At 45.7% G+C, this 122,895-nt stretch overlaps 1 protein-coding gene across 1 annotated transcript; it reads left to right on the forward strand.

Moving 5' to 3' along the window:
• Positions 1–7,890: 7,890 nt before the first annotated feature.
• On the forward strand, positions 7,891–90,727 carry LOC311231830 (uncharacterized protein; the record flags this gene model as incomplete). The annotated part of the gene is made up of 3 exons (XM_084318452.1): positions 7,891–8,149; positions 38,649–38,762; positions 89,108–90,727. The coding sequence occupies 3 exons, from the start codon at positions 7,891–7,893 to the stop codon at positions 90,016–90,018; spliced, it is 1,284 nt and encodes a 427-aa protein (XP_084174578.1). The 3' UTR covers positions 90,019–90,727.
• Between the last annotated feature and the right edge of the window lie 32,168 nt (positions 90,728–122,895).

The raw sequence follows: 122,895 nt of genomic DNA on the forward strand, positions 1-122,895 counted from the left end.
GGTCTGATGAACAGGCATTCTTCATATCATTTATGTAAATGAGAAAGAAGAGAGGCCCCAGGACACTCCCTTGAGGCACCCCGCAGGTGATCGCCTTGGCTGAGGAGTAGGTCCCGTTTACATCTACCATCTGAGACCTGCCTGATAGATATGAGGTGACCCAGTTCAACGCTGACCCACTAAACCCAATCGCCTTCAATTTAAATAAAAGGACACTATGGTCAACCGTATCAAAGGCCTTTTGTAGGTCCAACATGATCATTCCACAGAATTTCTTTGCATCAATCTCCTTTCTGATGCAGTCAGTCAAATACACCAGACAAGTCTCAGTGGAATGAGATTGTCTAAAGCCTGACTGATGCTCAAATAGGATATTGTTACTCACTAAATATGTATTGATCTGTTCATGAATGATTTTTTCCATGACTTTTGATAGTATACTTAAAATGCTAATTGGTCTATAGTTACCCTTGTCTGACTTATTACCTTTCTTATAGAGTGGAATTACTCTAGCACTCTTTAGATCTGCTGGTACCTTCCCATGCTCTATGGAGAGATTGATTAGGTGGGTAATAGCAGGTGTGATGCTCTCTGCTGCGTCGTTAAGAAACCTAGCAGGCATCTGATCTAATCCTGTCACTTTACTGGAATTAAGTTGATTTAGCCTCTTGAGGACTGCGCTCTCTGTCACTTTACTAAAAGAAAAGGAGTCCTCTTGCAGCTCTAGTTGTGAGTAATACTCATTAACCTGTGCTTCTCCGAAACGCCCTGAATGCTGTGGGAGATCTTTTACCAGATTACTTGCCACTGATGTAAAGTACGTGTTCAGCCCCTCCGCCACCTCTTTTTTGTCTGAGGTCAATTTACCCTTGTGGTTCAAACTAAGGCTGCTAGGTTTGGTTTTTAGTCTTTTGCTGTAGCCTAGATCCTTTAATGATTTCCACAATTTACTGGGGTTGTTCCTGTGTTCGACTATCTTTTCAGAAAAGTGGGCTTCACTTCTTAGTTTCTTAAACTCTTGGTAGTCTGAATTATCCCTTGATTTCTTAAATTTTGAAAAACTTAGATTTCTTAAATGTATCAGTTTTAAAATATCATTAGTAACCCAGGGCTTTGATCCTTACCACTTTGCTTGGTGCTAGTTTCTCCACTACATTTAGAAAAATAGATTTAAAACATATCCAGGCTTTATCAATATTATTACATTTCAGTACAGTTGCCCAATCTACATTATTAAAACACTCGATGAGAGCAGCTTTGCTGTAGTTTTTCAGAGACCTAATTTTCACTGTATTGTGACACTTAAATATATTTCTCTGTATCTTCCTAGTCACAAAGATCATGGAATACAGGTATAAAGACACTATTGTAATAAAGAAATAGGCTGCTCTAGGGACGTGTTGGCACAGGGTGAATGAAAGTGATGGTGAGCAGAGAAGAGTCACGGTCAGATGACTGGTCAGGGTTGAAGACAGGAGAGAGTTCCACTTTAAACTTGGTGGGTTTTATTCATCAGGAAATGGTGGGGAAATGTGTGTGTGTGTGTGTGTGTGTGTGTGTGTGTGTGCGCTGCAACAGACAGAAAGATCAATTAATGGATACAACTCATAATCTCAGTCTCAAATGCAAATAATAGTTATATAATAATAGGCTAATTAGATACTTTAAATATCTCTTACCAAGTAAAATAAGTATATCTCTTACCAAATAAAATAAGTATAAGTCTTTATTTGTCATCAGATGAACACAAACACACACATGCGATGGGCGACTCACAGGAACACACATGCACTGAGTCGCTGATGAAATGTTCTCTGCACCTCCCATCTCATCGTCCTTCCCCCCAAGGGCAGCCGGGAGCAGAAGGGGGCTGCAGCGAGCGCCGCGCCCGGGGACCAACCCAAGTGCTCCTGTCCGTCTTCGTCAGGGACACGACAGCGTTAGCGATCTGTTGTGCATGTTTTTCCATTGGGTTTATCTTATTGGGCAAGCCTTGCGAGCAGGGGTGCAGTCGTAATATCAGAAGTGCCTGTACGCTGTTTAAATGACGCCACATGCACGAGCGTGCACATACATGTTCCCATCGCGTGCGCATACATGTTCCCTTGCGTGCGCACAGAACAGATGATTATTATGCATAAATAGTAGGAAACATGTTTGTATAGGAAATTACTAATTTTTGTTTAGTTTTTGTAAATATTGCCTTGAAATAGAGAAACTGAAAAAGGTAGCAGGATGTAGCCTTCAATATATAAAGAAATTATATTGTCAACAGATATGGTTGAAAAACAAACAATGTTTTAAATGTAATTGTAGATACAATATTGTAGTTACAATTTCTTTAATTGAATTAACTTAAACTAGAAAAGTAAATACAAACTAAATTAACAATGTAACTTACAGTTTACAGAAGGACAGTTTCCTTCTGAAGCACAACTTAAGAAATGTCTCATCCTTCCAGTCGGGACCATTTGTCACATAGTGAGAGCTCCACAGCTCAAGCAACCCCCACCAATTGGTACTGTGAGGATTGGTTCATTCCCCGCCACACGCTTCTTGGGGTGCTGTGATGATTGGTCCGTTGCCTAACGCACACTTCTAGGTCAAGTGTCAATTACCATCACGCGTGCACCTGATGTGTGTTCTAATCAGCGCTCCAGGGGCTTCATATACTCTGACTTTCTGTCATTCGATGTCGGGTCGTTTTGAATACTTCTGTTTCTGCCTGTTGTTCCCCGTTGCTGTGCCTCGTCTACTCTCCCTCCAGGACATCTGTGGATTGCCGCTGGTGAAGACCTTGTCCCCCGTTTTGAGCTGCGCCTCGTTTACCCGCTTTACTCTTGCGCTTTGGTGAGTTTGAACCAAACCCTTTTTTGGACGATTCTGTTTTGTGTTTTGAGGAACACTGAAGAGTTCTATTTTTGCTTAAACTTGACTCAGCTAAGTTGTGTGTTAAAGGAGACACTGAAGATTATCATTTGCTTGCACTGGACTCAGCTGGGGTGTGTGTTTAGAAGAGACACAGAAGTTTATCGTTTTTGTTTTGCACTGACCCTCAGCTAAATTGTGTGTTGTGGTGAACACTGAAGATATTGTTTTGTTTGTTCTGGACTCAGCAAGGGAGGAGGAGACCGCACTGCCTCTGTGTGATGTGGACTGTTATTTACCTCTCTCTCTCTCTCTATTTCCCACCTCAAGTTGAAGCTGGGAGTATCTGCAGAGCCGCTTCAGCGTCAATACCGTTTCCCCACCTCGAACACCAAGAGGATCTGCAGAGCCGCAGATAACTCTGCTGAAGGCAGTCTCCCTTTGTTTCAAGATTGTTACTTGCTCCTTTTTGACTCTGAAAATAAATACACCCTAGTATTTGGCTAACTCTGAACTACCTGTCTGTGCCGTGCGTTTGAGGTCGGTTTCAAACCCTAACAGGTACAGGGCTTGTATTTTGGTTTTGCTCTTCTCGTTGTAAAGATTATCATTACAATCGCAGCCGCCTGGAGAGGCACTATTACAAGTGTACGAGGGTTGTGTGCAAAGAGCACAGCCTCTCAATTTGCACAACGTGCACAAAATAATAATAATTGTAATGATAATCTTTACAATAATAATAATAATAATATTGCATTTCACTGTAGACCGCAGCAGCGATATAAATAAATGGCGAATGTAGCTGTGCATTCACTGTACATGTATTGCAGGACAATGTGTGTACTGCCTAATATCTGTGTTGGTACAATTATATATAAAACGATATAAATATTTGAGCGACTAGCTGCACTAGCGAGGCAACCCCCCCCCCCCCTCACAGTGAGCTGTGTTCCACAAGGAAGCATACTAGGACCGCTACTATTCCTAATTTATGCAAATGACATGTCATCAGCTTGTGACTGCCACTTGTTCCTGTTTGCGGACGACTCAGCCCTGCTGGTCTCTGACAAGAACAAGTTACAGGTTGAAAAAGCCCTCAGCTCGGAACTAGGCAAAATCTGCATATGGCTCGCCAACAACAAACTATCATTACACATGGGCAAAACAGAGTCCATTCTCTTCGGTTCAAATAACAAACTCAGCAAGACCGACGGCTTCTCAGTTACAGTGGGTGACAATATTGTCACAAGGAAAGATGAAATTACCTACCTGGGTTCCATCCTAGAGGCTAATCTTTCCTGTGACAAAATGGCATCCAATGTAATAAAAAAAGTCAACCAACTAACTCGATTCTTGTACCGGATCTCCTCTCTGGTAAACAAGAATACCCTGAAGACTCTGGCAGGAGCACTCATTCAAGGGTACTACGACTATGCTTGCACCTCATGGTACCAAAGCACCTCAAAGGCACTAAAAAACAAATTACAAACATCTCAAAACAAACTAGTCAGACTACTGCTTGACCTGACTCCTAGAACCCACCTCACCCCTGCCCACTTTGACAACCTAGGATGGCTTAGAGTAGACGACAGAGTACAGCAACTTGCAATGGGCCTGGTCTACAAGATACACTACACGACCAAGGTACCCATGTACATGTCAACATACTTCCCAAAGGTCAGTGAATACCACGATCACAACACCAGAGGGAGCTCCACAAATCATGTTAAACCCAGATTCGGCTCAAACAAGGGACTAAACACGTTTCGCAATTATGCCACATCAATGTGGAACGCCCTACCCAAAGCTGTAAAGGAATGTGAATCACTACCCACTTTCAAAAACACTCTCAAAAAACACCTACGGGAGACTGCAATTCTAAACTGGCCCCTGTAAATGTCCTAACACAACCCCCCCCCCCAATGTACAGTAAATGACCAAGTATGGTCTTGTCAATATTCCAATGTACAGTTTTGCTTGTTCAGTTGTACAGTGTCCCCCACCCACTCCTCCTTTTCAATCCGGCTTCAGAACTCAACACAGCACAGAGACCGCCCTCATCAAAATCACCAATGACCTCCTCCTTGCAGCTGACTCTGGCCACATTAGCATCCTCATCCTCCTGGACCTTTCTGCAGCATTCGACACAGTCTCCCACTCCATCCTCCTCAACCGTCTATCCAACAACCTCGGAATCACTGGCTCAGCACTCTCCTGGTTTCAATCTTACCTCACCACCCGGACACAGTTTATCACCATCGGCGACTCCAGTTCCACCCCGGCCCCAGTCAACCAAGGTGTCCCCCAAGGCTCCGTACTTGGCCCAATCCTATTCACCATTACATGCTCCCCCTCGGTCAGATCATCCGCCGCCATGGCCTCAGCTTCCACTCCTATGCCGACGACACTCAACTCTTCCTCTCCACCAAACCAGCCACCCATCTCCCCCCACACTCCCTTATCAACTGCCTTCACGAAATAAAAACCTGGATGTCATCTAATCTCCTCAAACTCAACAACAATAAAACCGAGCTCCCATGTCCCATGTCAATTCCCTCACCAAATCCACCTTCTTTCACCTCAGAAACATTTCCAGACTCCGACCATCACTTTCCGACACCACAGCTGAGACCCTCATCCACGCCTTCGTCACCTCCCGCCTGGACTACTGCAACGGGGTCCTGTCCGGGGTCCCAAGCAAAACCCTGGACAGGCTCCAGTATGTTCAAAATTCAGCTGCCAGGGTTCTAACCCGCACCAAACCCTGGCAGCACATCACCCCCATCCTCATCCACTGGCTCCCCATCACATCCCGCATCACCTACAAAACCCTCCTGCTCACCTACAAATCCCTTCACGCTCTGGCACCTCAGTACCTCACTGACCTCCTCCACCCCTATACTCAGTCACGGTCCCTGCGATCCACGGACACTGGTCAGCTCTCCATCCCCCGAACCAGACTACGGACTTTCGGGGACAGAGCTTTCAGTGTGGCAGCTCCCACCCTCTGAAACTCCCTCCCTGCAGAACTCTGCACCGCCCCAACTCTGGACTAATTTAAAAAAACTGCTCAAAACCCACCTCTTCAACTTGGCCTTTAACCCCTAACTTTCTCACTTTATATGTATATGTTGTGTCTGTACACTATGTTTGTTAATTTGTTATCCCCCCCCCCCCTATGTAAAGCGACCTTGGGTCCTCTGAAAGGCGCTATATAAAACGATGTTATTGTTATTATTATTATTATTATTATTATTATTATTATTATTATTATTATTATTATTATTATTATTATTATTATTATTATTATTATTATTATTATTATTATTGAGCTGTACTGTACTGTACCCATTCTGCAATCTGTTAATAAAAATTGCAATCAATCAATCAATCAAACTCTGAGGAAAGGAGCCCCTTCAAGCTAGTGGGCTAGTCGCTCAAATATATATTTACATTTACATTTACATTTAGTCATTTAGCTGACGCTTTTATCCAAAGCGACTTACAAGTTCTGTACGACAAGCCATCAGGAAGAGCACAACTCTATCAGCTGAGTAACAATGTTCATCAAAGTGTTGAGTGCTACAGTGTATAATTATATATAATTGTACCAACACAGATATTAGGCAGTACACACATTGTCCTGCAATACATGTACAGTGTACAGCTACATTCGCCATATATTTCTATCGCTGCTGCGGTCTACAGTGAAATGCAATATTATTATTATTATTATTATTGTAAAGATTATCATTACAATTATTATTATTTTGTGCACGTTGTGCAAATTGAGAGGCTGTGCTCTTTGCACACAACCCTCGTACACTTGTAACAGTGCCTCTCCAGGCGGCTGCAGCGATAGAAATATATGGCGAATGTAGCTGTGCATTCACTGTACATGTATTGCAGGACAATGTGTGTACTGCCTAATATCTGTGTTGGTACAATTATATATAAAACGATATATATGTAGCAGGGTGGATTATCCCTGCTTCGTGGGAACGGGTGTGCACAGCCACTGGGTAGCGGGATGCAGTAGAGCTCCGTCTGACTGCACCCTCGTCTTTGGGCCTGGAGCGTCAAACTGGAGGCCGGCAGTGGGAGTGGATGGGGCCCGGGATTTACCAACCTGGTTTGGTACTCTGGTCTTCCTCGCCTCTCCGGGGCGGTCAGCAGTACTCGCTCTCACTTCCCCCAATACCTCCGTTAGCCCTCCCACACCTAGTGACTGATAGATGAATAAATAGATTCGTTCCTCCCGCAAGCATTACCCTCCCTCGATGACCACTAGAGACCTTAATGACTGGAAGGGGAAAGGGTTAAATAATAATAATATTACCCGCATCAAAAAGGGTTAGGGTTAGGCTCAGTAAAAGACACACACACCGTGCTCCCATTCAGTTTGTTATTATTACACAATTGTTATTGTTACACAATAATTACAGTCTGGTATTTATGTGATTACGCCCTAGGCACCAAGTGCTCTCGCTGTAAACAGACTAAGTGCTGCCCACGTCTGGGCTAGACACAGTACTAATTGTAACGTTCGGGAGACTATCATCCTTAGGATTGTCTCCCACTGTCTACCTGGGTCACTCCTGTTGTTATTGTTCACCTTGTATGTCACCACTGATTGCTGTCATCACTAATTGTCTGTCACACCTGGGTGCTGTCATTGGCTGTCAGACTGCTGCTCCTCATTGACAGCGTGGAATGTTGAGAATGTGACGTATTTAACATTTGCTCTATTCCTTGTTCTTTGCTAGAGCTTCACCTAATACTACGGACGTACCTACCGCTGGACAAGCACAGACAGATATTCTTCTCCCTGTTATTGTTAATGCTTTCCCCTGTTAATAAACAGTACAACTGTTTTGATATAGTAATACATTCTCCGTCTCGTTCTTCTACCTCGACAACTTGGAAGTCACTTACCCGTTCGTAACAGAAGCTCTAGCCATCATGACTTCCAACGAGGAGATACGGGACGAGATGGTGAGCCTACGGGACCAGCTCAGGATCATGATGGAGCGGCAGATGGCAGTCGGTGTCGAGCTGGGTCGACTGGGAGATGTTTCCCTGGCTTCTCAGGAGACGGCGGAGACAGCGTTGGCGGCGGTGAACCAGACCCGCTCTACGACATCAACGAGGATATCCACAGCCGGAGGAGCATCATCGATCGGCGGGGAAGGCGAGCGGGGGTATCCGGTGGATCGGGAGGACTACCGAGAGCCACGTCTGCCGGCGCCGGAGCGCTATGGAGGGGCTCCTACCGGCTGCCGTGAGTTTATCGCCCAGTGCTCTCTCATTTTTCAACTACAGCCGCGTACTTTCCCCAGTGATGTGGCTCGGGTAGCATATATTATAACTCTCCTCACGGGTCGTGCTCTCTCTTGGGCCACAGCGGAGTGGGAGAGTGGGTCTGTGGTCTGCCGCGACGCGGATGCCTTCGCCCTGGAGTTGCGCCGTGTATTCGATACCTCCAGGGTGATTTCCATTTACGAGGCCGGCAGTCGACTTATGTCCTGCCGGCAGGGCATTCGCGCCGTAGCAGACTACGCCATAGATTTCCGTATTGTGGCTCGGGAGGCGGACTGGCCTGAGGTTCCCTGCTGTGTCAATTTTTTGCATGGTCTCTCCACTCGCATGCAGGACGAGCTGGCTACGCGGGAGCTACCCGAACGCCTGGATCTATTGATTAACATGGCCATTCGGTTAGATAATCGTCACCGGGAGAGGGGACGCGAGAGGGAGGCTTCGTCACAGGTACTCTTCCGTCCCTCTCCTAGTGTCGATCGGCCAGCATACCAGCCAATGAGAGAGCACCGGGGCGATGACGAGCCCATGCAGCTGGGAGCGTTGAACCTCTCTGAAGCGGAGAAACAGAGGCGGGTCAACGAGAAGCGCTGTTTTCATTGTGGCCGCACGGGGCATCGCTTCGCCGCCTGTCGGGGCTCGGGAAACGCAGGAGCCCGCTAGGCCTGGGGAAGGTGCTAGCAGGTGGGCATGTCTCTCCGGTCATAAACGTTCACGACTCACGTACTTTTTTTGATGTCACTGTCAGGTGGGGGGATTCTTCTACAACGGCCAAGGCTTTAGTGGATTCGGGGGCTGCGGGCAACTTGATTCATGTGGGGGTGGCTCTAGAATGGGGGGTTCCTTTAGAGACACTAGAGGTGCCCATCCCTGTCCGTTCGCTGGACGGCCGACCGCTTGGTTGTGGATTTGTTACCCAACGCACCGGGAAACTGTGGGTTCAGGTGGCGGGTAGCGAGGGGGAATATTTGAATTTTTTTGTTGTTATGTCTCCTCATTCTGACATTGTTTTAGGCCACCCCTGGCTTGTGCTGCATAATCCTTGTATTAATTGGGCTACGGGTGAACTCTCCATGGGAAGCGGCGTCAGCGCTGACGCTGGCGTGAGTTCATCCGTCCCTCCCCCCCTCCCTCTTTTGTCTCTCTCCAGGTTGACGGTGGACGTTGCAGATTCTTTATTATCCCCCAACCCCGATTTGGCAGGTGTTCCTGCGGTCTATTGTGACCTGGCGGACATTTTTAGTAAAACGCGTGCTAAAGCACTACCGCCTCATAGACCTTACGACTGCACCATTGATCTTCTACCCGGCGCTTCTCCGCCCCGGGGACGGATGTTCTCTCTCTCCCGCCCTGAGACAGTGTCCATGAACACTTACATTCGAGAGGCATTGTCCGCGGGGCATATCCGACCGTCCACATCCCCTGCAGGCGCTGGCTTCTTTTTTGTGGCTAAAAAAGATGGTGATCAGCGGCCGTGCATAGATTATAGGGGGTTGAATGACGTTTCCATCAAGAACCGTTATCCTTTACCGCTCATGGACACCGCCTTTGAGTGCTTACAGGGGGCACAGGTCTTTTCTAAACTTGACTTACGTAATGCATACAACTTGGTCAGGATTAGAGAAGGGGACGAGTGGAAAACTGCATTTAATACTCCTAATGGGCATTATGAGTATTTAGTCATGCCTTTTGGTTTAGCTAATGCTCCAGCAGTTTTCCAAGCCCTGGTCAACGACGTGCTGCGGGATCTAATTGGGGTGTCAGTGTTTGTATATTTGGATGACATCCTTATTTTTTCTCGCGATATGGTGCAACACCAACTGCACGTTCGTGAGGTGCTTCAACGTCTCCTTAAGCATCAACTGTTTGTTAAGGCTGAGAAGTGTGTGTTTCACACTGACACCGTTTCCTTCCTGGGCTTTGTGTTGACGAAGGGCGATCTTCGCATGGATCCAGCCAAGGTGAGTGCAGTCTTGGATTGGCCACGGCCTTCGTCGCTCAAGGAGTTACAACGGTTTTTGGGCTTTGCAAATTTTTACAGGCGCTTTATTCGCAATTTTAGCGCCTTAGTCAATCCATTAACCGCTCTCACTAAGTCCTCTCTCCCTGGCTTTGAATGGTCGCCTAGGGCAGAGTCGGCCTTCTGCGACCTCAAACGTCGATTTACCTCCGCCCCTGTACTGATCCGTCACGACACAGAGGCTCCGTTCATTGTGGAGGTGGATGCCTCTGACACCGCGGTGGGGGGGGTAATCTCGCAGAGATGTTTAAAGGATGGTAAGGTGCATCCTTGTGCCTTCTTTTCACGCCGGCTGTCTCCGGCCGAGCGTAACTACGACGTGGGTAATCGGGAGTTATTGGCAATCAAATTGGCATTGGAGGAATGGAGACATTGGTTAGAGGGGGCGGCACATCCTTTCATTGTTTGGACTGACCATAAGAACTTGGCTTACATCCAAGGGGCTAAACGCCTTAACGCTCGCCAGGCCAGGTGGGCGTTATTCTTCACTCGATTTCGGTTTACCATCTCCTATCGACCCGGTTCCAAGAACGTCAAGCCTGACGCCCTGTCACGTCAGTTTGATCTTCCGGGTCGAGAGGAGAAGCCCCACCCTATTATTCCACAGGCCTTGATTTTGGCACCCGTGTCATGGGGCATAGATAGGGTGGTGAGGTCGGCTCAGGCACGGGAGCCCGATCCCGGTGGGGGTCCTCCGGGTCGGATGTATGTGCCCAAGGCGGCACGCTCACGCCTGCTGCAGTGGGCGCATACATCCTCTCTCACCGGCCACCCTGGGGCCACCAGAACCCTGGAGTTTATCCGTAGGAGGTTTTGGTGGCCGACAGAGGGGGGGGATACACGCTCCTTTGTGGCGGCCTGTCCGGTGTGCGCGCGCAGTAAGACCTCTCGCCGTGCGCCGGCGGGTCTCCTCCGACCGCTTCCTATTCCCAAGCGTCCCTGGTCGCACATATCCCTGGATTTTATTTCCGGTCTTCCCTTATCGGATGGGTTCACTGCCATCCTGGTGGTGATGGACCGGTTCTCCAAGGCGGCCCACTTCATTCCCCTCCCCAAGCTCCCCTCGGCCCGGGAGACGGCTGACCTTGTGGTGCAGCACGTCTTTCGGGTTCATGGGCTTCCAGTGGATATTGTGTCCGACCGGGGTCCTCAGTTTGCCTCCAGGTTCTGGAAGGCGTTCGCCGCCGGTCTGGGCGCCTCCGTCAGCCTGTCGTCTGGGTTCCATCCGCAGACGAACGGGCAGACGGAGCGTGTCAACCAGGACCTGGAGGGCGTTCTGAGGTGCTACGTTGCTGGGTGTCCGGCGACGTGGAGTAGGAGGTTGGCCTGGGCTGAGTATGCGCATAATACCCTCCTCTCCTCCTCTACTGGTATGTCTCCCTTTCAGTGTCAATATGGTTTTCAACCTCCTCTGTTTCCCGAACAGGAGCAGGAGGTGGAGGTGCCGTCGGCCCAGGCACATGTGGCTCGCTGTCGCAGGACGTGGAGCAGAGTGCGGACGGCGCTGCAGAAGGCCTCGGTTAAGGCTCAGCGGCAAGCTAACCGCAAGCGTCGTCCGGCTCCGGTTTTCCGTCCGGGACAGCGGGTTTGGCTTTCCACTCGTGATCTCCCTCTCCGGGTGGAGTCCAGGAAGCTGGCTCCTCGCTTTATAGGGCCCTTTAAAGTGGTACGTCGGGTGAATCCTATGGCTTACAGGCTACGCCTTCCGGCCTCTATGAGGGTCCATCCGACGTTTCATGTGTCCCTGTTGAAGCCATTCCTCTCATCGCCCTTGTCCCCGCCACTCCCTGCGGTTCCTCCGCCCCGCATTATTGACGGTCAGCCTGTCTATACGGTGCGGAGAATCCTGAGTTGTAGGCGGAGGGGTAGGGGGTTTCAGTTCTTGGTGGATTGGGAGGGGTACGGGGTAGAAGAGCGTTCTTGGGTGCCTCAACGGGACATATTAGATCCCAGCCTGATCGATGATTTCCGGCGGCTGCATCCCGAGGCCCCTAGGTGAACGTCAGGTGCCGTTCGTCGGGGGGGGATACTGTAACGTTCGGGAGACTATCATCCTTAGGATTGTCTCCCACTGTCTACCTGGGTCACTCCTGTTGTTATTGTTCACCTTGTATGTCACCACTGATTGCTGTCATCACTAATTGTCTGTCACACCTGGGTGCTGTCATTGGCTGTCAGACTGCTGCTCCTCATTGACAGCGTGGAATGTTGAGAATGTGACGTATTTAACATTTGCTCTATTCCTTGTTCTTTGCTAGAGCTTCACCTAATACTACGGACGTACCTACCGCTGGACAAGCACAGACAGATATTCTTCTCCCTGTTATTGTTAATGCTTTCCCCTGTTAATAAACAGTACAACTGTTTTGATATAGTAATACATTCTCCGTCTCGTTCTTCTACCTCGACAACTTGGAAGTCACTTACCCGTTCGTAACAACTAATACCTTCCCTAAGGGTTTACATATACTGTTCTAGTACTCCCAAATATGGGGGGAGAAGGGAGGACAAGGGGAAGGAATAAAAGGGTTCACTGAATGGGAATTTAATATGGATAAACATGCACGTTATTACACTTAAATAAAACGAAAAGGTGGGCCCACTTTACCAAACAAAAGTCCTAGCTAAAGCCGGCTTCTAATGTTTGGGGTTGCCCCTCCACGCTGCTGTTAGCGTTCGGTTCAAACAACAATTCTCTTCGCCCTTTAGGCCGCGACACATTGTGCAATATACTATAGGATATTGGCACTCAAAGCGCCACTGTACTCAACCAAGATGGCGGCCTCAATCTCACCACCACTCGTCCGTGGGTAGTAAGATAGCCGACGCGCGCAGTGGTGCAGTCGTAATATGGGAACTGGTTACACGCCACGTGCATGCGCGCTCCCGCGCACGCGCATACATGTTCCCTCAGTTGCGCACAGAACAGATGATTATTATGCATAACAATGGAGATCAAGCAGCCCCCCACCTTCTCGTAGGTTCCTATTATTATGCAAAGTCTAGGTGAGAAGTGTAGCTTTCTACAACGGCCGGGTACTTATCATTGCGCGCACTTCTGCCCTGAGTGACTACTAATAACACGCCGTGTAACCGCGTGTGTGCACGACTGCACCCCTGGACGCGCGCTCTCGTCACAAGAGCAGCAAGATGGGGTAGGCAGGGAGGCAGTAGCAGGTTGGAGAAGCGTGCTGTGTTGTGGCGACCTCTGCTGGAGAGGGGAGACGTCCTCTGCTCCGTCGGAACGAAGCCTGTTGCTGGACTGTTGACTGCCGGTACTGAGTTGGCGCGCGTGCTAATCTGAAGGCTACCTTAACTGAAGCTACTCTGTGGGTCTGAGACGGCCCTCCTGCTAACGAACATGCAGCCAGCGCACGGTGCCTCTAACCACCAATTCTCTTCAGGCGACGCTGCCGTGGGCACCTCGCTGGAGGGGATACTGTTAGCATTAGACACTTCAATATACCGCTTACTTCTAGTATAACCCGCTGTATCACTAGGGTTGTTCCGTTCGGATGTTCAACACGCTACTAACGCTTATATTTCTATCATAACACGAAATATACTTGAGTCCAATTACATTCACCCGTGTGCTCCACGACGGGGCTCCTCAACGATACGTCCTCTCAGGTTCACGTTCAACGCCGAAGAGACTGTTTCTCTCCACTTCCGTTCAGGTGACTTGCTTCTCCTCGACGCCTCCCTCCTGCGCTCCGCCTGCCACCGCCGCCCCCTGCTGGCACCGCCAACTAGTCCCACAGGAAGAACTGGGTGAATTGAATATGATTCAGTTAGTGTTTATAATCCATATTCCAGCCGGTGAGAGAAGGAGAAACTCGCGTCATTGTTCAGGAGAATATCAAGGGAAACTGGTTAACATGTCTTTGTGCACAAAGGGGAGATAAAAGGTTAAGTCAGCACTTCTGAATAATAGTTGAATATTCAGGATGCTACATATATTTTAGCGACTAGCCCACTAGCGTGAATACAAGGAAATGGGCGAGGACTTGGGCTGTGGAACTGAAAGGTAGGCCCCAGATAGCAAAAGGTGTTAATTCAATGTTGATTTATGGTCAAAATGCTTGATTTTTGGTTAAGGTCGACGATTGATGGTGAATCACCCATTAACCGCTGAAGCAATTGACTAATGTTGAAAACATGTCATTGAATCAATATTGTTTTGTGGTTGCATTTTAATGATTGAAATGCCAATATCTAATAAATGTTGAATCAACGTATGCTGTTCAACGTATGCTGTTTGTCGTCATTACGTTGGACCGATCCGAATTCCCCCCCCCAATTTAAACAGATATGGTACGTCCCAGCATGCAGCTGATCACTCTCTCAATGTGAACTGCATGGCAACAGAACAGCACGTCTGGATCCCCCGGATTTGATTCTACTGAGTGCTTTACAGTAAGTTTTGGCTATATTACTTTTATCTTAACTGTGTTCTGTGAAAAATAACGTTATTGTGAGTGTGACCAGTGGATCTTGACGGCGTTGTGCATGTGCTTATGCTGCAGTTTGGTAGGTAAATATATATATACGTCAACTAAGATAAATATTCATGAATATTCGTTAGCGTGTGCTTAATATAACTCTGGAGAGTGTGCAAGTGGAATCGTACGGTTGTTTAAGTTATTTCGATGTAAATATATTCTAGCGCCAAACGAACAGAAATTGCGTGGTCCAATTGCGTGCGTTGGTACTGAATGACGTTGTGCGACTCAGCCAATCAAAAGCATGCTTATTGGGTGAACAGGAAGTAGTCAAGGAAGCACGCGCTAGCTGGCCTAGTAAACACGTGGATCCGTAAATGCAACGTTGCCTACCAGACAACGGGACCGCGTGTTTCTTTTTGTATTGCTCCTGGCTGTTCAAACTAATTTTACAGTTCTGCTAGCTACATGCAGTATTTAGCGAGCTGGGTTAGCCGGCTAGTTGGCTTTGAATCCCGGCTGCGGCTAGGTAGCCAGCTAGCTAAATGCACCGCGACGGTGATGTCACCAAACAAAATGGCGGCGCCCATGTTGATAAAGCGCTTCACATAACAAATCGTTTTTTCTTAGAAACTGCTTATTTTTATAACGTGATTTTTTTCTGTGGCTTATCTAAATACTAATTTGATGCTATGACTATGTTTATATCGCTATATGCTTCATCTCCCCTTTAAGCTTAGGCACTCTTTCTAAGTTGGTTAAGGTTAGAGTTTGTCTTAGAGCATGGCGATAGAACGCCAGGTAGTTTGCAGGCTGTTTGGCGTGCCACTGGTCCTGCTAATGTTGAATGATTGAATGAAAACTTTATTTAACAGATTGCAGAAGGGGTACAATACAATATGGCTCAATACACACAATTGTTAAGGGGATGCAGACCAGAGAAAGACGTTTTTGTCTCGTTTACATCAGGGTCCCCCATTTTCAATTCATAGTGACATTTATGACATACACATGATGACATTTATGGCATAGGGAGGGACATGCATGACATACAGATAGTATATAGTTAGACGTTTGGTTATATGCATGGTATTTTCTAATGAACAATATAACAATAATATAATAATGAACTCTCTTGATATTGATCAAAATGTAGAATTATGCAAGCGTTTCACCCTGCACATTGCAATGCAGCACATTAATCAGGACCCCCCCTTTTTTCTTTCTTTTTCCAGAATCACGTACCAGTTTCAAGAAGCCGCATGTTGCAGCAATTGAAGCAAAGACTTAATTGTTCTAGCCAAGTAAATACCACAATTTATGTACCATTACATTGACTATATAGTTAGACGTTTGGTTATATGCATGGTATTTTCTAATGAACAATATAACAATAATATAATAATGGACTCTCTTGATATTGATCAAAATGTTATGGTTTGTAACCGACCCCAATCGCACAACACAAGACAGGTATGATGGTTTGCCAAGAAACAGATATTTATTGAACAACAGGGAAAAACAGGGAAAAGGGCACTGTCCCTTTAAGGGAGAATCACAAATACAGGAATATAATATGAGGGGAAGGAATGGTGCCTTTAAGAGGCGGGCAGGAAAAGGGAACACTATGGGAAGGTAAGGGAACGCCTAAGGGAAGGTTAAGGGAACGCCTTGGGACAGAGGAACTAGAGACTAGGTAAACAAGGGACAAGGAGAACTAGGGATAGAGGACTAGGGACTAGGAGAACTAGGGATAGAGGACTAGGGACTGAGGAGAACTAGGGATAGAGGACTAGGGACTAGGAGAACTAGGGATGGAGGACTAGGGACTAGGAGAACTAGGGACAGAGGACTAGGGACTAGGAGAACTAGGGATAGAGGACTAGGGACTAGGAGAACAAGGGATAGAGGACTAGGGACTAGGAGAACTAGGGATAGAGGACTAGGGACTGAGGCCCGCGGAGGCGGGCTGGGGTACAGGGAGGAACTGGGGACTGGTGGGAAAACATCTGGGCCGCTCTGCAGGACAGAGGAGAGAGTTAATGCACAAAAGGGAAAAAACAGAGCAGGTGCAGAACAGTCCAAATAACAAAGTGAACAAAGTAATAATATCTTCGTGTGACAAACACACAGGGGGAGATGTAAAGTCCAAAAATACTATTCAAGTGAGAACCAAAAACAGAGGCATTACGCTGGGAGATGAAATGTCCAAACTAACTAACAGAGGCAATACGCTGGGAGATGAAATGTCCAAACTAACTAACAGAGGCAATACGCTGGGAGAGTGACATCACAATCAAAACTCACCCAGGCGTATGCGTAAAGGTACAGGAACAGCAGCGGGAACGGGGGCAAGAGGCATTACGCTGAGTGAGTGACATCACAATCAAAACTCACTCAGGCGTATGCGTAAAGGTACAGGGACAGCAGCGGGAACGGGGGCAAGGGCACTACGCTGAGTGAGTGACATCACAATCAAAACTCACCCAGGCGTATGCGTAAAGGTACGGGGACAGCAGCGGGAACGGGGGCAAGGGCACTACGCTGGGTGAGTGACATCACAATCAAAACTCACCCAGGCGCATGCGTAATGGTACAGGGACAGCAACGGGAACGAAGGCATCGCCACCGGGGCGGCTGGCTGTCCGAGCCGAGGGAGAGAGTGCTGGAACAGTGGCGGTGACGAGGGCATCGTCCACCGGGTAGCCGCTGTCGGAGCCGAGGAACAGAGTGCTGGAACAGTGGCGGTGACGAGGGCATCGTCCACCGGGTAGCCGCTGTCGGAGCCGAGGAACAGAGTGCGCGCCACACCTTGGTGTGCGCGTCGGAACAGGGAGCTGGACCAGTGGCGGTGGCGAGGATGTCGTCCACCGGGTAGCCACTGTCGGAGCCGAGGAACAGAGTGCGCGCCACACCTTGGTGTGCGCGTCGGAACAGGGAGCTGGAACAGTGGCGGTGGCGAGGATGTCGTCCACCGGGTAGCCACTGTCGGAGCCGAGGAACAGAGTGCGCGCCACACCTTGGTGTGCGCGTCGGAACAGGGAGCTGGAACAGTGGCGGTGGCGAGGATGTCGTCCACCGGGTAGCCACTGTCGGAGCCGAGGAACAGAGTGGCGCGCCACACCTTGGTGTGCGCGTCGGAACAGAGAGACGCATCGGGGTGCGTCTGCCAGGAGGAGTGTGCCAAGCACGAAGGTCTGGAAGATGCGCGTCAGAGCGCTGGTACGGAGGAGCGTGCCAAGCTCGAAGGTCTGGAAGATGCGCGTCTGTGCGCCGGTACGGAGGAGCGTGCCAAGCTCGAAGGTCTGGAAGATGCGCGTCAGTGCGCTGGTACGGAGGAGCGTGCCAAGCTCGAAGGTCTGGAAGATACGCGTTGCGCGCTGGTCTGGAGAGCGTGCCAAGCTCGAGCGTCCTTGGAAGATGCGCGTTGCGCGCTGAGGACTGGAGAGCGTCTGCGCTGGTCTGGATGTGCGTCAGGACGACAGCTGCGCGGGGGGTCTGAAGTGGATGACTGGGATGCCTCCCGTGGAAGTCTAGGGAGCGCAGACCAGTCCCACTCTCAGGCAACGGCGAACAGCAGGCGAAGGCTGGAGCAAACATCTCGACGCCGGAGAATGGAACAGCATAGGCAGACAGAGGATCTCCCGAAAGAGTCTAGATGTTTAGAGAATATGACTCGGCAAGTATACAACACGACCCCACGCCAAAACGAGGGGAAGCGCCCTGGTATTTAAAGCCCACAGGGGGACTAATTAGCCTGCCACCACAGGTGCGAGAGATAATAGAATATCAAACAGGTGTGGCCACTAAGGGTAAGGAACGAGAGGGTGGGGGCTAGAGAGAGTGAGTAGGGAATTCCTAACAGTAGGCTTAAAGAAGACAGAGAATAGGGAATTCCTAACAGTAGGCTTAAAGAAGACAGAGAAAAGGTAGTGAGCAGCGGGCAAAACCTCACAGTATCCCCCCCTCCAACGGGAGCCACCCGGCGACCCAAAACAAATACAGACAGGGTGGCAGGGGGCAAAACAAGAGGTACTGGCCAAGCCAGCAGGGGAAGCCACCACAAGAGTGGGGCTAGCAAAAGAAACAGGGTCGCCGAGGGGTAACTAGGGTAGCAGAGGGGCAACTGGGGGAACTGGTCTAGAGGAACTGGGTCTAGAGAACTAGTCTAGCGAACTGGGCAAGAGAACTGGTCTAGAGAACTGGTCTAGAGGAACTGGTCTAGAGGAACTGAGGGGCAAGCAGGGTAGCTAAGGGGTAAACATGGTAGCACCGGGAAAGGGCTAGCAGAGGGAAGGTTAGCTGCCAGGGCACCGATAGCTACAGGGCCTATGCTAGCTGTACTGCTACATCAACATAGAGGCTGCGCAAGCTGCCGGAGCCAGGCTAGCAGAGGGAAAGGGTAGCTGCCAGGGCACTGATAGCTACAGGGCCTATGCTAGCTGTACTGCTACATCAACATAGAGGCTGCGCTAGCTGCCGGAGCTAGGCTGGCAGACAGGGCTGGACCAGCATGAGAGAACAAGCTAGCTGGAAGGACAGTCCTAGCTGTGTGAGATAAACTGCACAAAAAAGTGGAGGCCATGCAGAGGGACCGGGTTAGCTGCTTGGGCCTGGCTAGCTACAGGGCCTATGCCAGCTGCAAGGGCTGCATAAACATAGAGGCTGTGCTAGCAGCCGGGGCAAAGCTAGCAGACAGGGGCTCTGCTGAGGGACTGGGTTAGCCGCCAGGGCATGGCTAGCTACAGGGCCTATGCCAGCAGCAAGGGCTGCATAAACATAGAGGCTGTGCTAGCAGCCGGGGCTAAGCTAGCAGACAGGGGCTCTGCTGAGGGACTGGGTTAGCTGCCAGGGCATGGCTAGCTACAGGGGGGTCAAACAGGGCAAAACGGGAAGCAAACAGGGGAGCTAACCGGGGAGACTAACAAGCTAAACAGGGGAGTAACAGGCTAACAAGGGAGCTAAACAGGACTAACAAGGAAGCTAACAGGGCTAACAGGGGAGCTAGAGGGAACAAGAAAAAAAAAGGCAAACTCAACATACACCGTCTGTGCTGGCTGGGGTCGTCGATTTGGTGGGGTCGTACTGTTATGGTTTGTAACCGACCCCAATCGCACAACACAAGACAGGTATGATGGTTTGCCAAGAAACAGATATTTATTGAACAACAGGGAAAAACAGGGAAAAGGGCACTGTCCCTTTAAGGGAGAATCACAAATACAGGAATATAATATGAGGGGAAGGAATGGTGCCTTTAAGAGGCGGGCAGGAAAAGGGAACACTATGGGAAGGTAAGGGAACGCCTAAGGGAAGGTTAAGGGAACGCCTTGGGACAGAGGAACTAGAGACTAGGTAAACAAGGGACAAGGAGAACTAGGGATAGAGGACTAGGGACTAGGAGAACTAGGGATAGAGGACTAGGGACTGAGGAGAACTAGGGATAGAGGACTAGGGACTAGGAGAACTAGGGATGGAGGACTAGGGACTAGGAGAACTAGGGACAGAGGACTAGGGACTAGGAGAACTAGGGATAGAGGACTAGGGACTAGGAGAACAAGGGATAGAGGACTAGGGACTAGGAGAACTAGGGATAGAGGACTAGGGACTGAGGCCCGCGGAGGCGGGCTGGGGTACAGGGAGGAACTGGGGACTGGTGGGAAAACATCTGGGCCGCTCTGCAGGACAGAGGAGAGAGTTAATGCACAAAAGGGAAAAAACAGAGCAGGTGCAGAACAGTCCAAATAACAAAGTGAACAAAGTAATAATATCTTCGTGTGACAAACACACAGGGGGAGATGTAAAGTCCAAAAATACTATTCAAGTGAGAACCAAAAACAGAGGCATTACGCTGGGAGATGAAATGTCCAAACTAACTAACAGAGGCAATACGCTGGGAGATGAAATGTCCAAACTAACTAACAGAGGCAATACGCTGGGAGAGTGACATCACAATCAAAACTCACCCAGGCGTATGCGTAAAGGTACAGGAACAGCAGCGGGAACGGGGGCAAGAGGCATTACGCTGAGTGAGTGACATCACAATCAAAACTCACTCAGGCGTATGCGTAAAGGTACAGGGACAGCAGCGGGAACGGGGGCAAGGGCACTACGCTGAGTGAGTGACATCACAATCAAAACTCACCCAGGCGTATGCGTAAAGGTACGGGGACAGCAGCGGGAACGGGGGCAAGGGCACTACGCTGGGTGAGTGACATCACAATCAAAACTCACCCAGGCGCATGCGTAATGGTACAGGGACAGCAACGGGAACGAAGGCATCGCCACCGGGGCGGCTGGCTGTCCGAGCCGAGGGAGAGAGTGCTGGAACAGTGGCGGTGACGAGGGCATCGTCCACCGGGTAGCCGCTGTCGGAGCCGAGGAACAGAGTGCTGGAACAGTGGCGGTGACGAGGGCATCGTCCACCGGGTAGCCGCTGTCGGAGCCGAGGAACAGAGTGCGCGCCACACCTTGGTGTGCGCGTCGGAACAGGGAGCTGGACCAGTGGCGGTGGCGAGGATGTCGTCCACCGGGTAGCCACTGTCGGAGCCGAGGAACAGAGTGCGCGCCACACCTTGGTGTGCGCGTCGGAACAGGGAGCTGGAACAGTGGCGGTGGCGAGGATGTCGTCCACCGGGTAGCCACTGTCGGAGCCGAGGAACAGAGTGCGCGCCACACCTTGGTGTGCGCGTCGGAACAGGGAGCTGGAACAGTGGCGGTGGCGAGGATGTCGTCCACCGGGTAGCCACTGTCGGAGCCGAGGAACAGAGTGGCGCGCCACACCTTGGTGTGCGCGTCGGAACAGAGAGACGCATCGGGGTGCGTCTGCCAGGAGGAGTGTGCCAAGCACGAAGGTCTGGAAGATGCGCGTCAGAGCGCTGGTACGGAGGAGCGTGCCAAGCTCGAAGGTCTGGAAGATGCGCGTCTGTGCGCCGGTACGGAGGAGCGTGCCAAGCTCGAAGGTCTGGAAGATGCGCGTCAGTGCGCTGGTACGGAGGAGCGTGCCAAGCTCGAAGGTCTGGAAGATACGCGTTGCGCGCTGGTCTGGAGAGCGTGCCAAGCTCGAGCGTCCTTGGAAGATGCGCGTTGCGCGCTGAGGACTGGAGAGCGTCTGCGCTGGTCTGGATGTGCGTCAGGACGACAGCTGCGCGGGGGGTCTGAAGTGGATGACTGGGATGCCTCCCGTGGAAGTCTAGGGAGCGCAGACCAGTCCCACTCTCAGGCAACGGCGAACAGCAGGCGAAGGCTGGAGCAAACATCTCGACGCCGGAGAATGGAACAGCATAGGCAGACAGAGGATCTCCCGAAAGAGTCTAGATGTTTAGAGAATATGACTCGGCAAGTATACAACACGACCCCACGCCAAAACGAGGGGAAGCGCCCTGGTATTTAAAGCCCACAGGGGGACTAATTAGCCTGCCACCACAGGTGCGAGAGATAATAGAATATCAAACAGGTGTGGCCACTAAGGGTAAGGAACGAGAGGGTGGGGGCTAGAGAGAGTGAGTAGGGAATTCCTAACAGTAGGCTTAAAGAAGACAGAGAATAGGGAATTCCTAACAGTAGGCTTAAAGAAGACAGAGAAAAGGTAGTGAGCAGCGGGCAAAACCTCACACAAAATGTAGAATTATGCAAGCGTTTCACCCTGCACATTGCAATGCAGCACATTAATCAGGACCCTCCCCCCTTTTTTCTTTCTTTTTCCAGAATCACGTACCACTTTCAAGAAGCCGCACGTTGCAGCAATTGAAGCAAAGACCTGTTCTAGCCAAGTAAATAGCAAACTTACTCATCACTATGTCATCTTATTCTCGGGCTAAAAGACGTAGAGTCAACAAATTAGTGAGAGAGACAGAGCAGGCTATCCTCACTGATTATAAGTTAATTGTTGCTGCTAATTCAAGGACAAACCATCACTCTTTAGAGAACACAGATCCTGTCACAAATTAAGCATCTTCTACGCAAGCCACATCAGCCTCTACAACAGGTAGTGAAAATGTTGTCTGAAATTCCACATGTTGGATCCCCATGTCCCACAGATGATCCAATTTTGCGTAATATTCACACTGATGGGCCTGTCCCCACACAGTTTACTTCTTCACAACAGTACAGGAAGGTCTCCACTCATCGGTTTACTTTGTCCACAAAGAAAGGAGACAATTGTATTGAGGTTGGAGATGGATTTGCATTAGTAGAGAATATTCTTAAATCAGAGGAAGAGGTATATATAATTTACAGAAAGTACAGACACAAACAGCCATACTACATGTATCCCTGTGAATCATCATACATTGGTACATACAAGGTCAGTGGCTTGCAAGAAGATATAGGGATAGGTAAACTTCGCTATATCAAGCGCAAATGTCTTCTCTCTCCAGACGGAGATGGTGCCATTGCAATACCACTACTTCATTTAACAGCATAACCATACTGCCCTACAAAGCTAAAGTGCAGTAACTATATTGACACACTGACTCTAACGTCGGATTTCGGGGCATAACTTACCTCATTAATAAATACACAATTAGTACAATATTACATGTACACAGATAACATGTTTGGCTGGCCAATTGAAACGCTTAAAGGAAAACTCCAACATTTTGTGAAATTAGCTTATTTAACATCTTCCCTGGAGTTGGAAAAAGGGAGATGCATACCTTTTTCGTCTCTCTGCATGCTTTGGGCTTAGGGAACGCCTGGACCGTTAGCCTAGCTTAACTTCATCACTGGAAGTGGGGCAGACATCTAGCCTAGTTCACTACAGTCAGGAAATATACTCCAAATACAACTCCCAAACGTTCCTGTAAACATGTTGTGACCTGTGTGTTTACCCCGTCTCCCAGTCACACAAGTCACACGAGTCTCCCAGTCACATGAGTCTCGTGTGACTGGGAGACTTGTGTGACTTGGAGACTTGTGTGACTTGTGTGACTTGGAGACTTGTGTGACTTGTGTGACTTGTGTGACTTGGACTTGTGTGACTTGTGTGACTTGTGTGACTTGGAGACTTGTGTGAATTGGAGACTTGTGTGACTTGTGTGACTTGGAGACTTGTGTGACTTGTGTGACTTGTGTGACTTGGACTTGTGTGACTTGTGTGACTTGTGTGACTTGTGTGACTTGGAGACTTGTGTGACTCGTGTGACTTGGAGACTTGGACTTGTGTGACTTGTGTGACTTGGAGACTTGTGTGACTTGGAGACTTGTGTGACTCATGTGACTTGGAGACTTGTGTGACTGGGAGACTTGTGTGACTTGGAGACTTGTGTGACTCGTGTGACTTGGAGACTTGGACTTGTGTGACTTGTGTGACTTGGAGACTTGTGTGACTTGGAGACTTGTGTGACTCATGTGACTTGGAGACTTGTGTGACTGGGAGACTTGTGTGACTTGGAGACTTGTGTGAATCGTGTGACTCGTGTGACTTGGACTTGTGTGACTTGTGTGACTTGGAGACTTGTGTGACTCGTGTGACTTGGAGACTTCGACTTGTGTGACTTGTGTGACTTGGAGACTTGTGTGACTTGGAGACTTGTGTGACTCATGTGACTTGGAGACTTGTGTGACTGGGAGACTTGTGTGACTTGGAGACTTGTGTGACTCGTGTGACTTGGAGACTTGGGCTTGTGTGACTTGGAGACTTGTGTGACTCGTGTGACTTGGAGACTTGGGCTTGTGTGACTTGTGTGACTTGTGTGACTTGGAGACTTGTGTGACTTGTGTGACTGGGAGACTTGTGTGACTTGTGTGACTGGGAGACTTGTGTGACTTGTATGACTGGGAGACGTGGTAAATACACAGGTCACAACATGTTTACGGGAACGTTTGGGAGTTGTATTTTGATTGTATTTGGAGTATATTTCCTGACTGTAGTGAACTAGGTTAGATGTCTGCCCCACTTCCAGTGATGAAGTTAAGCTAGGCTAACTGTCCAGGCGTTCCCTAAGCCCAATGCATGCAGAGAGACGAAAAAGGTATGTATCTTCTTATAACTCCAGGGAAGATGTCAAATAAGCTAATTTCACAAAATGTTGGAGTTTTCCTTTAAATGCTTAAAAAATGCAATGTGTGCGGACTAATTAGGAGGCGGCTGTTACAAAGGGTCAGATTAAACCGAATATATATATTTATTACTTGAGATATATTGTATAGTATTTGTATATCGTCTGATATCCCTTGTATATTCTTTGTACATATACACGGAATATCCCTTTACCTAGTACAGGCCAGACCATAATATTCGTTCTCCTATTGGACAGCGACCCCCCTAGGCGCCACGGCCATACCCCCAATGTCTAGTTCAAAGTCACCGCTAAGACGTATAAATACGTTGCAGGTGGATACAGCAGTTAGTTACCCCAATAAGTTGAAGCCTTCACCACGATACAACGTGCTGTGAAGTGGGCCCGTTTTGCCCCAAAATAGAGCCTTGAGACCGCTTGCAAATTGATAGCTGAAGTGTCAGAGTTTAACGCTGTATCGTCGAGTTCGACCTATTCTATTCTATTATTAAGTATTAGTCTATTATGTATAGTGTATCGTGCGGCTACCGTTCTACAGTGACCAGCATTACCAACGTTTCATCGTACCGAGCTAGTGTGCTTATCCAGGCTGGGCAGCCTAACCTTGTGCCGCCATCCGAGGAGCCCTAGACGAGAACCGTGTGGATATGTACACTGGATAACCTACACCGACGACTACAGACAGAAATAAGGCTGGTACTATAGATTATTCACCTTACGTATAAATACGTTGCAGGTGGATACAGCAGTTAGTTACCCCAATAAGTTGAAGCCTTCACCACGATACAACGTGCTGTGAAGTGGGCCCGTTTTGCCCCAAAATAGAGCCTTGAGACCGCGTGCAAATTGATAGCTGAAGTGTCAGAGTTTAACGCTGTATCGTCGAGTTCGACCTATTCTATTATTAAGTATTAGTCTATTATGTATAGTGTATCGTGCGGCTACCGTTCTACAGTGACCAGCATTACCAACGTTTCATCGTACCGAGCTAGTGTGCTTATCCAGGCTGGGCGGCCTAACCTTGTGCCGCCATCCGAGGAGCCCTAGACAAGAACCGTGTGGATATGTACACTGGATAACCTACACCGATGACTACAGAGCCCTTTTCGGCTGGATTATATTGCTTTGGTCCTGTGGCTGGTTTAGGACGGTATGGGAATGGCTTGTAAGGAGAGATCATTATTAGTACCGTAAATTCTCATTTCAGCCCTTTGAAGATGAATGGTGAGGTGGTGCTGTGGTCAGTTGTACAGTTCCCAAATGGTGGGACAGCAGTAGTTCTAGAGAGCTGGTTTAATGCTAAAGACCAGACTGTGTTATGACCCCCTAAACACATAAAGCTCACAAAAGCCCTTCGAGATGGACTGCAACCAGATGATAAATGGATCACCTATAAGGATGTACGTGAGCTTACTACGTGTGGTGAGTATTTCGTGCAACACATACACAAAAAGTGAGGACGCAAATTGTGACGATGCACATATGATAAGAGGTACATATATTTTTTTGTTAAACACTGGACTGCAGATATGTTAATTGTCATTTTCTCTGTGCTCTTTCCAGAGACCCATGATGAGGCCAAAAAACGAGAGACCAAGTACACCTCAACTATGTGTCCAACCTCTGAAATTGAATCTGAGGACGAAGGAGATCTCCGCCAGAAAAGAAGATCCAGGTACAGTGTTCACTTTGTTAAAGGGACAACTCTCCCTAGAGTGTTGTAAATAATGGCACTGCTGTTGTAGTTGCAAGTAGTGCTAAAAGGATAACACACAGTGGCCTGAGGGCCTATGTATTCAGACTTTAGCCTTGACTAATAAACGTAGTATCATAACTACATTTATTACATGTGTGTATATATATACTTTTTTTTAGGCCAAATCAGCAGTATGTGCACTCGGACTCTGATGACTCGAGTGGCGACGCCAAAAGAAAACGTTTTGCCAAAGCACCTGATGTGGGTTTCCCAGGTATTGATGCAATGCATTTATTTTATATAGGCACTTTGGAAATGATCACTGCTACAGTTAATAATAATAATAATAATAATAATAATAATAATAATAATAATAATAATAATAATAATAATAATAATAATAATAATAATAATAATAATAATAATAATAATAATAATAATAATAATAATAATAATAATAATAATAATAATAATAATAATAATAATAATAATAATAATAATAATAATAATAATAATAATAATAATAATAATAATAATAATAAACAGTTAAACAAATTAGTCTGACCATGTACCGACAAATTGAGCATTTTAATTTGATTGGACTTCTGCATTTCTTGCAGTTATTCTATAGTTGGCCCAAAATATATACATTGTGAATAACATGCCAACTAAAATATGTTGTAGGACAGACTCCAAAATCGAGCCGGTCTCGTAAGGCGCTAAGATCCGGCAACCCTCCAGTTGTTGGCCAAGAGCCTACAATGAATGGTATGTTGCTATGAATGTTAAAATGCCAACTAGATGACTGTTTAAACATGATTTGTAGCATCTTCAATTCTCACCCTGGCTTACCTTTTTTAGATTCTTTGGATGGTGGCATGATCTACAGCTATTTAGATTTGTTGCAGACTCCTGATCCAAATAACAGTAAGTGAACCCATATCTGTGTTCTTGTGAGGAGCTTGCTGGCAGGTCGCTGGCATCATGGTGCATGCCAGCCCACTACAAAAATTCAAAGCCTTCACAACTTGCAAGCAATGTCACAATAAAAATGTGTAGTTGTACATAATGCTTTTATATTGAGCACAATTTCCACCATGTTTGAGTCGCAACTTATTTTACATTTCCCCTTTGTAGATCTGGTTACTAGCAACTACCGGCAATCGCTAACTCAACATAATGGTGAGTTATCAAGCAATCTCATAACATAATATTCTGGCATGTTTAAAATATCTGTATTGTCTCGCATTGTCTTTGATATTTTTATTAAAGTAGTATTTGGCAGTGCACGTGAAATCAGCTGAATGGAAATCAAACATTTTCTCACATGGGGGATTACAATAGCGTCATTTGCTAATAACTTTGTGTATTTCCTACTGTGTTTCAGCCGAGATGCCAGGATTTGATATTGTACAGTACCACCAGCAGCAGCAGGCCTCACATGTCCAGCAGCTGCAAGATCGACAAAGTGCAAGTAGTGGTATGATACTGTACTCTTTCAGTAACAGTGTTTTGAGAGACGGGGATACAACTCCTTACACCCCTTCCTGACATAGAGCGACGCGAGCGAGCGAGAAAAAGTGATTAAAATGTATTCGTTTCAATCAGACTATCCTGACCTGCCACGAGCGACAGTGAACTGAGCAGCGATGTCGTTCACCCCTCAAATATTCGCTCGCTGTGTCTCTAGTTGAGCGATTACGCGGCCGAGTCCCGCCCCTAAACACTTTTTATTGGTCGAGAATCCAGGTAACACACACTCGGACACGCGCTGCGTCATATCAGGACAGTGTCGTGTGCGATTTCGTCTCCAGTTCGCTCGCTTGCTGCCTGTCAGGAACCGGTGTTAGTGATTATGACATGTATGTTAATTTGACTGACAAGTCAGATTTTGTATTTTTAAATATAATGATTTGTTTCTACAGGGATGTCGGGATGCAGCTCGGGGCAATACTACAGTCCCCCTGGTCTCTCACAACATGCACAAAATGGTATGCCATTTTAGAGGGAACTACCACCAGTTTGATCCAATGCAGTCAAACTATAGTGAAATATATAACTATGATTTTGTTTCCACAGCGATGTCAGGATACAGCTCAGGGCAATCTGGTGTTTCACAGCGTAGACAGATGGCCGGCGATGACGGGCAGCTTATGAAAGGCAAGTCTATTGGACATGGTGTAATTCCTTGTGTGATTTGCTGCTTATTTTTATTTCTCACTTAATGATTTTAACTCTTCTTCTGAAGACCTTACCATCCAGAAGATGAATTCAATGCTTGCTGAATTACTTGTCGTGGTGAAGGATCTGTCCAGAGATGTGCAGTTCATCAAGACCGAGTTGGCTGAGGGCAACATATCTGGTGTGACCAGGGGACACGGGGTGGCCACCACAACCACTATGCTCCCCTTCCAGCTGCCAATCGCCAGTGAACAAGACTTCAATGAGGCAGAATCATTACTGATGGAGCAATCAGTCCGTCAAAAGATGGTAATTTATTGAACTGCATTCATTTATCAAATGTAGATTGTTTCAGTGTGGTCTTGTTCCGGGGAAAAATGTGTTTAGCACTTTCTAGTTCAAAACGTGTTAGAGCTTGTATATCTGCTATTTATGAAACGTTTTGAAATTGTTCAAATATACCGTTTACATATGGACAGGAGGGTTAATGTGGTTAAACCTAATGACTGGCATGGGCTGGAATATCAGTGCATGCATAAAGTGTGTGTATAAACAAGTTGGTTGCTCTGTGTTCATAAAATAAATGTTATGCTGTTTCTAACGCAGGGCCTTCATTTTCTTCTCTCTGATTTAGATTTCTCGCCTGGCTTTGGTAGGAGGCACCAATTCAGAGAACCTGATCAGACTGATGTTGAAAACTGCTATGACCAACGCCCTGGCCAGTGGGTTCAACTGGGCTGGAAAGAAAGACAAGCGTTGTTCAGAAAGCAAGAAGCCATTCAAGCACACCACACTACAAGCCTGCATGTTTGGTGAGCTTCCTCCCCTGCAAACTACTTCATAGGTTAAGTTTAGGTAGTGAGGTGGTGATGCTGGTGATGCTGGTGATTCAGAATATAATTATGCTGTTGCAAAATCTTAAAAAAAAAGTGTTATGTTGGAATAAAGTGATGAAAGTGCAACCTATAAGAAATGGACAACGTAATTGGTGAGCTTTAGAGGTGCATGGATACACATTGTATTGCCTAGATGGTGTCAGGCTATAGGCGATTGCTTAATTCTCTTTCCTGTCCAGTCTAACTGGATGCTGACTGTAGCTTGTTACTGTAGACCTACAGAGTGAGTAATTGAGTGATTAAAAAAAATCGCACTCGTGTGAAGTGAGGGGTGCTCTTATCATCGTACATCATCTCACCTCTCTTCCTCACTTTTTTATTTTTGTGTCTATCAGCTGCTGCTCGACAGTTTAACCCCAAGCTGACCGACCAGGACTACAGCGAAACTGTCAAGAAGTGGCTTCGTTATGCGCCAGACCGGGAGGGAGGAACCGAACTTAAGTCAAGCGAACCAGAGTCAAACTTAAGGGTACCCCAGCACAGCACACACTGTTTCCCTGGTTCATACAGTACAAGGAATTACCCTCATGGACACTGTTCTTCCATGGACGGGATCTACTTGAATGACTTGCTGCTTCAGCCTGTTCTTGGAACCGAAGTGACCCAAACTTAATTGTCAAGCGAACCAGAGTCAAACTTGGGGTACCCCAGCACACTGTTTCCCTGGTTCATACAGTACAAGGAATTACCCTCATGGACACTGTTCTTCCATGGACGGCATCTACTTGAATGACTTGCTGCTTCAGCCTGTTCTTGCAGTGTTTATTTTTTTTATTTTTTATTTTAACCTTTATTTACCCAGGGTAGGTTCGCTGAGCACGGATGCTCTTTTTCAGCTACGCCCTGCTTCACATTCACAGAGTTCCATTCACACCTGGGAGCTGCCCAGGCCTAACAAAATTAATAGTTGGTTTCAGGTTGCCGACCGACCCTGCCGATTTAGGTGCGACCCAATATATTTTATGAATTTTTAGAAAAAATTATAAAAAAAAATAAAAATCATTTTTTTTTTTTTTTTTTTAATAAAGTTTCATAGAAATCTTAGTCAAACATTTGGTATTATGGATATTAAACATGCTGGCAGAGTACATGCATCCATGTTGTTGTGAACATTTTAATTAAATAAAGAAATTCCCTATCCATAGTCGCCGTGGGAAAGAATAAAATAAGAAAATAAAATAAAATAAATTCCCTACCTACCCATGGCCAAACTGACAACCAACCTGAAACCAACTATTAATTTTGTTAGGCCCCAGTACAACCAAGTTTCAAGTTTCAAGTTTCTTTAATAGTTGTCATACAGAAGTACAGAATACTTTTGTACAAAATGCTTCTTACTGTTGCGCTCCAGAGACTGTGCATGACAAGATAAGTATGAAATAAAGACATAGTAAAAATTAGAAGTAAAAAAAGAGGTCACAGTGTTCAGTTTAGACATATGTACAATGTTCGTAGACGTAGTTACCATACAATATACAATACTGTGCAGTGTACTAATATACAATACTATATAGTGCAAGGCATAAATGGACGAGGTGCAGTTTAGGTACAATTCACAGTAGGTGTACGAGTTGTAGTGCAAATCCTTTATCAATAAATATAAAGTGTAAGTGTGTTTGTGTGATCTAAAGTGTGGAGAGTGGGTGCTGCAGTGTGTTGTTTGTTTGAGTGAGTGTGTGCGTGTGGGTGTGTGTGCTGTGTGCATTTGATGGTTGTTGCATAGTGATTATTGTTCGTTTAGCGATTATTGTTCGTTTAGCAGCCTGATGGCCTGGGGATAGAAGCTCCTTCTGAGTCTTTCTGTGCTCGCCATAAGACTCCGGTATCGCTTGCCTGACGGCAGCAGTTCAAAGAGGCAGTTGTTCGGGTGGCTCGAGTCCTTAATAATTCTCTTAGCCTTCCCCTTGCACCGCTTGTTGTAAATGTTCTGGAGGGTGGGAAGCCCCCCTCTAATTGTGCGTTCGGCTGAACGTGTCACTCTTTGTAGTCTGCTACGGTCTTGTGCAGTGCTATTCCCAAACCAGGAGGTGATGTTGCCGGTCAGGATGCTCTCTATTGTACATGAGTAGAAGTTCCTAAGGATCTTCTGACTGACTTGGAACTTCCTTAGGCGCCTGAGGAAGTAGAGGCGTTGTCGTGCCTTCTTCACAACACTGTCAATGTGTGTGGTCCATGTCAAGTCCTCGGATATGTGGGCTCCGAGGTACTTGAAACTGTTCACTCTCTCAACTGGTGCCCCGTCGATGCTGAGGGGGCTGTAGTCCTTGACCCCCGACCTCCTGAAGTCCACAATCATCTCTTTTGTTTTGCTGACGTTCAGGGAGAGGCAGTTCTCCTGACACCACTGTGACAGGTTCTCTACCTCTTCCAGGTAGGCCCTTTCGTCGTTGGCAGAGATCAGGCCCACCACTACTGTGTCATCAGCAAATTTGATGATGGTGTTGTTGTTCCGCTGTGCTACGCAGTCATGTGTGTACAGGGAGTAGAGGAGGGGGCTCAGAACACAGCCCTGGGGGGCCCCTATGTTGAGCGTGATGGATGAGGAGGTGCAGTTGCCGGCTCTTACCACCTGGGGTCTGCCCGTCAGGAAGTCCAGGACCCACTGGCACAGGTCATAGTTCAAGCCCAGGTCCCTGAGCTTGGCTATGAGTTTGGAGGGGACTATGGTATTGAATGCTGAGCTGTAGTCGATGAACAGCATTCTCACATAGTTCCCCTGCCTCTTGTCCAGATGTGATGCTGCTGTGTGCAGCACATGGGCTATGGCGTCCTCCGTGGACCTGTTGGGGCGATATGCAAATTGCAGAGGGTCCAGGTTGATGGGGAGGGAGGAACAGATGTAGCCCTTCACTAGCTTCTCAAAGCACTTCATGGCTATGGAGGTGAGGGCTACAGGGCGGTAGTCGTTGAGGCAAGCGGGCGTAGATTTTTTGGGTACAGGGATGATGGTGGACTTCTTCAGTGTCTGACACTGTTGGCCACTGAGCAACTCCACTGGAGCAGTTGGGGGTTTAGTGCCTTGCTCAAGGGCACTTCAGTGGTTGGTGTTAAGGGTATGGGAGAGAGTTATATGGGAGAGAGTTATAGAAACATTAGGGGTGTAACGGTACACAAAATCCACGGTTCGGTACGTACCTCGGTTTTGAAGACACGGTTCGGTATTATTTTCGGTACAGTGGGGGGGGGGGGGGGGGGGGGGGGGGAATCCAAAAAAATTGCTTTTCATTTATCTATTTATTTAACTGTATTAAACAATATAAAACGAATTGGCCATAATTGACTGAGCAAACTAATGCTTACTGCTGTAACCTACTAATAACACTTAAGTAAATCTGAAGATTATTATATAGCAGATGCCTTGGAGGATAAGTCGTGGACAACTGTAGATCATCTAAGCTCCACTGTGTTTAAATTCAAATCCTCTGCCATTGTTATTTAACCCTTGTGTCTGAAAACTAAAGTATTATACTCTTATTAGGGGACTAAATTGAAAAACTCCATAAAAAGATTATGTTGAAATAATTTCCCACTTTCTTTTCCATAAATATTTTATTCAACTTCAGCCCTGATCATAACCATTTTTTATATTATTTTTGTAATGAAATACTCCCACTTTTCTGAAAAGAGTTGTTAAATATGACAAAAAAAAGAATATGTGGTGGTTATGATCTGGCTGAAGTGGAATAAACAATTTATGAAGAGTAAAAAAAAAATACAAGATAATTAAAAGATTATGCCACATATTATGTTGGCTACAAACATAATCACTGCAAAGTTATCAAACAAATACGAATCTGATCAGACACAAGGGTTAAGTTGTTGTTCCCTTTCTAATTTCCTCAAAAACATCTAGTCTAGTTAATGTGATCAATATTATTTGACAATTGATGCTTTTTGTTGGACATTTCAGTCAGTGAGCTCATACTTTGAGCTCATAAATTTATAGTTAAAATGATTGAGACAACGCAATCTTGTCTTCGTTGTGCATGAATGCGTGTGTGCTCACCACACACAATATGTGTGTCACTATTCTGGCAGTGGCTATATATGTATTGTTAATGAAAGCCTGTTATAAGGTCCGTTATTTTTTTTTGTGTAAAAGATATGGTCACTGGAAGTATGATATGAGACCCTAGAAAAAAAAAATCATATTAAAGCCATGTTGTCATTTTTGTTCACACATTTTTGGAAATATGGTCATATAAGAATTTTATTATTATTTATTTAACAATAGTGTGTTTAACAGCAGGAAAAAAACATGTAATGTTATGATGTATACATATCAGCAGCAATATTTTAATGTAAAATGTACATTAATCAGTATTGATTCCTTAACTTTACAAGTTACAAGTAGATGTACAAGTTACAAATGTACAAGTAGAGTACCATTTAGATTATGGTTGAATAAACATTGATGTCTAACATTGATTCAATATAAAATCAACTAAAATGTGCATGTAGATTACCATTTAGATTATGGTTGAATAAACATTGATGTCTAACATTGATTCAATATAAAATCAACTAAAATGTGCATGTAGATTACCATTTAGATGATGGTTGAATCAACATTGATATAGTATCAGTTATGGTTGACACCTAACGTTGATTCAAGTAAGTCATAGACAACAATCTGTATAATTTCGATGTCAGGCTTCAACATAGATTCAATATTTCTGCCGAACCCTATTTCAACGTTGATTCACTCATTTTTTGCTATCTGGGGCGCAACGCGATTGGGCGCTGAGAGGCCAATCAGGCCGCGCAAACCGAACGCGGAAGGACAACTGCCTTGGGTAAAGTATTCACGCGCCTGGGAGATACCCCACCTGGGTAACTGGTAACCTGGTCCCCAAGCGGGATTCTAACCCACAACCTTCTAGCTCTGAGGCGACAGTGTTAACCACTATACCACCGTTTGTTTTATGTATGATATTGTGAGGAAGGGGCAGGACTAGATAAGTATTTGCTTCCTTCTGCTCCTTTTCGAACTCATTTGTTTATCAGTCACACAGAGCAGAAGAATTTTGCCAAAACAAACCAATAGTATCCAGCTGCAGAACGGCAGACCAGCCACACTCTCAGACCCAAATAATTTTTTTTGTTTATTTTTTATTTTTTTTTTATCTATTTTATTGTGTTTTTTATATGGTTGATAAATAAACTCAACTCGATTCTCTGCATGGGGCTCATACAGAACCAAGCATTTCACTGTAATGTACAAATGTACTTTATACGTGACAAATAAAAGCAAACTTGAAACTTGAACTTGAAACTACTGGGTAATAGTGCTAATCAGTAAGTCATACTGGCCAGCTGTGTAACTAGCGAGAGTAGGTAAGGGATATGTACATGTATATATATATATCTACTGTGGCGTTGGGGCAACACAACACAGACACTGTATTTAAGGGGCAAACACCATGTTTATTGTCCATAGGGGAGAGAGAAGAATTGAGGGCAAATTAGACAAATTATAAATATAATGAAGGGGAATATCTACTGCTTTCTACAACTAGCCTACACTGTAATCATAACTATTATTAATTCAGAAATAATGTTAGAGAAAGAAGTAGCCCTGGCACTGTTAATTAGATAGTTAAATTCAGATATCAACTCTTTGAGATAGAGAAGATGGACTTGGAGGTTGGAAGATTTCCATTGCCTCTCTGTTTTGCGACACAGATGTCGTAATTCCACCAAATGGAGCAGTTTACGGCTTGAACGGAGCGAGTGACGTCATCATCTAAGATGGCCGCGCGTCGCTGTTAAAACCAGCAGCTAACGTTTCTACAGCCAGACTGTTTACCTTGGGGAGCTTTTAACTCGCTTCTCTGCTACAAAACCCTGATCAAAGGACCAGTTAAACACAACACAAGTGTTATCGGTCACCGTCAACTCCTCCGTGCAAACATGACTGACGTTGAACCCGATTGTGAACCAGATCAAGTGTGTTGTTGTCTTTGTTGTGAGTCGGAGCAGAGACATTAAACGAGTCTCTTGCTAACGTCTCTGTGGCAGAACTGTACTGGATCAAAACGTAAGTACAGTTATATTCACATTGTTTTCCTCTTATCGCTCCTTCCTTGCAGCAGCAGCAGAAAGGAACCGTTGACACAGAACAACATAGTTCTCTAGGATGGCTGACAGTAGACGACAGAGTACAGCTACTTGCAGCAGCCTGGGCCCTGTTCCTCGTTAGCCGGATAATGTTCAGCAGCTGAAACGAGGATTATTCTGCCTCTATATCTAAAAGGTCTGTTCCTATCTGAACTGATCTAAACACCTTCTTTAACGCCATACATAAACCATAAGCTATATTAAACATTGATTGATTGAAAATTGTATTAACAGATTGCAGAATGGGTACAATACACACAATTGGTTGGGTAGGCGGGTTGGGGGGGGGGGGGGGTTGTACATTGGATGGGGTTGGGTTAGGATATTTACATGGGCCAGTTTCGAATTGCAGTCTCCCGTAGGTGCTCTTTGAGAGTGGTTTTGAAAGTGGGTAGTGATTCACATTCCTTTACAGCTGTGGGTAGGGCGTTGCACATTGATGTGGCATAATTGCAAATTGTGTTTAGTCCCTTGTTTGAGCCGAATCTGGGTTTGACATGATTTGTGGAGCTCCCTCTGGTGTCGTGGTATTCACTGACCTTTGGGAAGTAATTTGACATGTACATGGGTACCTCAGTGCTGTAGTAGTGTATCTTGTAGACCAGGCCCATTGCAAGTTGCTGTACTCTGTTGTCTACTCTAAGCCATCCTAGGTTGTCAAAGTGGGCAGGGGTGAGGTGGGTTCTAGGAGTAAGGTCAAGCAGTAGTCTGACCAGTTTGTTTTGGGATGTTTGTAATTTTGTTTTTAGCGCCTTTGAGGTGCTTTGGTACCATGAGGTGCAAGCATAGTCATAGTACCCTTGAATGAGTGCTCCTGCCAGAGTCTTCAGGGTATTCTTGTTTACCAGAGAGGAGATCCGGTACAAGAATCGAGTTCGTTGGTTGACTTTTTTTATTACATTGGATGCCATTTTGTCACAGGAAAGATGAACCTCTAGGATGGAACCCAGGTATGTAATTTCATCTTTCCTTGTGACAATATTGTCACCCACTGTAACTGAGAAGCCGTCGGTCTTGCTGAGTTTGTTATTTTAACCGAAGAGAATGGACTCTGTTTTCCCCAGGTGGTGTAATGATAGTTTGTTATCAGCGAGCCAGATTCTGCAGAGTTCTGAGCTGAGGGTTTTTTCAACCTGTAACTTGTTCTTGTCAGAGACCAGCAGGGCTGAGTCGTCCGCGAACAGGAACAAGTTGCAGTCACAAGCTGACGACATGTCATTTGCATGAATTAGGAACAGTAACGGTCCTAGTATGCTTCCTTGTGGATTAATAAAGTTTTCAATCAATTCAATCAAAACCCTATGCTACCTGGCCACGCCCCCCACTAAATGTATTGACAGAAGGTTATGACAGAGGAGATGCCGGATCCGATCAAATAGGTGCCGGTCTCAATCTGGAAGGTCCTGGCACAAATTAAGTCCTGCATTCATGTAATCAGCTTTGAATAAAAGCTTGTCAACTAATTGGCCTACAGTTCTCATTCTTTTCCCCTCCATACTGTGATGTGATTGGTGGAGAGAAGCCTCTATATATGTCCTGGCTGACCAGTCAGTTCCAGACTTGGATCTACAGTATGGGCTCTCTGTGACCATCTGCATTTATCCTTGTAGCAAAACTCCAGTTCCAGTAGAAGACGTCCAAGATCACACCTACTAGAATGAAGGAGGAATCAGACCAGCAGGACCTCTGTAAGTCAGAACAAGACTTCCTACTGAAGAGACTTTAGTTTACTCTCCAGACCCAGACGTAAATAAAGACTAGTATGTTGAGTTGTGTTTCCCTCTGTCCCAGATCCACCCAGAGACCTACTGATTATTAAAGAAGAAGATCAGGACGCGCTAGAGCCACCCAAGGAGACTTCCTTTGAGATGAAGGAGGAGCCCACATACCACCAGGATATCAGTATGTTGTTTCTTTCTCTTATCTTGATTTAGTCTTCTCCTTCCTCTGCTCCAGCATGTTTGTATGTCTCGGTCTTTGTCTCCATTGCTTTCTCTCCTCTCATTCTTTAATTTGATCAAACTCTTGTTCACATTCAGCCTAACTCTTTGGAGCACTTTATTCTGGTATCTCTTTTATAAATGGAACACCTTTGTCCTGGTTCCCTGCTGGGTTGAATAGCAACCAGGAGAACTAAGCTGATAGAAGGGATCCCAACTGTGATGTATTATTCCTTAGCTAAAGGAGTCAGTGGTCTTGTTAACTTAAATAAATGTAATGGAGGAAAAGGAAGTATGTTTGATTTTAAATAAAGTTCAGTATATAAATATAATAATTTGTAAAATAATACTGTAAATACTGGAGTATTTCCTTAGTTGCTTGCTGTCTCCCTCTGCCCCAGATCTACCTCCAACTTCCTATCAATCATGAAAGAAGAGGCTCAGGACTAAATTACATCCTGTTTTAGATTTTGTATAAAGATTAATACAAAAAAAACAGTGTGACAAATCTGTAATTACAGAAGAAATCAGAAAGTGGCCAAATACTTTTCCATGCTACTGTAAGTACTTAGTTGCTGTCTCCCTCTGCTCCAGATCCACCCAGTGACCTACTGATGATTAAGAAAGAAGAGGCTCAGGACACACTAGACCCAACCATGGATATTTCCACTGGGCTGAAGGAGGAGCCCACAGACCATCAGGATATCAGTATGTTACTTGTCTTTTTATTGTCTTTATTTTCTCTTGTTGTCCATCCTCTGTTGCAACATAGTTGTATGTCTCTGTGTCCACAGCTTTCGCTCCTCTTTCTTTCCATGAAGTCTCAGTCTATTTGTCTTACCATAACAAAGTGTGGTATTTTCACATACATTGTTGAAGAGTCTGATGGATGGAAAGTAAACTAAATGGCCATGTGTTTCATTACTCTCTATGACTGTCTTGCACTAGCTGGTAGCCCCTCCTGTATATGGCTGGTCCCTGGTCAAATACAGTTCAGAATGAATCCATAGGGAAATCTTTAGGTCCAGAGATTGAAGAGACCTACTGATTATTAAAAAAGAAGATATGTAATTACAGAAGAAATCAGAAAGTGGGCAAATACTTTTCCATGCTACTGTAAGTACTTAGTTGCTGTCTCCCTCTGCTCCAGATCCACTCAGCGACCTACTGATGATTAAGAAAGAAGAGGCTCAGGACACACTAGACCCAACCATGGATATTTCCACTGGGCTGAAGGAGGAGCCCACAGACCATCAGGATATCAGTATGTTACTTTTCTTTTTATTGTCGTCTTTCTTTCTTTCTCTTTCTTAGACATCTTTTATTTTTTTAAACTTTGGCCATTCCGCTGGCTCTTTTTTGCGTTTATCGCATTTACTCTGGTCAAGGATGACCGACAGAAACAGGCTGAATGGGGTACAGATGGGGGGAAGACACTCTGGGAAAGGCACGGCTGCAGTCCGGGATTCGAACTCGCTAAACCCCAGATCCGCGACGAGCACGGTTGTCCCCGGCGCCGAAATAGCGCTCGAGGTACGCGGTGAGCTACTGGAGCTCCCCTCTTAGACATCTTTTTAAGTCTCTAGATGTGAGGTTAAGAATTTACCTATACGAATTCTTAAAAATGAATATGATCATTTTTATTCTGTCGCCTATTGATTAAGGCTGTAGAGGGTAGACGTCTGCAGGGGCCTGCCATGTCTGCCCCAGCCCAGCCCAAGCCTGTAGCATTCAGGCCCGGCCCTACCCTAGCCCGAAAAGTTAAGCAATTATTCGGCCCTAGCCCGACTTAAGCCTGAGGCCAATATTACGATGTGATGACGGACATCACACACACACACACAGACTACCTACGCTACACACACAAATGCTACATTACGACAAAAAATGCACAATGCAATAACGACATAGCTCTGTGGCTAACAACGGCAACAATTACATGCCCACAGACATGACACTAAAGCGTACCGAAAATACTCTAACCAAAAGGCCAATTAATTTGAGTAAATCAGGATGGACTCACCACTTCACTGTTAGATGAACTTCGGCAACAAAAACTTCTTGCGTTGAATAACTTTAACACTCACAAATCTTCGCCAACCGGCTAAATCCAAGAACAATCATGCAAAACCTTTTACAGTTTATTCCACTCTGCTGTACATTCGCGGGCGCTCTGAAGGAAAATAATGGCATCCACCGTTGATGGCTTCAGCTGTTCTCCTCTCCTCCAGCGTTCTCCCTGCGCTGCTGAAATATCGCTCGCTCCAGCTGCTGCTTGCGGGTTTACTCAACACATAGCACGCAAGTCTAGCTAGCAAAGGAAGCTTCTCCATCTCCGACACGCACGCTCTCAGCGGTCTAGCTTGTTGCTTTGATGGAAACACGACGCGAGGGCCTGATTGTGTGTGCGCGCACGACTTGTGTGTAAAATGAAGCGAGACAAATAAAAGGAGCCCGAGCCCTACCCGAACCCCATCTATGCATAAATAAATCTGCCCTGGCCCTAATCTGTCCATGGTGTCGGGCCCCTTCGGGCTTGCAGACCTCTACTGTAGGGTCCTTGTCTATACAACACAGGTAGGGATGTCCCGATCCGATCACGTGATCGGGATCGGGGCCGATCGCGTGATTTTCCGAAGATCGGGATCTGCAAAAAAAATAAATCTGTATCTTTTTTATTTTCTTTTACTTTATTTTTTTTATTCAACAAACATGACTATGTTCACGTCTTAAACTCATACTGAGGCCTTAGTTTTGGTTTTAAATTGCATATCATCATTAATTAATTTATTGTCACACAGAGCAGAAGAATTTTGCCAAAACAAACCAATAGTATCCAGCTGCAGAACGGCAGACCAGCCACACTCTCAGACCCAAATAATTTTTTTTTTTAAATAAATTTCTCACATTACATTCACCCTGAATGTTGACGTTATCCAGGTGAAAAGTTAACTTCATTCAAGCGAGGCATTGCAATCCTTGACATAAATCATTTGATGTATAATTAAATCAAAGGAAATGTGTTTGGGTCTGAGAGAATGGGGCTGCTCGATTATGACAAAATTCATAATCATGATAATTCTTATTGATATTGAAATCATGATTATTAAACACGATTACTTATTGATTTGAGAACATCACAAGGCTTGACACTTACTTTGCATCTGACTGCTTGGAAAGACTGCTGAGGGTATAGACCCCATCGGGGGCTGGCATGCGTTAACACCCCATTATAGGAGGGGATGTAGATGGTACTGAGGCCAGCATGCTGGTCAGAGAGAAGAGCTGTGGGCAAAAGGCTAGAGTTAAATGATCTAGGGCAAATTAAAGGAAGGAATGGGAGACAGTTAACAGGGATTTGAAAATGATGTTAGATGGACTTAAAGGAGCAGTGGTAAATAAATTGGAGAAGGTGGGAGACATTATTTATGAATATGGTGCTGAAAGATTTGGAATCATTGAGAGAAAGAGGGTGGAGAGATGGCAGTCAGTTAGGTCCAGATGGCAGAAATAAATGGAGAAATTGGTGAAGGAGAGGTGATGGCTAAGAAAGCAGTGGAGAGCGGCATTAGTAGATGAGAAAGAGGAGACGGCTAAGAAAGCAGTGGAGAGAGGCTTCAGTAGATGAGAAAGAGGAGATGGCTAAGAAAGCAGTGGAGAGAGGCTTCAGTAGATGAGAAAGAGGGAATTCATGTTTCAAAGGAAGAGCTAAGAAATCGGTTAGCAGTACTTGTCTCCAGGGAGCGAAATTAACTTTTTGACTCACCGGCCAGTGGCGGGTAGATGGGAAGAGTCTACCCGCCAAGCATATTTCTTACCTGCCAAAATTTTTTTGATTACAAAAAAATATATATATTTTATATAAAAAATGTTTTTTTAAATAAAATATATATTATATAATCATACTTGTAGTTGTATTATCTGCGAGACATCGCCACCACGCAATAAGTCAAAATGCTTGCTATCTGCAAACAGCTCCACTGTCTGTGTGTATACTTGAGTAGCCTCCAGCTCCAGCAAGGATTCTCCGGCCCTGCAGCTAGACCCTATATTCAGCTAGACCCTACATTCAGCATGCAAGGATTCTCCGGCGATGCAGCTGGACCTTATTTAACGTTACGGTTCTTTTGTCAAATCACATTCAACATGCCCTCAGCTAGAATACGCATTCAATCAATGTTATAAGACATTGATATCAGGAGCTATCTGTAGCTACTGCTAGCCCGGTAGATAACGTTAAGACAATTTAGTTTACTGGGACAGATGAATCTAACGAGAGCTAGCTAACGAGGGAACGGAGGTATTATGCACTCGAGTAGACTATTGCTGGAGCATTTGTTGATATCAGCAGCTATCAGTAGCTAGCCAGCTAGATACCGTTAGACAATGCCTCGTCATGTATTAAACTAAAAGTGAATAGTTGACTGGGTCATTGTTTAAACAGTAACGTTAGCTCATGGAGGTCCGATATAGACTAGAGCAGACGGAAGTAAACAAGCCAAATGATAGCTTCCGATTGGTCATTTGCTTTTTTTTCTCATGAAACCAGTCACGTCACTCTACTGTGATTGGACCGTTGACTTGAGTGCGATGTGGGACTTGTAGTTTTTTAACGATCTTGCGGCGGAGAAAAAAAAGACGAGCGGCTATAATCTGTACTCGCACAAGAGTATCGTTATGAACTACACGTCTACACGCCACACGGCGGGCAGCCCTCTAAGTGTCATGCGCCAAAGGTAAAAACAGACCGCCCCTGGCGGGCGGCGGGCTTTAGTTTCGGTCCCTGCTTGTCTCTCTCTGGAGAAGACGATAAGCTAATTTCACAAAATGTTGGTGTGTTCCTTTTAAAGGTATGTTCAGCCAAGGAAAGGGAGAGCAAGCTGTAGTAAGTGGAGTCTCCTACCAGGTTTATACAAGCTGTAGTAAGTGGAGTCCCCTACCAGGTTTATACAAGCTGTAGTAAGTGGAGTCTCCTACCAGGTTTATACAAGCTGTAGTAAGTGGAGTCTCCTACCAGGTTTATACAAGCTGTAGTAAGTGGAGTCTCCTACCAGGTTTATACAAGCTGTAGTAAGTGGAGTCTCCTACCAGGTTTATACAAGCTGTAGTAAGTGGAGTCCCCTACCAGGTTTATACAAGCTGTAGTAAGTGGAGTCTCCTATAGGCTTGGGCGGTATAATTTTTTTCATACCGTCATACCTTGCTGACATAATACCCCGGTATACGGTATATGACTTTCATTTTCATCAGCGGGGGGGGGTAAACAAATCACAGTACGATAGCCACGTTAGTTAGCCCAGCACCAGGCAGCCAGGTCCCGACGTTGGCTCTCAGTACGATAGCCACGTTAGTTAGCTCAGCACCAGGCAGCCAGGTCCCGACGTTAGCTCTCAGTACGATAGCCACGTTAGTTAGCCCAGCACCAGGCAGCCAGGTCCCGACGTTAGCTCTCAGTACGATAGCCACGTTAGTTAGCTCAGCACCAGGCAGCCAGGTCCCGACGTTAGCTCTCAGTACGATAGCCACGTTAGTTAGCCCAGCACCAGGCAGCCAGGTCCCGACGTTGGCTCTCAGTACGATAGCCACGTTAGTTAGCCCAGCACCAGGCAGCCAGGTTAGTGCACTGCAACCTTGCCCAGGCCTGACGGGGCCTGGCCCGGCGGGTTCGGGCTGGGTAGGGCTTTTTTTTTAATAAATAATTCGGGCTCGGCCGGGCCCGGGCACCGCCGTTTTTTATTTTTTTTATTTTTTTATTGAGTCTTCTTTTTCTTTTCTTTTTTTTCTTCATATAACTAGGGTTATAGGATAACCTTCGTTTTAAGATTCATTTTCTCTTTTGCGCCAGAGAAACATTTGGATGTAATTACCGCAGCGCGCAGGGAGAACTCAGGAGACAAGTTCAACTCGATTGGTTGTGTTGGAATATAGCCAGTTGGCGAACGTTTTAATTTGTTCTTGGGATGTATAGCTGGTTGGCGAAGTTTTGTTAACGGTGTTCAACGCGTTGCTGACGTCGTGGTGAGTGATGTTTATTATTTGCTGGGTCGCTAGTCGCTACCTGTTTTGTTGTGCTTTTCATTATGTTGCGCTCTGCTCGAAATCTGATTTCTGTTTTCTGTTTGTAGGCTATTGTGTGTCGTGTGTGTGTGTGTGTGTGTGTGTGTGTGTGTCAAAGAAGATTCTATAGCCTTCAATACGTTTTACGAGGCTGATGTGTGAGTCAGTCTATAAGCGAGCACTGGGAGAGACGGCATTCTAATAAGAGAGAAACAGGCTATGTAAATGCTTCTTAGTTTCGTTTATTTATTACGTTCATATAAAACCGTGTTTCGAATATTTAAAACAAATACAAAAAAAATTATATTTTAATAATAATAATAATATTTTTTTTCAGGTTTTCACGCGGGCTAGGGCTTAAAATATTATTTACAGTCGGGCTTATTTTCAGGCAGGGCCTGAAGTTCACGGGCTCGGGCAGGGCTCTGGCTTTATTTTAAGGCCCTTGCAGACCACTAAGCCAGGTCCCGACGTTAGCTCTCAGTACGATAGCCACGTTAGTTAGCCCAGCACCAGGCAGCCAGGTCCCGACGTTAGCTCCCAGAACGATAGCCACGTAACCCTCTGCTGGCGCGTGCTGTGCACTACAATCAACTCTGTGTCAGGGTAATAGCAGTATGTGACGTCACGGTATTGAGAATCATACCGGCGGGATTTCGAAATATCCTGGTATACCGTCATACTTAGTCTCCTACCAGGTTTATACAAGCTGTAGTAAGTGGAGTCCCCTACCAGGTTTATACAAGCTGTAGTAAGTGGAGTAGTCTCCTACCAGGTTTATACAAGCTGTAGTAAGTGGAGTCTCCTATCAGGTTTATACAAGCTGTAGTAAGTGGAGTCTCCTACCAGGTTTATACAAGCTGTAGTAAGTGGAGTCTCCTACCAGGTTTATACAAGCTGTAGTAAGTGGAGTCTCCTACCAGGTTTATACAAGCTGTAGTAAGTGGAGTCTCCTACCAGGTTTATACAAGCTGTAGTAAGTGGAGTCTCCTACCAGGTTTATACAAGCTGTAGTAAGTGGAGTCTCCTACCAGGTTTATACAAGCTGTAGTAAGTGGAGTCCCTACCAGGTTTATACAAGCTGTAGTAAGTGGAGTCCCCTACCAGGTTTATACAAGCTGTAGTAAGTGGAGTCTTCTACCAGGTTTATACAAGCTGTAGTAAGTGGAGTCTCCTACCAGGTTTATACAAGCTGTAGTAAGTGGAGTCTCCTACCAGGTTTATACAAGCTGTAGTAAGTGGAGTCCCCTACCAGGTTTATACAAGCTGTAGTAAGCTGAGTCTCCTACCAGGTTTATACAAGCTGTAGTAAGTGGAGTCTCCTACCAGGTTTATACAAGCTGTAGTAAGTGGAGTCTCCTACCAGGTTTATACAATCTCGTCTCGTTCCCGAGCACACTTGAGGGAGCAACACCCCGATGTTGGTAAAGCTGACACTGCCACAGACGCGCTATACACTGTAAAAACTGAGCGTCATCCGGTAATTCTTTTATGATTATCAGCTAATTTTATTTATTCAACCAAAACTGTGTAAAATGCAATTCATAAATGGTTCAAATTCATTGAATTCAGCTCAATTCGATTTCAAATGGCACATAGTCTTTTTTATTATGTATAGGTTACTAATAATTATTTAATAAATATGAACCCCAATCCCAGTTTTTACAGTGTAGCATGGCGCTTCAACCCTTCTTTGCTCTCCGAGAAAGCATTTCGGGATCAAATGAGATGGAATAGAATAGAAATACTTTATTCATCCCGAGGGAAATTTGGCACTACAAATCGCTCACAGTAACCAGTAAACATTTAGGTGGACAAAAACAATGAGATCTCTACTCATTTAGTTCATGGAAACGAAACTTTGGAAGCGCTCTGGGTATTCATATTTTTTATATCCAAAGCAGGGCTTGACATTAACTTTTTGAGCCACTTGTCCAGTGGCTCAGATATTTTACTTGTCCGAAAGTTAAACTTACTTGTCCGAAATGTACTTGTGAAAATAAAGGCCTATTTAAAAAAAAAAAGAAAAAAAAAAGAAAAAACGACGACAAGAGATTTGGACAATTATTATGATTTAATAACTTAAACACCACAAAGAACAATTGTGTGTATTGAGCCGTACTGTATTGTGCATTCTGCAATCTGTTAATACAATTTTCATTCAATCAATCACCTACCCAGTTGGACAAGTTAAATTGTATTATGCTTGTCCGACCATTTTTTTTACTTGTCCCGGACAATAGAACAAGCCTTAATGTCAAGCCCTGCAAAGCTTTTTTAGACTACGGCAGAGTTACACGTGCATAACGTTAAGTGGCTGGAGCAGTCATCATAACTCGGCAGTGGAAATAGGGGTTTGTAACGTTAGCGTTATAAGTATAACAACTCCAAAATTACACAATGAATCAACACAGTACTATAACTATAACGGCGCTGTTAAGGTGGTATTGAGAGGGCACATTATATCTTATGAAGCCTCTGAAAAGACAGAGAGTAAGTGCTTGGCTGAAATTGAAACACAGCTTCCCTCGTTGGAGCAGGTTACAGACTCACAATCCCAAACGGACCTAAATAATATTTTTAAATTAAAGTATGAATACAACTCTATTCTGGGCAAGCAGGTTAGCACGCTGATTCGCTCCCCAAACCACCTTTTCAAGTGGTCCCGGTAGGGCTGACCCCTATTAGTCGACTAATCGGTCGAAAGGAGCCGTAGTCGACTGGCCAACATCTTAGTCGAATATATAAAAAAAATATTTATATATATATTTTATCATTCTTTCCAAAAGAAAAGAGGCCTAGAAGCATGGCTAACGCTAATGGCACGCATACCAGAGGCTAACTGCCTACGAAAACAGGCACAGAGGCACTGAAAGAGGATTTCACCCATCTAATGAACACACTAGACTAGACAAATATCAAGATGTATCCATCAGTGGACCAATTGCATGCTTTTGCAGAGGACAAGAAGCCTTCAGTCGACCCCTTCAGACATTAGGCACCCCCCACAGCCCAAATGGAATGATAAAAAAAAAAATATATATATATATATATATATTTTTTTTTTAAATACTATACTTTTTTTTTTTTTTTTTTTACAAATAGTCGACTAACGGCACATTTTGGCCAATCATAGTCGACCATCCAAATCCTTAGTCTGGGACAGCCCTAGGTCCCGGTTATCCGTCCCCGGGGACGGAACGCAGCGTTCTCATTACACTACTTTTGGGGCAATCGTGCTCGGAAACGGCCCCGGATGCCTAGTGAGAAAGCACCCTCAGACTCCTTTACCAAGAGCTTGGTGTGCTCAATTGCTTTGGATAGTTTTAAATGATGAATAACAATGACGGCGAATTGCTTTGGAATGCTGAAATGTATGTATCCCAAATTAACGTTCAGATTAAGTTCGGATTAAGTTCTGCGGGCAGTCAGCGTCTGTCGGCATCGCTCCGTTATAAGAACCAGGTTAACTGTGTCCTGGCTGTAGTAGAACCAGGTTAACTGTGTCCTGGCTGTTGTAGAACCAGGTTAACTGTGTCCTGGCTGTAGTAGAACCAGGTTAACTGTGTCCTGGCTGTTAGTAGAAACACTATGCTTATGGCAGATCAATCAGCATGGATTGTCTGTAAACTTTAATACATGGCAGTTTGGTTTGTTAGAACAGACTGTAATCTTATGCTTATGGCAGATCAATCAGCATGGATTGTCTGTAAACTTTAATACATGGCAGTTTGGTTTGTTAGAACAGACTGTAATCTTCACTTGCTTATGGCAGATCAATCAGCATGGATTGTCTGTAAACTTTCACTTGCTTATGGCAGATCAATCAGCATGGATTGTCTGTAAACTTTATGCATTGTTGTCAATTGCCATATCTTGCTATGCTCTGTATTTTTTATGTCCGTTCTATTTTATAATTTTTATTTTATTTTATTTTATTTTTATTTTACTATTTTTAAACTGAATCATTTTAAACTATTTTTACTATTTGTGTTACTGAAAACTGTAAGCGGAGAGCCTATTGGGATGCTAGATCCTAATGTGAAACACTGTGATTCTACCTGTCTATCTTTTTATGCTCGCTTATGCCTGTATTTTTTACTGTTGTGAAGCACTTTGAACTGCAACCTCTGTATGAAAAGTGCTATACAAATAAAGTTATTATTATTATTGTCCCTCAACCAATACATAGGTTGAATGCCATATTTTGTCATATTTATTACAGTATTATTATAATGATTTAATTCAGAAGATGTCTGTAGAATCAACGTTATTATACTGTACACATGAGGCGTTAAGAACACACGCGACTACAACTACAAGCCTCAGTCAATAAGCATCATGAGTATTCGCGCTGCGTAATCATCAGCGGGATGCCATGCACGTAGCACGGTCAAAAGCCTACAAGGTTTTGATACCCCCATGATCCCCCTCTGGAATGTTGAATTTAAATGCAAATGCAAGCAATTGCGTGATGCAACCATCACTCAAAAGCGTGATGCCGACAGACAGTAAATGTAAATGTAAATGTAAACCGACAGTAAATGTGCGGTGACGTGGGGCGGGCCGTCGGAATTTTAAGAGGTTAAAAAATGTATGTAAGATGAATAGATCTGGAGGCCAGGCCTACATATATATAAAAAATTATTATAATAATAAAATAAAAATAATTCAACCTGCTTTATTGTAATATACAACGTGAGATTCGATCTGCTTTGCGCTGCGTACTAGAGGGGCTCGCAGCTCAATAACCATTTGTAGGCAGTTATAGTGTTATGAGTTTTAATAAAATCATGGAACATAATTGTTTGTCCATGTACTGTTATTCAGCAGTAGGCTATTATGAGCAAATTAAATTAGGTAGGTTTTTTTTATCCACTTTTTCTCCTTCTTTTTCTGTTTTTCTCTCATCCCAATTTAGTCGTGCCAATTCCCCCCTCCTCTGTCTTGATCATTGCTCGCATCTGCCCCCCACTGGTCGGTCGTAGGGAGGGTTGAAGAATCTATCGCATGTCCCCTCCGATACATGCAGAGTCATCCAGCCACTTCTTTTCACCTGCCAGCGCGGACTCTCATTGGCGAGGTGTAATGTGTGGGAGGCTCACACTACCCTCGACATCTCCTGTCCTTGCTGTGCAGGCGCCCTGACCAACTTGTAGGAGTCGCTGTTTACAACGGCCAGATTACCACCCATTGACTCCCCTCCCGCAAGGGATGGGTACCTTTCACATTTGAACCGATACCGGTACCTGTGAATCGATACCGGTACCCAACGGTACCTTTTTTCGGTACTTTAGTCTCAAGAAATTTAATTTACCTACCTCAGTCGTAAAAAAAAGAATCCAAACTTCAAATAACTACAATTACAATACCCATCCCTACCTCCCGCTGACTCTGCCAATTGAGTCAGTATGACGGCCGGCCCAAGCCAGAGGCAACGCTGACAGCCGGATTCGATACCGGTGTCTCACGCGTTGGTGACGAGCGCTTAGACAGCTGCGCCACCCAGCCGCCCTGTAGATTCGACATTTTGATTAATTATATCAAGCGGGGAACTGAGAAATTCGGTACTACTGATGAATGAAGTTATTTCAGAACTATTGAGTAACAGACAAATTAATGAATGACACAAAATGCTATGGATATGCCATATTGTGTGTGTGTGTCCGCCCAGAGGGGCGCTCCTCTGTTAACCTTTTAACGCCCGGAGCCCTATTTTCTGAAAATCCGCCTAAAATACATACATAAGTACATACATACCGGTAAGTAAATGGAAGATTGCTCCACTTCTACAAGGTCCATTTGCATGTTCTTGGTATCTAGGGACATCTATGGACCTGAGTGAATGTATTCCCAGTGTCAGAAATATTGTGTCTATTACTAGGCTTGCTTAACTCATTCCCCGCCAACAACGAGTTTACTCTTTATTGCGAGCCGACGCTTGAACGCCAACAAGTATACTCGTTGTTTGATCATTTTTCCTTTTTTTTCGATATTTGTATTCATTATTCATCCAGGGACCTTGGTGTTACCATAGGGAATGAGTCTGAGTTCGCCATAGTGCAATACCGCCCGCATCCAGCTAGACGGCGGTATCGAGCACCCTTTGAAACCTTGTATCTTGGCCTGTGTAATGGCCAAATGTCTCCGGTTTCACTTTTCCTTGTCGGGCGAATGGAGCGGTTCTCCCGGTTCCATTGAAGTGCGTCAAATATCCCCGATCCATATGTTGTGGTGGGTTATGCCGTGGACCAAATGGACATCGGATGTACCAGATGGCGATCAAACAATTGGAATATTATTTTTGGAATACTCCCAATCACAGGTAAGGACTATCTGACGTCAATTTTAGCTTGATCCTGCAATGCTTTTATACCGATCGGGCTGATAAGCGTTTTTAGTGTTCAATACGAATGCCGTTACTGACAATCAAATAATCAGAAACGACCCCCCCCCCCTTTCATGCATTCATGATGGAACATAATACCTATGATATAGATTTTATTTGCGAATAATAGCGTGTACAGGCAAGAAACGGCATCGCTTAGTGTAACTGAGGGGTACAATTCCCTGACTGTATTACTAGATATGATACTTACTACCACTACCTTTGTACTTAATATTCGGCCACCCAGTACACGGCATAAATATATTATCATAAACACTCTCACGTAGTTGAAACGGATCCAACACAAATGTACGAAGTCGAAACAGGTCTTTATTTCTACACAGCGATGGTGTGTAGAACAAGCACTTAATCACTTAATTACATTTATGAATTGAAATAGTATGCACTTTTATGGCAAAGAGTATTCGTCGGTATATCAATAGAGAATGTCCAATCTCTGAAGGCGCAGGTGGTAAATATACGACCTGGAATAGTTAAGGAATAACAGCAATGATACTTTAATGATTATATACTAGATACACTAGAGGGGGTTAATCCGGTCGCTTGTAAGCCGACAGGAGTAGGAGGGGGGGGGGGGTAGAATCCGGCTGCCTCGTCCGGCCAAGGGTATCCCAGGTGAACCCGCTGTAGTGCCGTTCAATGCGCCGGCGATCCTTGGACCACAGATGAAAGCAGGTGGACTCTTTGTGGGCCGGCTCTCTCCGGTCCACGGGGGAGAGACGTGAAGCGACCTCGTCTTGCAGAGCGTCTCCTCACCTTGCGTCCTCTCCAGGGGGGGGGGTTCCAACACACGGCAGTGTCGGGGGTCTTTATCCATGGAATAATCAAAGTATACAAAGCATAATCCGTGCCTGGGAAGGCGGGCTGTCGTCGGTAGAATAATCCGGTATACAGGTCCACTCGCTCGTCGGCTCTGGGGCTCCTCGGGTGCAGCTTCACATGGGGTCAACCACCCTGGGTAAGCAGCCAGTTCTCTGCCCGAAACGATGGGGTACTGACTAGGGTAGTATTCTCACCGCACGAAGCACTATATATTAACAGACTATTATTAGCTTAATAGACTACGTCCAACTCGACGATATAGTGCCAAATATGACTATTCAAATATTAATATACACGATGTCTCAATACCGATGGTAGGCGAACTTGGCCTTACTCCCACACGTGACGTCGCGGGGAGGCTTTACGTCTGTGACTCTATTGGAGGGTAAGAAACTGGACTGAAAAGAAAGTCCTACTTTAGTAGCGCAGTATATATACGCACTATGAACAAATAGTCCCATTAGTGGTGCGGTAGCCAGATTCCTACGCGGAACTAGGACTTGTTCGTACATGTGGAGCGGTACGTTTGAACTGGGTCTGAGGGGTATGGCAGCCTGGCACCAAGGTCTCGACCAATAGTAGAATGGAGACTATTATGGGATGTTCAGTAGGCTAGAATGGATATTCAATGCATATTGTACAAGGAATATACAAGGGATATCAGGGAATATTAGAGAATATACAAATACAATTAAATATATATATATAAATAAATATATATATTCGGTTTAATCTGGCCCTTCACAACAGCCACCCCCTGAATAGGTCCCAGACCTAATCAGTTAAACAGAGACAGATTAATCGCGTTGTCTATTTACACATAAGGGTTTGCTGTAGGGGTCAGTCAACTTCACAAAGTCATAGGGTTGTAGGGTCATGGTCATCATCGATTGTGTCTGGGAGTCGAGGCAGTTCTATGAGCCTTGCCACGGGACGGGTGTAAGTGCGACCCTGGACGAGCACTTCAGCTGCTCGGACCTTGCCGTCGGCACCGGTGATCACTTTGCTTACGCGGCCGGCCGGCCACATAGCTCTGGGCAGTGATTGATCAATAATCATGACGACTGTTCCTTCTGTCAAATTGTCTCTCTCCTTTACCCACTTCTGGCGGGTCTGTAGAGACGGTAGGTAGTGCAGTAGGAAACTGTTCCAAAACTTGTCGGCTAATACTTGGCTGTACCTCCACATTCGTCGGCCGTTCGCTTCTTCAGGCCGGTACATTGTCTGGGGTAATGCAGGATCTAGCCGCCCCATCAGGAGTGTGTTGGGGGTAACTGGGTCGATATCCGCCACATCACTGGAGACATATCCGAGGGGCTTCGAGTTAAGTACTCCCTCAATCTCCGTGAGGACTGTCATTAGGACTTCTTCCGCCACAGTCTGGGCCCCAAGTACTGCGTACAGGGCTGTCTTTATGGAGCGCACTTCCCGTTCCCAAGTACCACCGAAGTGGGATGCGTTTGGGGGGTTGAATTGGAAATCAACCTGTGCTGGAGCGAGGTGGGTCTTAAGTTCTGGGCCCATAGCTTGGAAGCGCTCTCTCAGCTCTCTTTCGCCGCCTTTGAAGTTTGTCCCATGATCGGACAATAGGGTAGACGGTCTTCCTTTCCGTGATGTGAATCTTCGGAAGGCCATAAGGAATGAGTCTGTGCTCATGGTCGGGAGAAGCTCGATGTGTATCGCTCTGGTGGTCATGCATTTGAATACAATACCCCACCGCTTCTCGGTTCCTCTTCCTTTCTTTATGTGCAGCGGGCCAAAGCAGTCCATACCCGTTGAGTGGAATGGCTTGTCACCGATTCGGAGGCGACATGGAGGAAGGTCAGCCATCCTTGGTATGCTGGGCTGCGCGCGCCACTTGCGGCAGTCTAGACATGTTCGCTGGAAGCGTCGTACCGCCTCTCTTCCTTGTAGGATCCAGTAACGACGTCTGATTTCCGCGAAGACTCTTTCTGCTCCTGCGTGATGTACATCCTCATCGTATTTCTTTATAATCAGCTCTGTGACCTTGTGTCGGCTGTTCAATACGATCGGGTATTTAATGTCATCCGGTAGATTGGGGGCTCTGCGTAGGCGACCACCCACTCTGATGAGGGTATGAGCGTCGCTCTCGGGGGCCAGGTGAATTAATCTGCTGTCGGATGGGACGGGCTTTCCTCCCTGTAGACAGGCCAATTCATCGGGGAACGAGTCTCTCTGGGCTCGCTGCAGTAGAAGCAATTCTGCTTCCTCGTAGTTAGCTGCTGACATATCAGCGGGGGACTTGCACTCCGGGTGGTACCGCAGGAATGTTCTTTGTTGTGCACTCTCTATGGACGTGCAATCGTCTATGTTAGGGTCGGTGGAGGCTACGGTGCTCAATCCACAGAACACAGACTTCTTATTTTCCACCTCCTCTGGACTTGCTTCCCTCGGGATAGGCATGGGCCACTGTCCTTCCGGGAGTCTTAGGAATGCGGGGCCGTCACTGTAGACATTGCGACGGGTGAGGTCATCCAGGGGCATCCCCCGGGTGATGACGTCAGCTGGGTTCTGTTTTGTATCAACGTAGCGCCACTCTGTTTCTCCGGTTAACTCTTCGGTTAAGTCTTGAATCTCGGTGACTCTGACTCCCACGAAGACTTTGTACTTGCATGAGTCCGATTTGATCCAGGCGAGTACCGTCGTGGAATCTGACCACAGGATTGTTCTAGAGACCGGTATGGTGAGCTCACGTTGGATGAGCGTGGCTAGGTGCGCTCCGGCTAGGGCTGCGCAGAGCTCTAGACGTGGGATAGATTGTTGCTTGCGTGGGGCTATTCTCGAGCGGGCGAGGACAAATGCTGTGTAGATCTCTCCCCCCTGGTCTTGGGCCCGCAAGTAGGCTACTGATCCGTATGCGACCTCTGAGGCGTCACTGAAGACGTGTAAGTCCATTTTACATGTCTCTGGCCTCACCGTGGGTGGGAAGTAGCTTCGGCGCATATTAACGCCTGGGAGTGAGTGGAGCTCCATCTCCCACTCTCTCCAGGTGGATGCAAGGTGTGCGGGAATGGGGTCGTCCCAGCCCTGGTCCTTGTCCCACAATGCTCGTACAATCATTTTTGCCCTGGTGGTGTACGGTAGAATACATCCTAGCGGGTCATATTGTCGGGCGAGTGTTGTGTACACACTCCGTCTGGTGGTCGGCGCCGCCGCCGGCCTTCCCTGCTCCGTAGTCAGGGGCTTGTGTCTGTAGTGAAGCGAATCTGTTTTGAATCGCCACACCAATCCCAGGGTCATCTCCTGGGCTTCTCCCGGGATTGTAGCCATCCAGGTCTCGCTGCTGGCTGCCTTGTCCTCGGAGGAGAGGCTGCGCAGTACTTGCGGATCGCTGCTGGCCCACTGCCTGAGATCAAAGCCGCCTTTGATCAATGAGGCGCGGAGTTTAATCAGGAGAGCCTCGGCTTCTTCCTGGGTTGAAAGGCTTTGTAGACAGTTGTCTACGTAGAAGCTGTTCTTTACACTGTGTCGGACCTCTTCGTCCGCTGCTGGGTCCTCTGCTACATGTTTCTGTAGTGCAAATGTCGCACAGCAGGGGCTGCACGTCGTTCCGAAGGGGAGGACTTCCCATTGGTAGATGGCTGGGTGCTCATCTCCTGGCTTCTCTCTCCATAGGAACCGTAACAGGGGCTTGTCCGCCTCTACTAATCTCACCTGCAGGAACATTCCTTTAATGTCCCCGCTGATGGCCACCTTTTCCTGGCGGAAGCGGAGTAGAACGCCGAGTAGGGAGGGGCCGAGTGTGGGACCGGGCAGTAACTCTTTATTTAGATTTTGGGATCCGATCTGGTAGCTGCAGTTAAATACTATGCGGTCTTTACCGTTGTGATGGACCTTGTGGTGGGGCACGTACCACGATTCAGTGGTCTGGTCAGCCTCTTTAATGTCCATCTTTGTGACGTGTCCCGCTGTGATGAGCTTCTCAATTTCAGCGCGGTATACACTCTCTTGGGCGGGGTTCTTGGCTAAGCGCCGCTCCGTGTTCAGCAGGTACCGTTCTGTGGCGTCTGTCTTGGCGTGGAAAGTAGGCATTCCTTCTCGCCGCAGGAGTGGCGTGGCGTATCTCAACACGCCGTTGACCGGGACTCTCTTGGTCACTGTCTCGAGGAGGTGAATGGCGTAAATGTCATCTTTAGAGCGAATGTCTTTCTTTCCGTTCTTAAAGGGCATTTGTTCCAAGGTCCATAGCCGCTCTACGTGTTGCAGGAGTGCGGTTTCTCCCTCTGTGACTCGGGAGTGGAGACATCTAGTGGCTGTACTTCGGTTGAGAGATTTGGCGAGCGGGCCTTGGAGAGTCCATCCCAAACGGGTCTCGACTGCTGCAGGACAGCCTCGGGGTCCGGTATGAACCCGGTCTATCGGGACAATGAGGTCTGCATGGTCGGAGCCTATCAACAGGGTCGGCATAGCATTGTCTATGAGCGGGATCGGTAACTTGCGCAGATGTGCATATTTCTCCATCAGCTTGGCGACGGGGTATGTGTACCGCGACAGTCCTATTTCTTGGCTGGTGAAAGCGTCTGCAATCTGGTACCGTCGCTCAGGCTGGCCGCTTGCTGCGATAGAGAATGAGACATTCTCGCCCTTTATCGTCTTCAAATCTCGTCTTATTGTCCGAATTGTCATTTGGGTTTCGCTTCCCCGCAGCCCTAGCTGGGCCGCAGCGGAGGCGAGCAGCAGGGTCTTCTCTGACCCGTCATCGAGGACGGCGTAAGTGTCCAGGACTTTATTCTGGTAGCTTAGTGTCACACGCACTACTTTTAGGAGTACTCGGGGCTCCACTGCTGCTGGCGGGATCGATGTACATGACGCTCGCTTTGCGGCTGGATGGTGCAGGTGAAGGGCGCCGTCTGTTACTGTCGTGAAGTATGTCCAGATGGGCTCCATCGCACTTGGTGCACCTTTTCTTTAAGCGGCATTCGGCTGCCATGTGTGAGCGCGCACAGCGAAAACAGCGCTTGTTGGACTTTATCCATTGACCTGCTTCCTCCGCGTTCAGCTTGGGGAAGGAGTCACATTGCGCTAGCCAGTGTTCTTTCTCACAGTAGGGGCACACTATCTTCCACTTCTCCGTTCTGGAGGGGGTACTGTGGCTCCTGCTGCTCGGTACTGACTCCGATTGGTGCATCACAGTCACCGATCTTCTTCCATCATTTAGTCGTCTGGTTCCTTCTCTGGAGCCAGGGGTGCTCCGTCCGAATGTATCTAGCCGTAGGCTGCTGACTTCTCTCGCCAGGAAGTCTGCTAGATCGAGGAGGTTCGGTTCGGGGCCATTCGGGTCTCTGTGTTCCCTCTGCCGCCTAAAGCGCTCCTGACGAGCGGGCGGCAGCTTCTCCAGGATCCTTTCCACATTTGAGTTGGCGTAAAGTTCATGCCTCCCCTTCTCTCTTTGCGCTCCCAACATCCCTACCAGGGACTGCACTCTGATGGACAGGTCGTCCAGTGCTCGATTGTCTATTGCTGGGGGTAAGCGGTCGATGTGTCGGATCTCCTGGATCACGTAATCCCATATGCGCCCATACCTCTGGTCCAATGCTACCAGCGCTGCTGTGTATGGGGTGGTGGAAGTCGCGTAGGCGAGCGCTATATTATGTGCGCGGGGTACCTTTAAGTGCTTCAGTAGGATGGCGTATTTGTGGCGTTCATCCAATACATCCACCAACATGGTCTCCAGACACATGCAGAGTTCTGTATACTGGGCCCGGTTCTCTTGGGTGAAGTCGGGTACCATAGGCGTGCCAATGTATGACGCTGACTGTGGATACATCGGCGAGCGTTGGGGGAGAGGCCTCCTAGGCGAGTCTCCTCCCGCTCCTTGGTATGGGCTGGTACCGGCAGTGTACCATGGCCCGCTTGTCCAGGTGCTGTTCCTCGGTGCGGGTCGTGCGTCGTGCTCACCCGTGTATAGAGTCGGGGGTCTGTAGCGCAGCTCCGCGGGAGTATAGCCTGGGCGGTACCGGGCCTCCTGGTCCGGTAGAGTACTGTGCTGTCTTCGGGCGTGGTTCTCCTCCTCTTCCTCTTCGTCTTCAGTTAGGTCATCCAGTGCTTGTAGTCTCTGGTTTAGCCTCTCCACAGGATATGCTGCTCCTTCCCGGTTGCTAGGTCTCGCTTGGACCGGTGGGGGGAGGTGGTCTGTGGGGGGTATAGACCTCGTCTGTTGGTCAAGTTCAGGGTTGTTTACTCGGCTAGGGGATGCCGCCCTGGAGGTGTGTCTAGACGAGTTCCTGGAGCCTCTGGCGGAGGGAGAGGGTGTTGTCCGTCTGATCAGCTGTTCTATTAGTTGCGACTGCTGTCTGTCGCGCGCTGCGTCTTGTTGAGCACCGGCTCGTTCCCGGGCCACATTCTCTTCCATCTGAATGCGTCTTATTTCTAGACGTATCTGCTCGTGTTCGCTTCGCTGCTGGATCTGCAGTCGGTCGCGTTCAGCAGCGGCGTTCAGGCTGATGAGGAAGGCCTGCTGTAGGGTCCTCTCTGCCTCGCTGGGAGAAGGCGGTTGTATAGGGGAGCCTTCCCTCGGGGTACTCCTTGCGGAGCCTTGGAGCTCTATCTCCACGGTGCTCTCCCCGTCTTCTTCCGTGCCGAGTTCTCTCTCGGTAGCGTTGTATTCCTCCCGGGACTCATCGGGGACTACTTCTTCAGTACTGGCGGGGTGTGAAGTCATGTCTGGTTCCCACTGGTCCCCACCGTGAACTTGGTCAGTTACATTAGAGCCTGTAGGGGCCTCTATGGTCGGGGTAGTCTGGGCGTTGGGGTTAGACATACTTTTACTTTCTAGTTTTACCGCGTTTACTGTTAGTAGAAGACTAGGTTGTTGACTGACAGCGTAAGCCTCTAAGTACTGAGGGAGCCGTCGTTCGCGCTGCGGGCGTTGGTTAGGAGGATCGTTTCGTGGAGTGTTCATCATAGGCCATTTCAATATTAATAACACTATATTAATATTACACTAATTACCATCCGGCTCGAAGGACCAATTGTAACTGAGGGGTACAATTCCCTGACTGTATTACTAGATATGATACTTACTACCACTACCTTTGTACTTAATATTCGGCCACCCAGTACACGGCATAAATATATTATCATAAACACTCTCACGTAGATGAAACGGATCCAACACAAATGTACGAAGTCGAAACAGGTCTTTATTTCTACACAGCGATGGTGTGTAGAACAAGCACTTAATCACTTAATTACATTTATGAATTGAAATAGTATGCACTTTTATGGCAAAGAGTATTCGTCGGTATATCAATAGAGAATGTCCAATCTCTGAAGGCGCAGGTGGTAAATATACGACCTGGAATAGTTAAGGAATAACAGCAATGATACTTTAATGATTATATACTAGATACACTAGAGGGGGTTAATCCGGTCGCTTGTAAGCCGACAGGAGTAGGAGGGGGGGGGGGGGTAGAATCCGGCTGCCTCGTCCGGCCAAGGGTATCCCAGGTGAACCCGCTGTAGTGCCGTTCAATGCGCCGGCGATCCTTGGACCACAGATGAAAGCAGGTGGACTCTTTGTGGGCCGGCTCTCTCCGGTCCACGGGGGAGAGACGTGAAGCGACCTCGTCTTGCAGAGCGTCTCCTCACCTTGCGTCCTCTCCAGGGGGGGGGGTTCCAACACACGGCAGTGTCGGGGGTCTTTATCCATGGAATAATCAAAGTATACAAAGCATAATCCGTGCCTGGGAAGGCGGGCTGTCGTCGGTAGAATAATCCGGTATACAGGTCCACTCGCTCGTCGGCTCTGGGGCTCCTCGGGTGCAGCTTCACATGGGGTCAACCACCCTGGGTAAGCAGCCAGTTCTCTGCCCGAAACGATGGGGTACTGACTACGGTAGTATTCTCACCGCACGAAGCACTATATATTAACAGACTATTATTAGCTTAATAGACTACGTCCAACTCGACGATATAGTGCCAAATATGACTATTCAAATATTAATATACACGATGTCTCAATACCGATGGTAGGCGAACTTGGCCTTACTCCCACACGTGACGTCGCGGGGAGGCTTTACGTCTGTGACTCTATTGGAGGGTAAGAAACTGGACTGAAAAGAAAGTCCTACTTTAGTAGCGCAGTATATATACGCACTATGAACAAATAGTCCCATTAGTGGTGCGGTAGCCAGATTCCTACGCGGAACTAGGACTTGTTCGTACATGTGGAGCGGTACGTTTGAACTGGGTCTGAGGGGTATGGCAGCCTGGCACCAAGGTCTCGACCAATAGTAGAATGGAGACTATTATGGGATGTTCAGTAGGCTAGAATGGATATTCAATGCATATTGTACAAGGAATATACAAGGGATATCAGGGAATATTAGAGAATATACAAATACAATTAAATATATATATATAAATAAATATATATATTCGGTTTAATCTGGCCCTTCACAACACTTAGAGTAGGATTCACGTATGAGGCTATAACACAGCCTTTCGGGAATTACCCCAGACCACGCTATAACGATACTTATATTCACCACGGTATAACACGGGAACGTATGGATTTTTTTAAAAATGTTTCACATATTGAACGATATGTCAAATGGGCCATAGTATTGTATCCATAGCTATAATATAGAATATAGTTATAGCTCTACAAACAAGGTGACGCACTCCTATCTTTTAAAGCGTGGCAGTGCTATGACAGGCTCCGTCTAATTCCCGGCGGGGAATGAGTTAAATTGTGATGAAACTAAGGAGAATATGAATTATGATTTTTCTTTGCATCTTTGACAGTGAATAACACCATGCTAACAATTACCAGACATAAAAAACTGCCACTGAGCTCGGCCAGTACCTTCTTGAGATCACGTGTACAAAAAAGGGAAGATGAGTAAACAGAAGGTTTTGTAGATACAAACTGAATTCTGCCATCCGGACCCATGCAATTTGAAATATTATTATAGAATATAGAATAGCAGGCCTATAAATTACCTTATTATAGCGATGTTGCACAGTTATGGATCGGGACAAATCTACTTGTTCCAATGACCGAGTTCAATTTGGATTTAGTATCTCCAGGCGTGCATGAAGAACCGAGAATGAAATCTACTCTAAATACAGTCGGCTTTTTATTTTTGCGACAGGTCCGCCATTTTGAATCCGTTTGCGACGACGATTGTTGCTAAATGTTCACAGAAGGTAGACACACTAACTGCGCTCCAAACTATGCCAATAACATTCAGTTTTGTGGTATATAATCCCGAGAAATAAAAAATAATAATCAGGAAGTCATTTGATTCCAGAAAGCTGGAGAACCCTAGGAGATGTAGTTTTTCCAAATTGCAACGCTCATTGAAAGCCCTGTCTTTCCTTCATCATAATGACTACAGCAAAATGGCAGCTCGGATTTATTTCCGGTCGAAATTTGCGATCTTTTGAATACAATTCCTGAACTCATATTTCATTAACTCTTTCTGCGCCATCGCTTAATCCACGAGATGGCGCTAGTACTAGAGATGTTCTGATACCATTTTTTCCTTTCCGATCCCGATACCTAAGCTTTGGGTATCGGCCGATACCGATACTTATCCGATACCAGTGCATACATTAAAAAAATAAAAAAATAAAAGAAATATTATATAAATAATTTTTTTAATACAGCTACTGTTTTATATATACTGTTTTTTAGTAATAACTATAAAGTAATGGTATTTATTCAACAACAGGTGATTGTATAGATTAGTATTAGTATCAGTAATTGAAAACTATCTCAATGAGTTCACCCACGGAAAGGTTGTTGGCACATTAGTTCCACACGGACATTATTCGTTGCTGCACTTGCTTCCACAAGAAGGCTCCGTTTAGTAGCAGAGGCTCTGTTGTGATTTTTGCACAATAAATATTCAACATTCTCTTTTGAGACTCCGCCTCAGACTCTTATCATTTGGCACTAAAAGCTAAACATTGTCGCCGATATGGCTGTCCGCAACATGTCAATAATTGTGTACGCGACGTGCAATTGTGCAATGACGACGTTACCGTGAGCTAGGTTAGCTAGCATGAGCTACCGGTATATGGAAAGACTAACGTTACTGGTGACATTGTGATTTAACTTGGAATACTCCTTTGCCAACTTGCTGTACTGTGCTTGCAGGTCTGCAGCCATTATTGCTGGATTATGAATAGCCCCAACTTTAGCCAAGGTAACGTTATGGCTAAACCTTTAACGTTAGTTAATGCTAGCTTTCGGTTAGCTTTTCAGCTAATGCTAATAACATCAGAGCTCCCCGTCAACAGCGCTCTGCCGGGACGATGGCATTTTAAGAAAGTATCTGCTCTGCTGTTAAAATGACAAATGGCAATTGACACTTTAATTCACGGTCGATTAAGCACACGTTTGTTTTATAATGCTCACTCAGCGAGTAGGGTATATCTACAGAGCCCAACGTCCGCAGTGTTGTTGATAAATTACGTCATATGGTATCGGAGCGCAACATTAGAGGGTACTCGCCGATACCGATACCAGCATTTTAGGCAGTATCGGCGGCATTTCCGATACTGGTATCGGTATCGGAACAACTCTAGCTAGTACGCCACCGCTCTAAGTCAATGGGGGGACTGTGAGATTTGCGAGTCCTTAAAATATATCTTAAATTATAGCTATGGGTCTAATACACCCGTCGATTATCAGTTAGTTGCATCCAGTCAACATGTACAAAACGGATTGTTTTTTCATCGGTACATTTCAGTTTTATAGCCTTTTGAATATGAGTATAACTTTGGGTGCTTCTGAGTAATTCCAGAGAAAGACGCGATAATAGCGTTTTAGTGGAATACACTAAACACGTAATTTTTCGCCTGGTTATCGAATCTTCCTGAAATCAACGCTAGATCATCATTATTATCCTTCCTTGTGCAAGCATGCAATGTGGTTTAGACCGGCGCGCGTCCCTCCCCCTCCTGCACCCAACAGAAAACAGCCACACATACAGACACAGAGACAGCGTTGATCGGGGTAGAAATAAATATCAGATCAACGATCAAATTTATATATAGTGTTCTTACCTTGTATCTGATGTAATGCAAAAGAAATAATCCAATTATCTGATCGCCATTCCAAATACTGCTCGCGGAGGTCCGTACCACATTACCGACCGTTTCACAATGACGGGTGGGCGGGGTTACTGTTCCAATGCATCGTTGTATCTGCCTACCTCACCTGAGCACCTAAACCCCGCCCGCACGGCTCGGATCGTCCCAGAAAAGAAACGACACCATTCCCAGTAGAGTTCAATACCCGCTGGAAGGCGTAGGCGGCGGTGTTTGCCCTTTTGCGAGCTCAGACCCATTCCCAACAATAACATCAAGCTGGATGGATGAAAATGAATGGATATCGCTAATAAAATAAATAACAATTAAAACCCGACTATACTCGTGATTGGCGCTCAAGCCATGGCGAGTTAACCCGACTATCATCATGACTGGCGCTGAATGAGTTAATACCACTTTAACCTATTGGTAAAAAAACGTATTGCTGAAAATATACACTATGACTGCTGTTGTGACATGGTTAGGATGTTTACTGTTGGATACATAAAAAAAAAAAAAAAATCATACAGTCTAGACCAGGGGTGGCCAACCAGTCAGAGACTAAGAGCCACAAAAATTACTGTGGTACCACAAAGAGCCACACCATATACCAGCGTTTTTCAACCTTTTATTTCAGTCACGGCACCCTTCATGTGTTTATAGGTCTCATCCTCTGGCCTCTGAAGTTGCTAATGTCTTTTTTATTTGGGCCTCACAGGGTTAAAAGTACCCTGTGAGACCCACGGTTGCAAAATTACAAAATCACTTTTAGCCATTTAATTAAAAAAAAGTCTGTAAATGTTTATTTAAAAAATGTTAAGCACATGTATAGTCAATTGGTCGTGTTGTTCAGCCTCACAATGCTATTTGATAGTAAATGTGTTTAAAATATGTCCCACCCTCTGGCCTCAGAAGTTGCTAATGTCTTTTTAATTTGGGCCTCACAGGGTTAACCTCTTGAGCCCGAGATATACAGTAAAAGTGTATATTTTAGCATTACGTTTGTTTACCTGTTATTAGTAGGGATGTTCGGTATTGGCTTTTTTACCTATACCGATATTGTCCAACTCTTAATTTCCGATACCGATAATTATATGCAGGGTTTCACCTGCCAAAAAACGGAATAATTTCAGGTAATTAACATTACATATCTCTTGTCATGGAATTAACACAACTTTTGACAATAAATAAAATCAGAATTTGTTCTTACTTGCTTGCCTGAGTAAATAAACGTTAAATAAATGTAATAAAAAAAAATTCTTTCCAATATCAATTTTTTTTTTTTATAACTTTCTTTTTATTGTTTTTCACAATAAGCAAACAATCACAAACAACAAGACATAACAAAAACACAATCCCGGGCTGCATTATTAGTGTCACTTTACAAAAATATACTTTTCACATGCTGAGTTCTCAATTCTCTTACTTTCCCTATAGGTATGGCGAATATTCTTTACAACTATACATCAATACATCATCCACTGGTTGTCGTCATTAACATATAAAAGTCCCACTTTTCCCAGTACTTCAAACCTTTCTCTTCCTGTAATCTGAGAATAAAAGTAAGTCTTTCCATTGTGTATATTTCGCCTATAATGGCCAACCATTTTTCTTTTGTTGGAGGTTCTTGTTGATACCAGAGACGCGTGATCGCTTTCTTACTTGCTGCTAAAAATATTTTCATCAAATATCTGTCTCCTCCTACCAATTCCTCAGGTAAGTTACCCAGGTACAAATAGGAGAAGGTCTCCGGTATCTTAAAATTCAATATAACCTGCATGGTGGAGTGAACATCTTGCCAATAACGTTGAATTCCTGGACAATTCCAAAAGATATGAGAGTGGTTTGCCTCCCTCTGGCCGCACTGTCTCCAACATGGTTGCTCTATGCCTACCTGTCAGGATTTGATTTTGGGAGTTATGAAGAATCTAGTCAAGTTTTTCCAGCAGAATTCTCTCCATGTTTTTGAATTAGTCGAGCTACATTGAGTTCTGCACATGTTCTCCCATTCGTCTTCGGTTATTTCAATGTTTGATTCCTTTTCCCAATTTGTCTTAATGTAACTTGTGGAGTCAGTTCTGGCCTGAACAAAGCTATTATACAATTTTGACACAGTTTTACTCATCTTGTCCCTGTATGCCTGAATGAATATCTGAATAACACTGTCTATTGGGGTATTGGGCTCAGACACCTTTACCTCTTTTAGAAAGTACTGGCGTATTTGTAGGTATCTGAAGAAGTCGTGTTTATCCAAACCGTATGTATCTTTCAAGGTTTGAAAGCTCACAAGTTCTCCATTCTCTACCATTGTGCTGAATGAGGTAATACCTCGGAGAGCCCATTCCTTAAATGTTTGATCATACATTCTTGGTTTAAATCCTAAATCGAAGGCAAACCACCTCAAGATCTTAATCCTTTTTTCTAACTTGAATTGTTTCACAATTTTGAACCATGTCTGTAGGGTGTGTACAATAAATGGGTTTAAGTTTCTATATAGGGTCTTGGCCTGCTGTCTATCACCAATTACTGTCTGGAGCGGTATATCAATTGATTTCACTTCAATGTCCTTCCACTTCGCTTCGTAGTCCCTTTCACACCAACAGACCAAAGGTCTTATTTGCGCTGCATAGTAATACTCCTTCAGATTTGGGAGGGACATCCCTTCTCTTTAGGGAGTTGGAGTGTCCGGAACCTAATTCTCGGTTTTTTCCCGCTCCATATGAATCTAGAAATCATCCTGTCCCACTCGTTAAACTGTTTAGCAGGGATTTCCACCGGCAAGGACTGGAAAAGATATAGTAGTCTAGGGACTATGTTCATTTTACTGAGTCTATTCTGGAGGTGGAATCCAGGGGGGCTAATGACCATCTTTCTATATCTTTTTTAATTTGTGTGTTTAGGGGCTGGTAATTTGCTTCATACAATTTTGTTAAGTCCTTAGTCAGCCTTACTCCCAGATATTTTATGGACTTCATGTTCCAATTTAAATTGTAGTTTTCTTTTATTTCTCTTGGGGGGGGTATAGTTATATGTAAGTATCTGTGTTTTTCCTATATTTAGTTTGTATCCCGAATGTTGACCATAGGTTTCAATAAGGTCCATTAGTCTAGGGAGGCTCAGACTGGGGTTTTTTAAGTAAATTAAGACATCATCCGCGTATAATGCTATCTTATGCTCCGTTTCTTTTATATTAATACCTGTTATATTGGGGTCTTCCCTAATTGCTTGGGCTAGCGGTTCAATGAAAATCGCGAACAGGGCGGGGCTACATGGACAACCTTGGTGTGTACCGCGTTCTAGGGCGATCGGATTTGTTAACCGACCGTTTACTTTTATTCTCGCTGTGGGTCTTGTATATAGTGTTTTAAAACACCTAATTGAATCTTCCTTGAATCCTAACCTTTCTAGTACCAAGAATAAATAGTCCCAGCTCACACAATCAAACGCTTTTTCCGCGTCCAGACTTAATAAGGCCGAATAAACGTTGGTTTGTTCAATCTGATTCATAATATGTAGTGTTCGTCTTAAGTTATCCTGGGTTTGGCGACCAGATATAAATCCAGTTTGGTCCGTGCTTATTAGGTCTGGCAAAAACTGTTCTAATCTTTTTGTGATAATGGAGGCGTACAGCTTATAATCCAAATTAAGGATCGATATTGGTCTAAACGAACTACATAATTCCTTATCTTTACCCTCCTTGGGAAGTACTGTTATAGTCACCTCCCTCCAGGAGGGAGGGGGGATGCCCTCTCTAAGAGTGTAGTTAAATGAGGCCACCAGCAATGGCATGATCTCCTGGCGAAAAGCTTTGTACCATTCTGCTGGAAGGCCGTCACTACCTGGCAATTTGTTAGTTTTAAGATTAGATATTGTCCTGTCTAACTCCTCTATAGTGATTTCTGCAGTCATAATTTTGTTCTGCATTTTGCCAATTGAGGGCAGGTCAAGAGATCTCAGGAATGCAATAGTGGCTTCACTATCTATTTGTGCTGGTTGTGTATATAGGTTTTTGTAGTATGATTCAAAGGCCTTCTCTATATCTCCCAAATTACTGGACACTACTCCAGTTAAGGGATCTTTAATCTTATTAATTGTATTTTGTGTCTGTTGCTTTCGCAACCTTCTGGCCAATAATCTAGTAGCCTTTGGGCCTGATTCATAATATGTTTGACGTAAAAATCTAGATTTTTTCTCAATGTCATCTTTATAGACTTCGTCAATCAATTTTCTTGTTTCCCTAATTTGCTGTAGCAGCTGACTAGTTGGAGTATTTTTATGCTGTTGCTCTATAGATGTCAATTTTTGGGTTAGATCCTGATATTTGCGTTCTTTCGTCTTCTTCAGTGTTGCTGTGATGGCAATCATTTTCCCCCTTAGCACAGTTTTTGCGGCATCCCAAACAATCACTGGATTAACCTCACCATTGTCATTAATCTCTATATATGTTTTTAATTCGGTCCTAATACTTTCAACAATTGTTTTGTTGTTCAATATTCCTGTGTTAAGCCTCCATAGTGTGTTCCTTGGCCTACTATCCAAGTGTAAAGTCATATAGACTGCAGAGTGGTCTGATATGTCAGTAGTTCCCAAAGTACAATCCGTTATCCTATGTCTATCACCTCTAAACATAAAAATATAGTCAATTCTTGAATAAACAGAGTGAGGAACAGAATAGTGGGTGTAGTCTCTCTCAGATGGGTGGAGATCTCGCCATACATCAAACATTCCTAAGTCTGTGAGTGAAGCATTCATTATTTTTGTCTGTGGAGTCCTGTTCACCCTATGGCTTGTAGTGTCCAGCTCACGACTAAGAATAGTATTAAAATCTCCCCCACAGATTAGTATCCCCTCAGACTCCGCTGCTATCAGACCAAATATGAATTTATAGAAACCTTTGTTGCTCCCCGGTGGGGCATATACATTCAGCAGCGTAACCAAGTTGCCCTCTAATTTGCATTTTATCATGACATAGCGTCCTTCCTTATCATTAGTTTCTGTCATAAGTTCAAAATTTAATGAGTTAGGAATTAGTATAGAAACACCTCGTTTATGACCCGATCTAAACGAGCTATAGAACGTATTCCTATATCCATATTTCTTGAGTTTCTCGTGCTCCATCTGAGAGAGATGAGTTTCTTGCAAAAAGATAATTTGAGCTTTTTCACGTTTCAATTTGGTTATGACTTTGGTTATGACGAAGCACTCAAGAGGCTACACCCACAGCGGGACCAGGCAGCGCACCGGGGAGACAACCCCCAAAAGAGGTCGATCCCCCAATTCAGGCAACATGCCGCCTGATATTTTTACCCAAACGGTGCGTGCTTCCGCGTTCGTGTTTAGCGCTCTGGTTGGCCACTGCTGTTTCTGGTTGCACCAATTGTGTGACGGCAAGTTCTTCGCCGGTTAAGCTTAGGCACTCTTTCGAAGTTGGTTAAGGTTAGAGTTTGTTCGCCGGTTAAGCTTAGGCACTCTTTCGAAGTTGGTTAAGGTTAGAGTTTGGAATCAGGGCTGGCGTTAGCCTAAGCTTAACCAGTGATAAACTAGGCGTTAGGTAGTTTGCAGGCTGTTAGAGCCGGAAATGGGCGCGTCACGCCATTGGAGCGCACATGTCCAGAAACGTCAGTGGCCAATCACATTCGCAAAACGCACGAACCGTTTGGGTAAAAAATAGACGCCAACAGGCCACTCGACCTGAGCCTCGAGCACTGCGGACTAGACAGGCGCCAAAGGGGTCTGCTGAAAACAGCACCCCGGCGGAAGGGGCGTATGCTGGTATGCTGTGCACCATGTCGCAGCCTCCACAAAAAAAACCTCGACTCTCTAGAGGGGCCGAGGCAGAGAAGGCTGACATGATTGGCAGACGTCATGAAAGGTGCTGACCTGATCCGGCGCAACCAGAACCAGTCCCGTGCCCTAATCACGCCGCCATCCCCAGTCCCAGGAGGGGGGTAGGTATGCGTGTCGATCCAAAACATTATAGAGGGCGCCACCCAGACGGTCAGAACACAAAGCACCGCGCCCGGTGGCCCACCCCAAGGGCGTGAAACCCCTCTACCAATGCTTTGATCTATTCTGTTAACATCCCCCAGAGATGAACGAGAATTCGTTGAGACAAGCCTAGTACACTGGCGCTCGGAAGAGACAAACTCCATCCCAGTTGCCCCATAAAAACGCTGTTTCAATGATGAGCAACCAAGGCGCGCAAGCCCATGCATGGTTCCTATCAGAAGCACCCAGGGCCAGCACTATATACACGTCGAGACCCAAAACATATCAAGAACCCAGATACCGTTCCTCCAAGCCGCCTGGGAGAACGACAAGAAGCCGCTTTTTTCACAGAAAAGAATACGGACATGGGTCCCATACGACGCGGCTGAGGGAAAACAACCTGTCAACCTGCTCCATAAAAGAGGGGACGGGGAACCCCCAGAGAGACTTCCCACGTGAGCAATAAATTGAAAAGACATATGCAACATTGAGCTATGTAATAATTTGACTAGGACTCTCTGAGGAGGAGGCTCTGAAACTCTGAGTGCCGGACGCATTTCCCCGGTACACAGAGATCACCAGAGATCCATTTCCGGTTGTAACTCGCCCGATCACCACCAGGCGGCAGTATTGAAGCGTTGCAGAGTTGTGCAGGCTCCCACTGTATCAGCCGAGGCTGGGTGAGGGCATTATGAATACCATGGCGAAAAAATTAAATATGATCTCAATAACATTGTATGCCGTGGAATGGCAGAATTAGCATGACCTTGAAACACGTTGTACAACGTTATTAGCGCCAGATGTGTTAAGGGCCCTGGTACAAGAGCTTACACATGTAACTTCTGTAGGCCAACACCTAACCCAGTTGTGGATCTTAACGACACACACAACCCTCCATCACAACAAAAAAGGCAAAAGTACACTCTCACTACCGTAAGAGGAACGCCGTTTTTCATAATGAGAGAAGACACAAGTCCTCGATTAAGTACTGGACACAGGCCTTACTAAGTCCACATGACGGCGACCAAACAATCTTCAGAAAAAAATTGCCTCTAAGCAGGAGCACAACCCCAGCAGAAGCTGAGGGGTTACACCGTATCCCCACAAACATAGTGAAACAATATATTGTAAACAAGATCATGTTTGAGGGGAGGGGGGGGAAGGCCCAGGGGAAAACCGGGGGGAAAAAACCACCCCTCACCACCTTACCCTTGATATGACTCGTTTGAACAGGTACAGCCCTGTTTATATGTGAAACTTGCCACCCGTTTATTGTCATCACAAGCTGAGAGGGGGACTCACCCCTCGATCACATGCCACTATGCATAGCTTTGCAGGGTTTTTAACCCAGCCAGTTGTGAGCTCAGCTACGTTGCCTAATGTTACATGAACACACAACCTCTCATCATACAACAAAACCAGTTCATTTTACTCATGTAAAAAACAACGCGGTTTTCTAGGTAGAGAGAAAGCTATACCAGCGATCATGACAATTCACACACAACACATGTCGCATCCCCAAATGTAGTGATTACAAAACATTCGGAAGGGGAAGGAAGGAAGAGGGGGGAAGTGTCCAATGGACCCTTACCTGCACCAATGAACGCAGGCTGAGAGGACTGCAACAGGCTGGTCTCCACGTTGACGAAGGCCCTCGCTGGCGGGGCAAAATAAGCTAAGGCCGGAGCAAGGCTCCGGCGAGACGCCCCCTCCAACAGCCGGTCATGGTGCAGGCCCGACTACATCTTCTGTCAAAGATGACGTCGTAGTCAGAGTGCTAGGGCCTGCTATTCTCACGGCTAATGTTCAACGGTGTAGCACAAGCTAACAGCTAACTCCAGGCTAACTGGTAGCATCAGGCTAACGTTCCCAGCCGAGCGAGCGTACAGAGCTAGCGTCGTAGCTAACAGGTAGCTCAACCCAGCTAGAACGCAAGCTAAGCAGCTACCACCAAAACTGCACAACGTGAGAACACAATATAGGCCAACACTTCAGACAGCCGCTGTCTGTCCCTCTCCTCATCCGAAGAGAGAAGAGGAAAAGAAGTCAACCTAGTCTTCAGAACGGTGATTATCAGATACAGCGGTGCCGGCACAATTCCCTCATGGGCTGCAGCCGACTTGAGCGTGGAGATATTCTTATAACGAAACACCAAACCCACCTCCCTCACGCCGGTTAACTTTCATCTTGAAAGGCGGGGCCCGCTCGGTGACGGAGAGTATCCGTTTGTCCAGAGATCCGGGGGATTGAACCGCAGATTCGGATACGGTCCCAGGCAACAAAGCTCCCGATGAGGAGGTCATGTAACGTGGGCGTCAAACCAGAACCCTCTCCACGCCGCTAAGAGGCAGCAAAAAAGGGTACCAGCCTGGAGCCGGCTTTCGTAAGTCGAGCAGCCATTCCCCCCATAGCAACACAACTGGTGCTTGCATCTCAACCATCACCCGCCCGGAGAGGCAGCTGGCCCTCACACAGCCGAGCGCCTCTCAAGCAAAGTCCAACTGCAGAGCGGAGGTAATACCTGTCCAACTGCAGAGCTGGAGGAATGCCGGTGGGGATTAGGCCAGCGACGCGAGCCCCTAATACGAAAATGCCGGTGGAGGTCAGAATGATCATCATCTTCTAGACACCCCGGTGGAGAAGACATTATCGCTGTATTTCCTCGAAAATAGTGAGAGAGAGAATAAAGATATAATGTCAACGCAGCTCCTTCATCGTAGCTCCTCTTCAACATTTCACTAATCTCAAAGTGGTGTATACAGACACTCGCCGTGGTGAAAACAAGGAAGGAGCTGTTAGTATGGCCACACCCCTGCTTATGTAGAGGAGCGGATGGGGGTGTGGCCAGGCGGATGGGTGTGTAAAGGTGCATGTGAAAATGTATTCAGTGCTAGTACTGATATGGAAGTGTATTCCAGTATGACGCAGAGCGGAGCTACACGACTTATAAGTGTTATTAGTGAAATATGAGTTTTGGAAATCTAGTCGGAAACAGTCGAATATCGACGCTAGGAAATGTGCGCAGCCTCTTTGTTTGTAGTCATATGAGGAGAGGAGACCCAGGGCTTTCGATGGGCTTTGGAATTTCGAAAAACGACACTACCCAGCTCAAGTCAGCTCCTGTGGTGTTGCCAGACATCCTGCTGTGCAGGTACTCTACTGTATCTTTTACATTGTTTATCTCCTCTGTTTGGAGTCAGTTGTGTTGTATCATGTCTGTATGTATGTGTCTGTGGCTGTAGTGTGGGTGTAAGCCCAAGACAAATTTCCCAGCTGATGGGACAATAAAGTGACTCTTAACTTGACTGTCAATCATATGCCTTGTGGATAAACTTTTTTATTTATCTTATTTTTCGGGATTATCTGCCACAAACCTGAACGTTATTGGCATAAATTGGAACGCAGTTTGTTTCTCTACCTTTCTTTGAATGTCTAGCAAAAAACGGCGTTGCAATCTGATGAAAAATGGTGGAGAAATCTACATTATAAACAAGTAACTGTACTTACAGTAGATTTCATTCACGGTTTTTGCTGCACGCCTGGTGATACTAAATCCAGATTGAACTAAATCCCCATTGGAAAGGGGAGATTTGGCCCGATCCATAGATGTGCGACTTGGCTATAATTAGGTCATTTATAGGCCTTATATTCTATTGTAGTGGGTGCTATGGACATAATTCACCATTGTATTGTTTTGATGTATTGATGGGGCACTGTCACTTTAAGGAGGTTGGTTTTGGGGTTGGGCTTAGAGAAGACGCGCTGGTGGGATGTCATTGATAAAATGTTTTGGTTACTACGAGCTGTCAGAAGCTAGCACGGCATAGATCTGACAGCTGTCACTTGTGCTAAAAATATAATAAATTACACAATGCTTTGTGTTGTCGCAAGATAGAAATTGTGCGTTTCTCCTTTCCGACGATTTCTACATTGGTGACCCTGTTATAAGTTTTGAAGACGCTTCCGCGGCAACATGTCTACGAACGCAGTTTCGCTGAAATTACCTGAGTTCTGGGAGTCGTCAGCCTCGGCATGGTTTGCGCAAACGGAGGCACAGTTCGAGCTGCGTGAGATTACCTCGGATACCACAAGATATTATTATGTGGTGTCAGCCCTGGGAAGTTCGACAGCCAGCAGAGTGGTGAGCCTTCTCAAGAACCCTCCGATTCGTGATAAATATCACACGATCAAGTCTCATCTATTAAAGACATTCGAACTTTCCGATACCGAGCGGGCCAGCCGGTTTTCTTTGCAAGGGCTCGGTGATAGCAAGCCATCGGAGCTCATGGATAGGATGCTGGATTTATTGGGAGAGCACAAGCCTGATTTCCTTTTCATGCAACTTCAGCTGCCTTCTCCGGTTCGGGCCGCTCTGGCCAACACCACTATAGACGATTGCCGCGCTCTGGCCAACGAGGCTGATCAACATTTCATTTCAAACCTTTATTTATACTCGTGAAAGCACTGAGGTTTCCCTCATTTACAGTGATGACGAGTTAACAAAGGACACAAATATCATAACAGTTATTAATTACAATGAATTACAATTGCTACAATGATGGATTAAAAACAATTACATGATTCAGTACATAGGTCAAGTGCAATGCCTTTAAACTCCATGAATGACGGGAATGCTCCGAGCTTTAGAGTCTGTTGTAGGGTATTCCATGTGTATGGAGCATCGTAGGAGAAGGCAGACTTTCCAAGCTCAGACCGAACTCGAGGCACCCTGAGCACAAGCCGATCATTCAAACGAGTTTGGTAGGTGACAGCTCTCCAGACCAACAAAGATGTAATATAAGGTGGAAGTTTGGCAATAATTGCTTTGTAGATAAAAAGATACCCATGATAACTACGTCGCAACGAGAGAGATGGCCAGCCTACCCTCTCATACAAAAGACAATGGTGAGTATCATATTGCACTGTATCATGCACTGTGCAGTGGCAGTTTTCCCAACCCAAGCCTTTGTTTCACCGCCGGGAGACTGGAATATCACCGCCGCAGCGACAGCCCCTCGCCAGCAGCGTGACGCGGGGCTGTGTTTTTATCATGCACGGTTTGGACCTAAAGCCAAGCAGTGCCGCCCGCCGTGCAGCTTCAGTGGGCCGGGAAGCGTGAATACTTTAGGCAACTAACTTGTGCATCCGCATTGCTCTGATTGGCCCACTGACCCCACGTGACGCTACGCTCGTTTTTCGCCCGCACACCCGTAACGCAAGCGAGCCTTGTAATGTTAAGTGACGCACTCGCGGAAATGGGAATGTACATATTTATCAAAACAACTACCAACAAACGCGATTCACTCTACCAGACAACTACCAGATTCACTCTACCAGATTCACTCATAAACGTTATATAACATAACGTTATATGCTGTTATTTCGCGTTTTATTCATAACGTTATATGCTGTTATTTCGCGTTTTATTCATAATGTTATCGAAACTGTCTTGCACTATTATAAAGCGTTTTGCATCACTGTTTACACTCACGCCTTACTGTACCATGTTCTACATATAGAACCCCATCTCATGCACCGGTTTGAATCAAAGCCCTATCGAAAAGTACTCAAGCTCTACTGTCTTTAACTATATGTTTACACTCCCCACTTACTGTAGAACATGGTACATGAGTATATAGTATATAGGGATGTTGCACTTGAGCACCAAATGTACAGTGTACAGTGCCCCCCACTTACCCACGCGTCACTCTAAAGCAGACCTGGGCATTGTACGGCCCGCGGGCCGGATACGGCCTGCGGGATGATTCTGACCGGCCCACGAAAGATTACACGATAATAAAAAAAAATAGAAAAAATTTTTTTTTTTTTTTTTTTTTTTTTTTTTTTACTTTTTTCTTTTCATGTCAACGTTCACACGCACAATATACGCTTAGGAGACATGCTCAGAAGATGTTGGTTCTCTTTGGATCCACCTACATATGTGAACAGACATGCTCAGTCATGACGTTTACCAAGTCCAGGTACAGATCCTCTCTCATCTGGCAGCTGTGCTTCACATCTCCACCTCAGACATGCAACCTGACTTTGATGGACTTCTTAAAGCTCAACAGAGACTGGATTTCTCACACTGAATGAAAAAAAAAAAAGAACTGAAGAACACTAAAATGTGGAAATATAACAAGTGAAATGGGACACTTGATATTTTATTTTCTTTTTTTTGCACAGTTCTGAAAACATTAAACGTTTAATATGGGCATGTAAAGTAAAAAAGGCTACAAAACTGGGACACTTTTCTTTACACAGTTCAGTGACATGTCTTGTTTATTTTTGCTATAAGATGATGTGATGTATTTAGAAAGCTAAGAAAATCCTTGTTTCAATAGTATATGAAACTCAAAATGCCCTTTGTTATTAATGTTTCACATTTTGTTTATCATTTTGGAAATAAATTCTATTTGAATAAATGATATTTTTGAAAGCTAACCTCACCAAATAATAACATACACTCTTACCAGGGGTCAAAACAATGCCATTTACTGCTTGTTATATAGAAATAAAATGTATATTATGCATAATTGAGTTTGGAATTTTGGCCCGGCCCCCCAACATATTTTCAGTTGCTCATTCGGCCCCCTGGGAAAAATAATTGCCCACCCCTGCTCTAACATTACCTCACCGGCAACTTATCTAATTTAGCAGAAAATTAAAACATCTTTTCAAAATCTTTCTTCACATCTATATTTGTAAATTCCACATAACCTTAGATCTTGTTCTTTAAACATTACGTAGGCCCCTTACCCGCTCGCGAATTGAACTCCACCCTTTTCGCCCATCACCCCGTTTTAAACAGCGTAAATACGACATTTCTCTCAGTTTTAAAGCAATCAACTTATATACGCCAACTCCCCCACACCTTAGCTAGTATCCCTCCGTTTTTAACAACAATCCGACGGTCGCAACATATTTAAAACACATAATTCATCGCTAGTCATTACACGCCAAGACGCTCGTATTTGTTCCTGCTGCAAATGAAATCAAAGATGGCGGCTTTCTGTTTTCGTTCTACGCTCGGTGCATAGAGCTGCTGAGATTCACGAAGGGAGAGCGCTGGCCAATCAGAGCAATGCGGAAGCACAAGTTGCACAAGTTAGTTGCTTAAAGTATTCACGCGGCCGGGAAATGCCAGGGCCGGCGCTCGTTAGTGGCCATGAGCGTCGGTCGGGCTGGCAGGCTACTGTTTGTCCAGGACACCATCTCCGGGCGGTGTTTCATGTGCGACACGGGCGCGCAGAGGAGCGTCTTGCCGGCTTCTAGAGTAGACATCCTATCCGGTGGACACGAACCCCCCATGGAGGCCGCCAACGGCACCCCCATCCGCACATACGGCACCAGGTATGTCGAAATGTGTTTTAGTGGCCAACGGTTTGGCTGGGACTTTATCACAGCTAATGTAGCCGTCCCTCTTCTAGGCGCAGATTTTTTGTGTGATTATGGACTGTTAGTGGATGTTAAAAATTGCAGCTTAATTGATGCCATTACGTTCTGCTCTTATGCTGGTGCGCTTGGGGGTGCAGACTCCATCTCTAGCATGCTCTCCGCCGCAGATGAGTTTCAACACCTTCTCGCCGAGTTCCCAGGCCTCACGCGGCCCACGTTCTCATCATCTACAGCCAAGCATGGAGTGGAGCATCATATCGCCATGACCGGCCCTCCGGTCTATGCCCGGGCTCGGCGCCTCGACCCGATCAAGCTCAGCATTGCCAAGGCACAGTTCGAGAACATGGAACGCCTCGGCATTGTCCGTCGCTCCGACAGCCCATGGGCCTCCCCCCTCCACATTGTCCCCAAGCCGGGAGGGGGGTGGCGCCCGTGTGGGGATTACCGCCGGCTCAACGATGCTACGACGCCGGACCGGTACCCAGTCCTGCACATTCAGGACTTTTCTGCCCGCCTTTCAAGGAAATTAATGTTTTCCAAGGTGGACCTTGTGCGTGGGTATCATCAGGTGCCCGTCCAACTGCTGGACGTCCCCAAAACAGCAGTCATAACTCCATTTGAACTATTTGAGTTTCTGCGCATGCCATTCGGCCTCAAAAACGCTGCACAGACGTTCCAGCGCCTTATGGACTCTGTGCTACGGGACTTGGATTGAATTTTTGTATACTTGGATGATATTCTCATAGCCAGCGCCTCTAAGGCTGAGCACATGTCCCACCTCCGGATGCTTTTTGAGTGGCTAAATGAGCATGGACTCATAATCAACCCGGCCAAATGCCAGTTTGGGCGGTCGACCATTGACTTCCTGGGGCACCGACTCACTAAAGAGGGAGCGGTCCCTCTTCCCATGAAGGTGGAAGCTGTGATGAATTTTCCCCGGCCGCCCACGGTTAGGTCACTGCAGGAGTTTCTCGGAATGATCAACTTTTATCACCGCTTTATTCCCCAGGCGGCTCGGATTATGCGTATGAGGCCCTTAGGGGTAAAGCGCCAAAACATGCTGTCGACTGGTCTGCAGAGAGAGACGAAGCTTTTCTGGATGCCAAGGCTGCCCTAGCCAACGCCACCATGCTGGCACATCCTTCCTTTAAGGCCCCGATCTCCATCACCACAGACGCCTCAGATTTTGCCGTGGGCGCAGTGTTTGAACAGTGGGTAGGCGGGGCTTGGCAGCCGCTCGCTTTTTTCAGCCGCCAGTTAAGCCCCAGCGAGCATAGGTATAGCACCTTCGATCGGGAGCGCCTCTGCCTCTACCTTGCCATCCGCCATTTTCATTTCCTGCTGCAGGCCCGCCAGTTCACAGCCTTCGTGGATCACAAGCCGCTGACGTTCGCCATGGCCAAGGTGTCAACAGCGACAGCTCTCATATGTCTCAGAGTTCACTGACATTCAACATGTGGCAGGTAAAGCAAACCTTGTCGCAGACTGCCTCTCCCGGGCTGTTGCGGGCGCCATCCACTTGGGGCTGGATTACACCGGTATGGCGGCGGACCAGGACCGACCCTGAAGTGCGAGATTTCAGGTCAGCCACCTCAAGCCTGCGGTTTGGATTTTATTTTTGTATACTTGGATGTTATCCTCATAGCCAGCGCCTCTAAGGCTGAGCACATGTCCCACCTCTGGATGTTTTTTGAGCGGCGCTAAAGTGTACCGTCACACCAAGGCCCCCCTGCAGCACTTCCCTGTACCTGAAAGGAGGTTCGACCACGTGAACGTTGACCTAGTGGGCCCCCTGCCCCCCTCACACGGCTTCAGTTACCTCTTTACTATGGTAGACAGGACTACCCGTTGGCCAGAGGCAGTTCCACTGTCAGCCACGATGTCCGCCGAGGTGGCCAGGGCCTTTATTGGAACCTGGGTCGCCCGGTTTGGCACTCCAGCCGACCTCTCTTCAGACCGGGGCCCACAGTTCACGTCCGAGCTCTGGAACACGGTCGCCAAGAGCCTGGGCGTGAAGCTACACCGGACTACGTCATACCACCCGCAGGCCAATGAGTTATGCAAGCGCTTTCACTGCTCAATGAAAGCAGCACTTCGGGCCAGCCTTACTCACAGCGGCTGGGTCGACCGGCTCCTGTGGGTCATGCTTGGTCTCAGGACGGCCCCCAAGGAAGACCTTCAGACCTCCTCGGCCGAGCTGGTTTACGGTCAGCCTCTGCGGGTACCAGGGGATTTCATCCCTAACATTACTGCCCCCTGGTCTGCAGCCCAGCAGCGGACAGCACTTCTGGAGAAGGCTAAGGTATTCACACCGGTCCCCACCTCACAGCACGGCCTCCCCCGGTCGCACGTCCCTACAAGTCTGCAGTCAGCGGAATATGTTTTCATCCGTCACGATGCCCATCGGGACCCCTTGCAGCCTCCATACGACGGTCCGTTCCGTGTCCAGGAGGCTGGGGACAAGTACTTTGTTGTGGACATGGGCGGGAAGCTGGAACACATTTCCATAGACCGCCTTAAACCGGCTCATGTGGACTTGGGCAAACCTGTTGGACTGGCCCAGCCCCCATGGCGGGGACGACCCCCTACCTTGCCCCGTCTTCCGAGTAAGGCCCACGAGACCCCCTCACCACCTATCCAGTGCCCGAGTGGCCGTAGGGCCCTTAAGGTTTTCCCTACAGAGGCGCCGGCCGCTACAGGGGTCAGGCGGAGCCGTTATGGCAGAGTTCTCCGCCCTCCTGTTCATTGACTTCTTTTGTTATGATGAATTCTGGGGGGACGTATGTAGTGAGTGCTATGGACATAATTCACCATTGTATTGATGGGGCACTGTCACTTTAAGGAGGTTGGTTTTGGGGTTGGGCTTAGAGAAGACGCGCTGGTGGGATGTCATTGATAAAATGTTTTGGTTACTACGAGCTGTCAGAGGCTAGCACGGCATAGATCTGACAGCTGTCACTTGTGCTAAAAATATAATAAATGACACACAGTTTTGTGTTGTCGCAAGATAGAAATTGTGCGTTTCTCCTTTCTGACGATTTCTACACTATAATCATATTTCAAATAGCATGTGTCCGGATGTGTCTATGATGTACTGCAAAAATAATAATCCAATTATCTGATCGCCATTCCAAATACTGATCGCGACCGTGTGTCCAACGTAATCCAGCATTGAACATGAACGGGGGGGGGGGGGGGGGTGGCGGGGACCCTCATCAATGCCATCCCTATAAGCGCTTGATACCAGCACATTATCAAAGTCAATATTTCTGGCTCTTGAAAACTACATAAATATTGTGTTACTAGCATTAAGAACTAATTCAAGATTAACAAGGGCCTCCTGAAGAGCATCAAAAGAAAGCTGCAATTTCTCAATGGCCAACTGAACAGAATCAGCAATACAGTACACAATTGTATCATCAGAATACAAATGGAAATGACATCTGTACAAAGAAGAAACAATATGATTGATGTAGATCGTAAAAAGGACAGTACCCAAAACGGAACCTTGCGGCATACCTTTTAATAGTTATGGACAGAAATTCAGATTTGGCTTGACCCAACTTCACACACTGATGCCTAGAAGATAGATAATCCCAAAACCAGACACAGGCATTACCATCCAAGCCAATGGTAGATTTTAGAAGCAGGTAGTGATGAAGGCTTGTCCAGACTAAAACGATTTTGATCTGTTTCGTTTTCGTTTCGTTTTAAAGTTTCCGTAAAAACGAAAACGTCTCAAGATAATAAGTGCATGCCACAAATTTACAAAATAAATGTCTTTCCTGTTTCTTTTATTTTGAAAACCCCTGACCGGAAGTGTTATAGTGTCTGTTGCTAGCAGCTTAACTTGTGTCGGCCGGTTCTGTGCTTTTCGAGCTAACATAACGTCATTAGTTTCCAAAGGAGAGGAGAGAAAGGCTGCGGCTCACATGCAGCTCAAACTACCTGTTGGGATAAATTAATTGATTGATGTTTAACTTGTCCCTGTGTGTGTCCAGTCATTTCGACTAGCAAACGTTGTATTTAACGTTACCTCAGGATACCACTGTCTATTGTATTTAGTTGGTTAGCTATTTAGCTCATGTGGATAGCATTTTGAATAGCATCAATGCTAGCTGGCTGGCTACAGCTACAGCTTTATTTACTAATTTATGGAGGCTTTTAATCGTCAATGTAAGAGAGGATTTGTCATGATCAACTGAAGGCGTATGCTATGGAACAATATGTGCTTTGGTTTTCAGAAAAAGGCCAGCTATGTGACGCTAATTATTTAGCTAATATTGATAGCATAGCTTGCTGGCTACAGCTCAACACCATGCCATGGGGAATACCATTTACTAAATGATGGAGTCTTTTTAATCGTCAAGGTAAGAGAGGATTTGTCATGATCAACTGAAGGCGTATGCTATAGAACAGTATGCTTGGCTACTACTTGGGTTTTCAGAAAAAGTACATTTAGCTGTAAAAGCCAGATCAAGCTTTGTAATACTGTTAAGGGAGATGTCAATCTGTTGTCGACGGTGGTTGGTGATGTTTGGCATGCGGGTAAGGGAGAGGTGGGCTATACGCGTCATCGGTTCAGGAGAAGACGTGTATCGCTTGTAAAGATGGTGACGCAGTGGGGGGCATCTTCAGGCATCTTCAGAATTGCGCACTCTGGGAGCTGGTATCAGAAAGTACCGTCTTCAGGCTGCCAGAACGCAGTTCCGTGTGGCAGAAAGATGCAAACGATCAAATACTTTGCCTAAAACAACCAAAATCGTTTGTCTGGACATGGCCTAACTATATCAAAGGCTTTTGACAAATCTACAAAGAGGGCAGCACAGTGTTTCTTCTTATCTGTAATTTGTTCTTTATTTTATTGTTAATATGTTTTTATATCTGGTTTTAGAGCCAAACACAGTACTACATCAGGCATCCCTCTGGTTACAAATTATATTATCTCAGCATTAGATAGTTTCAAGTTTCAAGTTCAAGTTTCTTTAATAGTTGTCATACAGAAGTACAGAATACTTTTATAAGAAGCATTTTGTATAAAAGTATTCTGTACTTCTGTATGACAACTATTAAAGAAACTTGAACTTGAAACTTGAAACTATCTAATGCTGAGATAATATAATTTGTAACCAGAGGGATGCCTGATGTAGTACTGTGTTTGGCTCTAAAACCAGATATAAAAACATATTAACAATAAAATAAAGAACAAATTACAGAATAAAAAAATATTCATCACAAGTCATCCAATCCAATCCAACTTTATTTATAAAGCGCTTTAACAGCCACAGGGGCACAAAGTGCTGTACAGAGAGAGCATTTTTTTTTTTTTATAATTTTTTTTAATTATTTTCAACCAGCATGGATACATACAGGATATGGTCAGTGTCAAATAGAGAATCATCCATTTTGGTTCTTCCCCCCCCCCCACCCCCACTCCCTCCCAACAGCCCACCCCCCCACCAGTTCCCTCCCACCAACCCCCCCCCCCTCCCAGGTTCAACTCAGACTCACATTAGGCAAACACTAAACTAACAGAAATAAGTAAAATGCAAACATAACAAAACAAAAACACATTCACATCTTCAACTTGCTCCGAGGTCCCAACATAGTCTCATAGAGTCAACTATGGAAGTGTACCCAACCTTTCATTCTCCATATACGTCAAAAAAGGTTGCCATATCTTATAAAATCTATCCGTAGAGCCTCCTAAGGTGCATCTCATCTTTTCCAAGTGCAGGAACCCCATTACATCTCTGGTCCATTGGACATGTGTGGGAGAGGCCTCCTGCTTCCACATCATAAGTATTAAACGTCTAGCAATTAGGGTAGAAAAAGCAATGATTTTCGAGTGTTTTATGTGAATAGGCATATCCTCTGGTGCCACTCCAAAGATTGCGATTATAGGGGAAGGGTCAATTTTGGTTCCAAATATTGCAGAAAAAGTATCAAATATAGATGTCCAATAGTTATATAAATTTGGACACGTCCAGAATGTATGAACAAGAGAACCCGTCATCGTCTTGCACCTATTGCACAAAGGATCTGTCCCTGGATAAAACTTAGCCAACTTCTCCTTTGAGAAATGTAGACGGTGTAGCACCTTAAACTGTATGAGCCCATGTCTGGCACATATTGAGGAAGAGTGAACATTCCGGAGAATAGATTGCCATTGTTCATCCGAAAATTCTACAGACAGATCATCCTCCCAATGTGATTTGATAATAGTGAGAGAGGGGGAATGTAGGGTTGACAATATATCATACAATACTCCAATCGCTCCCCTTCTGTATACATTAACATCTAGAAATTCATCTAAAGTTGTTTTTTCAGGCATGTTGGGAAATTTAGGATATCTGTTGCGTACAAAGTCACGAATTTGCATATAGCGGAAGAAATGAGTCCGAGGGATGTCATGCTTTTGAGTCAGCTGAGTAAATGAGGCAAAAACATTGTCAATATACAGATCTTTAAAACTAGATATACCCTTATTGCTCCAGATCTTAAAGGCAGAGTCCAATAGGGACGGTGGGAACATATGATTGCAAGGGATTGGTGCCCGAGACGACATTGATTGTAGACCGAACCTTTTCCTACATTGTATCCAGATTCTAAGAGAGTGATGTACTATCGGGTTATGTCGGTATGCATCCAATTTTAATGGAAGGGCTGAGCTAATCAAAGCTTGAAATGAGGTTTTTCCGCAGTGGGAGGACTCAATATGCAACCACGCTGGAGTCTCAGTCGACCGATCCCCCATCCAGTAAAGAATATTGTGTGTGTTTGCTGCCCAATAATAAAATTGAAAATTTGGCAAGGCCAGCCCCCCTGACCGTTTCGCCTCTTGTAAAAATGGCTTCCTAATCCTTGGAAGTTTGCCATTCCAAATGAATGCCGAAATCTGTGTATCTAGTGTGTTAAAGAATTGTCTCGGTAAATAAACTGGGACGCACTGAAAGATATATAAAAATGTGGGCAGGACATTCATTTTAATAACGTTAACACAACCAATTAGTGACAAAGGAAGCCTATCCCATCTTTGAAGATCTGATTTAGTACGCTCCAGGAGTGGTGCGAAATTTTTCTCGTATAGATTTTTATGTAAGCAAGTGACCTTGATGCCTAGATAAGTCAGATGATCTGCTACCTTAAATTGGAATGCCTCAAATGAGATCTCCTCAGCTTCACTGTTAACGGCTAACAACTCGCTTTTATGCATGTTCAATTTATATCCAGAGATACAGCCGAAGTCTCTGAAAATGGTAAGAGCATGGGGAAGCGATTCCAAGGGGTCAGACACATAAAGTAACAGGTCGTCAGCATAGAGGGATACTTTGTGTTCTAGGCCAGCCCTATGGATTCCCTTGATCCTGTCTTCCGCTCGCAACTTCATAGCTAAGGGTTCTATAGAAATTGCAAACAGGAGAGGGGATAATGGGCATCCTTGTCTAGTTCCACGATTCAGTGGGAAATAAGGGGAACATACATCGTTTGTCTTGACACGGGCCATGGGCGAGTTATACAAGAGCCTTACCCACGAAATGTACCTTTCACCTAGACCGAATTTTCCAAGAGTAAAAAGCAAATAGTCCCACTCCACCCTATCGAACGCCTTTTTGGCATCTAGTGACAGAGCAATCTCAGGTGTCGAGGGTGAAGGGGTGTATAAAATATTAAATAGCCTACGCAAATTAAAGAAGCCCTGTCTGCCCTTTACAAACCCTGTCTGATCCGGGGATATCATAGAAGGTAACACATGTTCTAATCTGAGAGCTAGAGTTTTAGATAGTATTTTACAGTCGACATTCAAAAGTGATATTGGGCGATACGACGAACATTGCAATGGGTCCTTGTTTGATTTTAACAGAAGTGAAATTGTCGCTTGCTGGAGAGTAGGAGGCAGGCACCCCGAGTCGAAGGATTCCGAGTACATGTCCAGCAAGAGCAGAGACAATTTGTCACTAAATACCTTAAAAAATTCCGCCGGAAAGCCATCTGGGCCGGGTGATTTACCAGACTGCATTGATTTGATTGCCAATTTAATTCCTTCTAAGGTGATATGCTGATCAAGTTCACTTCTGTCATCGTCCCCCAAAGTTGGAAACACCAGGTCCCCACAAAATGCATCAAACACTTCAGGGTTTTTTAACGAGTCCGAATTATAAAGTTTCGAATAGAAATGTTGGAAACTCATTTATTACTTTAGGGTCCTTAGAGGGGCGTCCAGATTGGGTTTCAATTTCAGGGATCATGTGCAAAGCCTCCGATTTACGAATTTGGTGAGCTAAAATCTTGGATGGTTTGTCCCCATGCTCATACCATGACTGTCTGGATCTGTGCATCAGCTGTTCCGTCTGCTTAGTGGAGAGTAGATTGAATTCCGTTTGTTTATAAAGACCTGAATTCCCTTTGTTTATAAAGGTCTGGCGACGGTGCCATTGAGTGCTGCTGATCCAGCTTCTTAATGAGATCTGCTAGTTCAGTTAAGCGCTTTTCTTTCTGCTTTCTGATAAACGAACAATACGAAATTATATGGCCCCGTAGAAATGCCTTTAAGCGCTCCCAAATAGTGCCGAATGTTACATCAGCAATCATATTTGTTTCAAGGAAAATATCAATTTGCTCCGAGATATGTTGGACAAAACCATTATCTGACAGTAGTAGAGGACTAAGGCGCCACGTGTAAGCCGAGTGCTGGTTTGGAAAGTTGAGCTCTAAAGTAAGGGGACTGTGATCCGAAATTACTATACTATTATATGTGCAGGTCTTAACATTAGGAAACAGTTTTTGATCAACAAAAAAATAATCAATCCGTGAATACGTTTGGTGGACAGGAGAGAAGAAAGAGTATTGTCTAGCTAATGGATAGAGAGATCGCCAAGCATCAACAGCACCGTATAACTCCAAGTAGGATTTTAGGACCACAGAGGATTTTGATATAACACGGGATCTTATTGAAGATCTATCTAACACCGGGTCCATTGTGGTATTCATATCTCCCCCAAGGATCAGCTGATGCGTATCTACATTGGGCAAGGAGTAAAGGAATTTTTTGAAGAATGTACTATCATCCCAATTAGGGGCGTATACATTTGCCAAAATTAGAGGGGTATTATATAATGAGCCCACCACTACCACATAGCGACCCTGTGGATCAGTGTTTACACTTGAGACAATAAATGGGGTAGATTTATGAATGAGAATCGCAGCACCCCGTGCTGTATTGTTAAATGTTGAATGGAACAATTGACCAACCCAATTTCTCTTAATTCTCAAGTGGGATGCATTTCTCAGATGAGTTTTTTGAAGAAAAGCTATATTCACCTTAAGGTGCAAAAGATGAGACAATACCTTAGTACACTTGAGTGGACGGTTCAGTCCTTTGACATTCCAACTGATAAGGTTGACTTGGCAACCCTTAACTTTCGAGGTTGTAGTGGAGGGTGTCACCATCCTGAATCACTGGAGAAAATATGAAAAACCCTGTATACACGTTTGCACAGGTCAAATGTATGAAAAAAGAACAGTTGTGTGACCTCAGAGCAAGAGAAGATGTGAAACGGAGACAAAAAAAACAAACCAGAACATAGATAACAAAACATTGACCCCCCCTCCCCAATATCCCCCCATGTCATCTCTAGGACAACCAAAAAAAGCCCAAGCCTTTGTGGCTTCTCTCTACTCGGGCAACCCTTACTAAGTAGCTTCCTTTTCGAGCTCGAAATATGTCCACATCGCTGTGAGGAATCATATTTCCTTTACCTCTACTCTATACTACCTGAGGTGTGTGACCGTTGGTACAAGAAAAATCAAACATGAACATCAAATATAAATCAAGTGTGTGAACCGTTAAGCATCGGCACTACAGTACAGATGGCTTATGTCCACAAACTTTTGGTAATCTTTTAGAGAGCTGTTTAGCCTTCAAAATAAACGTGAAAATATATATATATATATATATATATATATATAAAACAATAACAAAATCATATACATTTCACTTGATTCAGTTTTCTTTTTTTTTAACAATCATTTGTTGACACTCAAAAGTCAACTGATTAACTGCCAGAGTCTTGTTTGGTGCCATAACATGTTGGAAAGTATAACTTAGAAAGACCTAAGTAATGTTATATTTACTATAGGTGAAACATAGGATATGTGTTACATCACCTATCTACGTTGAGGGACACGTTACAGCAGCAGTCAGTTGTGTAGTTTACTCCCCGACAAAGGTAAGAGAAAAAGTATAAATAAAAAAATAAAAGTTGAAGCAACAGTTCATGTTATCTGTTGCTTCTGCTAGGCTATCTGCATCAGCCAAACAGCTACCGCTGCCATGTTATTTAGCCTGTCGGCTAAGTAGGCTACTGGTGGTAAACAATTATAAGGTTGTATGCTTATTGTGGATGACACAACAGATTTTATACAGGTTTAACAGGTTATATAGTGTTCGTGTTTATGTGGCCTACAAGAAGTGAAAGTTTAACAGTTTCCGAGTGTCCTCGATAGTCCATTCTAGGTTAGCTGGCTCAGTTATACAGCTAGCACAGCCAGCTAGCCTATTAGATAGCTTGTCGGCTAACCTGCCAATATGAGTTATTTAGGCACAGTCACCGTTTTCAGATAGTTTTGGGTGAAGTCGGTTGCCAAAGCTGAGTCTTCGAATCTGTGTGTCGAATTGTCCGGTAGAGTTATCCTCAGAACTGCAGGATAAACAAGTCCATACTTCACTCCATGGCAGGTTCGCAGCAGGCGTTTCACCTCTCCAAAGCTAGCTCGCTTCTTAGCTATTGCCGATGTATAGTCCGCGTGGATAGAGATCCTTTTCCCATCGAGGAGCAGGGGAGACCTTTTCCCCGCTTGCTGCATCATATCGTTGCGTACGTGGAAGAAGTGTACCCTGATGACAAACGGTTGTGGGGGCTCTCCTTCTCGTGGGCGGCTCCGTAGGGTGCGGTGAGCCCGGTCCAATATCAGCTTCTCCTCCAGGCCGAGTAGCTTTTGGAGCAGCCCGGCTATGTATTCCGTTGGTCGTGGACCCTCTGCTCCTTCTGGTACACCTAGCAGACGGATGTTGTTTCTCCGCATTCTACTCTCCATATCTTCGCATCTGTTGTCTAGGTATATTCTACCCTAGTCACCAGGGAGCCGACGGTGGTTTCCAATTCGCAAATGCGGGTGCTGTTATCTGTGGCGCCGCGTTCCAGCTCCGATATAACCTCTCCTTGCGTATCGAGTTTGTTTTGTACTTTCTCAATCGATTTCTTTAGCTCGTCTTTGACTGACAGCATCTCCGATCTGAGAGAATTTGAAAGGGAGTCGATTTTAGCAAAGATATCAGTCTTGAGAGAGCCCATCATGGCTTGTAGTAGTCCAGCAGTTAGGATCCCGGTTTCGTCGCCGGCCTCCGTGGCGTCTGGTGGCGGGCCTCCTTTTCGAGTATTCTGCATTATAAGTTATATTTCAGCACTGATATCAACAATAGTTCATCAAATTCGGTTTAAATGACTGTTCAAACACCTACTCAACATATGTGTTCAGTTTGATAAGAGTATAGTATATGGGTTTAGTCACACACTCAGGAGCGGTGGGGAAGCGTGTCTTACATCCTCCTCCTCCTCCAGAGGGAGCATATTAAAAAACTATAAGCAGCACTAAAATAGATAAAAAAAAACAAGAGTACCAAAAAGAGAAGGAAAAAAAAGTCATCGACATCAGGGTTCATACAGGGGCAATAAAATCAATCAAAACATCTGCAGCCAGATGTCCCTGCCTCAAAGTCATTAAGAATAACTTTAAATGCATCCAATGAGACCACCTACCAAAGATTCTGATAATTTTGCAACTGTTTCCAAGTAGAGGGAGCAACATACTGAAGGATACTTCGGTAATCAGCCAATCTCATCTCGTCATCTCCTTTGTGACTCTCCCTGTTCTGCGTTGTGTTTGTTTTCAATACTTCCCATTGGCTGTCACACCCACTGTATCAACCCCTGTTAGTACATCCGTAGTCATAAGAAACGACACTGCAACGTGATCTCTTTCCTGATGTTTATTTTCATAAAAATAGCTCCGTATCAGATTCAGTAATGTCCTTGAACAGTCCTTGAAGAAAGACTAAATTCATTATTCTCCACCGTCTCATCTCTCATTAGTTCAATGGTTCTGAGGCCTCGTCGTAGCCAACAACCATTCCCTGTTAGCCAAAGCTAGCGATGACATGGCATATTCCCTTCCTCCCCGCGAGGGGAGGAGGAACCGTTTCAAAGTCTCTGATCAACGCGTCTGTGGTCGTGTCTCAATCTAAACTTACCCCGGAAGGAACTCACACCTCATAACATTCTCCCCATAGCAACGGGCCCGCCCCTTCTTCTCATTACTATGTGACACGCTCTTCACCTTTAACACACTAAACGTCCGTTCTATCGATGTCAAACTCTCCCCATAGTTCTCTCTGACCAAACCTGCCTGCTCTCAGTGCTTATCAGTGTTTTTGTTACAAACCTGCTGATGACCTCTGAGCCATGGGCTCTGCTATTAGTCTGCTGCTAACACACACTGACTGCCGGCTACTTTTAAGATCTATAGTTCCGTATGAGTAGATGCTGCCACCCACCGATATATACATTATATACACATTGAAAAACATAGATTCCTTCAATACTTAAACCCCCTTTTTCCCAATTCAGTACGGGCTTTAGGGACAGATAGTAGGAATAAGTCCTGGGAGTAAACACAATAACTTCCCATACATAGCCTTATAAATAAAAATATGCTTATTTTAACAACACATCACACATATCGCTCCGGCGTCCAAAGAGTTAAAGTAGAAAAACAAAAGTAATCTGTAAAATAATACAGTGAATTTCCTGTGAGAATTACTTTTTTTACAGTGTAGGCTGATGAATGAACAATAATCCACTTGATAAAGTAAAATTGGATGCAAACGAATAACCACGGCTTGGGTCGAGTGAAAACAGACGACTGACTGACTAATTTTATTCAACAAAAACACGATGCAGGTGCGGATAACGCTCAGCGTTTGCTTAAAGCCGGACATTTGCACGAGGTGCGCTTGATTTCCATCACAGGCCAGTTGAATTGCTCCTGGGTGAGGCAGCGGGCCGTATGAAAATTCCAGGCGGGCCGGCATAAGATTCTAGTAAAACATTTTAAAATATTAAATGGCATATAGAATCAATTGTTGTTTTTCTGGTAAATTAATAGTTTAGATGAATCGATAACAAAATAATGGTTAGTTGCAGCCCTAGTGTTGGTGCCGTGAACAGGAGTTCAGTCGTAGGTGAAGAGGTATTCAGTACATGGTTCTGGGTCTGTAGTAAGAAACATGAGCATCACGTTCTGTTCAACGTTGCTTCCAAATAAAAAGAGAAAATGCCTTCCATTTGTATTTAGTTTAAACTCTGGATTATTCAAAAGTAGTCATGGATTATGTGGTTATTTTGTAGAAACATTTTTCATCCAATTTAAAGAAAACAGACTATATCGTGATATATTTTGTTACAGATATATGAAATTTCCCATAGCGTGATGTAAGATTTTATCCATAAAGTGACACTTAAATCTGTCATAACCTGAGACTAAAGGGGCTTTAGTCCTGGACTAAATTAAACTGACCTTAACCATAGCCACGATAACCACTCCTGCTCCAGAAACGGTTGACTAACTGGTGCTTGAAACAAAGTGGTTTAAGTCTATAACTGTAGATGACTCTGGACTACACTGTTCTTAAACTATAAAACCAAGATACATACCATTATAAACCTCTTGCATAGAAACTAAAGCTGAATAAAATAACCAATTATCTTTCTCTCCTTCCTCTGACACTCTTCTTCATCACTATCTCCATCCAGATAGCTGTCCTGTCAGGCCTGGGAACAAACCAAGAGGCTTGGATGGAAGAAAAGGTCTCTGCTGTGACCAGTGTGGAAAGAACTTTAGTCGACTCGATAGTCTGGAGAGACACCAGAGAATTCACACAGGAGAGAAGCCCTACTCCTGTGATCAGTGTGGACAGGGCTTTACTCAGCAACAGAATCTGAAAACACACCAGATAATTCACACAGGAGAGAAGCCCTACTCCTGTGACCAGTGTGGACAGGGCTTTACTCTGCAACAGAGTCTGAAAACACACCAGAGAATTCACACAGGAGAGAAGCCATACTCCTGTGACCAGTGTGGACAGGGCTTTACTCAGCAACCGCATCTGAAAAAACACCAGAGAATTCACACAGGAGAGAAGCCCTATTCCTGTGATCAGTGTGGGAAGAGCTTTACTCAGAAACAGAATCTGAAAAAACACCAGAGAATTCACACAGGAGAGAAGCCCTATTCCTGTGATCAGTGTGGGAAGAGCTTTATTCAGCAACAGAATCTGAAAACACACCAGAGAATTCACACAGGAGAGAAGCCCTATTCCTGTGATCAGTGTGGACAGGGCTTTACTCTGCAACAGAGTCTGAAAACACACCAGAGAATTCACACAGGAGAGAAGCCCTACTCCTGTGACCAGTGTGGCCAGGGCTTTACTCAGCAACATAATCTGATAACACACCAGATAATTCACACAGGAGAGAAGCCCTACTCCTGTGACCAGTGTGGACAGGGCTTTACTCGGCAAGAGCGTCTGAAAACACACCAGAGAATTCACACAGGAGAGAAGGCTTACGTTTGCAACCAGTGTGGAAAGAACTTTAGTCGACTCGATAGTCTGAAGAAACATCAGAGAATTCACACAGGAGAGAAGCCTTATTCATGTGACTAGTGTGGGAAGAGCTGTAGTCATCTGAGTATTCTGAAATCACACCAGAGAATTCACACAGGACTGAGAGAAGCCTCCTTCTGTGACCAGTGTGGGAAGAACTTTAGGACAAGTACACATCTTCTGATTCATCAGCAAATCCATACAGCAGAGAAGCCACATCATTGTGGTCTGTGAGAAGAGATGCAGTAAATAAAAATATTAGAGAAAACATGCGAAAATCCACTTGGGAGAAAAGATTCAGTGAAATGTCAAGAACCTGTCAATTCATCTGCATGTTTTTAGAGTAGAGGAAGAGTTCCACTCATAATGAATGATACTTTTTTTTTTTATTATATCTATAAAGATGATCTGTCAAAAGCTTTTGATACAGTCGATCATCACATGCTTTTAAAAAGGTTATCTAGTAGCAAGGCGCTCGCCACCAACGCAAGAGATACTGGTATCGAGCCCAGCTCTCGGCGTTGCTTCCGGCTTGGCCGGCCGTCATACTAACACAATTGGCAGTGTTAGCGGGTGGGAAAGCCGGTGGGTGCGTCCTGGTCGTTGTAAACAGCGACTCCTACAGTTCAGTCGGGGCGCCTGCTCAGCGAGGAAAGGATCTAAGGGAGGTAGTGTGATCCGTCCACACGTTACACTCTCAGTGAGAGTCCGCGCTGCCAGGTGAAAAGAAGCGGTTGATTGGCTACACATGTGTCGGAGGAAGCATGTGATAGCCTCCACTCTCCCAGACCGACTGTAGGGGGTAGGTGCGCAACGACCAGGAAGGGGATTGGGAATTGGCATAACGACTAACATTGGGATGGGGGAAAAAACGGAGAAAAAGGAGGGGGGGGAATATATATATATCTAGTATTAGCCTGGATAGTGGTGCATGTTATTGGTTTCAGGATTATCTATCTTCTGCTGTGTCAAATCGGCCCCTGTTCAATCTGAATTATTGTCCATAACTAAAGTTTTGCCGCAAAGTTCAGCTGGTCCTGTCCTTTTTACTATTTATATGAATGATATTGTTTCATCTTTGAACGACTGACTTGACAACGTTTTGGATAAGATGTGATTTATAGACATGCTGCAGCTTTAACTCTTAAACCGCTGCACATCATTCTGCCTTCCGATTTATTATTGGTGACCGATATGATGCCACCACTGTGTCCTTTATGATATATATGATGCCCACCACTGTGTCCTTTATGATATATGATACCCACCACTGTGTCCTTTATGATATATATGATACCCACCACTGTGTCCTTTATGATATATATGATACCCACCACTGTGTCCTTTATGATATATATGATACCCACCACTGTGTCCTTTATGATATATACCACCACTGTGTCCTTTATGATATATACTTTTATTGTATGTTACCTGGGAGTTCTTGAGTCTTTGCTCGATACATTATCTCTGCCAGTTTAAATTTGAATAAGTCCATTTAGCTTTAAAAGGCATTTGACGAGCAAGTTATTTGTGTGATCCCGAAATCTGACCTTGTGTACAATTCTCAGCTTTTTTCTGTAGTATAATTAATGGTTTTAAAGTTCTTATGTATGCTTTTCCCCATATCTCCACACAGTAACTCACATATGGTAAGACGGTGTATTTAGGTATTTCTCTTGCCATCAAAGTTGATATTTGCTACAGTAGAATAGATCATTAGTGTTGTTGGCTCAGTGGTCTGCTGTTGTGGCCCCCATCCTGTGCACTTCAGCCCCAGCCTCGTATGTTATCCGGAGTGATGGAGGTTACGGCTCTTTGAAGGGAGCCGGATATTTTGGCTCAGTCTCTTTCCAAGAACCTAAAATATCGGGTCATCGTTATTTCTTTAGGGGGTTTGATTGATTGATTGAAAACTTTATTAACCGATTGCAGAATGGGTACAATACTGTACAGCTCAATACTAACAACTGCCAAGAGGATGAAGACCAGAAAAATACTTTTGTCTTGTTTACATAAGGGTCCTCCATTTTTATTTCAACAAGACATTTATGACATACAAGACATACAACTATACAGTACTGTTTAAGAAAAAGAGATCATAAAAAAATATATACATTCGAAGGGGAAGAAACAGTACGTGGGGGGGGATTTTGACATTTAATTTTTCAATTGCAGCCACCCGTAGGTGAGCAGGGGTAAGGTGGGTTTTAGGGGTAAGGCCAAGCAGTAGTCGTGTGTGGAAGTAACTAAGGCTGACTGATGATGTTGATTTGTGCGTCGCCCTCCCTGCCACAGATTTTATAAAAAAAATAATAATAATAATGATGTATGATAAATATAATAATCATTTAAAGTATAAAACGTCTCTTAAAATGTAAAAACAACCACAAGTAGTTCATCACTTAAATAGGTATGTGACTGGCAAAGGACATTCATTTTGCATACAGGGCACACAAAATCCAAACCTTAACAAGAAATGTCTTCAGACAAACAAGTTTCTTTATTTGCCCATAAGGGTAAATTGCAGGGACATAACTGTATATAAGACATCAATATGTTACGCTTCAAATTAGCAGTGCAAATCTGTTTAAATTTGTCATACAATATTTTTTTATTGAGTTAAGTGTGTAAATCACTAATGGAACAAAAACAACAAACTGTGCGCGCACATGTGTCACAGATAATAATAAACTTTATTTGTATAGTTTCAAGTTTCTTTAATAGTTGTCATACAGAAGTACAGAATACTTTTATACAAAATGCTTCTTACTGTTACGCTCCAGAGACTGTGCAAGACAAGATAAGTATGAAATAAAATAACATAGTATAGCATGTAAATTAGAAGTAAAAAATGAGGTCACAGTGTTCAGTATAGACATATGTACAATGTTCGATGCATAAGACGTAACTGAGTTACCATATAACAATATACTATGCAGTGTACTAATATACAATACTATATAGTGCAAAGCAGAAATGCGATGAGGTACAATTTACAGTAGGTGTACGAGTTGTAGTGCAAATCCTTTATCAATAAATATAAAGTGTGTTTGTGTGATCTAAAGTGTGGAGAGTGGGTGCTGCAGTGTGTTGTTTGTTTAAGTGAGTGTGTGGGTGTGTGTGCTATGTGCAATTGATGGTTGTTGCATAGTGTTTATTGTTCGTTGAGCAGCCTGATGGCCTGGGGATAGAAGCTTCTTCTGAGTCTTTCTGTGCTCGCCTTAAGACTCCGGTATCGCTTGCCTGACCGCAGCAGTTCAAAGAGGCAGTTGTTCGGGTGGCTGGAGTCCTTGATGATTCTCTTCGCCTTCCCCCTGCACCGCTTGTTGTAAATGTTCTGGAGGGTGGGAAGCCCCCCTCCAATTGTGCGTTCGGCTGAACGTGTCACTCTTTGTAGTCTGCTACGGTCTTGTGCAGTGCTATTCCTAAACCAGGAGGTGATGTTGCCAGGATGCTCTCTATTGTACATGAGTAGAAGTTCCTAAGGATCTTCTGACTGACTTGGAACTTCCTTAGGCGCCTGAGGAAGTAGAGGCGTTGTCGTGTCTTCTTCACAACACTGTCAATGTGTGTGGTCCATGTCAAGTCCTCGGATATGTGGGCTCCGAGGTACTTGAAACTGTTCACTCTCTCAACCGGTGCCCCGTCGATGCTGAGGGGGCTGTAGTCCTTGACCCCCGACCTCCTGAAGTCCACAATCATCTCTTTTGTTTTGCTGACGTTCAGGGAGAGGCTGTTCTCCTGACACCACTATGACAGATTCTCGACCTCTTCCAGGTAGGCCCTCTCGTCGTTGGCAGAGCCCACCACTACTGTGTCATCAGCAAATTTGATGATTGTGTTGTTGTTCCGCTGTGCCACGCAGTCATGTGTGTACAGGGAGTAGAGGAGGGGGCTCAGAACACAGCCCTGGGGGGCCCTTATGTTGAGCGTGATGGATGAGGAGGTGCAGTTGCCTGCTCTTACCACCTGGGGTCTGCCCGTCAGGAAGTCCAAGACCCACTGGCAGAGGTCATAGTTCAAGCCCAGGTCCCTGAGCTTGGCTATGAGTTTGGAGGGGACTATGGTATTGAATGCTGAGCTGTAGTCGATGAACAGCATTCTCACATAGTTCCCCTGCCTCTTGTCCAGGTGTGATGCTGCTGTGTGCAGCACATGGGCTATGGCGTCCTCCGTGGACATGTTGGGGCGGTATGCAAATTGCAGGGGGTCCTGGTTGATGGGGAGGGAGGAACAGATGTAGCCCTTCACTAGCTTCTCAAAGCACTTCATGGCTATGGAGGTGAGGGCTACAGGGCGGTAGTCGTTGAGGCAAGCGGGCGTCGATTTTTTGGGTACAGGGATGATGGTGGACTTCTTCAGACAGGTGGGGATGACAGCCTGTTCCAAGGACAGGTTAAAGATGTCAGTGTATACCAGTGAATGCCAGTTGGTCGGCACAGACTTTTAGGACGCGGCCGGGGATGCCGTCCGGTCCTGCTGCCTTCCTGATATTCACTTTTTTAAAGATCCGTCTCACCTCATGCTCTGTTACCCTGAACACTGAGTCTCCATCAGCAGACCCCCCCCCCCCCCCATTGCCGTTGTTTGTAGGCTGGTGTTGTAATTCACAGCCTCAAACCTTGCATAGAAGGAATTGAGATCATTTGCTAAGGAGATGTCACTGTTCAGTTTGAGGGAGGTGCCTTTGTAATCTGTCATTGTTCTGAGGCCCTGCCACATACCTCTAGAGTCAGCCTGTTCAAACTGAAGTTCAACTTTATCCCTGTAACACCGTTTTGCCTCTATTACTGCTCTCCTGACGTTGTGTCTTGCCGTCTTGTGTTCTTCCATGTTGCCTGTCATAGCACCTTTCATACAGAAACTGCAGCTCAAAGTGCTTGACAACAGAAAATAAACAGGCATAAAATGAGCACATAAAGTGCAGACATATATAAAATCACAGTTTTTTACATTAGGATCTAACATCCCAACAGGCCACCTTGTTTATGGTTTGATTCAGTTTTAAATAGACCATAATAAAAAGAGTAAGATAAAAGAGACAGAGTAAAATAGTGCAGTGCAATAAAATTGTAGAATAGAATAGATTAAAAAAATATATAATTTACAGTGCAATAAAATAGTTCTGGATTACTGTTCAACAGTTCAACGTCGTCTTTACCTTCTCTGTTTGGTATCCACAGTTTAAAACTTGACAGTCTTCCCTCCTGTTTTATACCCACGTTGGCCCTTGAAGATCTAGCCTGTCTGCTGGCCACTTTTTCATGTTTGTCTTCCTGGGCCTCTTAGAAGACGAAGACCATTTGGCTGCTACATGGCTCGGGTTGACTTGCTCCAGCCTTCCTGATACGGATCAAGTCTTCAGCAGTGGAGGCTGCTGCTGTTCTTACTACCATTCTGGGCTGAAAATCCACGCTCTCACTGAGCGGAGGAGATCGGCATCACAAGCAGTATTTCAGCCAAGTGCAGGAAGTTCTGACATAAGAGTAACTAGGAGTAAAACTCAATTAATTTATTCTGTAGAGTACACACGACTTTGTAAATTCTGAAGAATATTAAATATTCCCCACAAACCTCTGAACGATATGGCTCCTTGGTGAGCAGTCTCTGCCTCAGCCTTAGGTATGACTTGTCTGTGAAAGTGGTCCTGATGAGGGTCTTCAGCTGCTGCCATTCCTGAAGGACCTGCTCTGACTGGCATCCACCACTAGATGTCAATAGAGATACAGGGAGAGAGATTAGGGGAGAGAATAAGGTATGGGAACATTTAGAAAATTTTAGACGTAAGAAATGTGTGAAACTTAAAACATTGAACATGTTACATATAGATTCATTAAAATACATAACATCTAATCTTGGTCATACCTCTATACTAAAATGAGAATTTGCAATATTGCCCTATCTACTCACTAGATTTAGTTTGAGGTTACCACCAGGTGCCGGTCCACCCAGCAGACATCCCTAAGACGGCGGTGATTACTCCCTTTGGTTTATTTGAGTTCTTGCGCATGCCATTTGGGCTTAAAAACGCAGCACAGACATTCCAGCGCTTGATGGACTCTGTGTTACGGGACCTGCCTTTTTTGTTTGTTTACTTAGATGACATCTTAGGCTGAGGTTAGACTAGTGTATTCCTGGCGTTTTTTTATACGTTTTTGACGACGTATCATGTCCTATCTACACAGAAACGCGTTTTTTGGCGTTTTTTTGTGGATACGGCTGAAACGCAAAATTGTGTTTGCGTTTGGAGATACGCAAAAAAAACGAGTCGACAACAGCGTGTAGTCAGCACGCTAGCCGTTGTTGCGAAAACGCCCATGCGCAGTAGATACCATCTGCGTGCCCTTCCGGTGACAACAGTGTGTGTGTGTGTGTTTGGGACAGAGCTCCGTGTCCCAATAGCTTCAGCTACCATGTGTTGTCAAGTTATTGTTATAAGGACCCCAGTCCAAGCTACAACAGTCTGCATTCCCTTAACAATTGTTTGTATTGAGCCGTATTGTATTGTACCCATATGCAATATGTTAAATAAAGTTTACATCCATTCATTCTGCTAGCATTACCGATAGCATGAGCAGCTGGCTAACGTGAGCTATCAGGATTCAGACCCTGTTAGCTCAGAGTTCCTCTTTCAACTTAACAAGCATTAAACAAAATGGCCCAGTCATCTATTCACCTTTGTTTAATACACACAGCGTTGTCTCTAATGTTATCTAACTACTGATAGCTCGCGATATCATCAGTTTCGTGCTGGCTAAGTAGCGTGAGCTAACGTTAGCTTCTAGCCACAATGCTATAGTTATAATGGCATACTCCATTGACGTTAGCATGCAGGTAACAATGCTACCGATCGTTTTTAGACTAAACTATCTGCTCTTGGTGGTCACTTGTGTTGATGTTAGTTTTGTTTCATCAACAAATGACAGGCAGAACACACAGTGAATGTATCCGTTTTGTTTATTGCACTTTTATTAGGCTTTGCTGAAAAAAGAATTGCTGCATTGAGTGAGCAAGCAAGATGGTGGCGCGGCATAGGCGCCTGCCTTATTGACATTTATTTCCTGGAGCTTCCACCAGGAAGTGTATTGGCACATTCGTTCTGATTGGTTGAAATTGCCTTCATGTTTGCCACCTACTGCCACCTACTGCTTTGGCAGTGTACTACATCAGTGTGCTTGGCTGACAAAAACGAAAAAAAAACGAAAGTGTGACTCAGGCGCACGACGTCGCGGCGATACGCATAAGAAAACAATACGAAGATGATACGAAAGGTGTAACCTCTGCCTTAGTCGCCAGTACCTCCAGGGCTGAGCACTTGTCCCATCTCAGGACCCTTTTCCACCGACTCAGTCAGCATGGGCTCATAGTTAACCCAGCTAAATGCCAGTTTGGGCTGTCTGGGATCGATTTCCTCTGGCACCACGTCACCAAAGATGGGGCAGTTCCCCTCCCATCTAAGGTTGACGCCATAGCAAATTTTCCACTGCCACCCACCATCAAGGCTCTGCAAGAGTTCCTTGGCATGTTACATTTTTACCATCGGTTTGTCCCCCGGGCTGCTCAGCTAATGCGACCTCTGTACGTGGCTCTCAGGGGTAAAATCGCCAAACATGTGGTGGACTGGACGGACGAGAGACGCAAGGCGTTTGTCGATACTAAAACCGCCCTGGCCAATGCAACCAGGCTGGCACACCCACTTCCCAACGCCCCTGTTGCCATCACCACTGATGCTTCAGACTATGCTGTTGGAGCGGTATACGAACAGTGGGTGAGTGGGGCTTGGCAGCCGCTGGCGTTTTTTAGCCGGCAGCTTCGACCTAATGAGTGCAAATATAGCACTTTTGATAGGGAGCTCCTCGCCCTCTATCTGGCCGTGCGGCATTTCCGTTCCCTGCTGGAGGCTCGTTAGTTCACGGCTTTGTAGACCACAAGCCACTCACTTTTGCTATGGCTAAAGTGACTGAGCCATGGTCTGCCCGTCAGCAGAGGCATCTGGCATATATCTCGGAGTTTACTACGGATATTCAGCACATCGCAGGCAGGGACAATCTAGTGGCAGACTGTCTCTCTCGGGCCTTGGTCAGGGCCGTCCATGTTGGTTTAGACTATGCACGCATGGCCGACCTGGACGTTCAGGCCTACAGGACGGCCATCACAGCACTCAGGCTGGAGGATGTGGCATTTAATGAGGCTAACGGCACACTCCTGTGCGACGTTTCCACGGGACGGCCACGACCGGTTGTGCCCAGCAGTTGGAGACGTCATGTTTTTGACATCATACATGGTCTCTCTCACCCCGGAAACAGGGCATCTCAAAAACAGGTGGCGGTCAAGTTCATTTGGCACGGGCTGAAAAAGGATGTGAGCGGGTGGGTTAAGACCTGTGTGATGTGCCATCGCGCTAAGGTACACCGCCACATTAAAGTTCCTTTGGCCCTGTTCTCCGTGCCCGAGAGGAGGTTTGACCATGTGAATGTGGCCCTGGTGGGTCCATTACCCCCATCGCATGGTTTCACATACCTCCTCACGATGGTGGACAGAACCACTTGGTGGTCAGAGGCCGTTCCGCTGTCATCCACGTCCACTGATGTGGCTCGGTCGTTTATATATACGTGGGTGGCCCGGTTCGGTGCTCCGTCTGACCTTTCGTCGGACCGCGGACCTCAGTTCACCTCTGAGCTTTGGTCCGAGATTGCCAGAAACGTAGGCGTGAGATTGCACCGCACTACCGCTTATCACCCGCAGGCTAACGGTTTGTGTCAGCGGTTTTACCGGTCCATGAAGGCCTCTCTCCGAGCTACCCTTAGCGTGGTAGTTGGGTCTCAGGACCGCCCCCAAGGAGGATCTCCAGTCATCGTCGGCTGAGCTGGTCTATGGCCAACCACTGCGGGTCCCCGGGGAGTTTTTACCTGACACCACAGACCCCTGGTCTGCGACCCAGCAGCGTGTTTCACTCTTGGAGAACGCTAGGGCATTTGTGCCGGTCCCCACCTCGCAGCATGGTTTGCCACAGACTCGTGTTCCACCCGGCCTCCAGGCCACGTAATATGAACTTTGAACTGCTGCGGTCAGGCAAGCGATACCCGAGTCTCATGGCAAGCACAGAGAGACTCAGAAGGAGCTTCTATCCCCAGGCCATCAGGATGCTCAACGACAATAACACTGTAACAAAACATCAATACACTCACAGCACACACATCCACATTGTCAAGTTTTGGTTTATAACTGTCAAGTTTGTTCTTATTTTCCCCACTTGAAGGGCTCAGGCAACGTGATCAAGGATGGATATAACTCTGTGACTTCTTTGACCTTTGTTTGTCATTTAATTGGTTGTCACAATAGCAGTCACAATAGCAGGTTATAAACCTGAAAGGGTATGAAAGGAAATGTTTCAACATCAACATAAATACATAGGCTATAATAATACCATAAATTATAGTTAACATTAATACATTTAGCCTATATTATCAGTTCATTCAAATAAACAATTACCAAATGCATTTTCATTAAGAACATTCATTCAGCATTTACCAATACATTTGACATTTTGTTTTATTCTTATTATATATACCATATAACCTATATTATATATATATATTTATCTATTTATTTATTTATTATTTATTTATATATTTATCTATTTATTTATTATTTATTTATATATATATACCACATATAACCTTTTTTTTTGTTGTTTTTTTTATCCACTTTTTCTCCAATTTTTTCTATATTTTCTCCCATCCCAATTTCGTATCATCCAATTCAACCCTCCCCTGTCACGAACGCTGTTTCTTGCCTCCCACAAGCCGGCTGCAATGTGGACTAAGTCATACATAGCACAAGTCCCCTCCGGTACTTGAGGTAACAGCAGTTGCATCTTTTCACCTGCGCAGCTCGATCTCTCAGTGTCGAGGAGTAACGCGTGGGAGGCTCACGCTGCCCCCGACACTTCCTGATTCTACTGCGCAGGCGCACCAACCGACTTGTAGGAGTCGCTTGTTCACAACGTTCGATCCCCACCCTTCAGTTTTCCCTCCCCGTAATACGGCCAATGTGTATTACTGCGGACGACCAGCTAAACTGAAAACAATGTGGAGAGCTGGATTCGAACACGCGAATCCTAGCGTCTCCACACTGGTGGCGAGTGCCTTGCCCACTACACCACCTAGCCGCCCATATAACCTTTAATATATATATATATACACAACATACCATATATAACCTATATTATATATATAGTATTTACTTATTTATGTATTACACCAATCAACATTGTTCTTTAAACTTAACCATGTCATGAATGTCATGCATCAAAATGTTCAAACAATATATTCAAAAACTGTTGTAATGCCAGACATTACAGGCCTACAGAAACACCATTTCCCAGGGTGCACTGGGGCCGCATGTCAAACATTTCATGTTGAGCAGAGCTAACATGCTACAAACATTTCATGTTGAGCAGAGCTAACATGCTAACACAAGCAAAGCACATGAACAGAGCTAACATGCTAACACAAGCAAAGCACATGAACAGAGCAAGCAGAGCACATATCATAAAGCAAGCAGGGCACATGCACATTTAAGCAAGCAGGGAAGGTAAAAGTGAACATACCGTTGGGTCATCACATTCCTGGTTTGATTGCAGCTTAACTCATTGAGCACAATGAGCTGACTCAATGACTGACTGAATCATGGACTGAATGAGCAAGTCCTCTGGGCTGCCCCCATATATGCCAGATGGTAAACCAGTCAAGCCCTCCCATGCTGCCCACATAGATGCCTGATGTAAATTATTCTCTTTTTACCCTTAAAGTTCATTTAATTTCTGGTTTACCTTGAAAATAGTTGCAAGGAGTACATTTGATCATTTAGGGGACATTTAAATTGTACCATTTGTTTTGGATAAATAATATATGTAATTTTGAGTCAATAAAATACATTTGGCTCTCTTTTCTCCTAAAGAGTTCGACACCTCCCACTTAAGTTCCTGATCGCTTGGCTTGATCAGAAACTTACTTCACATCAGACATTGACCCCTCTTAATGACACCTTTTTTTATTTTTATTTTTTTTCATGTCTTCTTTATATATATTTTTTTTTTCTTCTTGTATGACGAGTGTGTGTAGACGAGCAAGCATAGTACAAAGTCAGCTACGTCTCTTGGCAGATGTGTGTGGTGCCAAGATCGATGGGGCATGGGGTATGAATGCTCTTAGTCTTCATGTATGTGCGGAGTGTGGGATATAGTGGTAGCGCATGGCGTCCACCAACCAGCCGAGAGGGGGGGTTAGGGATGGTGACCAGATTCAGGGGCTTGGGCGATGAACTGGGTGAGGGGTGTGGGCAGGGAACTGCATCAGGGCGGCTCGGGCAGACGAGTTTGGACCTCCACGGGGAGGAGGACCACCAATCTTCTTACGTCTCTCCTGATGACGGTCTTGGGCAGTGGAGAGCTCCTCTTCTTCTGTCGACCTGCAGGGGAGATGATGAGGCCGGCACACGTCTTGATATCAGCGTCCCTGACGATCCCTTTTCTGTCTGGGTATACTGACAAGATTCTTCCCAGACGGAACTGGCCTCTCAGCGCGTTCGGGTCGGCGATCCAGACAAGATCCCCGACCTTGACGTTCCGCTCTGTCCGATGCCATTTGTTGCGGACAAACAGATTTGGGCCAGCTAGCTCACTCCATTTTGCCCAGAATCTGTCCACCCCGATTTGAATCGCTCTCAGTCGGCGCCAGGGATGGGTGCACAGGTCGAGTCCACTTGTATCACCTACAACGGAGGCATGGCCCAGGATGAGGGAGTTAGGCGTGAAATACTCGACTACATCCTCTTGGCTTTGGGCTCTAGCGTCAATAGGGCGTTGATTTCTCAGGTTGGCCGCCTGGTAGACCAGGGTTTGAAGTTCTACCCACGTGAGCGCCTCTGTTGCGTCTCTGAGGTTGGTGAGCACTCTTTTCAAAAGCTTCACTGCAGCCTCCACTGCCCCATTCCAATGGGGAGCATCTGCAGGGTGGAACTTCCACTCCCATTCAGTCCCATTCTTGGCCTTTTCTTCATGCGCTTCTCTGACCAGTAGGAAAGTGACAGTAGTGTCACAGAACTCAACACAGTCTTGGGCCACGAGAGCCAAATCCTGAAAAGCTGCTGCTCTTTCTTTTGCAGATTGGGCCTGCCTCCCACTTTGCTGTTCCGGGAGCCTGGCCGTTGCCACCCAGCCAGGTTTCCACTCAACACCGTCTAGGGCCACAAGAGCCAAATCCTGAAAAGCTGCTGCTCTCTCTTTTGCAGATTGGGCCTGCCTCCCACTTTGCTGTTCCGGGAGCCTGGCCGTTGCCACCCAGCCAGGTTTCCACTGCTCGTCTGGTCCAGGCGACAATTTCGCACAACTTCGCGTCGCTCTGGCCTCACAGCTGTTTGGACTGGTCTCTGGTGACCGCTGCAGAGAATGCTTTCCTCTGGAGTCCTTTGATTTGATCAGCAACAGAATCTTGCTGGCGGTCTTCATGGGCCAGTCTGATTCAGGTGAGGCAAGGCCGATGGGATCATAGAAACCAGCAATCTGGCTTAACAGCATGCGCCGGGTGAGAGGGTTAAGTGTGCTGCTCCTGATCTCCTCCTCCCGTAGATCCAGCCCTGTTCTCATCTTCCCTCGCTTCTTTGAGAAGTTTATCGATGTCAGAACACAGAGCTCGTCTGTTTCGGGTTTGTATCCAACCCCCACCGCCTTATTCTCCCCGTCCTGCATCTGGTTGGGGAGAATCAGGGTTCTGGGCGAGGTTGAGCGGCTTCTATTGGGATCAGTGGAGTCCTCACACCCACTTTGACCCGTCCAGACCCACGGTCATGACTTTAGGTTCATCCGCCGCCATTTCCGCTCCCAGTCACTCTCTAAGTCTCTTAGCCCGTCTCCTTGCCTTTTAAGCTCCTTTGTCTTGGTGCTAGAGACAAGACCTTCCCAAGCAGCTATTTTCTGCCCGAACCTGTGGATCTTCTCGCCCAGGCTCTCCCTCTGCACATCAAAGTCCTCCGCTAGTAACTCCTTCAAATCCAGCGCTTCTAATTCAGCCCACTTCTCTTCCGCTTTCTCTGCATCCACTTTGATGTCATCTTCAGCGAATCTGGACCATAGTGCTTCTTTAGTGAGTGTTAGCACTTCTTCATATCGGGTTGCGCACTTTGTTGTTTTCGCTTTTATGCTCTCGGCTTCCTCTATCACCTTGGGATCGTCGTTTTCTTCTGCCTCCACTTCGAGAGCATCGACGTATTCAGTCCCTGTGTCGCTGACCCTACCAAAGTCCACAACAAGGCCATTTAGCTCATCAATGAGATTCCTCTCCTTGAGCAGGTGAATCGTAAGAGCCATCCTGTAGGTCCTCTTACTGAAGGCAGTCTGCGCGACCGAGCGCTTTCCCTTTAGGGATTCCAGTACAGCTGAATCCATCCTCCTTTCTTAGAGCTGTCCAAGGTTTTCCCGACACTGGCAGGGGGCCTGTTGGACCTTTCCCTCCCTCCGTGGCGCTCCTCTTCCGGGCAACACTCTTCGGGGCAGATTCAGCTGGACGCTTGGGCCCGTTGGTTTATAACTGTCAAGTTTTCTAGACGCTTGGGCCAATGGTTTATAACTGTCAAGTTTGTTCTTATTTTCCCCACTTGAAGGGCTCAGGCAACGTGATCAAGGATGGATCCTACTCTGTGACTTCTTTGACCTTTGTTTGTCATTTAATTGGTTGTCACAATAGCAGTCACAATAGCAGGTTATAAACCTGAAAGGGTATGAAAGGAAATGTTTCAACATCAACATAAATACATAGGCTATAATAATACCATAAATTATAGTTAACATTAATACATTTAGCCTATATTATCAGTTCATTCAAATAAACAATTACCAATTGCATTTTCATTAAGAACATTCATTCAGCATTTACCAATACATTTGACATTTTGTTTTATTCTTATTATATATACCATATAACCTATATTATATATATATATATATATTTATCTATTTATTTATAATTTATTTATATATTTATCTATTTATTTATTATTTATTTATATATATATATACCACATATAACCTTTAATATATATATATATATATATATATATATATATATACACAACATACCATATATAACCTATATTATATATATAGTATTTACTTATTTATGTATTACACCAATCAACATTGTTCTTTAAACTTAACCATGTCATGAATGTCATGCATCAAAATGTTCAAACAATATATTCAAAAACTGTTGTAATGCCAGACATTACAGGCCTACAGAAACACCATTTCCCAGGGTGCACTGGGGCCGCATGTCAAACATTTCATGTTGAGCAGAGCTAACATGCTACAAACATTTCATGTTGAGCAGAGCTAACATGCTAACACAAGCAAAGCACATGAACAGAGCTAACATGCTAACACAAGCAAAGCACATGAACAGAGCAAGCAGAGCACATATCATAAAGCAAGCAGGGCACATGCACATTTAAGCAAGCAGGGAAGGTAAAAGTGAACATACCATTGGGTCATCACGTTCCTGGTTTGATTGCAGCTTAACTCATTGAGCACAATGAGCTGACTCAATGACTGACTGAATCATGGACTGAATGAGCAAGTCCTCTGGGCTGCCCCCATATATGCCAGATGGTAAACCAGTCAAGCCCTCCCATGCTGCCCACATAGATGCCTGATGTAAATTATTCTCTTTTTACCCTTAAAGTTCATTTAATTTCTGGTTTACCTTGAAAATAGTTGCAAGGAGTACATTTGATTATTTAGGGGACATTTAAATTGTACCATTTGTTTTGGATAAATAATATATGTAATTTTGAGTCAATAAAATAAATTTGTCTCTCTTTTCTCCTAAAGAGTTCGACACACATGTACACACTCACTTTAAATAAACAACTCACTGTAGCACCCAATTTAGACACTTTAACACACTTTATATTTATTAGTAAAGAGATTTGCACTACAACTCATACCTCATTGCACCTTACCCTAAGTACCTCATCCCATTTCTGCATTGTACTGTATATTGTATTGTAACTCAGTTACAAATTTGTTCTACTCTGTATTGTATATTGAACACTTTTGTTTACACTTGTTTACGTACTTTTGACTTTCTATTTTAAACTTATCTATTTTTATCTTGCACACTCTCAGGAGCAACACAGGAAAAAGCATTTCATATAAAAGTATGACAACTAATAAAAAAAAACTTGAAACTTGAACTTGAAACTATAGCCTAACCTTGTCCATAGCCTAACTGTAACTGAGGGGTACAATTCCCTGACTGTATTGATAAGTATGGTATCATTAAACCACTACCGCTTTATGTACTTTAATTACTGGCCATACAGTACACAATATATGAATATGATGAACACTTCCCACAATGAAATCGGTTCCAGTCAAAGGTATTAATCAAGTATTTAATGGAGCAAAAGGTACATAGGATACTACATTATTCTTTGAATGCACTTGTAAGGCAAAGGAGTATGCGTAGGCAAATCAATATTGAATGTCCATTCTCTGGTTACGCAGGAGGTAATTATACAACCTGAATCTTAGGGAATTATATCTATGGTGCACTTGTAACGGATATGTGCCGCGATAGTGTGACTACGGCACATAGAAGTGTGTAAAACTCACTCCCCAGAGGCATATAAACCGAGCGCTTAGGGGGGAATTCCCTTCTTGGCGCAGCGGTTTGTTATGTCGGCTCCGGTGCAGACGCTCGGGGTTCGACTCCCACTCGAGGCACGGTTCGAATTCGTGGCAGGTGCTAGGTGGCACCTGCTACAGTGGTGCCGTTGACCCGGATGCCTTGGGTGGTGTGAGTTTAGGGGGGGTGAATGTAACGGATATGTGCCGCGATAGTGTGACTACGGCACATAGAAGTGTGTAAAACTCACTCCCCAGAGGCATATAAACCGAGCGCTTAGGGGGGAATTCCCTTCTTGGCGCAGCGGTTTGTTATGTCGGCTCCGGTGCAGACGCTCGGGGTTCGACTCCCACTCGAGGCACGGTTCGAATTCGTGGCAGGTGCTAGGTGGCACCTGCTACACACTAGTAATATAGCGGAAGATACTGGAAGGGGTTCCCACTGGTTGTAAGCCAGCAGGGGGGGTAGAAGATCTGTCGGTAGTAGGACGTCTGGTCAACGATGACTAGGGAGACTTCAGGTACAGAAGCCGGTGCAGTAGCCTCTTGATCCACAGACGAATACAGCTTGGTTCTCTTGTAGACTGTAGCTCCACAGGGAAGAAAGCTAGTCGGCCTCAGGCTCTCTGGGCCCGACTCGACTTGACTCCTCTCGGGGTAAATCCAACACGTGCAGGCGTCGGCGATTATCCGCTCCATAAATCACAGGACCAAAGCAAATATATTCCAGCCGCAAAGGGCTATGTAGTCGTCGGGTAGATGTGTACATGTCCATACGGCTCTCGTCTAGGTCTCCTCGGGTGAAAGCGCCATGCGGTCGGCCCAGCCTGGATAAGAACTCTAGCTAATACGAGAAAGCGTTGGAGATGCTGGTCACTGTAGGACTTTAACCGCACGATACACTATACACAAATAGACTATTAAAGACGTAATAGAAATATGTCGCACTTGACGGTATAGCGCCAAACTCTGACAATTCAGTTACTAATTCGCACGCGGTCTCGATGCTCTATTCTGAGGCCAAACAGGCCATACTTCACCGCACGTTGTATCGTGGGTGAGGCTTCAACTTATCGGTAACATGCTAAGGAAGGTAAGGGTACGGAGGTAAGGGGCTAAGGGGCTTCTACATTCACCTGCGCCGTATTTATACGCACGGTGAACAAAACTAGTTCCACTCTCACTTCTGTCGCGTATCCCTGGGCAAGGCCGGGCATGTCCAGACACATCTTGACGGTGACTTTGAACCTGGCTCCGGAGGCCGGTCCCTGGCGCCGGTGGACCGCTGTCCAATAGGAGAATGAACTATTATGGTCTGGGCTAAAGGGATATTCCGTGTATATGTACAAGGAATATACAGGGGATATCAAACGATATACAAATAACCTTAACACTCCTTGTCCATAGCCTAACCTTAACACTCCTTGTCCATAACCTAACCTTAACACTCCTTGTCCATAACCTAACCGGTCAGGGTGGGGGGTCAGACCTCCAACACCATCACCCTGAGCATCGGGTCCCCCCAGGGCTGTGTTCTGAGCCCCCTGCTGTACTCACTATACACACACGACTGTGTGGCCAAGTTCAGCTCCAACTCCATAGTGAAGTTTGCGGACGACACAGTGGTGGTGGGGCTGATCTCGGACAACGACGAGAAGGCCTACCGGGAGGAGGTTGAGGTACTGGAACGCTGGTGCCAGGACAACAGCCTGCTCCTGAACATTGGTAAAACCAAGGAGCTGATCGTGGATTATAGGAGAGGACAGCAGGAGACACACACACCACTGAGGATAAACGGGGCTACCGTGGACAGGGTGAGCAGCTTTAAGTACCTGGGGGTCCACATCTCAGAGGATCTGACATGGACAACACACATAGACTCAGTCGTAAAAAAGGCGAAGCAGCGCCTCTACCACCTGAGACAGTTAAGGAAGTTCAGAGTATCTGGGAAGATACTCCAGTCTTTCTACTCCGGAGCTGTAGAGAGCATCTTGACTGGAAACATCACTGCCTGGTATGGCAACAGCACGGCACAGGACAAGAAGGCCCTACAGAGAGTGGTGCGCTCAGCCGAGCATACCACGGGTATTGCACTACCACCCCTGCAGGTTCTATACAACAAGAGGTGCAAATCCAGAGCCTGCAGAATAATGAAAGACCCACACCACCCCAACAACAGCCTGTTCATGTTGCTGAGGTCAGGCAGACGCCTGCGAACCCCAGCTACTAGGACAGAGAGGCTTCGGCTCAGCTTCTTCCCCCAGGCCATCAGAGCCTTGAACACTGAACTCTCCACACACAAGCACACATGAGCACACACACTGTACACGCTCACACACTAGCAGCCACTTTAACATGAGCAAGCACACACTCATGCTGCACACGCCCACACTTATGGCCACTAAGGAAAGGTCACTTTCAAAATAGTATAGTATAACCTGAGATTGTATAAAATAGCAATGTACAGAAAGACCCAGTGCCTCATCCGTAGCTAACAGTGTATGCACTACCACAGGACCTAGCATGTCCTCCATGCTCTGTAAATAACTTATGTACAAATACCGATATGCCCTACTATGTTACTGTTTATTGCACAATGTTGTTTTATTGGATTCTATTATATGTTGTTACTACTGTATTGCACATCGTTGCGGGCAAGACCACCCGCATTTCATTGTATACTTGTATGCCGTGACAAATAAAACTCTTGACTTGACTTGAAAAAAAACGTTGTAGCCTAACCATAACACTCCTTGTCCATAGCCTAACTTTGTCCATAACCTAACATTGTAGCCTTGTCCATAGCCTAACCTTAACACTCCTTGTCCATAACCTAACCTTGTAGCCTTGTCCATAGCCTAACTTTGTCCATAACCTAACCTTGTCCATAGCCTAACCTTAACACTCCTAGTCCTTAACCTAACCATAACCTAACAAGAAGAACGTCAATAGAACCTACAAAAATGATAACATGTTGACTAGGAGATCTGTGGCCACCACCAACGTCCAGCAGCAAGGTCCTCTGTGTCTCCAGTTACAATGTCCACTCTTCAGTTGTGTGATGTCTGAGATGTGTGTCCTGCATGGTGTTTACTGTTCTACTGGATACAGAGAAACACTACAAGACAAGTCCCATCCATAGGTCCCTTCACATGCTTGAGTTGTGTTGAAAATGGAATCCAATAATGAGTGCTACAGTGACACCTATTGGAGTGGAGATGTTATAGCAAGGCTTGTTGGTTTTTTACACTGTAAATGTACAGTGGTTCTCTAGTCTCACCATGAACCACCATATTGGTGCATAGTGATACGATGTTATCCCAGGGACCAGAGAAGACTGTAGTTAGATGTGATTCTGTCCAGAATGAGCCCATAACTCTCTGTACTGTAGGGCTTGAGTGAATCCTATACAGTCATTTATTGGGATTCTAGTGAATGAAATTAACGTGGTTAGATAAGGTCCTCTTGTTGTTGGCAACAACAACTCATGTGTGCCAACAATTCCTCTTAACACTTTGAGTGCCAGTCCGGGTTTTCCTTTTTACCGCTTGAGTGCCCAAATCCGCTCCAATGTTAACGTTATTATCGCCTAATCTATGTTTTAAATTATGGCTATGTGTCTAATCTGCCCGTCGCTTATCAAAGAATCATTTTCCAGTCAACATTGTCAAAGCAGATTGTGTTTTTATCGCTTCATTTCCGTTTGATAGCATTTTGAAAACCACTAGATAATCGCCTTTTACTGGAATATTCTAGAACGTTGTCATTTGTCGGCCTATTTATGAATCGTTTTCAAATAAACGCTAGATGATCGATAGTATATGTGTACTTATGCACGCTCGTGCCGCCAGTTGAAAATCGATTCTCCTATTTTCTGACCGCGAGCAGAGTCAAACAGCCTATCACCATAATCACATAAAAGCTTATATATCCGTGAAAACGGGTCTGATTATCCTAATACTGATAACATAGATTCCTTACCTGAGATCAGATGGTGGTTTAATCCAATTCCTGATCCCCATTCGAAAAAATCGCTGATTTGATTGATCGACAGTGTATACTGTATAACACATTATTCCCCGCGACTCTGATACTCCAGTCTGAGCTGGTAGACCCTGGATGCATGAGTGAGAAGTAAAATGTGGACTGGAATTTTTTTTTTCCCCATCCATTTTCATTGAGTCCAATCCAAAAGGGTGATTTACCATCTGGGAGACGATAGGAGGCGCTTTTTTCACATCTGAGCGCCGGGGGCAGCTGGATTTCCAACGGTCGCCTCGCTTGATGAAATATGATTTCAGATCGCTAAAAAAAAATTTATCTCACGAATATTCTCGTGATGGGCCTTCAACCAGCGGGGGGTAAACCCGAGAAAAGCCGTGAGTGGCGCTTAAAGTGTTAAAAGACTCATGTTAAAACAAGTCACAGAGCTATAGCCTACTGTTTGTTTTGGTCAGTATAATTCATCATGTTAAAACAAGTCACAGAGCTGTACTGTTTGTTCTGGTCAGTATAATTCATCATGTTAAAACAAGTCACAGAGCTGTACTGTTTGTTCTGGTCAGTATAATTCATCATGTTAAAACGTACGGTTATGTATATAACCATAGTTATATGAGTGTAGTGACGCTCTGCGTCATACTGCAATACTCTTCACATCAGTACTAGCACTGAATAAATTCTCACATGCACCTTTACATACCTCATCTGTCTGGCCACACCCCCATCCGCTCCTCTACATAAGCAGGGGTGTGGCCATACCATCAGCTCCTTCCCAAGTCTTTCACCACAAGGCAAGACCACGGGGTCCTCAGTGAGTCCGACGCAGAGCGTCACTACACTCATATAACTATGGTTATATACATAACCGTACGTTATAGTATCGTGTAGCTCCACTCTGCGTCATACTGCAATACAGGAGCTGAGCAGAGCGGAGCTCGACAAATGCACCCGCTGAGGCCCCCCACGACCATCAGAACCGGGGAGGAGCCGAGCCCCCGGACCCCCCTAGCGGAGGACGGGAGGGTGTCGGATCCGACTGCGCGAAGAGGAGTCTTCAGCAACTCAACACACAGGGTGAGCCGACCGTGGGGCGTACCCACGACTACACAAACAAGCAACCCGCATGCCACTAGGGAACGAACGGAAAGGAACAAACCCCCGTTACCACCCCTAACATCACGGGGTCAAGAGCAAAAGCCCAACCATGTGGCAAGGCCGTAGCAGCGGAGCGCGGAGGAGGACCCAGACCCAGGATGGGACTGGACCCTCCCGGAAAAGGGGGCCTGGAGAGGCCAATGACGCCACAGCATCGAGACCTCACCAGGCGGTCACTAGTGACACCGCCCCCCACATCGCCAGCCTATTCGGACAGGGCCCATCCAAGAGCAGGCCCTTCCCCCCTATAGCACGCCGCCTAGCTTACTGAACCTGGTATTCCCAGGCAGTCTCCCATCCATGTACAAACCAGGCCTGAACCTATACAGCTTCCGAAAACTAACGAGATCGGGCGTGTTCAGGTTGGTATGGCTGTAAGCTCGAAGCACTCAAGAGGCTACACCCACAGCGGGAGCAGGCAGCGCACCGGGGAGACGACCCCCAAAAGAGGTCGATCCCTCAATCCAGGCAACAGGCCACTCGACCTGAGCCTGGAGCACTGCGGACTAGACAGGGGCCAAAGGGGTCTGCTGAAACAGCACCCCGGCGGAAGGGGCGTATGCTGGCATTGTTGTGCACCATGTCACAGCCTCCACAAAAACCCCTCGACTCTCTAGAGGGGCCGAGGCAGAGAAGGCTGACATGATTGGCAGATGTCATGAAAGGTGCGGGGGCACACTCACAGGTAGACGGGGCCAAACCCAGCCTACCCCGAGAGTTGACTCCGCTACCAACACACCAGGGAACCAACCACCCCCTTGGTTCTAACATGAGGCGGTTGTTCCTATAACCCTCCAAGAAAAAACTCCAAAACACAACTGCGGATATACACTGGCTATACCGCAGTACAAGTGTTTCAGTTTTCAAGAAGGGGTTAACCCAGGCCAACGGGTCGACGAAAACAATTTCGAACCCGGGCCCGGCGGACCGGGACGTACACAGGGATGCCAGAGGAGTTCCATAAGAATCACCTCAACAGCCCCCTCCCAGCCCTGCCTAAGCAGGAGAAGAGAGGGGCGAAAAAGAATGGAGAAGGACCAGGCTCCCTTAGCGCAGCGCAAGGTACAACACAACATGGACCAAGCAACAGTGAGGGGTAACACGTAGTAACACAACCACGAACATCTCCATAACGTCAAACCCTGCAACGCCCGGGCCGACCCGGCATTTCCCCCCCCGAAAAAAGCACAAGTCCCTCAGGGTACCAGAACAGCAGATCTGCGCCCCGGTGGACAACGGGTTAACTGACCAGGTCCGGTGCGACCAGAATCAGTCCCGAATCACGCCGCCATCCCCAGTTCCAGGAGGGGGGTAGGTACGCGTGTCGATCCAAAACATTATAGAGGGCGCCACCCAGACGGTCCCTTTCGTACCGCGCCCGGTGGCCCACCCCAAGGGCGTGAGACCCCTCTACCTATGCTTTGATCTATTCTGTTAACATCCCCCAGATATGAACGAGAATTCGTCGAGACAAGCCTAGTACATTGGCCCCCGTCAACCATGCTCCATAAAAGAGGGGACGGGGAGCGACGTACCCTATGACGGGGGGAAACCCATGACTCAACAGACCATTACCGGCGAGGAGTCAGGGAACTCCCTAAACAATACCCCGTCAACCTGCTCCATAAAGGAGGGGACGGGGAACCCCCAGAGAGACTTCCCACGTGAGCAATAGATTGAAAAGACAATCTGAGGAGGAGGCTCTGAAACTCTGAGGAGGCTCCCTCACTGAGGGAGAGGGTCTGAACTCACAGGAGGCTCGAAACTCCCTGAGGAGGAGGCTCTGAAACTCCCTGAGGAGGAGGCTCTGAAACTCCCTGTAACAGAGGTCCATAACATGGAGCCTGAATAACTCACGGAAGTCTAACCAATAGAAACGCGCCCAGTGACGTACTCTATGGCGGGGGGATTTCCATGGTCCACCGCCCAATATGGCATGGGACCAGGAAACTCCCTCCCCCCCTACCCTGTGACGCGCTGATTCAGCAACGTGACAGGAAGCCCGAAGGACAGGGGGTTTTAACCCCTGACCAATCAGAAAAAGGGGAGGAAGGTTTTACCAGTTCATCCCCTCATGACCCCTCACCCCTGATACGATGTAATGACAAAGCAGAGCCATGACACCAGTCATAGCATGCTACATGATTGATTGATTGATTGATTGATTGATTGAAAACTTTATTAACAGATTGCAGAATGGGTACAGTACAGTACAGCTCAATACATACAATTGTTAAGGGGATGCAGACCAGAGAAAGACTTTCGTCTTGTTTACATCAGGGTCCCCCATTTTCAATTCATCATAACATATATGACATACACGACATACAGATAGACAGTACTGCTACATCTATACATTTAGTTAACAGCTTCGTTAACTAAGCGTTAACAGCTTCACATAGACTCATGTGCGAACCTGCCATCTGAATTTTTCAAAGGAAGAAAAACACAGACCAAGAGGGCCCCGGTACAGACCCTTTAAGGGCCCCAGTACAAGAGCTTACACATGTGACTTCTGTAGGCCAACACCTAACCCAGTTGTGGATCTTAACGACACGCACAACCCTCCATCACAACAAAAAAGGCAAAAGTACACTCTCACTACCGTAAGAGGAACGCCATTTTTCATAACGAGAGAAGACACAAGTCCTCGATTAAGTACTGGCCACAGGCCTTGCTAAGTCCACATGACAGCGACCAAACAATCTTTTCTCTAGGAAAAAAATTGCTTCTCTAAGCAGGAGCACAACCCCAGTAGAAGCTGAGGGGTTACACCGTATCCCCACAAACATAGTGAAACAATATTGTAAACAAAATCATGTTTGAGGGGAGGGGGGGGGGGCCCAGGGGAAAACCGGGGGGACCACCCCTCACCACCTTACCCCTGATACGACTCGGTTGAACAGGTACAGCCCTGTTAATATGTGAACACGCCACCTGTTGATTGTCATCACAAGCTGAGAGAGGGACTCACCCCTCGATCCCATGCCACTATGCATAGCTTTGCAGGGTTATTAACCCAGCCAGTTGTGAGCTCAACTACCTTGCCTAACGTTACATGAACACACAATTCCTCATCATACAACAAGTTCATTTTTACTCACGTAAAAAACAACGCCGATTTTCTAGGTAGAGAGAAAGCTATACCAGCGATCAAGACAATTCACACACAACACATGTCGCATCCCCAATGTAGTGAAGCAACATACGTTTTGGAAAAAAACATCGTTATTACAAAACATTTAGAAGGGAAGGAAGGAAGAGGCGTTAAGTGTCCAACGGACCCTTACCTGCACCAATGAACGCAGGCTGAGAGGACCGCAACAGGCTGGCCTCCTTACGTTGACGAAGGCCCTCGCTGGCGGGGCAAAGAAGCTCTTCAAGGCCGGCGAAACACAGCCAATCATAGTGCAGGGTCGACTACATCCTCTGTCAAAGATGACGTCGAGTGTTATGGCCTGCTATTCTCACGGCTAATGTTCAACGGTGTAGCGTAAGCTAACAGCCAACTCCAGGCCAACTGGTAGCATCAAGCTAACGTTCCTAGCCTAGCGAGCGTACAGAGCTAGCGCCGCAGCTAACAGCTAACTGGCTAACAGGTAGTTCACCCAGCTAGAACGCAAGCTAAGCAGCTATCACCGAACTGCACAACGAGAGAACGCAATATAGGCCAACACTTCAGACAGCCACCGTCTGTCCCCCTCCTCATCCTAAGAGAGAAAAGAAAAAGAAGTTAACACAGTTTTCAGAACGGTGATTAACAGATATACAGCGGTGCCAGCACAATTCCCCATGGGCTGCAGCCGACTTGGGCGTGGAGTAATTCCGATAACGAAACACCAAAACCCACTTCCCTCGCGCTGGGTAACTTTCATCTTGAAAGATGGGGCCATGCACGGTGACAGAGAGAAATCCGTTCGTCCAAAGATCCGGGGGTTTGAACCACAGATTTGGTCACGGTCCCACGCAAGTAGAGCTCCCGAAGAGGAGCTCATGTAGCGTGGGCGTCAAACCAGAACCCCTCAGTGGTCCCTGCCTGCTTCAAGATGTCTACCATCATCCCTGTACCGAAGAAACCCTCCCCAACATGTCCAAATGACTACAGACCGGTGGCACTCACCTCTGTGGTCATGAAATGTTTTGAGAGGCTGGTCAAGGACCACATTTGTGCCTCCCTCCCCAGTGATATGGACCATATGCAATTTGCATACAGGACAAACAGGTCCACTGACGACGCGGTCTCCCAGGTACTGCACAGCACCCTCTCCCACCTTGACCGTCAGAAGGGGGGCTATGTGAGACTGTTGTTCATTGACTACAGCTCAGCGTTCAACACCATAGTCCCCACCAGACTGGTGGACAAGCTGATCGAGCTGGGTCTGAGCTCCGCCCTGAGCGCCTGGGTACTGGACTTTCTGAGTGAAAGACCCCAGGCGGTCAGGGTGGGGGGTCAGACCTCCAACACCATCACCCTGAGCATCGGGTCCCCCCAGGGCTGTGTTCTAAGCCCCCTGCTGTACTCACTCTACACACACAACTGTGTGGCCAAGTTCAGCTCCAACTCCATAGTGAAGTTCGCAGACGACACGGTGGTGGTGGGGCTGATCTCGGACAATGACGAGAAGGCCTACCGGGAGGAGGTTGAGGTACTGGAACGCTGGTGCCAGGACAACAGCCTGCTCCTGAACATTGGTAAAACCAAGGAGCTGATCGTGGATTATAGGAGAGGACAGCAGGAGACACACACACCACTGATGATTAACGGGGCTACCGTGGACAGGGTGAGCAGCTTTAAGTACCTGGGGGTCCACATCTCAGAGGATCTGACATGGTCAACACACATAGACACAGTAGTAAAGAAGGCGAAACAGCGCCTCTACCACCTGAGACAGTTAAGGAAGTTCAGAGTATCGGGGAAGATACTCCAGTCCTTCTACTCAGGAGCTGTAGAGAGCATTTTGACCGGAAACATCACTGCCTGGTATGGAAACAGCACGGCACAAGACAAGAAGGCCCTACAGAGAGTGGTGCGCTCAGCCGAGCGTACCACGGGTATTGCACTACCTCCCCTGCAGGTTCTATACAACAAGAGGTGCAAATCCAGAGCCTGCAGGATAATGAAAGACCCTCACCACCCCAATAACAGCCTGTTCCAGCTGCTGAGGTCAGGCAGACGCCTGCGAACCCCAGCTACTAGGACAGAGCGGCTTAGGCTCAGCTTTTTCCCCCAGGCCATCAGAGCCCTGAACAATGAACATTGAGTGCCACAGAACACTGAACTATCCACACACAAGCACACATGAACACACACACGACACGCACGCTGTGCACGCTCACACACTAGCAGCCACTTAACACTTTAACATGAGCGGGCACACACTCATGCCGCACACTTATGGCCAAAAGGAAAGGCCACTTTAAATTATAATAACAGGAACAGTGTATTGCACTACCAAAGCTACCTAGCATGTCCTATATGCTCTGTAAATAACTATGTACAGATACCGAGATGTCACACCATGTTACCTGTTACCTGTTTATTGCACAATGTTGTTTTTTTATTGGATTCTATTATATGTTGTACCACTGTATTGCACATTGTTGCGGGCAAGACCACCCGCATTTCATTGTATACTTGTATGCCGTGACAATTAAAACTCTTGACTTGACTTGACTCTCCCCGCCGTTTAAGAGTCAGAAAAAAGGGGACCAGCCTGGGGCCAGCTTTTGTAAATCGTGTAGCTATTCCCCTCATAACAACACAACTGGCGCTCGCATGTCAAAACCATCACTCACCTGGAGAGGCAGCTAGCTCTCACAACAGCCGAGCCTCTCAAACAAAGTCCAACTGCAGCAGCGGAGATAATACCTGTCCAGCTGCAGCTTTGGAGGAATGCAGGTGGGGATTAGGCCAGCGACGCGAGCCCCTAATACGAAAAAACCAGTGGAGGTCAGAATGATCATCATCTTCTAGACACCCCAGTGGCGAAGACGTTATCGCTGTATTTCCTCGAAAAATTGTGAGAGAGAAAACAAAGATATAATGTCAACGTAGCTCCTTCATCGTAACTCCTATTCTCTTCTTCAAAATTCCAGCAATCTTCAAAGTGTGGTACATGCAGGCACTTGACGTGGTGAAAACTGAAGAAGGAGCTGATGGTATGGCCCCTGCTTAGAACCCACCTCACCCCTGCCCACTTTGACAACCTAGGATGGCTTAGAGTAGACGACAGAGTACAGCAACTTGCAATGGGCCTGGTCTACAAGATACACTACACGACCAAGGTACCCATGTACATGTCAAAATACTTCCCAAAGGTCAGTGAATACCACGATCACAACACCAGAGGGAGCTCCACAAATCATGTTAAACCCAGATTCGGCTCAAATAAGGGACTAAACACGTTTCGCAATTATGCCACATCAATGTGGAACGCCCTACCCAAAGCTGTAAAGGAATGTGGATCACTACCCACTTTCAAAACCTCTCTCAAGGGACACCTACGGGAGACTGCAATTCAACACTGGCCCCTGTAAATATCCTAACCCAACCCCCTCCAATGTACAGTCATTTACCTAGTATAGTTTTGTCAATAGTCCAATGTACAATTTTGTTTGTTTGTACAGTGTCTCCCCCCCCCCCCTCAATGTACAGTTTTGCCAATGTACAGTCATTTACCTAGTATGGTTTTGTCAATAGTCCAATGTACAATTTTGTTTGTTTGTACAGTGTCTCCCCCCCCCCCCCTCAATGTACAGTTTTGCTTGTTTATACAGTGTGCCCCCCCCCCCCCCACCCCCCCCCCCCAACCACCTCCAATGTAGATTACCCAGTATGGTTGTCAATATCCCAGTGTACCCAACCCCCCCCACCCAACCTCCTCCAATGTACAGTTTCTACGTCAAATGTATATACTCCCTTTTCCTGACTCCTTCTGTATCACAAACAGTACTGTATTTGCAAATCTGGTATGTCATAAATGTATAGATGTAGCAGTACTGACTATCTGTATGTCATGTATGTCATATATGTCCTGATGAATTGAAAATGGGGGACCCTGATGTAAACAAGACGAAAGTCTTTCTCTGGTCTGCATCCCCTTAACAATTGTGTGTATTGAGCTGTACTGTATTGTACCCATTCTGCAATCTGTTAATAAAGTTTTCAATCAATCAATCAATCATGTAGAGGAGCGGATGGGGGTGTGGCCAGACAGATGAGGTATGTAAAGGTGCATGTGAGAATTTATTCAGTGCTAGTACTGATTGATTGATTGATTGAAAATTGATTGATTGATTGATTGATTGAAAACTTTATTAACAGATTGCAGAATGGGTACAGTACAGTACAGCTCAATACATACAATTGTTAAGGGGATGCAGACCAGAGAAAGACTTTTGTCTCGTTTACATCAGGGTCCCCCATTTTCAATTCATCGTAACATATATGACATACAGATAGACAGTACTGCTACATCTATACATTTATGACATACCAGATTTGCAATTACAGTACTGTTTGTGATACAAAAAGAGTCCAGAAAAAAAAAAGTATATACATTTGACGTAGAAACTGTACATTGGATTGGGTAGGTGGGGGTGGGGGGGGACTGTACATTGGAGGTGGTTGGGTGGGTGGGGGGGGGGGGGGGGGTTGGGTAGGAGTGGGGGGGGGGGTGGTTGGGTAGGAGGGGTGGGTGGGGGACACTGTACAACTGTACAAACAAAACTGTACATTGGATTATTGACAAGACCATACTTGGTAATTTACTGTACATTGGAGGGGGTTGTGTTCGGACATTTACAGGGGCCAGTTTCGAGTTGCAGTCTCCCTTAGGTGTTTTTTGAGAGTGTTTTTGAAAGTGGGTAGTGATTCACATTCCTTTACAGCTTTGGGTAGGGCGTTCCACATTGATGTGGCATAATTGCGAAACGTGTTTAGTCCCTTGTTTGAGCCGAATCTGGGTTTAACATGATTTGTGGAGCTCCCTCTGGTGTTGTGATCGTGGTATTCACTGACCTTTGGGAAGTATTTTGTCATGTACATGGGTACCTTGGTCGTGTAGTGTATCTTGTAGACCAGGCCCATTGCAAGTTGCTGTACTCTGTCGTCTACTCTAAGCCATCCTAGGTTGTCAAAGTGGGCAGGGGTGAGGTGGGTTCTAGGAGTAAGGTCAAGCAGTAGTCTGACCAGTTTGTTTTGAGATGTTTGTAATTTTGTTTTTAGCGCCTTTGAGGTGCTTTGGTACCATGAGGTGCAAGCATAGTCGTAGTACCCTTGAATGAGTGCTCCTGCTAGAGTCTTCAGGGTATTCTTGTTTACCAGTGAGGAGATCCGGTACAAGAATCGAGTTCGTTGGTTGACTTTTTTTATTACATTGGATGCCATTTTGTCACAGGAAAGATTTGCCTCTAGGATGGAACCCAGGTAGGTAATATCTTCTTTCCTTGTGACAATATTGTCACCCACTGTAACTGAGAAGCCGTCGGTCTTGCTGAGTTTGTTATTTGAACCGAAGAGAATGGACTCTGTTTTGCCCATGTGTAATAATAGTTTGTTATCAGCGAGCCATATGCAGATTTTGCCTAGTTCTTAGCTGAGTGTTTTTTCAACCTGTAACTTGTTCTTGTCAGAGACCAGCAGGGCTGAGTCGTCCGCAAACAGGAACAAGTTGCAGTCACAAGCTGACGACATGTCATTTGCATAAATTAGGAACAGTAGCGGACCTAGTATGCTTCCTTGTGGAACACCACAGATGTGAAGAGTATTGCAGTATGATGCAGAGCGGAGCTACACGATACTATAACAAGTCACAGAGCTGTACTGTTTGTTCTGGTCAGTATAATTCATCATGTTAAAACAAGTCACAGAGCTGTACTGTTTGTTCTGGTCAGTATAATTCATCATGTTAAAACAAGTCACAGAGCTGTACTGTTTGTTTTGGTCAGTATAATATAATTCATCATGTTTTGTACATGACTAAATGTATTGTGCTGGCAACAAGGCACAGGTTATCTACAAATCCAAAGCTTCATTTAAACTTGTGTAATTTGGCAGTTCAACAAGTTGAAAGTACTAAACTCCTTGGAGTGATGCTGGATTGCACTCTGTCTTGGTCTCAGCATATTAATTATATTGTTTTGAAAATGGGAAGAGCAATTGGTATTTCCAGGAAATGTGCTTCTTTTGTTGCCTGTCCCCTTTTGCCCGTCAGATAGTGCAAAGTTTAGTTTTATGTAGGGCTGCAACTGATAACTATTTTGGTAGTCGACTAATCTGTCCACATTAGTTATTAGTTATGTTCCACATTGATGTGGCATAATTGCAAAACATGTTTAGTCCCTTGTTTGAGCCGAATCTGGGTTTAACATGATTTGTGGAGCTCCCTCTGGTGTTGTGGTTGTGGCATTCACTGACCTTTGGGAAGTATTTTGACATGTACATGGGTACCTTGGTCGTGTAGTGTATCTTGTAGACTAGGCCCATTGCAAGTTGCTGTACTCTGTCGTCTACTCTAAGCCATCCTAGGTTGTCAAAGTGGGCAGGGGTGAGGTGGGTTCTAGGAGTCAGGTCAAGCAGTAATCTGACTAGTTTGTTTTGAGATGTTTGTAATTTGGTTTTTAGTGCCTTTGAGGTGCTTTGGTACCATGATGTGCAAGCATAGTCGTAGTACCCTTGAATGAGTGCTCCTGCCAGAGTCTTCAGGGTATTCTTGTTGACCAGAGAGGAGATCCGGTACAAGAATCGAGTTCGTTGGTTGACTTTTTTTATTACATTGGATGCCATTTTGTCACAGGAAAGATTAGCCTCTAGGATGGAACCCAGGTAGGTAATTTCATCTTTCCTTGTGACAATATTGTCACCCACTGTAACTGAGAAGCCGTCGGTCTTGCTGAGTTTGTTATTTGAACCGAAGAGAATGGACTCTGTTTTGCCCATGTGTAATGATAGTTTGTTATCGGCGAGCCATATGCAGATTTTGCCTAGTTCCGAGCTGAGGGTTTTTTCAACCTGTAACTTGTTCTTGTCAGAGAGCAGCAGGGCTGAGTCTTCCGCAAACAGGAACAAGTTGCAGCACGGTTGGTACTGGGCTGCTCACTAAGGTCTAATGTGAGCCGTATGCATGCCCGCCTCTCTTGGCTTAAAGTTGAAAATAGATTGTCTTTTAATATACTTGTGCTGTTCAAGTTGGTCATGAGCAGTAAAACTCCTATTTTTATACATAAACAGGTTGTTTTTAGTAATACTGTGCATGAGCATTACACTAGAGGTTCCAGTAGTAGCAGGCAGCTTGAATTGCCAGGTCCTAAACCCAACGCTTTGAGGAGATCTTTTATTTTTAGAGCATTAACTCTTTGGAATAACCTGCCTCAAAACCTCTGCTGCATTTACAGTAGATTCACTTTTTAAAATAATCTTAAATTGTTTGTAACACTGTAAAGTATTTATATGTTTTGGTTTGTTTTCTGTTTCTGTGCTTGCATGTAATTTTAGCCGTCTTAATTGTTAGTTTCATTATGCATTGTGTGTTGAGTACTGACTTTTAATAATTTTGTTTTTGCAATAATAATTGTTTTTGTATGTTTTTTTGTGTGGACCCCAGGAAGACTAGCTGGTTGCTATGGCACCAGCTAATGGGGATCCGTAATCAAATCAAATCAAATGTTAAAACAGGTCACAGTGCTGTTTGTTTTGGTCAGTATAATTTTATATTGTATAAATATATTATATAAATATATAATATAATTATAAATATATAATTCAGTATAATTCATCTTTTTGCAAAACTGCTAGTGAAGGGCTACATCTGTTCCTCCCTCCCCAACACCCTGGACCCCCTGCAATTTGCATACCGCCCCAACAGGTCCACGGAGGACGCCATAGCCCATGTGCTGCACACAGCAGCATCACACCTGGACAAGATACAGCTCAGCATTCAACACCATAGTCCCCTCCAAGCTCGTTGTCAAGCTCAGAGACCTGGGCTTGAACTACGACCTCTGCCAGTGGGCCAGTGCCCAGGTGGTGAGAGCAGGACACTGCACCTCCTCATCCATCACTCTCAACATGACATACAGATAGACAGTACTGTTACATCTATACATTTATGACATACCAGATTTGCAAATACAGTACTGTTTGTTATACAAAAATAGTATAGAAAAGAGAGTATATACATTTTACGTAGAAACTGTACATTGGAGGAGGTTGGGTAGGTGGGGGGGGCACTGTACATTGGAGGTGGTTGGGTGGGTGGGCGGGTTGGGTAGGCGGGGTGGGTGGGGGACACTGTACAACTGTACAAGCAAAACTGTACATTGGAATATTGACAACCATACTTGGTAATTTACTGTACATTGGAGGGGGTTGGGTTAGGACATTTACAGGGGCCAGTTTCGAATTGCAGTCTCCCGTAGGTGTTCTTTGAGAGTGGTTTTGAAAGTGGGTAGTGATTCACATTCCTTTACAGCTTTGGGTAGGGCGTTCCACATTGATGTGGCATAATTGCAAAACGTGTTTAGTCCCTTGTTTGAGCCGAATCTGGGTTTAACATGATTTGTGGAGCTCCCTCTGGTGTGCAATGAATGTAGATGGATGTGTTAGTGTTGCATAGATTCATTGAGCATCATGATGCCCTGGGGATATACGCTCCTTTTGAGTCTCTCTGTACTGGCCATGAGACTCCGGTAGCGCTTGCCTGACCGCAGCAGTGCAAAGAGGCAGTTGTTTGGGTGGCTAGAGTCTTTGACTGCCCACCTCCAATTGTTTGTTTGGCTGATCGAGCCACTCTCTGCAGTCTGCTGCGGTCGTGTGGGGTGTTATTTCCAAACCAGCAGGGGATGTTACCAGTCAGGATGCTCTCTATATAGAATACTAGAAGTTATTTAAGATCGTCTGACTCACTTTGAACTTCCTTAGGCGCCTAAGGAAGTAGAGGCGCTGCTGTGCCTTCTTCACTACACTGTCTGTGTGTGTGGTGTGGTCCATATCAAGTCCTCGGATATGTGGACTCCGAGGTACTTGAAACTGTTCACTCTCTCGACCGGTGCCTCATAGATACTGAGGGGGCTGTAGTCCTTTGCCCTTGACC

The sequence above is a fragment of the Notolepis coatsorum genome, assembly GCF_963971535.1.
Source record: "Notolepis coatsorum genome assembly, chromosome: 7".
Classification (NCBI taxonomy): Eukaryota; Metazoa; Chordata; class Actinopteri; order Aulopiformes; family Paralepididae; genus Notolepis; species Notolepis coatsorum.